This window comes from Diabrotica undecimpunctata, chromosome 10 (assembly GCF_040954645.1).
Source record: "Diabrotica undecimpunctata isolate CICGRU chromosome 10, icDiaUnde3, whole genome shotgun sequence".
In the NCBI taxonomy this organism is placed as follows: domain Eukaryota; kingdom Metazoa; phylum Arthropoda; class Insecta; order Coleoptera; family Chrysomelidae; genus Diabrotica; species Diabrotica undecimpunctata.
This window is the reverse complement of record NC_092812.1, coordinates 56,165,073-56,267,102: the sequence shown is the minus strand read 5'-3', so window position 1 is coordinate 56,267,102 and position 102,030 is coordinate 56,165,073. Positions and strand designations below refer to the sequence as shown.

The 102,030-nt window shown below is 33.0% G+C and overlaps 3 protein-coding genes across 8 annotated transcripts in view; 2 read left to right on the top strand and 1 right to left on the bottom strand.

Annotated features, from left to right (window-relative positions):
- LOC140452124 (uncharacterized) overlaps positions 1-4,777 on the bottom strand; it is a 9,216-nt gene extending 4,439 nt beyond the window's left edge. The window contains exons 1-6 of one of the 3 annotated variants that reach the window (XM_072546202.1): positions 4,579-4,777; positions 4,420-4,524; positions 4,242-4,293; positions 4,126-4,184; positions 3,809-3,965; positions 2,727-2,934 (exon numbers count right to left, since the gene is read on the bottom strand). In XM_072546202.1, the coding sequence (XP_072402303.1) occupies positions 2,727-2,934; positions 3,809-3,965; positions 4,126-4,184; positions 4,242-4,293; positions 4,420-4,486 (543 nt within the window). In that variant the 5' untranslated portion in view covers positions 4,487-4,524; positions 4,579-4,777. Of the gene's footprint in view, positions 1-2,726; positions 2,935-3,808; positions 3,966-4,125; positions 4,185-4,241; positions 4,294-4,419; positions 4,535-4,578 lie in introns of all 3 variants that reach the window. The other 2 variants (XM_072546203.1, XM_072546201.1) reach the window with 2 other exon arrangements.
- Positions 4,778-14,715: 9,938 nt separating this feature from the next.
- On the top strand, positions 14,716-23,383 carry LOC140451720 (uncharacterized). The gene is made up of 2 exons (XM_072545565.1): positions 14,716-15,825; positions 23,120-23,383. Exons 1-2 carry the CDS (start codon positions 14,716-14,718, stop codon positions 23,381-23,383), a joined length of 1,374 nt encoding a protein of 457 aa, XP_072401666.1.
- Positions 23,384-25,128: 1,745 nt separating this feature from the next.
- Positions 25,129-87,772, top strand: LOC140452118 (protein rolling stone-like). 4 transcript variants are annotated; one of them, XM_072546192.1, is made up of 5 exons: positions 25,129-25,313; positions 75,452-75,565; positions 79,622-79,961; positions 82,139-82,322; positions 85,875-87,772. In XM_072546192.1, exons 2-5 carry the CDS (start codon positions 75,479-75,481, stop codon positions 86,110-86,112), a joined length of 849 nt encoding a protein of 282 aa, XP_072402293.1. In that variant the 5' UTR covers positions 25,129-25,313; positions 75,452-75,478; the 3' UTR covers positions 86,113-87,772. The 4 variants fall into 4 exon arrangements, with proteins under 4 accessions (XP_072402293.1, XP_072402290.1, XP_072402291.1 ...); XM_072546189.1 differs by lacking the exon at positions 25,129-25,313 and adding an exon at positions 39,066-39,202; XM_072546190.1 differs by lacking the exon at positions 25,129-25,313 and adding an exon at positions 44,462-44,750.
- The last annotated feature ends 14,258 nt before the right edge of the window (positions 87,773-102,030 follow it).

Below are 102,030 nucleotides of genomic sequence, written 5' to 3'. Positions count from 1 at the left end.
TTTCTGATCTGATTCTGTATGAAAACGCAGTTCAATTTAACGAAAAACCCAGAGAGCTGTCAAATTTTCAAGCAAACACAGGCTGAGTAAGACGATTTAAGTCGAGATATTGATGAGCTTCAAATACAAGAATAAAAACTGTGCTGATCCATCACCAGCAGATTAAATCTAAATTAAATTAAAAGAGGTCTAATAAACAGAACCAACGTCGAACAAGTGGACAAATATGCATATCTGGGAACAATGATTAACTCCACAAATGATTACACTCAGGAGATCAAAATCAGAATAGAAAAGGCTAGAGCAAATTTCAACAAAATGAGAAGAGTGCTATGTACAGGGGATTTAAAATCGATTTAAAAGTGATTATGTATTATGTACAGAGCAGCCGTCTCAAAAGTCCGAATAGCTATGATGATCGCCGACCTCCGCCGCGGAGATGGCACTTGAAGAAGAAGAGAAGTATATAACTGGTTTACTCAAAAAATATTCCAGGGAAAACCTATTTCTGATCTGATTCTGTATGAAAAAGCAGTTCAATTTAACGAAAAACCCAGAGAGCTGTCAAATTTTCAAGCAAACACAGGCTGAGTAAGACGATTTAAGTCGAGATATTGATGAGCTTCAAATACAAGAATAAAAACTGTGCTGATCCATCACCAACAGATTAAATCTAAATTAAATTAAGAGTTACTAAAGGAAGAAGATTACGCCCACCAAAACGTTTACAATGCGGACAAAACTGAGCTTAATGGGAAAGCTTTGCAACAAAAAACTCTTGGGTCATGTAAATTAGCAGCACCTGGACCTAAAATAAGCAATTATCGTATCAGTACCGTATCTTGGGCTAATGAGTCTGGCAGTCCCTGATTGCCCATGCTTGTCATTGGTAAAAGTAAGAAACCAAGTTGTTTTAAACATATTAATATACATATTTGCAATTCCTATCGTTTACACTTTGCAAAAGAGTGCTTGGATGGATAGTACCATTTTCATAAAATGGTTTACAGAAACTTAAAAAAAGTTAAACTCTGTTAAAGCCCATCAATTAAAAAATTGTAAAGGAGGGAAAACGTTATTACTTCTTAATAACGCCCCAACTCATCGATGTTGGAATGAAAAAGACCTATGCTTAAAAAACTACCTGACCAAGTGAAATAGCTGATTTACCAGGCGACAAAAAGGTATATACATACAACTATGCTCAAGGTAACTACTGGCATCTTTATCATTTAATTTTTCAGTTTAACTGGTCTTCATTATTATTATATAAGGATATTAAAAATGGTTTTAATGTTTTTTTATAGTCAAATGTACACCTTTTTAAATCGTTCTATTCCTAAAGCCAAAAAAAGGGCCAGCAGCTCTACTTCCAGGTTTCCAAACTGGTTCTACCAGGATTTGATCCATAAAATTAAAAAGAAAAATAATCTGCATCGTTTGTGTTTAAATAAAGCCTCAGGGAGCCCAAAGAGTGTTGAATTGCAGCTTTTAAGAACTGATATTAAAAACCAAACCAAATATGAGCATAACTTATAGAAATGTTCACTTAATACACTCAATGATTTTAAACATTTTAAAACGATCTCTAATAAGAAAGATGCAGTCGAATTGCAAGATGATCTAAGATCAGTTATTCAATGGTTTAATGATTCAAAAATGACTCTTAATGTTAAAAAGTGTGCTGTAGTTTCATATACGCGAAAACTCAATAGTGTTATTGAAGATTATTATATTAATGATGATCGAGTTGAGAGAGTGAGTGTTATGAAGGATCTTGGAGTTAAATTCCAAATTAACATGAAGTTCGGTATACACTTTTATGAAATAGCTAACAGACCTTATCGTGCTTTAGGTTTTGTCAGTAGAAATAGCAAAAATTTCAGAATAAGCACGACTATAAATCTCTAAAATGCCCTGGTGAGACCACATATGGAATATGCTTCAATCATCTGGTCTCCTACTGAATTTTCAAACTCAGAAATGATTGAAAAAGTGTAAAAACGATTTTTAAGATTTCTATATTTAAGGAAAAATAAGAAATATCCATATGTAGTCTCATACAGGGTAATGTTGGACTCATTTCAGTTGCAGTCACTTGCCACTAGAAGAAACAGTCAGGCCATTATGTTCATATACTTGATTGTTAACAGTATTAAGTACACAAACTGTGGTTTAATTGAGTTTATTTACTTTAGAGTACCCAAGAGTAGGTTAAGGATAACTAACCTAGATCTATTCTTTACAAATTAATTACTATAGAATCATATCACCAATAAACAATATGTTAAAAATTTGACTCATGTGGATATATTTAATGTAAAAGCTGTGAACTTGCTTGCAAGACATTGCTTGCTCATCAGCACTAGTTTTAAGGGGTTTATTGTATTTTCTTATTGTATTATTAATGTTAGTTTCTCTCATTCATTTATTGTATTTTTTTTTGTCTTAAACACTTTACATGTAATTACTATTAGTCTATAATGTTTGTAAGGTGTCTAAATAATTAAGTAATAAATAAGTTATAAGTTATATATATATATATATATATATATATATATATATATATATATATATATATATATATATTATCTAAGATACTTAGATAAAAAATTTCACAAATAAAAACTGTAAAAAATTAAAGTTTAAAAGTACAGAAGCAACACATTAATTTTTGCAGGATTTTATATACAGAATTTAAATATAAACAAATAGTAAATATTTACCTCTTGATATATTGCTCCTTCCCTGGTTTTATCCATAAAAGTGCAGCCTTGTAAGCCAGTAATTTGGCAACGTCGTACATCAGGAACTTTAAAATATGTGTGCAGTAACATGTTAAAACTGAATGATAATTCCTTACTAGGATTATATACAGCAATATTAAAATGTAACTCCTTTTCACGAAGTATCAGCCTATATGTCAGTCTAAACCTGAAAGCATCGAATCAAAGTATAAGCAAGTCATGTAATAGAAAAATAAAGTACAAATGTTGATTTCAAATAAATAATAGATTTCATACATAAATTGGCTGATTGGGTTTCACTATATCTATAAGGACAGAAGAAACAAAGATTGGTTTGACGAAAATGTAGATCTATTAGCCAACAAAAAAATGAAATATATAAGATACTTAGGCAGAGCAGAATGAGATTAGTTCTGGAAGACTATGAAAACCTTTCGACAGCAAGAAAAAATGGCATATTAACTTTGGTCCCCACACAATTAATAAATTTTTAATAAAACAATCTTTAACAGTTAATTAAAAGTTTATAAAATTGAACCATATATTTCAAATATATAATTTTTCTTGTGAAAATTTAATGTTTTGTACAAAAACTTAAATTTTAATGATTAGTCGAACCACAGCTTTTACAATATTTCAAATGTATTAGCCATTTTTGTTGTTTAGAATTATTTAGGTACATAATTTAACTTTTCGTTTTCTACAGTTACTACTTTTTTGTGTTTACTATACTATTTTAATTGCTTTCCATTGGTTGTTTAAGTGATTGTATGTGATATAAATTGCATTTCAAGCACAGTAGAATATGCAGGCATTTTGTGACGGAAATCCAAAGTTCAGCTAAACTTCCTCATAATATACTTACTTAAGACATCTGTTTTTTCCTAGGACTTGACGGCTTTGATTTTTTTGTGTGAAACGAATGAGTCTACATTTGTTGGAAACAAGTAGAATTCATATACATTTCTGATAGGTAGGGCTTATGTCGCAATATTATACTAGTACCAAAATTTTGAAATAAAATATTTCTACAAATAAGTATTAAAGTAATAAACACTTACGGGTAATTCCACATGGATCTAGTGTATTCTGTATCCATAATAGAAAATACAGCTTCCACATCGCCACTGGGAAGTCTTTCAGGAGCTTTTTCTAAATTCCATCTAACAATTCTAGCAAACCCATGTTGAGGACCAAAACTCCAAGGTCCAAATTGAGCTTAAAACAGTAATTTCTTATGAGTCAAATAATTTACTCCATAAAAAACTTGTAACTTTATATTGCATCCAAATTTTAAGTTATTGTATTTACAGGTATCAAAAGTATATATTTACAGACCACATAGTAACAATTACAATAAATTTAAATTAAAACTTACGGAAAACAAAAGGTATTCCTCCTCGGATTGCTTTTTTTCCATCAAAGACCGCTAGCTTACTGAAATGTTATTTAATTGTTTTAATTTTAGGAAACTATAAAATTATCATTAATTACCTCACAAATAATTGTTCCTGATTGTTTACTCTCCAAGACACAACTGTAGCACCTAAAAATTGAATTTAAAACATAAAAAAATGTAAGGTTATGTTGATGTTGTTGAGAGGTATAAATATTTTGAAAGATGATATAATGGAGATAACTTGAATATCAAACTTTTCATAAAATATCTCACCATGTAGATTAATAGTACAAGTGGTGTTGTTTCCTCTGTCTAACACTACTACACTAGTAGCTGCCATAGTCAAGTTTTTTTGCTAGCCTGATCCCGCCGGCCAAACTAAAAGATGCTTTGGTTAATGTTTTTAATAGTGTTCCACACTTAAAATCTCACTTTACGCGGTATTACCTGCGCGGACACACCACAGGTGTTAAGTCCCTCTGTCGGTAGTGAAAAAAATAATATAGAATCTAAAAACCAGATATGCTATCCCTAGCGTCGATTCAATGAAATCACAACACTAAGACAAGGCAGAAAGGCATCTAACGATCTAAATATGCAGAAGCTCAAACGACTAGTTTTTCAATCATATACAAAAAACGGAAACAGGACTAGATGGCGGAATCGAATTTTTTGGCGCCATCTTGTAGGAAATAGTATACTCATCACACGGTATTACAGAATTCTGTCGCAATAATTAATTTTTATGGCTTGCATAGCTGTTCTATTTATATAATTATTTTTTGTTTAAGTTCCTACACAAAGATAACACTTTCGGCAGTGCAAACTAATAAAATTAGATTTATGAAATTGCAACAGTATCCATTTTTAGTCCACAGATTTTAATTAATTTAATAATAATATTGTGTATTAAAAATACCAAAATCTAATATTATAAAAATCCCCGTAGCTTTTGAAAGATAGATAGTATTAACATTGTATTAACATTGTATTAATCTTGATTGGTGTATTTAACATAAATACTGTAACATTATTCGAAGATATCATAAGAACGTTATAAAAAAAAGACATAAAATATTATTAACGGTATTAACTTATAAAAAATAAAAATAGATATGAAAGGTAAGGTAAGTTTGCCGGAGTTTGCCCATTCTGTTGTAACAGGCTTCTGGATGCGAAATGCATTGTGAATGTTGCCCATATGAAGAGTGATTCGTTGTTGAATCATGACCAATACATGTTCAATCGGAGCAATAGGTTGAATAATGGTATCGAGGCACCTCCTCTGTAGGTAAGTGTAGGCTTTCTGAACATGTCTCAAACTTCCTACATTTCCCGGTCGTCTCTATATTCTTATTCGACGCAAATCTGGCGATTCATAGGACTTGGTGTAGTCCAGTCTTGATATTGTCGACCCCACTTTAATATTTCCGCGTGATTACCTACCTCTGGGGATCTGAATGAACTTCGAATATAAATATTGACTTCGTGAAGAAGATTTCTTACACAAAAAAAAACAAACAAAAAACATAAAAAACAGCTTTGGACACAAAAAATACTTATAAAAACCAGCACAAGCCACCAAAAAAATTAACAAAAAAAAAAAAAAAAACAAAGAACCGGACACGTAGGGCTCAAACCCAGAGTGGAGGCTTGAGGCCCAAGTAGGCAATTTCTGTTTTGCGGATAAGTTACTAGAGGATAACAGGAATAAAGGGCTAACGCTAGCCTGAATTTGAATCGGTTAGGGAACCATGCTGGAGTTTTATTACCCAGGACTCCCACATATAGAGCATTTGGCTGATAGTGTGTCAGTATCGAGCATCAGAGTGCTATAGGGGGGAAAGGGATAGTCTGGAGCATTGGAGCGCGGTGGCGTAATTCCTGTTTTAAAGACGAATTAATACACTTCGCTCCAATGAATTGTTACATTTGAACGTTATTCTATGGGGTGAACAAGTCTCACAGGCCAGGTTTAACCAAATTGTCTGCTTGCTTGGATTTCTTACAATATTTCGACTTATAGTTACTTGATGTGCCTGCTGTAAGCCACTTAACAATGCTGTTCAGATGCTGTAATTATGTAATTGTAGGTTATCTTACTCATAGCAGTTGAAATTAAAACTAAAAATTGAGCTTCAGTTGCAGTTGTAATACGTCTGCGTTCTGGATGTTGCTCAGCTGGACTTACAGTATCTCAAAAACGCCATCATAATCGACTTTGGAAAACTAAAATCAACTCGAAGAAGGCCTACAGCGTTATTCATTTCGTTCAAGGTAAATCATATCGTTCCATCGTAAACACAATATTTTTTAACTTACCTATTAAAAAAGAAATGTATAACGTGAATGCAATCGATAGTAACTGAAAATCTGGTGGTGTTTAAGTCATGATGATTGCGCTGCAAATAAATCAATTTAAAATTGAGCAGCGTTGACTGACGCTGTTTTTTCTGATTTCCCGAACCAGAAATTCTCTTAGTCCAAGCCTAAAGACGAAATTCGAGGAAATGTAGGAAAAGTTAAGCTCTTCCAGGTTTCGAAAAAAAAACGGTGACAGGAATGGAAAGGTAGGTACCAAACTACTGTTTGTGGAACCCGAATCACTGATCAGGCTCGGGGAGCTTATTACGCACCTGTTTTCACAGTAGTGTAAGAGTAAAACAAGACAGAAAACACAGGTGGCTAAGATGCTGGCATTAAGGCTGAATCCGAGCAGAGCGAGGCTGTTATTACATCTCATCTTAGTGCTGTGACAGAGTTTCAATAGACTACAATAATGGTAGTTAAGAAACCTGTTGAAAGCCGTAGGTTTCCAATACAAACTTGTAATCAAGATGTTGTCTGCCCTTCTAAAAACACGGATATCCAAAAACGCTGTACACGGATATGCTTTTCGTGTTGGAGTTCTCTAATTCACAAGTGAATTATAAGTGAAGATCAAAATTGTTGAACACTGATAGAGTGGCTTATGTCCTGTCCAGTAGTAAAGCTAGAACTAGGTCATCAACATAATACTTAATAGAAGTGACTTCAAAATCCAACAACATTAATCGGTCAGCAATTAAGTCGTCAAGAACAAAATTGACAAGGATGGATGAGATCAAGGAGAACACCCATAGGTAAATTTGTAAATAATATTTACCATCAAACACTAAGAAATTAGTATCGAAGACTAATTGTAGCAATTTCTACAAACACATCCCAAAAGACAGGTGAGTTTGGTTGGACAGAACTCGAATGGTTATTTAAGGAAGAGGTAAGTTAGTGAAAAGTTAAACTACATCAAAACTTATTAAAATATACCCTTGTGGTAACTGGAATTCATTAATGAATTCACTAAATTGAAAGGAATCAACTATATTAAAATGATTCTTATAATTATAAGATTTAGACAAAATGTCTGTCAAAAACTCAGCAACCTTGGTGTTAGGAGCGTTAATTGAGGATACAATAGGTCTTATGTTCAATGTAGGTTTGTGTATTTTAGCTAGACAATAAAATCTCGGTGCATAACCGTCATAATTATATAATCATTTAGCTAAGGGTTTATATATTATGTTTTAGGTAAGTAATGTATTTATTAATTTTATTACTAAACTTGAACATGGATTAGAAGTAACAGGCTGATAATATCTAACATCATCTAATGGAGATTGACTCAGACTAAGATATTGGTCTTTATTAGTGTTGCCCAAAATCGGTCTTAGTCTTGCAGTCTTGGTCTCGTTCTTGAGTTTTCGCAACCAAGACCGCCTAATTTTAGCAAGACCAAGACCAAGACTAACCGTGTAAGATTTAAGCAAGAACAAGACTGAGCCTGCGAGACACTTGCGTCTTGCAGTTAGGACTGAGTATCGTTTAGAGACTTTATGAGACGCAAAAAAATATGTAACAAAAATATGGAATACTTATGCGCATTACGAACAATTACCATAAACATACATAGCGAATCAAAATATTCATTTAAAGAACATTTGACACATTTGACGTGTACTCAGAGGTCATAATTGCAATGTAAAAATAAAATATTTTGTACATTCTTTCCCAGCAGACGACTTCTCTCTGAAATTAATTGCCCAATTTTTTTATTATAATTTAGTTAAGAGGAATCTAAATACCACAAAATTTATCGGCCCAAGACTAAAAATCGTTTCTGATGAGTGTGCGATGAGATCATTCGGTTAAACAAAATTTGCTGAAAGAGTGTGGTTAACATTCAAAAGTAACGAGACAAATGAATAACAGATAATGCCAGCTACCGTGTAAACAAAATACCGAAATATTTAAAGTAACGAAGTAACGATATGTAATTCTCGGTTTGGTATTCGGTATTAGGGTATTGGATAATAACGAATATATAACGAGTAGTTACTTTTTCGACAACACTAAACTTCATTCTCAATTGAGCTTTCCTTCGAGTCTAAATTGTTTTTCATCTAATCCTTGTTGTTTTTGAAGTGACAAGTTTTCAATTTGACATGAGTGACGAAGATTCAAATACTTAGTTCTAGTCGGAGTAATGAGAGTTGGAGTTATAGATACAAAAGACTTAAAAGCAAATTTGGTTTACGTACTGAGGAAGATATTGCAAAGATTTTCCACGAATGTTTATTGGAATATGACATAATTGATAAAATACAGAGTATCACGGACGACAACGCAACTGAAAATACCAAATGCATGTATGAACTGAGCAAACAGCTGCCACACTTTGATTCAGACAATCAGCATTGCCGGTGCTTTGCTCACATTTTTAACCTTGGTGTACAAGATCTATTAAATACCTTAGCATTACACAGAGAAACTGACAATAACAGACAAGAACAGCAGTATGAAGCCTATGAAGACTAAACTAAGGAAGATGAAGAATATGCGCCAAATATTGCTGACTCACGTACAGCTATAACAAAATTAAATAGTATTTCCAGTAAAATAAAAAGAAGTGAGATATTGAATAGGAAGTTTCAGTCTGCTTATGAAGCAGCTGCGTGCCATCAAATATGAATCCCATACTCGACTGTCCAACGAGATGGAATTCAACACATGGTATGATTGGATTTGATTTAAAATGAGAACTGGCATTAACATATTGTGCACATCTGTCACCGAATTGAATGATTTTCAAATCACAGATAGTGAATGGCAAATACTCGAAAAAATACATAAGTTTCTAATGAACTTTAAACTTTTGTCAACGAAACTTGGTGGAGAAAAATATGTTACATTACCACTAATGATTTTATCATTCAATATCTTGCTCGATAAAATTAAATCCATCGTAAAACAATTAGATGAGAAAACTAATCGATCTGAAGTGGATAAAAGACTCATTCTGGGTTTTCAAGCAGCTCGAGACAAAATGCTTAAACATTATAATCTTTACCCAGTAACGCTGTAGCATTCCCTGTTTCACTAGTGAGAACTAAAAGGTTAGGGTGGGTTTTTAAAACGATACCGTTTCCCTCTAAACTTTATCAATCTTAGAAAGTGGTTGACGAAAAAGATGAGCAAAATTCAACAAGATATTGTTGGAAGATGACCTAAGATCAAGAACATCAGAATTGTCAGAAAACGACAAAATATTTTCAACATCAGCTAAGATTCTGCTAATGGAATAATCGTTGAATGAAGGTTGAAGGCCAAATCTGGGACCTAGAGACAACAACTCAGGGGTACCTACATTATCAAGCTTCTATGGAGGTGATCCATAGATATAGTAAGTGAAATTGAATTTTGTATGTAGAAAAGATTCAAAATTATCTAATAGAAGAGAAGGAAGAGTATGGTCTAAGTGATCAGTAATATTCTGAATTTAAATAAATACATATATATATATATATATATATATATATATATATATATATATATATATATATAAACATTATTTAGCTCTCCATGCCTAGAAGGCATATGGCCTGGTGTATATATACATAAATACTCAAATACATGAGTTTAAATCAGTGTGTATTCATATCTAGTTTATTTGAAAAATACTTGTCTTTATTGTGCTATTTACTTTTTGTTATAAGGAACGAATGAAAAAGTTTAATTATAATCCTAAGAACTATACTTACTACAAAATTCCAACAGGTTTTATTTTTATTTTCTTGGTACGATATTTTTATTAAAGACAAATATTAAGATAAACTCTCTTGGAGTTCAGTATCTTTAAGTACTAAATAGGTTCGACAAATATCGTTGTACAGGACGAAACAGAATAAGTAGTTAAAATATTATTTATGTATGATCAAATTTTATTATGTTTCAAATTTGATCTACTTTAAAAATTTTTTGTTGTTGTTGCTAATATCTATTTATTTTATAATATCAGTGTATAGTATTTATGATCCTTCAGTTTATGTGTATATACCAATTTTTGAGAAAGAAAATTTAAAAATAATTTGCAATAACACGTATTTTGTGTTAGATAATAAACAGAAAAGTTTTATGTTTAATTAAAAAAAATATTAATAAATACACAAAAATAATTTAGTTTAAATATTTAAGATACACAATAATTATCTAGGTTCCGCTGAATGTGGTTTTTTTTATATCATAGTTGCATTATTTACATAGATAACTAGTCTGTTTAATCATCCTCGGCAAATTATAATCGGTTTTAACTTTGTATAGATCCATTTTTAAAAGACTATCGGTGCAATTGATTAAACTCATAGATAATATTTCATTGTACCTTGGAATCCAAAAGAACGACATTATTTTAGCACTTTCTTGTAAACCTGAGCAATGAAAACATATTTAGGATACATCGGATGTCCAAAGGCTGCGGAAGCAAATGGAAAAAAGAATTACAGAGACCGCAGAACTAATATTGAGAAAGAGCAGGAAGAGACTAAGGAAATAGTTTGATAAACAATGACAAGAAAAACTACAAGACAGACAAGAAACAACAGAAAGTAAAGAAAATTATACAACATCACGACGAGAGACAAGAAAACTGATTAGAGAGAAAAAAGGAAATATAAATAACAGAAATATGAGGAAATGGAAAGGAATAGACAAGAATAAAACGGTCGAGCATTTTACAAATCGGTGTCAAATGAAAAGAGAGGCTTCAGAGCTAACGGCGTGTCTGTACTCATGAAAAATAATGATCAACGAAGAGGAGTTGCTCCAAACATGGCAAAAATATTTCAAAAGTTTACTATAGTACATTCCACGAATTTGCGACTATTTTGGATTAAGGATGAAAGCTTTGGCTTAAACGGTCCGCTGTGCTGAGCAAATAAATAAGCAAATTCTCCCAATATTTGAAGCACTCTCGAAGATAAGTATAATACGTTTTTAAATAATTATTTTGTGAACGACACTAACTCTTTTACATAAGGCTTTTCTATTGTCTTCCAGTTTGAACCTAAACCCAAGCTATTTGAAAACTCTACAGAAACTTACCCTGGAAATTTCGAAAGTATTTCTGTCTTTTATTTTTTTAAACACTTAACGTAAGTATTTCGTCGAAGGAGAAATTCCGCCAGGCGCAATGACATGCACCAGTTATCGAGGATAATTTCTCTACCCTTGTCCAACAAAGATTGAAGCAAGTAAACGACAACCTTTTATGACATAGTTAGATGCTCTGTATTGGGGATATGGTCTACTGTTTAAATTTTCTTTCCAATATATAATGAAAAATAAAAAGTGTAGCCACAAAACTGGGGATCACTGGGAGAGAGAGAGACAAAAAAGTTTCAAGCCAAAACGCGACCTTTTGGTTTTTTTAAACTGTCTGAAATGAAGGCGCCCTTCATATAATAGTAGACATTCATCTAAGGCCATGATTTATTCCGGGTTTATTACATTCATACAGTTTTCTCTGAGATCAGTAAAAAACTCGACAACAGCAATTTTGGTGGAAGTGGGGGTACTGTGTTACATTTTCCCTACTTTTTAAACTATACCACATAATAAAATAACAGGTAGAACGTTATACCAGATTCCCAACATAAAATAAATTTTGAATCCACATAGTGATACACTAGTATGTGGGAGATCTACCCTAATGTATTCACCGTTGGATACCGGGTAGCGAAGGGGTTAAAAAATGTGACAGTAATAAAAAAAAGGTCGACGATATATTGATATTTGTTGATATATGGAAAGGCCTTCCAGATATCAATTAGGGGTTACGAGAAATTTAAGATTTGATAATATTTTAAACCAACTTTCAGTAGAACCAATTGTTTTTCATCAATTAACTGAATAGAACAATGCAAATTTATTTATTTAGCTCACCATTAGAGGCCTAGGGCATAAAATTTACTTACTCACTTACTCTGTAGCTCTCTCCCCGGGACTGTAATTTTTCCTCGACGTTGGTGGGAGGGCCGAGTAACTGGTCTTGGTCCCTGAAATTGTGAGGGGAGCACGACCAGTGAAACTAAACACAGTCCCTAAGCGTCCAGCGCCTGTGCACCGGGTGGCCGCCGGACACCGCCGCTGGACGCAAGAAAGGCGTGGCAATTGAGGCGAACAGTTGCGGCGCCTTCGCCTTCAGCTTTTAGTTTACCCTTCCAACTTCCCTACGGCTACTCCAAATTTCTCTAATCTCAGTCGCCAAACTCCAAAACCCGACGGCGGTGGGGTCCCACGCATTAGACGCGTCTGCCGGTGCGGGGACCCCGCCCTCGATCCTGACACACACACACACACTTTTCGAGCCTTCCTCGACAGACTATCTAGGAGTAGCCGACTCACCCTATCCAACTTCCCGCCCCCTCACACCCCAACAGGAAGCTCGTAGCTCGGAAATTGTCGGCGAGGCACTGGTGGGGTCACTGACGCCAAATAGGTGACACCAATAAATACCACTAGAAGAGAAGACCAGCCCAACTGCATCTCAGCATGCATCACCGACTAGTCCTTATCCTCACGGAAGGATGAATGGCGAATTCCCGGCGCCAAAAAACGGGGACCTTTTGGCTATGGAATGGTAACCCAGACAGAGGAGTCCAGATGGAGAAAACCAGCTTTTAAAAAATCCGCAATTCAAGCTGGAAGACATCGCGGCGAAGGATGAATGGCCATGCGTAGTTGGTCGAGAGCGATTCCTGTAAGGAACCAGGCGACACCTCACAGTAATTAGCCTTACTCGGGCATGCGGGGCTCTGCTCGAGTGGACTGCAATTCCCTAGCTACTCGTGGGAACAATATGGAAAATAATATGGAAACCAATATTCCCGAACAACCCGTAGTAGAAAGCCCTGAAGGCACTACTATACAGATAGCGAAGCCGACCAAAAGGAAGGCGGTCAGAGTCACCTCCCTAGAGGAGGTGGATCTAATGACAGACGAGGAGGTTATTAAGGCCAGGCTGGCCGGGGCCTCCAAGAAGAAAGTAAGGGATCTGGTGGGAAAAGGCCAGGATTACATTGAAGCCAAGCGCTCGGTGATCAAGGCCAACCTCACCAAGGTGCTTGGACGACAAAAGGACAATCCCCCTAAGTCTAAAGAGAAGGCGGAGCAAAAGCTGGAAATGGCTACGCAAAAGTCTACAAAGAAGCGACAAAGGTCGGACCACAGTACGCCGCCAGCGGAAGCCAAAAAGAGGCCGAGGAAGTCAGAAATGACTTTTACACAAGCCCTTTGCTCGGCAAAGGTGGCTGTAGTATGTGATGGCTTCCCTGGAGTCAGGATGGAACCCACAAAGCTTAAGGCAGTGCAAACATCCATCTTGGAGGCTCTGGAGAGAACGCCAGAAGAAGGGCCGCAAATCAGGCTGCTAAAGAGCACATTCAAGCCCGGTTACCTGGTAATGACGTGCGCGGATAGTGCAAGCGCACAATGGCTCAGGGACACTACTCCCACTCTGAAGCCTTGGGAAGGTGCAAGCCTCCAGGCTAAGGACGAGAGTGAAGTCGAGAGGCCGTGTTCTTGCACTGTCTACATCCCAGACGAGGACGGAAAGAGGTTGGGGGCGGAAAGTGTGCTGACTCGATTAAGGGTCAGCAACCGAAAGCTCAACACCCGTATATGGACCGTTTTGGGCAAAACACCTGCAGAAAAAGGGCAGGTATGGGTCCTCTCAATGGACAAAGAGTCCTTTGAGGAACTCAACAAACTTCAAATGTGTCCTTACTTTGGCATCGGAAGAATTAAATTCCGTGTCAAGGATGATGGGTACATTAAGAAGGTTGCAGAGGCCGGACCATCGGGGTTGCAAGGCGTAACTGCCGCAACCTCGGCAGTCAAGGCTAAGCAAAAAAGAAAAGAAGTAAAACCTTCAGAGGGGCAAAGCTCTAAAGCAGCGCCAAAGAAGGTTAACACTTCGACCAAACACAAGGCTCGCCCTAAGGATGATAAGTCGAGGGAAGGAGCTAAAGAAGGAATAATCCCGAAAGAAGTCCGTACCGACTTGCAGGGGAGTGCTACAAACCCGCCCAGAAGGCTAGAAGCCACTGAGCGGGTGGCCGCTCCCATGGAAGGGGTAGAGGACACGGGAAAACCCGAAAGTTAGCCTTCAGTTTAGAGGAAGGCAGAGTAAAGGTCCTGCAGGTCAACCTTCATCATGCTAAAGCTGCGTCGGCGGTTTTGTGCAGAAGGTTTGACATGGAAGGCCTGGACTTGGCCCTACTGCAGGAACCATGGCTCCACGGAGGGAAGATTGCAGGCTTGAAGCCGCAACAAGGTAAGTTACTATACGATGCGAAAGGAGAGACACCTCGAGCATGCATTGTATATGGTAACGAAGTAAACTGTACACTGATTCCGGATCTTTGCTCCGGAGACTTTGTTACAGGTATTTTAACCGCTTCCACCGAGGAAGGTAGTAAAAGATGGTTGGTCTGTTCTGCCTACTTCGCTGGAGAGAAGGTCTTCCGCCCAGGCATAGTAGAGGACGTTATAACCTACAGCCGAAGGGAAAACCTTCATCTAATACTGGGATGTGATGCCAATGCCCACCATCTGGCATGGGGGAGTACGAACATCAACAGTCGAGGTGAGTCTTTACTACAGTTCATCTTAAGCATGGGTTTAGAAATAGCCAATATAGGAAATAAACCTACCTTCGTTACGGCCACGCGCAAAGAAGTCTTAGATGTAACACTTTGCAGTGAAAAAACGTACGATACTATAAAGAATTGGCATGTGTCAGAGGAACCTTCATGTTCCGACCATAGGCACATTCGATTTGATTTAATTACTTCGACTCGAATGGTGGCAAGGTTCAGGAACCCGAGAGAGACGGATTGGGAAGGCTATAGAGGCTCACTCGAGAAGTCTCTTGAGGGAGGAATCGGCACCATAAAAGATACGGACGATCTCGAACTGACAGTCGAAACGGTGAGGGGAGCTGTTCTGGCCGCTTACCAGGAGAATTGTCCAGAGAGAGAAAAGAAAGGAAAGAAAAACACACCCTGGTGGAATGAACACTTACAAAAGCTTAGGGCAGATGTAAGAAGGCTATTCAATAAAGCCAAATTCAACCAGGACTGGGCCATTTATAGAGAAAAACTGACGCAATATAATAAGGAGATCCGAAAAGCCAAAAGAGACTCGTGGCGAAAGTTCTGCGAGGAAGTCGAACAGGCTCCCGCATGTTCCAGAATCCACAAGGTCCTGGCTAAGGATGGTATTGTGAATCAGGTCGGCCTCTTGAAGAAAGAGGACGAAACGTATGTAGAAACCCTGGAGGAAAGCTTAATAATGCTCACCAAGGTACATTTTCCCAGCTCATCCATTGACAATAATCCTTCGGTAGAGGTAGCTCATCCCAGAAGGCCTACTAAGGCGGACTGGAAATTAGCTACCGACATCACGAGACCGGAAAAAGTCAGGTGGGCCATCAATAAATTCCAGCCATACAAATCACCTGGAATGGACGGGATTTATCCAGCCTTGCTACAGAAGGGACAGGATGTGATCATCCCGCATCTAACAAAGATCTTCAAAGCTAGTTTGGCATGGAGATATATTCCAACCGCATGGCGAAGGGTGAAAGTCACATATATCCCCAAGGTTGGTAGGGTAATGGACCAGACCCCCAAGTCATACAGACCAATAAGTCTATCCTCTTTCCTAGCAAAAACGCTGGAAAGATTGATAGACAGGTATATTAGGGACGACGTGCTGATGGAGAATCCACTTAGCGATCGCCAATATGCATACCAGCCAGGAAAGTCAACTGACTTGGCGCTGGATGATCTTAACAGACTGCTCTCAAAGTCGCTAGATGACAAGGAGATAGCGGTGGCGACGTTTCTGGACGTGGAGGGAGCGTTTAATAACGTCTCCTTCGAGTCTGTAACGGACGCGCTTAAAAGAAGAGGAGTTCCTGCCTTCATATGCGAGTGGACAAAGGCGACCTTAACAAACAGGATCATTGTGTCCTCGTTAGGTGAAGCCACTATTGAAGCGAAGGCAGGAAGCGGCTGCCCACAAGGAGGAGTTTTATCCCCATTACTGTGGGCTACGCTTATGGACGACCTACTTAATACACTGACCAGGGAGGGTTTTTACTGTCTGGGTTATGCGGACGATTTGGTAATTGTAGTCCGAGGACGCTTTACCAAAATAATTTCGGAGAGACTTCAAGTCGCTCTGAGGATTGTGGACAGCTGGTGTGAGGAAGAAGGCCTGAAGGTTAACCCTAAAAAAACATCTGTTGTTCCCTTCACCAGAAAAAGAGCACTGCAAGGCTTACAGCCACTAGTGCTCAAGGGAGTAGAAATCCCATTCACAAGTCAGGCCAAGTACTTAGGTGTAATATTCGACCAGAGGCTGACATGGAATGCACACATTCAGAAAGTCACACAGAAGGCCACTATGGCCCTGAACACATGTAGACGAATGTGTGGTAAGAATTGGGGGTTAAATCCTAAAATGAACCTCTGGTTGTACACAAGGGTTATAAGGCCCATGATAACTTATGGTTCAGTGGCGTGGTGGAACAAAACGCAACAGTCCGGGGCGATTCGATTGCTCAGTAGCACACAAAGGCTTGCATGCTTGAGTGTTACCGGAGCCATGAGAACAGCCCCAACGGACGCGCTAGAAGTTCTGCTAAACCTACCACCTCTGCATATATACATACAGAGTGAAGCCAGATCAACAGTACATCGGTTGATCCAAGGCCAAGCTCCAATAAGTATGATGCAGGGAGCTGATAACTTAAGGCTATACCAGGACATAAAGGCAGACCCCGTTCTAGGAATGCCTGTAGACCGAATGGTTACGAGGTATAGTTTTAACAAAAATTTTCAAATTATAATACCAAAAAGAGAGGACTGGGAAACTGGTCCGCCGCTAACAGCAAACTCAATATGGTATACGGACGGCTCCAAAACGGATACAGGTACGGGGGCTGGAATATATGGCATAAAACCAAGGACGGAAGTCCGGGTATGTCTAGGAACATACGCGACCGTATTTCAAGCCGAATTAGCTGCTATACACAGGTGCGCTATGGAACTAATCGGCCGAAATGTAGATAACGACTCCATCGTTATCTATTCGGATAGTCAAGCGGCTCTAAAGGCTCTCAGTTCGGTACAGGTCGATTCATGGCTGGTATGGAACTGTTTGGATGTCCTCTCTCAGGTGGGAAGTCAAAACAGGTTGACACTTGCCTGGGTGCCGGGACATAAGGGACATCGTGGCAACGAGAAGGCCGATGAATTGGCCCGAGAAGGCGCATCTACGCCACTGGTTGGTCCGGAACCCTTCTTTGGAATCGCAAATACGATAAAAAGGGCAGCCATACACAAATGGGTGCAACAGAAGTCTCTTGAGTGGTGGAACAACTCACCAGGACAGAGGCAGGCCAAACAGTTCATCAAAGGACATTCGGCTAAATTTACAGCAGACTTACTTTCGCACAGGCGCAGGACTGTCAGAATGATAGTGGGTCTGCTCACTGGGCACTGTAGACTCAATAGACACCTGAGTCTCATAGGCCTGACAGAAGAGGACACCTGTCGTTTCTGTCTGGAAGAAGAGGAAACCGCTCTACACGTTCTGTGCCATTGCGAAGGTCTCGCACGAATGCGGTTTCTAGAACTCGGAGAGGAAAAACCGGAAGCACCAGGCTACATGAAAAGGCCACTATCAAGGCTGTTGAGTCTCATTAAGAGGACCAAGCTAGATGAAGTGCTTTAAAATAAGGGGGAAACACAATAGATCTGCAAAGGTCGCAGTGTATCAGGCTCTATTGGCCGCCCCATTTTCTACATTCTACATTCTACTCTGTAGCTCTACTGTGGGTCTTGGCTGACTGTACTATCTGTCTCCATTTCTTCCGGTCCATCATAATCTCTAAACCTGTGGTGTTGAGATCTTTAGTAATCTTATCTCTCCATCTGGTGTGTGGTGCTCCTTGTAGCCTTCTTCCTTCTGGGTTAGACTGCCATGCCAGTTTCGCCCATCTCTTTTACTATGCCTGGGTGACTTTATCAATTATTTGGCCTTATATTTTGTCCGTGTTTTGCATCCTTATCAGCTGTTATTTTTGCTCCTGAATATTTAAATTTTCCAACCCTTTTATTCGTATAAATATTATAATTATTATATTTAATTGAAATCTGCCATTGACACATTTTGTCCTATTCTATCTCGTCTTCTATTGACTTTTTTGTGACACACATGTATTTAATCTTGTGTTCATTAATAAATCCCATTTTACTGATGGCCCAATTATTTATTTAGATTAGCAAATGCCGCTGCAGAATCAAAAGTGTTTGTTTCTAATATAGCTCTGAGATATGTCTCTGGCAAATTAAGACAGCTGGCATCGTCGCGAAAAAAGAAATAGGGAAAGCACGCCCGTTTAGAACGTACGTTCGCAGAAATAAGAATGGAATTAGAAGTTTTTATGATTTTATTTTTGAGAAATCTATTATGGTTTCCTTAATTTCCGATTTATCTCTTGGTCACAAGATGTTAAGACACGTCCAGCTGCCTGTTTATGAGAGCGGAGCTGAATCAGTGTTCCTCAATTCCATGGATTCCTACTTTAGTCCAGAACGAGTCCTGAGAAGCAGTTTATCGATTTATTTATTACTAAAAGAACCCCTAAAGTTAGCAGTGTATAGTGAAAAAACCCAAAATTTACTGTAAGGTTTTTTACTTTTGGTATTTGTGCTAAAGAAAATTACAAAAAATTATAAGAGTTGAAATTTTCGAAGAATAGCTCTTAATATGTACAATGGTCAGTGGAGTGTTTAAGGGATATTTATTAGTGAACAGGGGTGTCTTCTTTTATTTTTTTTCTTGTATGTCTAGAAATAAAAAAATGAATAAATGTAATGTCATTTGAGAAGGTTCATCAATAATCGTGGATCGTCAGCCGAGAACATTTGAATCTTTGTTTTCGCTTCTCTCACTGCTTTGTCTAGGGAAATATTAAAAAGTAAGGGTGACATCGCGCCGCCTTGTTTTAAACCGTTTGTTATCTTAAACGGTTTTTATGTTGTTTAGCTTAGTAGAACACAACTCTTGGACGCAGATAATGCAATAAACGCCTTCACCCTTTCAAATCTGGAGTAGACATCTGCATTTGGATTTACTTCTTAACAACTTTCTCCTATTTGTAGTGTTCATACTGTTCATCTGTCATAACCTTACATTTTACCTGTTCCTGATCTATTTTCATTCAACATTTTCTGCTTAGCATATTATATTCCGTATGATTTCGTTTTTTGTTATTTCTAATTGGATTATTTTTCTTGCTGTCGCTCTTTCATTGCTTGTATAGCATGGCGTTATATTTAGATATCTTAAAATATCCTTGAACATAACATATAAACTAGAAAGTACTGGATAGAATAGCTGTACTTTAAAATTATAGGGAGGGAAAACATTTAAGTCACACAGTGAAGAGCTTAAAATATTATTTATGAAATCATTTTGTGTCATAACAATTTTTAGAATTACTGATGTAATTGTGGTTTAAAATAATAGAAAAATGAGTTTTCCTTAATCCGTTTTTGGTCAAATGATGTTTAGCGAAAGATAAAAACATTTAGTACCTTGTCCCGTTTTATTGGGATTACTAGTAGCCAAATGCGTCCATTTAGAGTATAAGGTTAAATATTTATACGCAGAATTCCAAATGTCAAAAGAAAAAGTTGCCACATACGCAAACTAAAGATCAACGGCCTGTTGGTTACCGAGGCTGTCCAAAAATTGCTAGTATAAGAAAGAATTCTTTACAATTTTTTTTAGTTGTGGTATCTTTATAATATTCTTTTCTTCTTTTATAAATGACAAGATATTAATTCTTGCTGTTGCATTTTTATATACCTCTAACTCAATGTCTTATATGTGTAATTTACTTTGCAATAATAGTAAAATAATTATTAATTAATAATTGTTATTATTGTTTGGTCTAAAGCTTTTATACGGGCTACACATATTATGTTTTATATATGATAATGGTTTGTTATACGAGGCTTGCTCAATTAAAACCCATTTTTGGTCCAGAAAAAAAATATTAGCAAATATATCTACAAATAATTACCTCTAAAATTAAGGCACATATGCCATTGTTTCACCAGCCAATGTATACCCTGCATAAAGAATTCTGGTGAATGCTGCTCGAATAACTGTTTTAGGCATTTTGTACTTCTTCGTCCGACTGAAAACGATTAGTTTTTAGCGCCAGTTTAGTGACCCAAAGATGTGAAAATCGCAAGGCGATAAATCGGGACAATGGAGTGGATGTTCTAATATCCATCCAAGTAGATTTTCTTTCACTGCTTTCACTACTTATTGCTTGATGGAGCTTGTTCAAAGTTTTATCATATAGGTTTGCCTTGATATGCACTATGGGTTCTGAATGGAGTGTGATGAACAATAAAGAAGAAAATAGGTTTAATGTCTGGGAACGAAGTGTGTTTAAAGTATATTCTGATGTATTAAAATGGGAGAAAATGAGGGAACAAGACAAACGAACGCCAAAATTAAGGAGGTGGATTAAGGATATGGGAGATGTAAAGGCAGAAAACAGTGAGATCGTCATTAAAAAAAAACTCCGCTCTTTGGATAATGTGACAAGAATGATATAGTTATGATGAACAAAAATAGGTTTCTGAAATGTGAAGGAAGAAGAAGAAAGGGGTGGTCACCGAAAAAAATGGTTATAAGCATCTAAAGATGATGTAAAAAGAACAGGTGTTGCAAATTTAAATAATTGGTAAAAGTTTAAGATATGGTCTCCTGAGGGAGCCATAAAGTTTGAAGTAAATATTGGAAGTAAAGTCAATGTTAGACCGAATACCAACTTAATGTGACGGGATTGTATCATCGAGTTTTTTTTCTATTTTCCTCATAATTTTCATTGGAATTACTAAGAGATTTTTTTTTTAATATCAAGTATTTTGTTGGATAATTGATGAATGGCATATTATTATTTTTCTGAGGGGGTGTCTCAAGCTGAAGTTGATTTTACGTGATTAAATAAACTATCTTCCAATAACCTAAATTGTTATTATGAGTGAAGTAGACGAAATGAAACTATTAAAAGAATTTTATTAGAAAAAAAAACAAAATTTAATTTTTCTCTTCAAATTAAGTATTTCTGATTGCATTAGACGTTATTGTCCAAAAAATATAATAACTATAAAGTAAAATTCTACAAGACAGTAGTTTTAGAACTAAAGCAAAATGATTGCATTTAAATTACTTGGAGTGTTAAAAATAAAATAAATTTATATATTTGTATAATAGTACTGCACAAGAAAGTTTTATGTGTAAATCACCCTATACTTTCTAAACATTTTTAAATATTTAAGTTGAGACTCCTGAGAAGCATGTTAATTGCTTTGCTTATGGACGGTAGAATCAGAATAAACAAATATTTGCATAACGGAGTCACAAGATTTTTACCAAAGACCACCTTTGGTTTACCTTCATCTTCCTAGAAATCTGCCGCTTTAAACTAAGTAGTCAGTTTAACCTCAGTTGAAGATAATAAATTTTTACATTTTTTAACATACATCATAATATTTTTAGCGTCATTTATAGGATCAACGCGACATTTTAACAAATAAATATACAAATAAAAATTATCGACTGAATTGTAAATTAAGTTTACGGATAAGAATAAAATATAAAAACAACAATTTTTTTGTAACAAAGGAAAGAATAAAACAAATTAAACATCGGAAATATGCAGTGTTTTCGTATAATCATTTTCTAATAGAGGAAATTTGAAAAAAATTATCTTACATGGGGTTTGAAGTTTGGTTTGTAGATTGCTTAGGTCCTCTAAATTTCCCACCTGTTCCTCTATAGGTTTATATCACTTTGGAAAACACATAAAAGCTTATTTAAATATATATTATAATTTATAATATACATATATATATATATATATATATATATATATATATATATATATATATATATTATATATGTGGATTTTTATTTAGTTTTGCAATTGCCAATAATGGAGAGATATCATTCAAATTGCGAAACGCAGTAGCGTGCCAGCTCAGCTGTTGAGTGTGAAAAGATGATACAGTATACAGACTTCAGCTATTATACGATCAACTATGATTTAAAATTTTTTGTAGCAAAACTTCAGGAAAAGACTGCTGTGGAGATTGGCATTATTTTAAAAGTTTGCACATAGTATTAAGTATCCCACAAAATTAGCTAGACATGTGTAGGAAAGTGGGATACCTCTGTGAAGCAGTGGGATATCCCTGTAGCACTGTACCCGTTATTAGTGGGACTTATATCCCTATAGATCATTGGGATATACACAGGGATATCTTATTGGATATATATTTTAATTATCTCAAGAAACTCCTGTAATATTATATAGAGTGGGCAAACCGAATCAAAATGAAAGCTATCCTCGCATGATAAAAGTGATAATGAGTTCTGAACACCACACTTCAAAAATTTCTTCGTAACAAAAATAAACTTTTGGAAAAGAAGTCGTCTAGAAAAGAAATAGTCTACTGAAACATTTTGTTATTGACAAGATACCTTTTTGCGTTTGCCAAAGCTGGTGGAAGAGTGTTCAGAGAAAGAAAGTGCTGACAGCGTTCGAGATACAAATTTTAAATTAGGTAGTGATAACGAAATAGGTAGTTCTTCGTCAAATGAAGGTGTTCCAGAAAGCAGAAGACCAAAAATGCAAAGTAATTTACAAAACTTACCTTCAACATTACAAAACTCAAGAACACTAGATGATACCATTGAAAATGTTATTTTCCAATATCGACTGCCAGATGATGAAAGCTCTTCAGAAGACGATAATATTGCTTGATCATAACACACCCTTAATATGGAAAAATGTAGATGGTCAGAACTTGAAAAATATAACATAAAAAAGCTGGTATTAAATTTTCAAGGAGTGGCAATGCCAGGGGAAGAACTCTGCATTGATAAAACTTTAGTTGTCTTTAGGGGCTCACTCTCATTTAGGCAGTATATCAAAAACAAGATACATAAGTTCGGGGTGAAGATATACAGCTCTGTTTGGATGGAGTATGTCAGTTCCGGATAGTGTTTTGTTGTTTTCAGCTAATAACTTATTATATTTTTATAGTAGCGTTACATTAGCACATAGGTTGCTAAAAATACAAATTTGGTGGAAACTTTTAGGCAAAACAGAAAACTTATTCTGAAAGGAGTGACAGGTGACACATTAAAGAAAGGGAAGATTATTGGAATGGAGAGTAATACAGGTGTAGTAGTAACTAAGTGGAAGGTCAAACGCAAAGTGCTTATGCTGAGTACAAAGCATACTGCTGAAATGGTAGACATCCATCAAAGGGGAGGGATAGTTGAAAACCCAGTTTCTCCAGTTTCTGTTGTCGACTACAATAATTGCAAAGGATTTATAGATATATCCGACCATAAAGTATTACTCTATAGAATTACGAAAATCAGTGAAATGGTATCGTAAAAGAGCAATTGAGCTCCTTCTGGGTCAGCTATTGTCAACGCCTATATAATTGACCAAAACGTAACAACAGTAACATGTCCATCACATCTTTTAAGGAAGAGTTGGTTTGTCATCTAGTAGATTTCTCTAGACTAACTAATCCAGAGCAACAGATACCAGATGCTTATGAAGGTCACCATAAAAACAAAATGCAAATTTCGGCCAGATAAGAAAATTCAGCAGATCTTCTTCTCTAATGGCGCTACAACCCTTTATGAGTCTTGGCCTGCTTAACAATGTTCTTTCATTCTGCCCTGTCAGATACTTTTCTTCGCCACTGCCTGATGTTCATGGTTTTAAGATCCCTCTCTACGTCGTCTATCCATCTTTTACCATCTTTCTTGGTAAATTCAGCAGATAATGATAGAACATTTGCACAAACTAAAACTATCTTTTCTCGGTTCAGGTGCATTCAGTGCAAAAAATTCAATTGTATTACGTGCTTTGCGAGGTTCATTCATGTAATCTATAGACATTTGTACACAAATATTATACTTTTCATTTATTTCTTAACTAGAAACATGTATTGCTAATTTTAAAGAAGATTTACTTATCTTTTGCATTAAAAAAACAGTTATATATAAATAAAACTTAGTTTGAAGCTACATAATAATATATTGTTTTATTTTTAGACACTAGTATTTTAAAAATGCAGGCTACATGTATAAAAGAGTACTTAGAAAATGTATCCATATAAATAAATGTGTATTGTCAATCACGGTTGTACCACGCAGCCTGAGACGATGCTTCTCTTGGTGTTAGTAAATTAAGTGTATGAGATGCACACTTACTTTTCGTGGCGTTTAACGTGTTAATCTAATCAAGAATGCAACAGAAATGACTAAAAATCAATAATCTAACTTTGTAACGCCACAAATGTGCATAACAACAATTTTAAAACAAATAAAATTGCTATTTTCTTTATCAGCGTTATGGTTTTTTCCTAAAACTAATAGTAAATTATATCATACTAATAATATATTTTCCAAATTAAATATTTACGTCATACGTGATAGATCCTTTTAATTTCCAATGTTATTGCATTTTCGTATACAATTAATTTAACTTGGGATTTAACAATGTCGTAAGTGAGGGTGGTGTCTTTCTATTATCAATCCGGGATGCGGTTTTTTGACGTCACCTAAAAGAACAGATTTTTGTTGTTTCCGGAATTTATAGTTTTGTAATACAAATTTTTAAGATTTATTTACTTGTGTGTGTAGTTTTCCTCCAATCTAGTATTCATTCGGTAAGAAATAATATTACATAATTACAAGATTTCTCTAGTAGGAAGATTTATAAACAATTCAGTTGAGGTCTCAATAAAATTATTTTATAATTTTGTTGAAATATTTAGATGGCATTATATTAATTAGTTATTACATACTTAATAAGTAGACTTCGGCAAATATGCATATTGCATATTTTGCATATTGTGCATATTTTATGCAAATATTTCATATTTTGGCATATTTGTATAAAAGTTTGCATAAAGTGCATGAAAGTTCAGATTTTTATACTGTATTTGAAAATTTTTAAACATACCAATTTATTTCAATTCTTTATATAAAATTTTGTATAAAATTTTGTAGTCATTTTAATCAAGAAATGATCTAAGTACGTAATCTCTACAGGTACAAAACATTTACAATTTCAAAGAAGATCAATTTAAGTAGCCCTCAACATTCTTAGAAAGTCTCGGTCACTGAGGCATTCAGTTATTGGATAATCGCTAAGGGTTCGCTCATTTGCATTTTATGATCTAATCCCCAAATCTATCTACAATTTATTGTATCTTAACAGCAGGTAAACGGCTAATAGTTTTGTTCCTAATTTAGGGATTTTCCAAAATCTCCCAGTTTATTGAATTAGGTACCTAAACATTTCTAATTTGATGCTCAGATTTGTAAATCATTTTTGTTTTGATATTCAAAGCGTAAACACTCGTTGTGCGTAACAAAAAGGAAGATTGTGATTTTATAATGCCTAAAACAACCAGTGCTTCAACTTGGATTAAACCTTATAAAGAGCTGTCTATGGATATGGGAAAAATCTACTGTTCAGTCTGTGGCAAAATTGTAAGTATCTAATATTTTCTATTAAATATCTAATATTTCATACATACAGGGTGTTTCCAAATGACACTTACAACGTTTGACTGTAGATACTTCTCGAAAAATTGAACAAAACGATATAGTTAATGAGGGGTCAAACTTATTTACTTTTCGAGATACAGGGTGTTAAAATTAAAAAAAATTAAATTCTTTTAGTTAATAACAACAATAACTTTAAAACCAATAAACGTATTTACTTGAAATTTAGTACTCGTAGGTTGTTTTTAAATGAAAAATAGCTTCCTTTAGTGAGAAAAAATTGTCCATGGTACAATACAATGGTGTGTATTTAGAAAAAATTTTCACCTTTACTTTTTTTTAGTCAGTTTTTTAGAAGTCAGCTATTCTAAAACACAATTATTTTTATTGTAATTGAATTAACAAAAAAAAACTTTTGTTGAATTTTAAAATAAGTTATATGATGTACTAATGGTTAGTAACAAAAACTAATTTGTGGATTAATACTGCATTTAAAACACTTAGCGAGTGTTTTTTTTCCAAACCAGTTATTTGATTAACCAAAAACACCTTGTATATTTTTATATTTTAAAGGTTGGGTTAAAATAAAGGTTTTTATTTTTATTTATAGATAGCATGTGAGAAGAAATTTCAGATAGACCAACATGTGAGAACTGCTTCACACATTGCAAAAAAAGAAAAAATAGGAGGAAAACATCAAACTTCAATGGCTGAATGTTTCCAATCTACTTCAAAAAAATTAGATGAGCAAGAAACTTTTAATGAAGACTTGTGTCGCGCATTAGTGTCTGCAAACATACCGCTTTCAAAATTAGCAAATGTAAATTTTAGTTCGTTTCTAAAAAAATATTGCAAACTTAATGTTCCAAGTGATCGGTCTCTAAGAAGAAATAATGTGAACGGGCTATACTCGTCGGTGTTAATTAATATTAAGGAAGAAATTGCAGATAATTATTTTTACATATCTGTAGACGAAACCACTGATTCCTCAGTAAAGTATATTGCTCATTTATTGATTGGTGTTCTTAAAGAAGATACCTTACCAAAATCTCATCTTATTTCATGCCAGCAACTTGAGAAAACAAATGCTTTAACAATTTCGCGTTTTATACAAGAAACATTAGCAACTTTTTTTCTTCCGACAACTATTCCTTCTAATAAATTACTGCTTATTTTATCCGATGCTGCTCCTTATATGGTGAAAGCAGGACAAAATTTAAAAATATTTTTCCCAGATTTAATACATGTTACTTGTGTAGCGCATGGATTAAACAGAGTTGCAGAGGAAATACGCAAAAAGTTTCCTCTTGTAAATACCATGATATCCAGTGTCAAAAAAGTATTTCTTAAATCTCCTATAAGAATTCAACTTTATAAAGAAATGCTACCTAACATTCCATCCAACATAGAATCACCAAAACTGTCATTGTTCGAAAGTACAGCATTAATAAAAGAATTTGCGTCATGTTGTCGGAACGTTAGAGGTAATATTGGAAAAGATATTTTAAAAAAATTTGAAGCTACTATGGAAAAAAATAAAGGTTACCATATTCTTTCTGAAGTAGTCAGTGTTCTAGCTGGAAATATTTCGGAAACAATTAATTTAGAACCAAATGTTTTGGTTAGTTTGAAAAATGCTCCCGTTACATCAGTTGATGTTGAACGAAGTTTTTCCATATATAAATATATGTACTCAGACAGAAGCCACAAGTTTTTGTTAGAAAATTTTGAACACCACTTTGTCATTTATTGTTACCATAATTCTAAATAAGTTTATTCATACTTAAAAATGATGTAGTTACTTAAAATAAATGTAAATCTTAATGAATAGTAGGAAATATTTAGTTATGTACACTTTTTTTTTTAAATAAAATTGTTACTATTTTACGATTTTTTTATTTATTTGTATGCATACTTTGTAAAATATTTGCATATTTTCGGGTAAACACGTGCATATTTATGCGCATATTTTCTACATTTTTATTTGCATATTTGCCGAAGTCTATTAATAAGTGTTTATTATTGCTTTAAAACAAATTCAGGTTCCAGGTATCTATTTATGAAAAGACTGTCTAAAAATGGTTTCTAGGACTAATAAATATCTTTAAATAAATATAACTCTAAGAACATGGCTATAACCAAAAAATCTTCAATTTTGTGTCATTGCTAGGATTCTAATTAATTTAATGGTATATACATTTTTTTATTTAATACCAGTCATACCAATTACTAATGGTTATTAGCGACATTAGGTACATTTACTTGCGATTATTTTTAATATGTACAATGATTTAATTAATTTTTTACACGATAAATAATAAGTGTTTTACACTAATAAGTGTTTTACATTTATAGTTATCTTACATCTATTGATAATTCCTTCCGGATTCACCATGCGACGAGGGATCCAATCAATTGCCATCTACAGTCACTCCACTCAATTTTTTCTGACATCCTTGTTCTTGTCAGAATTGAAACAGTTCTTGTTCTAGGGTCTAATGTGGCATAGTTGGGCATACATTAGATAATATAAGTCTTTGACTTGGCGTAATTACATAATATACAAATGGAAAGGACTTCATGGTTTACTTTCATTTTTCCATTGGACTTTTGTAAGTGGTCATCTACACATTCCTTGGTTAATAAATATACGCATATTCAGTTATTTGTAATTAGGCAAAAAAATATTCTTCCAGTTTGGGTACGTTAATATAATTTATTTCTATAGTTTGTTGTTTGGTTGGAAATGATGTTGCCTTCTGTTGTTTTTTAATCTGTGAATATGATTTTGAATTTGTAGTGGGTAAATTAGATGTATGACTTATATTAGCCATTATTATTGTTTTCAATAATTGACATGTTCGATTTCTAAAAGCCGGTCCTGTCTCCTATCGATAAATTACTGATTAGGGACAGGTTTTTCAGTTCAGCTTGTTTAAAAATTGAGGTTTCGATTTTGTGTATTTATTTCGTATGAAGATTGCAATTTGTTGATAATAATAAATAAAAATCGCTTACTTCAGCACAGATGATGTAAATCACTTTTATTAAAGTTTCTTTTAACAAAGAAAATTTATGATTGGACACCCGAAAGCAAAGGAAAGAGGAAAGCCACCAAGAAGATGAAAACTAGAAATAGTGGATGAGATGAACTTACGAGGTTTTCTCAAAAACAAAACTATTTAACGCGGAGTCAAACCCGGAAAACTACAGACATAACTATCACTAAATGGAGAATTTTATTGTCATCACTGCATGTGGTCGCTTTTTTAAAAACAAATAACGTGCTATAATTTTTCTGACTGGTATTCCGTCAAGTCAAAGTTGATTTAATGTAATCGAATGAACTATCTTCTAATAAAGTCGTCCTAGGAAAACAACTCAAACTTTGGCAATATTATTTTAAAGTCATCTATTAGTATTTCGAAAACCATTTCCGAAGTGAAAATTAAGATCCAGCATGTCAATTTTGAAATAACATAACCAATAACAAAAACTGTGGTTATACATTTTTCTGAATTTGTATAATAATCTGTTTTCAAAACGATTTCCAAAGTGGAAATCGAAACGTCAAACAATTGTTAATTAAACATGTGATTTTCATTACAACCAATAATTGTGGCTTAATCCCATACAAACATAATATTTAAATGAAGTAAATTGTATTAAGAAAATATCTTGAAATCTATATTATGAAATAATGACATACTTTTGACATACATAAATTTATAATTGTTTTAATTTAACAGTAATTGCATACTTTTACAATTTAGACAATTTTGTTATTAATTTTTATTAATTTAATTTTTTGACAGGACAGCGACTTTTACTTTTTGAAACGATGTATGTTGAACAACTGCTTAAACTTGGGAAGTATTTAACTGGTTGATTGTTGGTGGACCGGTTAAATTTAGGAGATCATAACCATAAAATTATATCTAAAACCAAAAGTTATGCGATAATCATTCCTGAATTAAAAATGCGGCGAAATCGGTCACTGAAATATTTTTATATGTTCTACTGGTTCAAAATTTGCATATTTTTGTACAATCTCTGATGAAGTTGCTTGTAAAATGTAATAAATATGAATTCATGAAAACCAGTCTTGGTTAAAGTCAAGTTTTTTTACACGGACCATACATGGCTGAATCTGTGTGCCTTCTGACTTCTGTCTACTTTCGTCAACTTGACATCACGCAGCATTCTTTATTCTTAAAAATCTTTGTTCTTACGCCACCATTTATCATAGACATGTCTAACAGGCAAGAAAGGGGTTTCAATCATATGACTAATTGATTTTTGTAATTTGCATTTAGTTTCTAACTATGATATTTATAATAATAATTATGGTAACTTTATGAAAAAATGTAATATTACCGCAGTCTATATGTGAAAAAATCATCGCTCTCACGCAAAAATTTTATACAGGTTTTTTAAGCTCCCGAAACGTATAGCTGATGACAAATCCTTGAAGACGTACAGCTGATTCTGCTTTGTTTTTTTGAAACAATTATAAAAAGTAAAAAAATTATTTTTTCACTATAAAACGTTTGTTATATATATATATATATATATATATATATATATATATATATATATATATATATATATATATATATATATATATATATATATATTCTAGAGGAAAATGATTCAAATAAAAGATGTAGATCTTAATAAATCCTTAATCTTATGTTTCTAAATTAAAACCCAAAATAATTGACCGAGATATTTGCAAAACACCCATATTTTTGCAGTCAACTATAAATGGTAAGAACTTTGTTTGTTGAATATTGTATATGTAATATGATTCCTGAAATTATGGAAATTAATGAGTTATTAATGGTACTAAATCTCAGCTAGATCAACCAGATAGTTTATAAGGTATTCAATTTGTTTATGCGGGAGAGTGAATATTTAAATAATTGTACTTGCCCAACCAGTGAATCTAGAGGTATTTAGTAAATCGCAATCGATTCTTTGAGGCTTCGGTTTTAAGATATTTAAAAAAATTTTCAACATTTTATCAAAATTGTTAAAAAAAAAACAGTTTGAAAAAGAGCTGACTTTAAACTTATAAAAGATATTTTTATGTCACACGCTTGTATTCTGTTCACTGAAAAGATGGTGAAAAATCACAATCCTAAAAAAAGAACTTTCTATAACCAATAGATAAGATAGTATTTTTTTCTTAAAATTATGTTTCCATTGTTTATTAACATTATGAGCTGAAAATTGAACAGATTATAAGTGAAGATCTATATTTTATGGTCCAATCGTGGCCTACGATTGGATATCATAAAATGATCGTACTCGCAAAATATAGCGATGTTAAAGTGGAGGGAGAACTTTTCGAGCTCCGTTTTTTATTATGAAACTTCAAATTGAAGCGCGCTGCAAAATTGAATTGAATTTTACTATTATTTCGTAAGAAATATTTAAAATTTAATAATTGATGTATATTTCTTATATAAATATATAATATTAATTATAAATTAATACTCTAAAGGTGTTTATTTAAATTAAAATATGAAAAGACTTATTTTAAAAGAGTTTTTACACTCTGAATAAATGGTTTTAAAATAAATTTTGAAATGAATCTTTTTGTACTTTACAAAAAGAATTAATAATTATTATTATGTATTTATATAAATAATACAGTAATCGATAGCATTTAAATATTTCTTACGAAATAATAGTAAAATTCAATTTTTTTATGGAAAAATTTAACTAATTGATTTTTCCTGGACTTTCCGGTTTTTCCGGGAGGTGAAAATAGCACAGTTCCTATTATTTTGCAATGTGAATATTGAATATTGCAAATTTTTTAAATATATCCACACTTGGCTCTTGTATTTCACTTTTATGTACAAATTAAATTAATTAATATTATCCAATTTATAATTTTATATACACTACAGTTATACAACAGACACCCGAAATTAATTGCGTTCCTGAAAACCAGTCTAAATCATTGGCGTACTTCCCTTGATATAAATATTATCACTAGACTTCGGCAAATATGCAAATAAAAATGTAGAAAATATTCGCATAAATATGCACGTGTTTACCCGAAAATATGCAAATATTTTACAAAATATGCATACAAATAAATAAAAAAATCGTAAAATAGTAACAATTTTATTTAAAAAAAAAAGTGTACATAACTAAATATTTCCTACTGTTCATTAAGATTTACATTTATTTTAAGTAACTACATCATTTTTAAGTATGAATAAACTTATTTAGAATTATGGTAACAATAAATGACCAAGTGGTGTTCAAAATTTTCTAACAAAAACTCTCTGGTACTTCTGTGGTGGCTTCTCTCTGAGTACATATATTTATATATGGAAAAACTTCGTTCAACATCAACTGATGTAACGGGAGCATTTTTCAAACTAACCAAAACATTTGGTTCTAAATTAATTGTTTCCGAAATATTTCCAGCTAGAACACTACTTCAGAAAGAATATGGTAACCTTTATTTTTTTCCATAGTAGCTTCAAATTTTTTTAAAATATCTTTTCCAATATTACCTCTAACGTTCCGACAGCATGACGCAAATTCTTTTATTAATGCTGTACTTTCGAACAATGACAGTTTTGGTGATTCTAACTGAGTAATTGTTTTTTGAACAAAATTAAAATTTGATTTTATAAATGAAAGTTATTGTTGAAGCAAGTTACTCTGAAAAGTTTGTTTAGAATCCAAAAGAGATTGGGAACTTTCATCTGTTAACGTATCAATTATGTTCTTTATTTTAACAAAATGATCTGCATAAAAATTAGATGCTTCTAACCATGTTCACCATCGCGTTAAAATAGGTAGTGGTGGAAGAGGCATGTTAGGTAGCATTTCTTTATAAAGTTGAATTCTTATAGGAGATTTAAGAAATACTTTTTTGACACTGGATATCATGGTATTTACAAGAGGAAACTTTTTTCGTATTTCCTCTGCAACTCTGTTTAATCCATGCGGTACACAAGTCACATGTATTAAATCTGGGAAAAATATTTTTAAATTTTGTCCTGCTTTCACCATATAAGGAGCAGCATCCGATAAAATAAGCAGTAATTTATTAGAAGGAATAGTTGTCGGAAGAAAAAAAGTTGCTAATGTTTCTTGTATAAAACGCGAAATTGTTAAAGCATTTGTTTTCTCAAGTTGCTGGCATGAAATAAGATGAGATTTTGGTAAGGTATCTTCTTTAAGAACACCAATCAATAAATGAGCAATATACTTTCCTGAGGAATCAGTGGTTTCGTCTACAGATATGTAAAAATAATTATCTGCAATTTCTTCCTTAATATTAATTAACACCGACGAGTATAGCCCGTTCACATTATTTCTTCTTAGAGACCGATCACTTGGAACATTAAGTTTGCAATATTTTTTTAGAAACGAACTAAAATTTACATTTGCTAATTTTGAAAGCGGTATGTTTGCAGACACTAATGCGCGACACAAGTCTTCATTAAAAGTTTCTTGCTCATCTAATTTTTTTGAAGTAGATTGGAAACATTTAGCCATTGAAGTTTGATGTTTTCCTCCTATTTTTCCTTTTTTTGCAATGTGTGAAGCAGTTCTCACATGTTGGTCTATCTGAAATTTCTTCTCACATGCTATCTATAAATAAAAATAAAAACCTTTATATTAACCCAACCTTTAAAATATAAAAATATACAAGGTGTTTTTGGTTAATCAAATAACTGGTTTGGAAAAAAAAAACACTCGCAAAGTGTTTTAAATGCAGTATTAAACCACAAATTAGTTTTTGTTACTAACCATTAGTACATCATATAACTTATTTTAAAATTCAACAAAAGTTTTTTTTTTGTTAATTCAATTACAATAAAAATAATTGTGTTTTAGAATAGCTGACTTCATAAAAAAAAGTAAAGGTGAAAAATTTTTCTAAATACACACCATTGTAATGTACCATGGACAATTTTTTCTCACTAAAGGACGCTATTTTTCATTTAAAAACAACCTACGAGTACTAAATTTCAAGTAAATACGTTTATTGGTTTTAAAGTTATTGTTGTTATTAACTAAAAGAATTTAATTTTTTTTAATTTTAACACCCTGTATCTCGAAAAGTAAATAAGTTTGACCCCTCATTAACTATATCGTTTTGTTCAATTTTTCGAGAAGTATCTACAGTCAAACGTTGTAAGTGTCATTTGGAAACACCCTGTATGTATGAAATATTAGATATTTAATAGAAAATATTAGATACTTACAATTTTGCCACAGACTGAACAGTAGATTTTTCCCATATCCATAGACAGCTCTTTATAAGGTTTAATCCAAGTTGAAGCACTCGTTGTTTTAGGCATTATAAAATCACAATCTTCCTTTTTGTTACGCACAACGAGTGTTTACGCTTTGAATATCAAAACAAAAATGATTTACAAATCTGAGCATCAAATTAGAAATGTTTAGGTACCTAATTCAATAAACTGGGAGATTTTGGAAAATCCCTAAATTAGGAACAAAACTATTAGCCGTTTACCTGCTGTTAAGATACAATAAATTGTAGATTGATTTGGGGATTAGATCATAAAATGCAAATGAGCGAACCCTTAGCGATTATCCAATAACTGAATGCCTCATTGACCGAGACTTTCTAAGAATGTTGAGGGCTACTTAAATTGATCTTCTTTGAAATTGTAAATGTTTTGTACCTGTAGAGATTACGTACTTAGATCATTTCTTGATTAAAATGACTACAAAATTTTATACAAGAATTGAAATAAATTGGTATGTTTAAAAATTTTCAAATACAGTATAAAAATCTGAACTTTTATGCACTTTATGCAAACTTTTATACAAATATGCCAAAATATGAAATATTTGCATAAAATATGCACAATATGCAAAATATGCAATATGCATATTTGCCGAAGTCTACTTATATATATATATATATATATATATATATATATATATATATATTTATATATTATAAAGTTTAATAATAAGTAATCCTATGTATATGATTGATATAAAGATTGATAATATAGATAAGTCCTGTGCAATTAGTTTATTGTTGCAGATATTTATTCTAAAACGAAACATTCGTGGGTGTTCATCACACGCATTTGTTCCCACCTGCAATAAATTAATAGTTCGAAGTTCAACTATTAACTTATATTGTCCCAATTAAACCGAAAACCTTTTATGCATAGACATTGTTGGGAAGTTTAATTTTTTGTGACATGACAATTCTTTGTTTCATTACGGCGAAGTATTAGCAGAGACATGAATAGCCCAAATTTTTAATTAAAATATTCACAGAAAACAATTTTAATTGAAAGAAATATTTGTTAATAACAAAAAACATATAAACAAAATGCATTCTAATTCAGTGTTGTATTAAGTCAGTAGATAATGAGATAAACTGAACATAAAGTAGAATTAAACAGGGGTGATATTTGATAATAAATAAATGGGGGGCGTGTTTAAAAAACAGTGGTCAATACCAACTTTCTTATTTCAAATACATTTTGTATATTATTCAATTTTTAGATTCCTCAGAATATTCTGGACATATCTCGTGTACAATGTCTTATTTTTAAATGTTTAGAAAGTATTAAGTGTTTTCAGATTTATTGCAAATTTTGCAATCTACTTTTTCTGAACCACTTCATTCTGTATTTACGTAGTAATGATTGTAATGCAGCGCTTGTCGATCAATGGTATCAAACGTTTTACTGAAGTCCACAAACAAAACATAAGCTGTCTTATAACCCCTTGCTCTTCGTATTTGAATTATACTTGTCGAGTTAAACAGTTAATCTAATGTAGAATATTCATCTCTATAACCTGACTGGTATTCCAATAAAATTCTTGCCTCTGTCCACTTTTTTATTCTGCCCAGTAACACAGATGAAAACAGTTTGGCTGCTGGGTTCAGCTAACTTATTCCCCTACAACACACTCAATGCTTATGTCCCATGAAGGTCTTGATAATGAGGAAATAAGCAAAACTATTTCTCAAAACTCAGCGTTCTTTTATATATATATATATATATATATATATATATATATATATATATATATATAATGGCTATATACCCCAGCGTGGGGTTAAACCGCGAATGCTTTCTAGATCCTATTTCTTGGGTGGATCAGTCCCTTTTGTTTATGTTATCTTCTTGACAATATCTCTCCATTTTTTCCTGTCTCTAGGTTTTCCTCTCCATTCTCTGACTCCTGCCCTTTGGAGGTCTTCTTCAACTTCTTGCAGCCACTTTGATCTTGGTCTTCCCCTTCTCTTTCTTCCTCCTGGATTCCATTCTATCATTGCGTATGTCGCTGCCTCATCTCCTGCTCGCCAAATGTGACCTAACCATCTATCTCTGCATTGCTTTATTTTAGTCACGATGTCTTCCTTAAGTTCTTCCTTAATCTCTGCATTTGTTCTGCTTCTGTATTCATTTTGCTCTATTCTGATTGGTTCTCATAATCTTTCTCTCTGCTATTCTTAAGTCTTCTTCATCTTTTTTAACCATCGTCATTGTTTCTCCTGCATATAATAACGCGTTCTTCTTTACTGATTTTAAATAAAAAAAATATTTTATAATAGTTTTGTTTACTTTAGTCTAAAACGCCTGAACTTAGCAAATTGTTGTCTGTCTACATGATAGTAGATCTGAATTTTATACTAGTTTGAATTTCGTTAACTGAATATCAGAACAATAGCACATTTAACAGATATGTGCAAAATAACAATTCTACAGATGCTTGAAGAAATGGGAACAACACACGAACACAAATGGATATTGCTCGCTTATTTCATGAAATATTTCCAAACTTGCCGCCTATATCCAAAGGGAAAATTAGTAAAATAAAAAAGCAATTTCGCGAACTTTTAAGTGTGAGGCAGATAAAAAAGCAGCTACCCATACAATAAGTGATAATGCCAAATTGGATATTATGCTTGAGTTTCAGGAAAACCCATATACTGCTAGCCGAAAAACAGTCCCAATGTTTGATGTTTGCCATTCATCGATTATTCGAACATTAAAAGACGTCCTTATAAAATGATACCAACTCAGGAACTCATGGAAGACGACTTTGATCATCATCATTATTCTGGCTTTAAAAACTTGCGTAGGTATAGCCTCCACAAGTTCCAGCGAATATGGTATACTTTCAGCAAGATGGAGTACCACCCATTAACAAATCACTTTTAACAGTGTGTCAACCGAATATTTAAAAATCGGTAGATAGGGAGGCGAGGATCGATGGAATGACCAGTACGTTCTCTTGATCTCAAAAGAATAAAATTGCGTCATCCAAGAAATGCATGCTAGACTAAAAATTCCAGTAGACTATATCAGCTGTACAAAATCCATCAATTAAAAATGTACAACATTGTTTTTTCATTTGTCTACTTTTAAGTAACTAATAACAGCCACATGATTTAAAATATAACATAACATACACCACAGAGTACAATAAAAAATATGTTCAATTTTTAAATGTTTGTTTTTGTTTTCTTTTTAAAATTTTTAATTTGTACCATTTATTATAACCGGCTATAAATTAGTTTATTAGTTTTTGACTAAAAATTTTACTGCCGTACAAGAAATAATTATCTTATCGAATAAACAACAATTATATTCCCAAATACAGATAACTGTTTATAAACAATTGCAAGAACAATAACTTTTAGACAGCATAGTTGCCAAAAGTTCTTTTACGTATCAAGTAATCATTTGGAATTAATGCCGTACATTTTTAAATGATCTCAACGAATGGGGGTTCAAATCAAGGGTTACGCACTAGAATTCTCACCAATGAACGTACATGAACCAGCCGATATGTACGTACGGCCCTGCAAAAAAAGTTATCTAAATAACGATGCGAAACTATGTGTATGGATGCCGTACTGTATCAAATTGCCATACATGGGGTCAAAATTTTATAAAAATCAAAGATTGTTCCTCCTACTGGTACCAATATTTTTGTACGGCATTAGCTCACAGGTCATTATTTTTGTATTACTCACCTAAGTTATAAATGCTATACAAAAATGTTTGACCAAAATAGCCGCCCTTGAGTGGTAAGTTTACCTTACCTGTATAGCCACCTGGACCGATAAAAATTGACGGCATAGTTTCTAAAGTTGTTATTTCATATGGATTAATTTATGTGATTCATGATTTAATTTATTCTTATATCTATCTATCTATATAAGGATTTTTACAGCTGTCGCCGCCTTCTTTCTTTCAGCCAACGTCTCCAGTCCTTTCTGTTCTGCCACTCTCCATCTCTAAGGTCTCGTCTTTCCATGGCCTCGTCCACTTCATCCCTCCATGATCTTCGGGGTCTACCTCTTTTCCTCCTTCCTATTGGGCTCCAATCCGAAATCTTTGCTATCCACCTTGTATGATCTGTTCCTCTCACATGTCCATACCAAATTAAACGTTTTTCTTCGATGTAGCTGAGTATGTCTTGTTCTACTGCTATTCTTCATTTTATCTCCTCATTTCTGATGCGATCCATTTTTGTCACTCTGCAGCTTCTTCTCATGAACTCCATTTCAGTTGCTGTGATTTTGGACCTGTTTCGTTTATTTATTACCCAATTATCTGCTTATTCTTATAATTACACTTTATAACAATACAGCCATAAGCTTTTGACCTGAAATTTCCATGTGAGATTATGTTTATAGATGTATCTTACAGTAACTTAATATTAAAAATTCTAAATATTACTATGTGCAATAATCTTATTTTGTAGTCACTACTGTCCAATTGTCACTAGAGATCTAGTTTTGAACTAGTATTTAAATTTGCCAAATATTTGGTGGCTGTAATGTGATAAAAGTTAATTGTCATTTACATATCCATATAATTGAAAGATAACAATGTTTTATGTAGAAAAAAGATTATCTATACCGATTATTAATTCTGTTGTCTAACTTTTTGATGATGTATAGAGTATATTGTATACTGAGTATATTCAATAACTAGATAGTTGATGTTATGAGAGACAGGTATAAGTACTACATATTTTGTGCAAAATTTTGGTAAGTTGTTTTCAGATTATATTTTTATCAGACTGTATTATATTATTTTAGCTAAGTTTTCAATATTTCTACGTCATTTTTTTGCAAATTTCACTATTTTAAGTTTTTATTTTATTTTCGTTTTATTCTCTAATAATATTCAATTGAAATTCCCGTCAAAATATCCTATAAAAAGACTTCCTGTGTAAAATTCATCTGAAAGTAAATAATTACTAGCAATACATAGGGTCTATAATTAGGCATTTTTTATCTTTAAATTTAAATAAAACGTGTGTGAGAAAAAAATAAAGTGTGTGAGATATCATCGAAATTTTTTTTCGTTTGAAAGGTCTCCCGAGCCAACAGAGCGAAGAGAACGATAAAATTTATCATTCTTTAAATAATGAAATTATCGCAAACAGGAAAAAAGTAGAAAGATAAAATTGAAAGTGAACAGAACAATATTCATAACATGCAAGTGAAATAAGGGTAACCAATTTATGTTGTCATCCCCCACAACGCTAATATGACAACTTTATGAAATTATAAATGCCTAGGTTCAGTGCGTTATCACCCCTTTTTATATATTTAATGTTATTTGTAAACTTAACTATATTCTACTGTATATTTACATTATGTACAAATTTGACCCATTCCTTCTTATTTCTGGCCAGCGTTCTTGCTTCTGTCCATGTTGTTCCCCTTTTTCGATAATGTTTTCTAGGGTTCTATTCCATGTTTGTCGTGGTCTACCTTTCTTCTTTTGTCTTTGGGTTTTTGCCTGCTAAACTTCTTTCACCGGTTTTGTATTCTCCATTCTCTGAAGATGACCCCACCAACTGAGTTGCCTTCTTTCAATATATTCTAATATTGACTTGCAAATCTTCTCTTATTTGAGTGTTCCGTAGTCTATATCTTTTGGTAACTCCTCGAATTCATCTCAGATATTTTACTCTGTATTTATTTTTTTTGTCGTTCTGTTAATTATTTTTGTTTTTTTTTTGTAATTTCAGTCTTATTTATGAATTTATTGTTCACTACATGGTATAGGTTCATCGTTTTTTAAATTCCATTATTATTATCTGTTATATAATAACCTTGAACTTAAAGAAAATTGTCTAATATCGGGTATTATGCCCTAAAATATTAATAACCGTTTGCATATAATTTGGAAGGGAAAGGAACCAATTTTTAATTAAAACTTAAGGAATACCTTCATATTCTTCACGAAGCATGTTTTGATGTTCTGCAAGACTTTCTAGCTGGTCTGGTTGACTTCTAACCCTACGATGAAGTCCATCCCAAAGATGTTTGATGATATTCAGATCATGGCAGCAGGCTGGCCATTCAAGAGTATAAATTTCTACTTCCCCCAAGTAATTTGTCATGATTCTTGCAGTATGCGATCGTGTGCGATACATAAAGACAAAGGTGTCCCCAACAAATGGACCAAATAGAACTAATGCTTTTGCCAAAACATCCTATATATACCGGTGAGCATTTAGGCAGCCATTAATGAAAATAAGTTCAGTTCGAGCTTCAAATGAGATTCCAGCCCAAACCATGACTCCACCACCGTCAAACTTTCTTCTCTGGGACATACAAGCTTGGGCATACCTATCATTTCTCTATCTCCAAACCCTCTCTCGCCAGATTTCATAATGTGGTGGATTATCACCCTTTTTATAAATCGGTACTATTTGAGCCTTCTGTCAGTCAATTGGTATTTATTCTTCTCTTCATATGGGATTAAACATCTTTAGTAATAATTCTGTTGAATTTTGTCGCATTTTTTTTATTATTTCACTTGTTATTCTGTCATACCCTGATGCCTTTCCATTTTTCATTTCTGCCATAGCTTGTTGCAGCTCATTTATGGTTATTTGATCTACATTATCAGCTTCTATTCTTTGGTTCAACAGATTGTTTTTTTCTTAATAGCAGTGTGTTTTTAGCATCTCTCGGAATTATTCTCTCCATCTGTTCATTATTTCATTTTCTTCTGTGAGAAGTTCACCAGTTTTATTCTTTATGTTTTTTATGTCTTACAGTTTTTCTTTTCTCATTAATTTTAAAACTCAATACAACAGTTTCTGATTCTCTTTACTGTTTGATTCCATCTTTTCTCCAAATTCTGTCCATTTGTCCTTTTTTGCTTTTGTAACAAATTCTTTTACCAATTTACTGTATTTTTTATATTCTTCATAGTTGTCTGGTATTTTATTTTATAAGTATATTTTCCAAGCACTTTTCTTCTTATTTCCTTATTTTCTTATTTTTCATTCCATCATGCAGTTTATTTTATTTTATTGCCCTTCTTACTTGTTCCACATACTTTTGTCGCTATGTTTATTAGAACCTCTTTGAAGTAGGTCCATAGTTGTCCTACGTTTCGACCCTCTATGTTTTGTTTAGTATTTTCTAGCTTTTGATTTATGGTCATCTGGTACTTCTCAGTAATTTCGTTATTTCTTAATTTATATGACCTAATAGTTTTATATTCTTGTTCCTTTTCTTGCAATTTGTTAACGTATTATTATCTGACTTATTTTGTTTTACTTTCATTACAACTAAATAGTAGTCACTTCTTATTTCTGGATCTCTTCTAATTTTTGTGTCTATTACGTTTCTCCTGTTATTTTTTTCTACTAACATGTAATCAATTATCGATTTATCTTTTCTACTTTTAACTTCTCTTGTGTACTTGTGGATATTTTTGTGTTTAACAAATGTGTTGGTTATTACTAAATTGTGCATCATACAGAAGTCTAGCATTCTTATGCCATTATTGGTTCGTGCTGTTTCTCCATATTTTCCTAATACCTCTTTATATTCCTGGTTATTTACGCCTATTCTGCTATTGTCCCTTTAACCCTACCTTAACAATATTTCAGTTCTGCCTAATATGCTTCCCAGGTTATTTTACGATGGTTACGATACACTTCTTCTTTGATAGGCTTGATGTGTGCATGGCCTGAACAAAACACCTTATCTGACACAGTTCTAGCTACATAAATCGAGGCCACTATTATATCATTTACCTCCTTTCGTTGTGATGTTACGAAAGTGGTTTGTTTCCTACGTTTAGTATTTATAAATCGTATTCCATAACAAACTGTGGTAATAACTCACCTCTTTCATTTGCCTTTTACTATCTTAGGTCAGATGGTGCGCATTTGCATCATAGCTGATGATCAATTGCAGTCTATTTTTCTGCAACCCCTCACTAGCTCTTCCAACTCCCTTATGATATTGATCTTTAGCATCGTTAAACCTCTGGAACAAAAATTCATCAATAACAGTGTTTTGTGGTTTGACTATCATAAAGATCATTGGGACTTTGGCAGATCGGCTATATATAAGCTCTCCACCAATATACTTCTTATTTGGCAGTTGTAAACCCAGAACTCTGGGATCAAAGCCTTTTCGAACGTTAGTTCATGAAAAAATAAACCAGTAGTTCATTTTTTGTATACTTGTTAGCACAGTTACAACCCAGAGGGTTCTTATACTAAACGTTATTGTATGGAACTCCTGAAATTGAATCTGACTTCTGATAGGAGCCTTATTCACTGTTTGTTCCAGTTTTTTTGATGATCATCTCTGTTTGAGTCTGATCTAGTTAAGAATCAAGACGCTGTCTATGTGTCACCGGCCTCCTGAATACTTTTGTGACGTTGCTAGATGACCTAGTCTGCCCGCTCGAGTTCTTTGGTATTTTAATGATACGTTGTTGCGGGAGGTAATAATATTACATTTAGTTCTCTTCCTCGGAGGCAGAATCCGTGACTGGAGTCGCCTCTCTTATCTCTGAGCCCTATTATTAGCGATCTTTTTTTGTTTCAATTTCGCTGACTGTTTTTTCCCAGAAGTTAGGACGAAATATTGTCCGACACTGCAGGACACCCATGCCACAAGGCTATAATCACCCAGAATTCGCCAGCTCTCTGGAGATCGCTCTGCTATGAATTCCTTGGTCATTATGGTGTTACACCTTGGGATTGGGAAGTGAAGTAGTTGCAGCCAGTTGAGGTGCATCTGCATGTGATATTCCCACTGATGTTTTAAAAAAGTGTTAATGTGTGTATGTATTTGTGCGTATTTGAGTGTGTATGTATGCCAAATCTACAATAATGACATCGCTGTAGTCACTTTAAAATTTAAAATAATTTTACAAAATGGGTTCGTCTGCCATTTTAAAACATTACGGAAATGAAATGTTATAACAGCTATGAACAGGTGTAAAAAAGTAAAGTAAAGTTCGTGTAACCTTCTGGCTAAGGCCTAGTGTTAGGGGTTTCAAGTCGCGCAAGCGCCCCTAACATGACTTAACGACTACTTTCGTAGCCTCCGAAGCACGGTGGCAGCTCAGTTAAATTAGAAATTGAAAATTTTGTCGGTGCCAGGATTCGATGAAAAGGTGTATTGTATATTGTAGATTCACGGTTTGTTTGGTTTCGTAGATATTTCCATCTTGAAAGATCTTGTTTATATACACCTTATATCTATATTTGCGAATTCCGCTTAGCGCCAACTCATTTTGGGTCCAAGCATTACTGAACAGCATATTCCTCGCTGTGGCACTCATGCTGGCCTGCTAGACCATTTTCGGCCCTTGCTGGACTTCATCGCGGTTTTGCTGATTACTTTTTAGTAGTTCCTCTTTATCTTCGAACGTATGGCCTGTAATTGGAATCAGTTCCGTAGTTTCCGTAGTGTCTCGGTGACACAGTACGACCGAGCACGAAGAGCACTCCACCACGACGAGTTCTCAAGGAACAGTACCTTAGTTCTTTTACCCAAAAATTTATTAATTTACGTTTTCTAATTCAGAAAATAGCTACAGGGATTTACCAAACTTTGTAAAAATTTGCTATGTTATTAACTATATTCACTCGAGTTTTCTTTAATAAGTTGTTCTATATAAAGTAATTCTATAATGGTAATTCTTAAAACGAACGAGAGATACAACTGACAAGAGAAAAATGTTGGATTGAAAAAACGATTTTGATGAAAATGTAGAAAATAAGTCTTAAAGATAAAATGAAAGCATGTACTACTGTTTTCCGATAAAATATTATAAATAACTTATAAATAATTCTTAGTATAATTGAAAATTATAACCAACAGCCTTGACATTGAATAAACGAATAATAGAAATGTAAAACTGAAACATTTATCACGTAAAAATTATATGCAATCGTCCTTGCGAAATTTCAACATCGAATCGTGAAGATTATTTCATAATAAATTACAATCGGTTGCAGCGAAGGAGAATCATATAGAGGTGTTTTACTGTATTTTTTGATGTCTTCAAAAGTAGCACGCGGTGTAATGAAACTAAAACCGCGTATTCTGTGATTTGTTCTGTTTTGTGTTAGTCGAATCGCTGGTGGTAACTTGCAGAAAAAGTAATATATTTACGAATAGACCGCGATTGGATTTCACTAAGTTATGTAACAAATATTTTGTTCGAGCGTGCTGAAGAATAGACCGTACATTATTATTATGCAACTGACCACATTGTTAAACATTTTACCCCAGTTATGACTGGGGCAACCTATATAATGTAAGTATATACTCGAATTATTATTTTTTTTAGTAGTATTTAAATGATATTAAAATTTATATTATAATATTTTATTTATATTAAAATCTATCTATCTAAGAAACCTTTATGAAATTTCACAAGGAAAATGAAAGTGAAAAACTTCTATTTAAATTATCTTTTATATATAAATATTCATATATACCTTTTATAAAGCATTTTCAAAATAAAAGTCTTTATGAATTTATTTTATTAAAAACCGCACAAACAAACGTGTTGATGGCCACGTGTGTAAGGCCACAGAGTCACATAGCTTGATATTCTTCTACTGACGATGAGTTCTTTGGAGTTCTATAACAAACTCTTCTGTCCTGTTCTAGTTAATATCATCGTTACTTTGCTATACACTTTCCTAGTTGCCCAACGCAATATTTGAATCTCTGACTCCCAAACATTTCCAAATGAACCTTAGTAGATATTACTGTCTTAATATTTCCGTGCTCTGACTATTTCTATTTCTTCGTGTTTGTTGTCTTGTTTTCTCATTTTGTGATGTTTTGTCTCTTTCATTGTTACTTTATCTCAGTTTTTCACCTCGTTCTCTGTTGGCAAAAGTTTTTTGGTAACCTTCTATTTAGATTTTTTTGTAATATCCTAAATACTTTAATCTTGAAATTTGATTACACGTATTATAGTAGGTTTTTGACATAACTCTTCTAGGTCCTTATTTGTCCTTCTTATCCATAGTCTATTCTGCATTTTACCCCCAAACAGCTTGGTTAATATAATTATTTTCTAGCTTTTAGAATAGGTTTTTTTTATTCAATGTCTGTTTTTAATCTGTATGTAATTATTGGTCTGATCACCGCGTTAGATATCCTTACTTTTTCACCTCTTGACAATTTTATGCATTTTTTCTATTCAAGGCCCATTTCTGGTCATTTTTGTTTTCTAATTCCTTAACTCGTACTGGGTTTTCGTATTACGCTTAATCCAAATCTCTCTTTCTTCTACTTTGTGTTTCCCGGGCATTTATTATTCATTAAATTTTCTATACTTTTTATTTTCGTTTCTGGGAGGGGAGTATTTGTGTATTTGGCATATGTAGCCATATATGTATTTCTTCTTCACTCTAGAGTAAATAGTGGTTGATGTTCACCAAAATATTTTTTTTTATTGGAACTGGTTTTAACAACCAACTGACCAGTCAATTTGTATTGAGTTCTCTCTTTACACGAGATAGGGTTACTATCTACATTTAAAACTATAGTTTTGCAAGCAAGCAATTTAAGAAAACCCAGCCTGTGAGACATGTTCACCCCTAAAAATTACATTTGGGTGAAACAATTCATTGAAGACGGGTGTACTAACTCGAGTTAAAAACAGGAGTCACTCCACCGCGCTCCAATGCTCCAGGCCATCCCTTCCCCCCCTATAGCACTCTGATACGCGATATGGGCACAACTATCAGCCAAATGCTTTTCGTGTGGAAATCCTGGGTACAAGAACTTCATCACGATATCCTAACTCGATCAATGCAGGCTAGTGTGAGGCGCTCTTTTCCTGCTTTCTCTAGTGTCGTATCATCGAATTGAAGATTTTTGGGTTTTGTTAATTTTTTGGGATGGCTGTGGCCTTTTTGTTAGTATATTTTGATTTTTTTGGTGGCTAAAGCCTTTATTTATTTATTTTTATTATTTTTTTTGAAGGTTGTCCTGAAAATAAACATCAATTAATACAATTTCCACTGCGGCTTCTTCTGTTGGTAGAGCAACGAATTATCTAGACTTTATGTGTTTGCCAGGAATTGCTGTTTTGGTCTTCTGTGCTTCCATCGATGGAACGCATCATATCTTATTATCTCTCTCAAGATCGAGCTTGAATGCCTCTAATTCTGCAAACCTCATTCTGGCTTTTTCTGCCATTTTATCTATCACCCTTACTTGTTGCAGTTCTCCAAACAGAAAGAGTTTAGCGACGTATCTGGGTACATTTGTCGCTTCTCTGAGGATGTTATTATAGGCTCCTTGTATTTTCCTTTTATTTGAATTGCTTATTTGTTCCCATGCGAGAGATGCATACGTGATTATTGGAAGTATGATGCTGTTTATCAGTCTCATTTTCGTCTTTATGCGCAGTTTGCTTTTTCTACCTATGAGTCCTCTTATTGCTGCTCTAGCTGTTGCTATTTTTTGGATGGTTGTGTCCACGTGTTGTATGAAGGTTAAGCCTTGGTCCATAGTGACTCCTAGGTATTTCGCTTCTCTTTTCCATTCGATGGGATTATCTTGCACTAACAACTGTTCCTCTGGGGTTTCTCTTTTCTTTTTGAATGATTGCTTGTGCCTTTTCTGAATTGATTGCTTGGATACACTATTCTTCAATGTTATCCAATGCTGTCTGTAGATTGTTGACTGCTACTTCTAAGTTTCTATGTTTAACCGCAATCGCTGTGTTGTCTGCATAAAGGATAAGTAGTGTTCCTGATGTTCTTGGAACATCTGCGGTGTATATTGTGTACAGCACGGGTGACAGGACTGCTCCCTGTGGCACTTCTGTGGTACTTATCCTATTCGTACCCTGAATCTTCGGTTGCTCAAGTACGAAGAGATCAATCTTATCATGGCCTCATTGTATCCGTAGCCTCTCGTTTTGTATATTAGGCCTTTATGCCAAACTCTGTCGAAGGCTTTGCTTACATCCAGGAATACTGCTCCTGAGTACTGTTTTTCGTTAAATCCAGCTGTTATGTATTCTGTCAGTCTAAGTACTTGTAATTCGCTAGAGTGTTCTGCTCTAAATCCGACTAAGCTTCTGGAATTAGTCCTACTTTGGTAGGCAGGGAAAATAGCCCCGGCTGTAGTCTTATTTCCGCAAGCCGGACGGAAAGATAGGATAACAGGAAGGCATCCGTGTTCAGGACCTCCTTCTTCTATGGGGAAATGGGCTCGGATGTACTCCTCTACCCTGAATCCAACACACGCCAGCCATCCCTAGTGATGGGTTAACCTGGTACGGTTTTTAGAAATTTTCACCCTTAGAAAAAAAAAAAGGTTAGGTTAGGTTAGGTTGAGTTTCTTTCCTGGCCAGTCGTGTATCATGTTTAGTATATACTGATTGAATAATTTTTTCATCAGGTGGAGTGGCATCCTGGACTTAAATATAACTGCATTTTTACCAAAAATGCCTTAGCCAGTTTCATTCTTCTGTTGGTTCTATATATATATATATATATATATATATATATATATATATATATATATATATATATATATATATATATATATATATTTCGAAACATCATACCTGTACTATTGGAGATTTACAGTATTTTGTAAATAAAATCACTTTCTGTTTAAATCATTTTCTTGTGTTTCATATTTATGTGAGATTTTTATATTACAAAATATTAAAAGATTATTTCAATTTAGGTTTAATAAATATTCAATATATTTTCTATATCAGTGTCAATTTTATCAAAATTAGTTTAATCTAATCGAATCAATAATTACCTGTGTTTTATGGATTTCTGATATGGTAGATATCGATGTTTATTATCTTTATATAGGACACGAATAAAAGGAATTTCGCTTAGCAAAATTATCAAAGGGAGTTTATGTTTTAAGATGATAATAATCTAAAAAAAATTACCACAGAAACATATGTACAGGATGTTACATTAAAGTGTGTGAATATATTTAATTCCTCAAAGTCAGCTCTTTTCCAAACGGGTTTTTTAATAACAATTTTGAAGTGTTTTAATATATCTTAAAATTGAAGCTTCAAATAATCGATTGGAATCTGTGTTTGAAGTCACTGTTTGGACAAGTACAGTTATTCAAATAATCGCTCTTCAGGATAAACAAATTAAATAACTTATAAACTATTTAGTCGATCTGGCTAAAATTTAGCACACTTCAATAACTCATTAATTGCCACAATTTGAAGTAGATATATTACATGTTACTATAAAAAAATCAAAGTTATTTATATTTATAAATTACTGAAAAAATTATTGTAAAAAAGGGTTTTTTGCCATTATCTCGCTCAATTGTTTATGGATTTTAATTTAGGTACTCTCGAGATTAAAGTACTTATTCATATATACAACTTTTATTTGAACTATTTTTGTCTGAAATATATAACACACGTTTTATAAATTATGATTTTTTCACATATTAAAAAAAACAAAGCAAAATTAGCTGTAAATCTTTACGAATTAGCTACCCCTAATATAACTTTTGGAACTTTCAAATATCTGTATAAGATTTTTACGTGAAATCGATTATTTTTTCACAGATAGTCTAAATTTAGAACCTTCCAGGAGCTTTTGGTGTTAAAGTTTATAGTAAGCGGACAACACCTTTTTCTTCATGAAAGGAAACTCTTCACCGAAGACTTCGTTTGTAATATATAGTAGGGGAGACTGTTGTACCTTGGACGATTTTTTGAGTTTTATCCCTTTAAATACTCAGTTTATTGATTGAAATAATGTTTAGAAAAAGGTAACAAAGGTAAAATAATGGTTTTATTAACGGAAAATATTATGTTTCTTGTCACAAAGTTAGCTTAAACAATTAAACATGGCAGAAGTCACAAACATATGTCTTCCAAGCACTTCCTTCAACCCCGGCACATAGATAGTGAGTCCATCGGCCACAAGAGATGCACCTGCACCATTTTCCCCCACTGTTGTCAGAAACCTTCGAGTTACTACAGTAAACACATTCTTCGTTTGCACTGTTTTCACTGTCACTAGAAGCAAGAGATAATACTTCAGCGTCTTCTGTATCAGAAAGTCAATAAATTTCTGTTGTTTTGCTTGCCGTGATAGCTTCTTTTCTCCAGACTGACTGGACTGACACCTGGCTTTTGTACATATGTATATTGTTTTGTTTTTGTTTTTGTTGTTTTTGTATATTTTGTACATTATATGATGATTTTAAGAGAGTGCCTGTTAAATTCTTTGTCGTTTTCGTCTATATTTCAAAAAATCATTCTGTCCTTGTAATGCACTCGAGGAGAAACCAATAACGGTGGAACTGCGTTCCCTATTGCATTCACTGCTGCTATTATCTACACCAGCTGCCCTCTTTCACCAGACGTTACACTACGGATTTGTTTCATCCTCTTAGGTTCGACTATTTTAAATTGGTTTTGGATAGTGCTCATTCTTGTTTTATTAGCATTCCAAATCCGTTCGTGTGGAATTCGCCCAAAACGTTTATGAATATCTCTAATGTTCTAAAAAAACACTGCACGTTGTGGCGATTGAAGCTCGTGGCATGGCTAAGACTTATGACTTCTGGGTTTCGAATGGAAATCTTGTCAGAATGTGTGTTTAAAAATACTCGTATCTATTCTTCTCCAGCTATTTTTTCCTCAAGTCACATTTCTGGGTATTTTTATTAATAAGCCTTTGCGAAATTGAAAACCAAATTTCTGAATCTTTTTTTTTTTGTCAAACCGTATAGAATTTACGCGACATTTTGGATATATCGTATCGCTGAATACTTGTTTCACCACATAGTTTAAAGAATACTCAAATTTAACGGCCCTACTTTCCTTGTAGTTCCTTAAGTGCCTAGTTATTGTAGACCTGCTCACTTTGAATACATTTTCCGCCTCTTGAAACTTCATTCTATTGTTGGGGTCTTCATTATCTATGGCTTCGGTTGCATATTTCATCAGCATTTATTGGTTCCCTTATGATACCTGTTCTGTTTCGTGGCATGATGAAGTTCAATTTATAACAAATAAAAATCAATGCAACCTATTATACTCTAATCCGATCCAAGGTATAATATGCAGCTAGGCTTCAAGGTATACCAGTATACAAAAATAAATAAAAATGGCTGCACACACCAAACCTTTTACTAAATGATAAAGATATTGTGCTACTTTCACTTACCAAGAGATAGCCTACTACTCAATTTGTCACTGATTAACCTAAACATAACTATACTTGAAATCTTTACTTTTTCTCACAAAAACAATAAATTTTCCACCACTACCGACAAAGGCGGCAAATGGCCATATAACTCAGTAATACGCAGTACGAACTGCGCAGTACGCAGTAGTCGGATATTGACTGTGGTGCAAGGTATACCATGGTCAAGTTACAACCGTCTCCCCTATAGTCCCAAGTTTTTTCAAAAGGTCCATCCTCAATATAAACTCATAGGAAATTTCAGCAATGAACATTTTCGGACACCCGTATCGTAAACAAATATTTTAATGTGCCTTTTGTGTAGTCCAGTGTACAGTTTTTTTGTGTGTTTTCAATGAAATATTTTAACATAGAACCAGCTTAAAGGAAAATTTCTGTATTTTTCTACCAAATGAGATCTCTCCTAGTAGTGAGACTTTTACACACTTGACCATAGCTCTGAAGATGGATTTGTAAGCCAAAAGCGCTCAGCTAGGAAATAAACGTTTACACACTTCAAAAATACTTTTTTTTCCATTCTGTGATTTGTCATAAGTGTTAAATATTTAATTGATATTTTGTATTACTGTCTGGCCAATACATAATGGCATAATAACTTCTCTGTATATTTTATCTCACCTGTTTGGGTTTCAAATTGTGCTAATGCTCGTAATAATCCTTATAATTCCTGTTGTGCCCGCATCTGGTGCAACAAGCACGGAAGGATATGGGAAATAAGAAAAGTGTGTCAGTAGATCATATCAATAGATCATAATATACAGGGTTTAGTTAGCTCGATTTGAAGTGCTTCTGTTGTTAAGTTTGTTCACATATAGAAATAAAAACCGTGGATAAAGTGCACATACGAGCGTAACTTTAATCAAGCCCTGATATATTATGCTTTAGATTGGATCGAGCTACTACCAGTTTGGATACCTTTCAGCTATTATACGATGTCTTTTAAAATTGTGTGTTTTTTTAGTAAAAAAGAAAACGAAGATTTTTTAGTTATCAAGCTCTTTATTTTGAAAGGAAAAGCAATGCAAAATTTAAAGCCGTTTATCGCGAGTCTAAATCGTGAGTAGCAGAAGTGAGTGGCAGAAAAAGCTGAACTGTTTCTCTGATAATGAACATCTTGGTGCATCATAAATCGTCAATATCCCAGAAGTTATCCACGAACTCCATGATTTGATCGTGACATAATCAAAGGATTTTTTTAAATTCAATTTAGAAATTATTTGTTTCATTACACCTATTATACTTGATAATCTTTTTAACATAACGCTTAAAAAGACACTGCCTGGGCTGCAATGCCGAGCACATCGAACCCATTTTTTGTTACAGAAAAACTAAGAATTCACATTAATTTGTCATGTCTAATAAAACATCAATTTTATTGTTTTATTTTATTTTTATTAACGAAATTTATTTTGTGAATGAAAGTTACTACTGTAGAACAAATCAAACTTTATATTAATCTTCATTAAAATGAAAATGTCTCTGTTTTTTACGCTGGACATTGTATCGTGTGTAAGGGTTATATCATTAAGCCAATTATACCTGCATTGGCTTCAATTGTTTCCGAGCCGTTGAATACTACATAAAAGGTGTATTGATTAGTCGTGAAGATCAATTCCTCAGATTCAAACCTCCCCACTCCTAACGATACTATGCTTCCTTATACGTTCCTACATACATAAATATTTAACGAAAGTCAATTGCACATGGTGTGGTGATAATAACCAAAATTTAATGTTTTTTATATAATTAAAAATACAAGTGAGTATTATTTATGTTGTAGTACATTTTCACATATAAATAAAGGATATATATATATATATATATATATATATATATATATATATATATATATATATATATATATATATATATATATATATATATATATATATATATAACCGCCTCGAAGTTGTTTTCTTTGTAGTATGGAAGTTCATAAACGTTTCGACGAAATATCACTTGTTATTATCAATACGTTGTATTTGAGTTTTGCGTATAAACGTTTAAATTTGTACGTCAAATTGTAAAATTCAATTATTATAATATATCGATAATGATATCTTTTTCTGTTATTCTAATTACACTTTGTAAATCTTCTAGTAATAATAATAAATTTTATTGATTTGACTTTACAAGAAATAATTATAATTAGTAGCATTTTTATACATAATAATTTTACATTTTTACATTGAAAAACCAAAAAAACATTTACTCATTACCCGTTAAAACCTATTGGTCGAACACGGGAATAGTGTTTGACGATATTTAAATATTATAATAATGTATTAATATTCAATCAAGATTATTGGACAAAGTGACACCAAATGAGGATGCTATAATGGTAGACTTTTTGATAGAAAAAGTGTATATTATCTACAAACATTGTATAATGTATATTACATGTATTTTTTGTATTTATACGAACTGGGTGAATATAATAAATCACTCTATTGCAAATATTCTTTTTTTTTCAATTTTAACCAGTATTAGTTAGTCAAGTCGAAAAATTCATGTATAAACATACGATATAGGCTTAATACATACTTTTTGAATATATATTTTACCATACTTAGTCAATTAAGAGTATTATTATATATTTTGTATATATTGGGCAAGTCATTAAATATTTTTGGAGCAAGATACATGGCAGATCTATGTCCTATCGATTTTTTGATATTTCCCAATTGGACATGTTGATTGGTTTTAGTGCTAGTCTCTTAGTGATGTTTATAATGTACGAAGGATTTGCTTATGATTGTATGTGTACAGTATGTAGCAGGGAATACATATAAAGTTGCCTCGTATCCATCACGTTAGTATCACAGAATAATAAATAAGAGAATTATGTTATTTTTTTATTAATTATTATTTTCAAAATTATTTTGGTAATGTCGACTTTCTTTAAATACATTTTTCTGTACAGCGCCCAACCCAAGAATTCCATATCTAATTCTAGACTCAACTAGTCCATAATATAATCTTTTTCTTCTTCTTCAAGTGCCCTGTCCGTTGCGAACGTTGGCTATTAACATGGCAATTCTGATCTTATTTGCGGCGCTTCTGAATAGTTCCCGATGTGAGCACGAACCACTTCCTCAGATTTTGGAGCCACGAGTGTCTTCTCCTGCCTGGCCCTCGCTTACTGTCTATTTTTCCCTGGACAATCAATTGCAGTAGACGGTACTTATCGTGTCTCAATATGTGGCCTAGATATTCAAGCTTTCTTTGTTTAATTGTATTCACGATTTCTTTCTCCTTTCCGATTCTTTGGATTACCTCTGTGTTGGTGACATGTTCGGTCCAGGATATACGAAGAATGCGTCGGTACACCCACATTTCGAATGCTTCTAGTTTTCTCGTGAGCGTCTCCGTCAGCGTCCAGGCCTCCACACCATACAGTAAGATCGGAAAAATGTAGCATTTAACTAGACGTAGTTTTAGGGGAAGAGACAAATCCCTGCTTATGAGGAGCTTTTTCATATTGCTAAATGCTGCTCTAGCTCGTTCTATTCTCGCCTTAATTTCTGTGGCCTGTTCCCATTTTGCATTTACGTTGGTGCCAAGGTACACATAAGATTCTACATGGTCAATTAGTATCTTACTTATCCGTAACTCTCGAGCAGGCTGTTGCTTCCTGCTTATCAGCATCCACTTTGTCTTCTTGAAGTTGAGGCTCAGGCCGTATTCCTCACTAACTGAATAAACTCTTTCCATTACCTGCTGTAATTCGTCTATGGTACTGGCAAGGATCACCGTGTCGTCGGCATATCTTATATTGTTTGTTAACTCGCCGTTTATTTTTATGCCCTCATTTGCATTTTCCATACATTTATTAAATATTTCTTCGGAATAAATATTGAATAGGAGTGGGGATAATATACAACCCTGACGGACACCTCTTTTGATCTGCACACTTTTAGTGAGTTCGTTGCCAATTTTTGCTCTTGCTGTTTGACCCCAGTATAGGTTTGCCACAATTCGAATGTCCTTGTCGTCAATACCTGTCTTTCGCAGAATATCTATCAATTGTTCATGATTGACATTGTCAAATGCATTTCTAAAATCCACAAAGCACAAATACACGTCCTTATCAACGTCTCTACACCGCTGTATAAGCACCTGGAGAGCGAAAATTGCTTCTCTAGTTCCAAGTGCTTTCCGAAAGCCAAACTGCGATCTATCAATATTTGACTCACATTTATCATATATTCTTCTATGAATGATCTTAGTGAATGCTTTAGTGACATGATTAATCAAGCTTATAAGCCGGTAGTCATCACAGATCTGGGCCTTTGGTTTCTTCGGGATTGTAATAAATGTTGACTGCAGCCAGTTCTCCGGGATTTTACCGCTATTATATATGTTGTTAAAAAGTTCAACTAGATTATCAAGGAACTGTTTGTCTGATTTACATAGGATCTTTAATATTTCGCAGGGTACATTGTCCGGACCTGCTGACTTATTGTTTTTTAGTGCTGCAATGGCATCTTCTATCTCCGATTTAAGGATTGAAGGTCCTGTTTCTCCTTCTCCATATAGGTGATCATCAGTCCTGTCAGATGCAAATAATTTTTCTATGTATGATTTCCATGTTTCTAAGATCGTTGATGGCTCCGAGATAAGATTTCCATCGCCATCTTTTATGCTGTTGGGTGACTTATTAAATTTCCTCTTGTTTGTCATTGATTTTATTTTTTTGTGCATATTGTAACTGTCGTATTTTCGTTCGTATTGTTCTATTTCCCTGCATTCGTTGGAAAACTATTTTTCTTTGGCTTCTCGAATTTTCGTTCTTATGATTTTGTGGATCTGCTGGTATTTTTCTTCATTTTTATTCTTGAATTTACGTCTTTCATCCATCATATCCATTATCTCATCAGACATCCATTCGTTCTTCTTTCGTCTGTCACGCTTTAATAGAGTCGCGCATGTTGTTTGGATTGCTTCCCTCGATTTATCCCATCTCTCTATTATGTCCGACGTGTTCTCGTTAATGTCGTTTATTTTCTTTCCTAGTTGTTCTCGTACTTTTATTTCGGTTTTTGGGTTAGTGAGTTTCTTAATATCAATTGTGTTTAAATTAGATCTTTTCTCGAGCCGTTTTACTCTCATGACCATTCTGCATACCAACAGATTGTGGTCCGTAGGAACATCGGCACCTGGGTACGTTTTTGATGATTTTATCATGTTTTTATATCTTGTTGGTACTGCTATATAATCTATCTGATTCCTTATGATGTTGTCAGGTGAGTCAGCGGGGGATTTCCATGTGTAAAGTCGACGTTTGGGGAGCTTGAAGAGTGTATTACTTAATAGCAGGTTATATTCCTGGCAGAAGCATATAAGTCTATCACCTCTATCGTTTCTCTCTCCTAGGCCGAAGTTACCCACGATCTCATTCACCTTGCCTCTGCCAACCTTTGCGTTAAAATCTCCCATCACTATTGTTACTTCATGTTTTTTTGTCATTTTCATCAGGCTTCCCAGTTGTTCATAGAATTCTTCGCTGGTTACCTCATCTTTATCTGCCGTTGGCGCGTATACCTGTAATATGTTAATATTCACCGGTGTTGCTTGAATTTGTAAAAGCATTATTCTATCTGAATGGGGAGTGAAAGATTTTACTGCCGAATTAATACGTGGGGCAACTATTATTGCGGTGCCGTTTCTGTGATGTGTTGTGTCGTTTCCAGCATAGTAAACTTTATATCCAAGTATATCGCATTGTCCAGAGTTTTGCCAGTGTGTTTCACTAATTCCCAATATATCAATTTTTAATCTTTTCATCTCTTTTACAATGTTATGAGTTTTGCCGCTCTCGTACATACTTCGTACATTCCAAGTTCCAATCCTTAGGTGTTGAGGACTTGCTTCCTTTTTTAGGCCGTAGGGATTTCGCTGGCTGACGACCAGGGAGGCCCTACTATTTGTACTACATAATCTTTTTAAAAAATTTAAATCTATTTTAGATTTGAGTTACTTTGTAACTGCAAAACGGAACAAAAAACGGTTTTTCATAATTAATTGTTAAACCTTTATAATTAAACCATTTTATTAGTTTTGAGCATATCTAATTTTATTTTATTTTTTAAATGTTCCCAATTGTCTGCGCTATATAAAATTGCAGTGCCATCGGGAAAACTTACTATCTTTTCCTTAGTATTGAGATATATAAATCGTTAACATGGATATCCAATAGTAGTGGTCTTAATACTGTACCTTGGACCACACCGCATAAGATTTCAGTAAATTATGAGCAATGTCGCGTATTCCACTATTTTTTGGTGCTTCTAGTAGTTTTGGATAGCTTACAGTATCGAATGCTTTTGCCAGTTCTAGAAACACACAAGCATTAGGTTTGTCAATTCGATTGTATATTTCATTTATAAGTTCTATATTTGCGTCATTTGTCAAAAAACCTTTACGGAATCCCAACTGCGAAGACGATAATATGTTGTGTTTATCAAGGAAAGATGTTAATCTGATTTTAAGAGATTTTTCAATTTAAGCATACAGGTATTCATCACTTTTTCTATTGGTATTGTAGTCAAGACTATTTTGCACATTATGCCAATCCATATCAAGCACATCCTTTGTAGTTGCCGTACCCATTGTATTCTTTGTACTTGTACGAAATTTGTATTATTTAAATTAAAAATAATATCTATATATTTCAGTGCTTTATAAAATCTTGTTTTGTCTATTCTATCATAAATTCCAAAATAGGATGTAAAGTGAAACAAAAACATAGCAGATTCAAGACCATTTTGGGCATTTTGTTACTTTGCATCATCTGCATGTGCACCAACCATCATGACCTTTGTGCAGTTTTACTTTTCTTTTATTGAGTGAATATAGAGAGGTTATATGTAATTATTTTATTTATTTTTTTTATTTATTTTGCTTTAACCACTTGTGGTTATAAGCATAAGAAAAATACAAAAAGTGATAAAGACATACAAAGGCATATACAAAATATCAATTACATAATAAGGTATCCAATATATATTTTAATTATTGATGTATTGTGTTAAATTTCATTAAAAAAGTTTATAGATTTTAAGAATTCTATCAAGTCAGCTACGTATTTATATCTCCTAGAAGTTCTTTTAATGTTTTTGATATGTGGTGATATAGTCTTTCAACTGAATATGTCGGACAGTCAATCAAAATGTGCTTCACTGTCACTACATTCACAAACAAAACACACTGGTTCCTCTTCTCTCTTCAACAAGTACTCATGTGTTGTAGAAGTGTGTCCTAATCTGAGACGTGCTATTATGACTTGATGTTGTTGCTTTGAAGGCCAGAAGTTCCCTGGAAGAACGGAAGATTTTATTTGTATCAATTTAGTGGTGCTTCTATTCCATTGGTTTTGCCAAACATCATGCAATTTGGCTTTTAAGTAAGGTTTTAAATCTAAATGAACCGTTAAATTTTCCACTGATGAGCCTGTACTGGTTACTGCGGACCTAGCTTGACTATCTTTCCCTTTTCGTTACCATCTATTCCAACGTGTGACGGTACCCAGAGGAACTCTACTGTCAAATTAAGTCACTTACATTAAATCACTTATTCCCAATATGTCGATCTTAAGTCACATCATTTCTTGTTCTACGTTCCTTAGTTTACCAGGCTCATACATGCTTCTAACATTCCATGTCCCTATTTTAAAAGTTGAATTTTGTATTTTTAGTACGCAGGGATTTCGTTGATTAACGACCTGAGGAGCCCTGTCATCATTTTTATTTCTCCACCTGCCGAATCTTGGCATCCGAGAATCATGATTAGTACGGTGATGCTTGTCACTAACTGCCATGACGATTTCTAGGGGTACTCTATGAGTCTTTAATGCAGTGGTTCCCCGTTGCCTTCTGCATCCTTATGCTGTTGACCATTCCTTGGTTAATCCGCCTTCGAGATAGATTTCTCTATCCCAGGACAAAAGAGTGCTCTTACTATTGCTCCTCCGCCCGAAACCGTTGGCCAGTATTTGACTTGATTCTATATCAACTCTAAAATCGAGGGTTGCCACTTACGCTATCCGCACCGTACCGAAGTTTAACTTAACAAGGAATACTAAACAGGTACTAGTTTCCCGGGTCAGGGAACCCCCGGAATCTGCGGAGGGCAGGGATTAATTCATTTTTCCGTATAGGACTATCTTCAAGAATTTAAAAAGTTCCTACCCGCTACCCTTAATATATCCCAAAATAGATCATTTTGCCTATTTTAAATTACAGATCTCGCCGAAGTCTAGCGTCGCATGAGAATTCTGACAAATCATTCATAACTAAGAAAGTCTCATTCTTTAATGACTTTATCTACCTAAAAACTTTTTCGTAAACATAATTTAATCAAGGCTCTCAACTACACTTGTAGGGTTATCATCTCTTTCATTTTGCTGTACATTAGATTTCGTGTATAACTCATTATATAATTTCTTCATTTTGCTATCTTCTTTCTTATGTAGTGTCTTGAATTTAATACAATAACATAGAGTTACAATAGTTAAATGATGACTGGGTGATCAATCATTTCATCTGTAAAATTATTTATATCTTTTCGTGATTTTGCTGTTTGTGATAATAGGATTATGCAAATATTAGATGTAAATATTAGGAGAATTAAACGGAAAAATTATAGTACATTTGAAAATGATTGATAGCAACAATTTTATAGCTAAGGTCTAAATACAGGGTTGGTCAATGGTCAATGCAGAAAAAACGTAATAATTGATACCTTCTTATTTGAATTTTCACTAGAATTTGACATGATTACCCAGAAAAATCTCAAATACAATACATCATAAAATGCAAATGAGCAAACCCTAAGGGATTAAGCGATAACTGAACGTCTCAGTGACGGAAAACATAAAATTACTTTGATATAAAAAAACTAAAATGCCAATATTACACACCCATATTAATTTTTGTACAAATACTAAATATTGGTTGGGGATATTTCCTTACAGTTTAATAATAAATATATTATTTCGGATACTAGCATCATATAAAATTATTATTAGTAATATAAATATATAATTACATACCTAAATACATAAGTTGTTTTCTTCCGATAAGGAGGCATCATCATCATCATCAGTTTCTTCATTTCCCACAGAAATAAGAATCGGTTCTATTGTTTCCTCTATTAACATCGAGTTTCCAGAATGTTTCTTCCTCTGCTATGACACGTCTTATAGCTTTTTGCCAATTGTCAGATGAAATTATGGATATGGAGTCAGATAATAGTTGACATTAAAGTTTAAATGTTGTATTATTTCTCGCGACATATCCCTTTATTTGAGCCCAGATTAGTTCTACAGGGTTAAGTTCACAGTGATAAGGTGGTAATCTCAACACTTTAACTCATCATCATCACGTAGCGCTACAATCCTGGGTGGGTATTGGCTGACTGTACAACTTTTTTCCACATTGTTCGGTCTTTCATCAACCTAGGCTCAAATGTAATGTTCATTTTCCGGAGATCTGCTTGGGTGTTATCTCTCAATCGCATTCTGGGACGTCCGAGTGGTCTTTTGCCTGTGGGAATCTCCTCCCATACCAGTTTTGCAAGTCTCTCGTTATGCATTCTGTGCACGTGGCCTGTCCATCTTAGTCGCTGTAATTTAATTTCTTGGACAATATCTGCGTCATTGTAGAGTGCTTTTAATTCGATATTGGTTCTGATCTTATACTGGCTTGTGGTGATGTCATGGTGGGGTCCGAAAATTTTTCTAAGTATTTTATGTTCAAAGCGTCTGAGCTTTTCTTCGTTTGCTTTGGTCATGGTCCACGTATCTCATCCGTATGTTATTACAGGTCTGAAGATGGATTTATAGATTTTGATCTTTGAACTTCTTGTAAGATTTTTTGATTTTATGAGCTTATCCAGTGCGAATAAACAGCGGTTTGCAGATTGGATTCTGTCTTTTATTTCGTCAGTAACATCATTGTCAGCTGTGATTACGGCCCCCAGATACTTAAAACGTTGTACTCTTTCGAAATTGAAGGTGTTGACCGTTACAATTTGTCCTGTTCTGTCTCTTCGTGTCGTTCTATTTATACACATATATTTCGTCTTCTCTTCATTAATCTTCAGCCCTACTTCACTTGTTGCTCCTTCCACCTAGTTGAAGATGTCTTTCGTGGAAAGGATGGAGTCTCCAACGAGATCTATGTCATCTGCATATGCGAGTAATAGCTTGGGACCTTGAACCGATAGCAATTTTGTTTTTATTTCGGCCGACCTCATGGCTTTCTCTAATACAAGGTTAAAAAGTAGTGGAGATAACGCATCACCCTGTTTGAGTCCACTGTTGATTTCAAAGCTGCCAGACAGTTTATTATTTACACGTACTTTAGATATTCCAACCCCCATACAGACTTTGGTCATCGGAATGAGTTTCTTTAGTATTGAGAACTCAGCCATGGCATTCCATACTTGGCTTCTTTCTACGTTATCATATGCCTGTCAAAAGTCTATGAAAAGTTTGTATATGGGTCTGTTATACTCCCATCCCTTTTCTAGAAGTTGTCTCAGCGTGAATAGTTGATCTATTGTTGATCTGTTTGCCCTAAAACCGGCTTAATATTCGCCTAGGACATTTTCAGCATAAGGGATTAGTCTACTAAGAATGATGTTTGAGAAGGTTTTATATGCCGTGTTTAGGAGTGAAATTCCTCTATAATTCGCGCATTTTGTTTTGTCTCCATTTTTGTGGATGGACACTATTATGTTTTCCTTCCATCGTGCTGGTATCCTTTCTTCTAACACTTTAACTCCATGTTCTTTTACTATTTCATCTACACTATACTTCTTAAATTTTCATAATAAGTCCGTCTATCGTGTAATCTTGAATTTAGTATGGAGATAGCCAACTATAGAATAAAATATTAATTTAGTTATCGATTCAATAATAGGTGATCTTGTCTCGCTGTATAATACAATAAAGATAAGAAGATCCGTATGAAATTCAAAATACAATTAATGGTATGATTTACTGGATTAAGAAACTTTAAACAAAGGCAAACCAAAAGTTATCGAGCCGTTTGTGTCAACATCGTTTGTGTCGATAAATCACATAGCGTAGTTGATAGTCGATTGGGCCATTTTTTTACCACCATTTATTTATTTGATAGTCTATTAGTTTGTGTCAATGTATTTATCTAAAGTGTATGCCTTTTTAATTTGCTTTATATATATTTATAAGTATATTTAAAATAGTTTTATTTTAATCTCACAAAGATCTAGTCATTTATCTAAATCGGCAACGCTATTAATATATTATAAAATATTGAATTTATATAATCCAATAATCTAAGATTAAGCTTAATTGGACATGAGGATTTTATAAATTCAAGAGGCTACAGTTCAACTACAATTTAAAATTCTATTTTAAATTGTACTGTTCAACTTTAACTGTTCAAAGGTTAACAATATAGCATCGCATCATTATTTATTTCAGTAAGCGTGAATTCTTCGATATTGCATTTAAATAAGATCTACAGTAGAAAAAGCATTCCTGATTTATAAAATTGTCATTATCAAAAACATTTAAAATAGTAATGTGTGTATGAGCTACAATAATTAAACATATTCAAAGTATATTTATACGATGTTTCTTATACATTCTTTTTTAACGAAAACATTTATTACTGCTCTTAGGAAATAATCTGGTGAATCGGGACACTGAGCAATTTAATTTTAACTCAAATTTCTAAGCTTAAAATTTAATTTAAAATTTACCTAACAACGGCTTTTCCGTTTCTGTTTACTCATTGTAGTATTTTTGTTAACATGCACATACTAGTCTTTTCACGTTTGCACTAATTTACACTCAACTTAACCCATTATAGGCCAGTGTCCTATTTATAGACCACTGAAAATTTTATTTTTGTTGTATTTTTATTATTTCCGATATCATTTCAATAAAAAAAAAACATTGGACAAATTTGCTGACTTCGTTTAGATTTATACATTTAGTAATAAAAGTTTTATATCGGCCCCTTGTTGTCATTTACTGGATTATTCTTGTTGATTAATGTAATAATAATATAAAAGAATACATACAGGGTGAGTCATGAGGAACTTTACATACTTCTACCATATGTAGAGTCCCTCAGGGAGCATATCATGTGGCCACTAAAAAATGTCAACTCCTCTTCTTTATTAATAATTAACAGGGTGATTTGTGTAATTGACCATTTATTTCATTTTACTGTAGTGTTTATACGGCTCATTTGATTTTTTAATTTTTCCATGATACAGTACACTACTATCAAGCATTCGACTGGTATTAGCTAAACTAAAAAATTCCAGGACTGGCTTTGGAAAAATTAATTTAGGGATTCGTATTAAATATTACACCCTGTATATACTTTTTTTTAAAATGCAATAAGTGATTTTCAAACTACATAAATAGCCAATGAAAACGACATATGCGACAATGTTGTCGCACTTTTATTAAATTTTTAGTGAACGATCAAATCTTACCAAAAATAGAACAACCATAATGAAGTATCAAATTATAAGGTAATTAATTTAAACAAATGTTATAAATTTCAAACATTTTAATTGAAATGATAAACTGAGTCACTGCACAACAAAAAACAGTAACTACTAACAATAACGAATAACAATTTAAAAAAAAAACTAAAAATATGTACATAGTTATGATAAACCCATAAATTAGAACTGGAAAAGATACAATAATGGTAACAAAATAAAAATAATTCAAAATAGATTTTCGAAATGGAACCCTGCAGCCTGTACACATTTTTGTTGCCGAATTGTTAATTGACGTATTGAATTACGGATAATCTGGGGATCGTTTCTAATAGTATTACAACAATGTATAATTCTATCAATTAATTGTTGTCGGTTATTAATATTCACTGCGTAAACTAGTTGCTTCAATCGTCCCCAAATATGGTAATCAACGGGATTGAAATCAGGGGATCTTGAAGGCCACGAAATAGGACCTGCACGTCCTATCCACCTGTTGCCATAAACATTATTGAGATGTTGTCTCACTGCCAGTAAAAAGTGTGGGGGTGCCCCATCATGCTGAAAATACATCCCTCTGCACGAAATAGACCTGCCCTGTTAAAGGACCATCAAAAAAGTGAGGACCTACTAATTGGTTATTTATGACACCAATCCACACGTTAACCGAAAACCTTAACTGAGAACGACGTTCTCGAATAGCATGGGGATTTTCTTCTGCCCACACACGTGAATTTCGTGAATTATTTATCCCGTCTCTGGTAAATTGGGCTTCATCTGTAAATAGTGTCCTGTATAGCGTTGGTCGATTATTGTTAATCCATCTACAAAATTCCAACCTATCGATCTCATCTCCAGCATGTAGTCGCTGAACCATTTGAATGTGATATGGGTATAGATTATTTTTTTGTAAGACTCTACTTACTTTTGATTGAGTAACATTGAGTTCTCGACTTACTTGTATAGTGCTTATTGTAGGGTTCATAGTAACGGCGTTCATAATGTCATCTTCCTGCGCTTCATCTACATGTCGCTCTGTTGTTCCACTAGGAAAAGTGCCATTTTCTCGCAAATAATTAAATTAAAAACTGACCCAAATGTTGGATGACTGGGAGTTCGACGATTAGGAAATCTCCTGCGATATTCTCTACTAGCAGCCCTACCATTCCCATTACAGAATCCATAAACAAATATTATGTCTGCATATTCTGTGGTCGAAAACTGATGTGGCATTTTGAACGAAAGTAACAAAAGCTCTACCAAAACTAACACAACGTACTTAACGTAGATATGACAGAAGAAATATGTATTCTTGTACACATAAATAACAATTAATAATGACAATAATGACAATGGGTATAAAATATCAAGAAACGTCAAACGGTCAACGCCAACCTTCATTTTAAACTTTTTTAGATTTATTTTTATTTAGTACAGTTGATGCAATGTATTATTATTTGACATAAAATTTTAATCATTTACAATCAACAAAAACTAACACATACAAGAGGTTTGACTTTTTAATCAATTTAATTTATTATTTATCGAAAATAATACCCCAATACGATCTATGAGTAAAAATTTAAAATTGAAAAACAATTGATTCTATCGTAGAGATAATACAAAGTGACAGTAAAGATGTTAATTTTCTACGTATTAGATTATGTTGTAGGAACTCATTTTAATTAAAATGTTTGAAATTTATAACATTTGTTTAAATTAATACCTTATAATTTGATACTTCATTATGGTTAAGATTTGATCGTTCACTAAAAATTTAATAAAAGTGCGACAACATTGTCGCATATGTCGTTTGCATTGGCTATTTATGTAGTTTGAAAATCACTTATTGCATTTTAAAAAAAAAATTTATACAGGGTGTAATATTTAATACGAATCCCTAAATTAATTTTTCCAAAGCCAGTCCTGGAATTTTTTAGTTTAGCTAATACCAGTCTAATGCTTGATAGTAGTGTACTGTATCATGCAAAAATTAAAAAAATCAAATGAGCCATATAAACACTACAGTAAAATGAAATAAATGGTCAATTACACAAATCACCCTGTTAATTAATAAAGAAGAGGAGTTGACATTTTTTAGTGGCCACATGATATGCTCCTTGAGGGACTCTACATATGGTAGAAGTATGTAAAGTTCCTCATGACTCACCCTGTATATATGGACATATCCCCATTATCTTTCATATTCAAAAAAAAATTATTTATAAACATTATTAAATATATTGTTTTGATAACCAAAATAAAACTATTATATGCTTATAACAGAGAACTACAAAAAAAAACTTTAAATTTGATGAATTAATTTCGTTATTCGATGATGAAGTTCGTGCTTGATATCTCACTTCTGTATTGCATTTAGATTCATAAAAGCCAAATGAAAATACAACCCAAATATCAAAAGAAAACACAGAAAGCCCCCAACCAATATAGCAAACTTTATTAATGTTTGTTTTTTGACATATTTATGACAAAGTTACTGCCCATTGGATTCCACGATTGCTTTCTAATGAAAATATTTAAAATTATTGTAAGTTAAAGTTACGTTTTATAATACGATATGATATATTACTTTTAAAAACAATTCATTACATTTTCTACTTTTAAAATAATAAATAGGAAATTCTGTAATCTTTCATTTTTAAATGAATCCTTAATAACATAATATTAGCATACAAAATTATACACATTAATATGCCGAAGACTATGTTCGTTCTGTTGCGGTTAATCATTCAATGGGAATTTTATAAAAGCACAATGGTAGAACTACTTGTCTTAGTATTTACCATCGTAACTATATGAGAATATCTTTACACTTGGTGGATTCCAGTTCTTTTCTTTTTAGTGAGGATGAGAAACTAAGAAAATATCAATATATAAAGTTTTACCATAGACATTTTTATGAACATTTTCTGTATATAAAAAATAAATTATTAGAAACAAATAAAACATTTAACAAAATGAGGAAAACTATTTCGTAACATACATGAGATTTACTTATAGACAAAAAATAACAAAGTTAACCATTGAAATACTTTATTGCAGTAAAACGGCGATTATCTTCATTGGCTCTAAACCTGGGAGAATTAAGCCCTGGGAAATTTAAACACACCGGGATTCTCAGTGATTTCCAAAACCGTCACAGATTTTTAAATAACTTACAAACATTTTTAAAAGCTTTAAGACGAAATTTTGAAGCAAGTGTTATTGGTAACATGAGAAAAATCTACACATACATAAAATCTTCCTTGAAGTCTAAAGTTTCCATTCCTTTACTTCAAAAACCCAGACTTTATGCACTTCTGACAAAGAGTCTTCCGAAATTTTCATTTTCAGCATTTTCATAGGTTTTTACTAAAGAATCGAATGATGGCAATCTACCTCCTATTAAGTGTAATCGTGTCGGCGCATCCTTACAACAAGTTGAATTCACAGTGGATTACGTTAAACAGCACTTAATTAAACGTCGTACAGCCGCTTCACCTGGTTTAGATGGTTTAACACCAAACTTGTTAAAAAGATGCACAGACACGCTTACAATACCATTAACGTTCATTATTATGCAGACTTCTTTTTTCCAGAGTTCCTTACCCCGTAGTTGAAAATTAGCATCCGTCACCCCTATTTATAAAAAAGGCAACAATCTCGACCCCAACAACTACCGCCAGTAGTTAGCAAAGTCATGGAAGCCATTATTTCCGAGGAAATGACCAAATTCCTTCTCCACAAACATGTTATTCCAACACATGGATTTGTCTCTGGTCGCTCTACTCTAACCAATCTCCTACATTGTGTTAACGACTGGACATCATCCCTTAACAGTTCGTAACTGGTCGACATTGTTTAACTAGATTTCTCTTGAGCCTTTGACCGTATTTCGAAGCTCGGACATAAGCTAGAACATTTCGGCATTCGCGGTACTTTAGTTCGTTGCATAGATGATTTCTTGACAGATCGATATTACACAGCTAGGGTTGGTGAATCTTTCTCACAAGACAGGTTAGTGGAGAGTGGAGTGCCTCAGGATTCTGTCCTTGGACCTATCCTTTTTACGGTTTATACCAGCGATGTTCTTTATTTTGTTTCAAGTAAAATATCGTTATATGCTCATGACACAAAAATGTATGTTAATTCAATTACAAACCAGCTAACACTCCAAATGGACTTGGACTCTTACTTTGTACGGTTGCCCGTACTTTGTTAACGGGCAACCATTAGATTCTGTGTTCTTAAAAAAATGTTTACACCGTTCTAATAAATGAGCTGTTGAAAAAAAGTTGAAATTTCAACGGCCAAAGTAACCAGTATTCCTCTTTCATAATAATAATAGTCTCCCGTTTTATACCGCTGTCGCGGCTTTGGGAGTATAGCAGGGTAGTCTGCTATATCTAGGGCCTACGATATACAAGGAAGGTAACATGGCCAGTGCTACGCTTCAACCGTCTATTATTACCCCTGGTTTTACCCAAGGTACTCATTTTTATTCAGGCTGAGTCGACCTGGGGCCTATAGACATTTTTAAAATGTCTAGATGTTCTTGCCGGCGGTGGGATTCGAACCCCGGACCACCGGCTTGCGAGTCAAGCATCCTACCGCTTGCGCTACGCAGGCCCTGTATTCCTCTTTCTTGGGAGGAAATTCGTCCAATTTATTTAAATTCTCTTAAAAATAAAAATACTACAATCATACTATGAATATTAGAAGTTACTTACTCTTCATGTATTTTTACTCAAACACGTACCTTCGCCCTGTTGCTCTGGCATGACTGAGAGTCTCTATAAAGTTGCAGCCAATTTTTAGAATCAAAAAACTAGTGCGGTGACTTATCCCTGCGATAACATGCCCTGGTTTCCCCTTCTGAAAGATGAAATTAAGGAAAGTAAAACATGTAAAAACTGTGTTGTTTCCTAGGAAAATTTGCATGAAAATTGAATTTTTTTGTAAAGAATCGATAGAGGAGTATTGATTTTGTTTTTAAAATTTTTGACATAAGGGCTACTGGTGTCCTAAAAGTGTTAATTGTGACCTAAACATGTAATGTTAATAGGTCTCTAAACAATTTATTATTGTTTCCGTTATTTTCTCCTTCATGTCACTTAAAAGTTTCACAATAACGAACCTGCAAAAAAAGGGATAAGGGCAGGTCAAGACAAGCGAAAAATTTTACCTTGGAAAAGTTGGGGAAAATAATGAAAATTGCTTTTCCTAAATTTCCTTTTGTTTTTGCTTAGCTCATATGACATTTTCAGTACACAAAAAGACATAGGGGTAAACTTCGTATTGAAATCCGATGGTCTATGAGTAAATATTAAATATGAGCTGTGAAATGGAACCCAGATGCACTCGCCTGTTTTTTATTCAAAATTGACTGAAATATGTGAACAAAATATACACGAAGACCACTGTAAAGTCACGTTTGTACATAAAATATATCTTTTAACGCTCTTTTAATTTTAGGTGTGCACAATTTTTAACATGTTTAACTAAAACTTCTTTCCTTCCATGCAATTACATAGTTTCCAAGAAGAGTAAACAACATTTAAATGGTACTTACAAGCATCTATTTTGTATCTGCCTTGCCTTAATACAAATCTGTTTCGGATAATTTTTTTACTTCATCTATTTACTAATCATTATTCTCTTTCAGATTATCAAGTTAATATTTATAACAAAAATATGGGTAAATTAATTATTAATAGAAACAAAATTAATTTATAATAGTAATAACAATATATTACTGTATGGTTTTATCTCAAAAAAAAATATTGCATATCATTTTAGTTATGCATCAATGATTCATAATTCACATACGATTTTTGTGATGCGCTGCAACGTAGTAACTATCAACAACTACCATTTGTTATTACTAATAAATGTTTATTAATACTTACGGAAATACATAATCGGAAAATTATACAAATTTTTTTAAATATGTAGAATGCACACGAATATTGATTCGACTCAAGAATTATTGGGATTATGAAATTATGAAATAAAACTTGACGAAAGATACATGGCAGAGAACACGTACAAACTAGAATAAAATATTACTTAGTATCCTATTATATGATACATTAAATCAAGCAAAAACACGGTTAAAAACTCATAAAAATAATATTATTATGTATTACCTGAAAAATTTGTCAGCAGCAGGAGTCACAAAGTAGGTACTCACTTTGGAATATCTCACTCTTATATTCAATTAGATATTGCTTGCTGGACTAGGAGCAGCAGAAAAAAGCCGAATGATTGCCTATTATCTCGTGAAACTATTCCAGGTATACCTTCCAGACAACAATCTTGATATTGTGAACGAGATCCAATTATTTTTATAATAGGTCGTCCAGAAAGTAGAAAACGTTTTGGCATAAAAAAATAAACAAAAAAGATATTAACACAAAAGTTTATTTACAGAATTACAGTACTTTAAGCCATTTTTCAATGTAGTTGGCTTAGTTGTCAAGGCATTAACTAATTGTATCATTGAATCAGTTAATGCTCTGAGACGTAAAGGAGTCAAAGACATATGTTTGAACTGGATAGAATCCATGCTCAGGAACAAATTGGTAAATACCACTATCCTTGGAGAGACCCGTGTTGGCCCGGGTCGACAGAAGATGTCCACAGGGAAAGTTCTGTCCCCACTGCTGTGGAATCTCTTGATGGACGGACTAATAGGAACTTTAAAGACAAATGGTCATAAAACAATTGGACATGCGAATGATTTGTAAAAAGTACAATACCGTAGTCAGAGATCGCATGAACGAGGCCCTAGAATTAGTGAGACGACGGACTTATTGGGAGGGGCTAATTATGTCCCCACAAATCCACTATAGTCGCCTTCACACGCAAACGGAAACTAGAGAGATTGGATACTCTAAAGCTGCAGGGACAAATAATTCAGCCAAAGGGAGAGGTAAAGTATCTCGGGGTTATACTAGACTCATTTACCCGGCAATTATGAGGTGAGGACTATGTAAAGGAAGAAATGGGGATTAAAATCGGACATAGTGCACTGGGTGTACACCATGATGATTAAACCGTCAATTACCTATGCAGCGACGATGTGGTGGACTAAGACACTTCAAACAGCTGCAAAAGCCAAATTCAGCAAGGTGCAAAGACTTTCGTGTATGGGGATAACTAGTGCCATGAGTACTACTTCAACAGCAGCTATAGAGGCTCTACTAGGTCTGTTTCCCATGCATTTGATAATACAAGGAGAAGCAAAATTGGGAGCCTACAGAATAATACAATCGCTGAAACTTTGTAATGAAGGGACAGGGTATATAAATATCACAAGGAATGTGTCGAATGACATTTTTAATGAAAAACCAGATCGAATGACAAAAAAATACAATTTTATGGATTTATATAGGGTGTCTATTCCAGAAAGGAACTCTTCCATCGTCCAAATATGCTACATAGACCGCTTTTTTCTAATACTGTTAATATAAATAACTTTTTTTAAAATCTTTTTAAAAATTTTTTTTTCAAAATCTCAGAACATTGTTTCTAACAATCAGACCATATATTATCATTCACTACCTTATATACCATCATTAACAACTTAATTAATACAAATACTAAAGGATATTGACATTATAAAAATAGCAACAAACTAGAGGACCAACTCGACATCGAGTTTTTTAAATGAAATTTTTATTTTGCGAGAAAAATTAAGAGATCAATACAAACAATATAAGCAAGAATATACATAACATCTCGCCATTGGCTGTCATTTGCATGCTGATCACGAATCCGGTGTCAGATTTGCTCTATCTTGACGTTTTATGCGCGTTTCGGGTCACTTCCGGTGTCGGATCGCAACCGGAAGTATATTTAGATTCGTCTCGACGAGACCTTTCGATCCATATATACATTGTGGGGTCTAAAACTTAAAGTAAATTTTAACTTCCGGTCATCTCAAAACCGGAAGTGAATTTTTGTACCAAAAGTATATCTTGACAATCTCATACGTAATACTAATAATATTCCGAAAAAATATTTTAATTATCTAATATGGTTTTTGAGTAAAGTGGTGGACAAGAAAAGGGCTTAGCGTTTTAGTATATAAGATAACATCAAAACTATTTCATCTTTGGTGAAATCGGGAGAAATCTATCAAAACGTATTATTTCCCACAAGAGTGATTGTAGAATCAATCTTGTGGGAAACCACCCAAAAATCACATCACTTATTTTTATTTTCCATATACTTCTTACATGTTTTCGGGTATCTGTGAATATTAAAAAACTCTTCTTTTTTCTTATTAAAATTTTTCAACAAAATTTTCATGTTGGCAAAATAATTGTCAAAAACAAATTAAACTACAAATTAATTTTCTAAAAGTTTTCATTCATGACATTAAGGGTTATTTGTACTTTCTATTGGTTGCTATTCTAACTTATTTATCATTTATCAACATTCATTTTTTTTAAATAATTTTTTCAAATAATTTTTTGAAAATTTTAAAATGAAGGAAAAACAGTTATTAGATACAAAAGTTTTTCTGTTTTTTTTAATCAGTTTTGCAGCAAATTCATGAACAAACCTAATTTTATTTGGTGAGTTACTACTTTTTTACAATTAATCGTTCCACTTTATTATATGATTTGTATTTTTATTTTAGCTCTTGAAACTAATTGTAACCACAATTGAAAGCTCGAGTAATTAAAAAACAGTTATATAAGAGCACCTTTTTATATCCAAACTTAGTTGTATTCGGTAAATACAAAAGATTTTTATCCACACAAAATGTAAGAAAGATAATTGCAATACATATTGCATAATAAAACGAATTGGTTAAAAATAAATATGCCAATATATTAGAAACAATGATTTTGCACTTCGTTAAAAGTAATAATAGTAAGTGTCTAGGATCGTAAATGAAAACACCACTAAATGACATTTTATGACCATCTTTACGAGTTACTATTTTTATTTATCTATAAATTGCCGTTCGTTCTAAAGAAAACCGTTTTAAATTTGCCATATAGTTAATTGTAAGGTTAGTACACCATACTTTTAAAATTTATGACGTAATTGAAAACAAAGTATTCTTCTCAAAATAGCTCATGGTTGAGCTAACAGAAAGTAATGTGATTTTAGTTGTTCTTTCTTCGAATTTATTGTATAATTATAATAGTTTTAGACATAAATTGTACTAAGGTTTACACAACTGATCTAATTATGGATATTTACTTTTATGATTTTATTCGTTTAATTGCAAAAGCGTAGTTTTGTTTTCACAATTACTTTCCTAAATTTCATATTTATACATTGTACAATATCCATAAGCTGCAGTTGAATTAACTCAAGTCTCTTCTCTTACGACAGAATTGGTACATATCTGATTATGGTGCATCAGTTCTTCCCCTCTATTTTTTATTAATTTATTGTTGATTTCATCCGGTCCTACTGCTTTTCCTGATTTCAACCTTTTCACTGTTTCAATAATTTCGTTGTATAAAGTAGTGTTTTCGTCTTCATCTCTTTTATCCCGTATCTCTACTTCCCCAGAAATTGAAATAAATGGGTGTTTGTCTAGATTCGACTGCAACAAATTCTTTTATAATATTTTTAAAGTCAATTTTATTGACGAGCTCTTGCTCTATAGCTAATATTGTTAAACCAGAAATCATTTGTGTATCATAGTGGACCTAATAAAATAGTCATATTTGGTAAAGATGAAGTTAGATTGTTTTCAAATATATATTGAAGAATATCAAGAGAATGAGTCAGGCAATGAAAATAATTGTAAAGCTTTTATCTCGCTAAATAAATCAGTTGCATCAATATCAGCCTCCGTCTTTATTGGATCAGTTCGCTTTTGTTGAAGAGCAAGACAGTTTAAAAAAAATCGTCACTTATTGTAATAATATCACGAAAAAAACCAGACATCATATCAAATCTACTATTTAACGAACTTAGTACTTGACTAATTATTCTAAAAAAAAGTAATATTTTAAACGCGGTTTTTGGATGTTGTGGTGTCACATCTCTCTGTTCATAATCGAAAAATTTTGGTTTATATTTTCGTCTCACAATATTTAACGAAGAAAAATCCTTGTTCTATTTCAAGATCAGCCGCTAATTTTTCCGCTTGAGCAATAATTTCCTCAAAAACATTTTTATCTCTGTAATTTTTAAAATGATTAGCTAGATCTTTAAAAAGTGTTGACATACTTTACTGTCAATTGTTATACTTGATTGTCCAAGTGCAAGACAAGGTGAAGCCGGGGCCGTCACAGAAATTTGAATATCTATAGTTTTAGTATCGGAAACTTTAGTTTACACCAAAAAATTTTCATGCTACTAACCATCTTCTCTTTTTCTTGGGCTCTAACTTATTTTGCTGGCGAAATTTTTAAAATATTTTGTGGAATTATTAGAGTAAAATCGATTTGTACGGGGCTCGGCATAAGTCAGGCAATCCTCTAGAAAAATGGGCATGGCAAAAATCGGAATTGCTCGAAGATTTACGTGGGACAATGAACAACGATCCAACACTCGTGAACTTCATGAAGGATGGAGCTTGGCCGCACTGTGCGGCATGTGTACTGGAGTACCTTAATGTTCATTTTGGAGAATGGATAGGCAGACGAGGAATCGTTGAGTGGCCCACACGGTCATGTGTGCTGACACCCTATGATTTCTTCCTGTGGGGCCTTCTCAAGGACCGCGTTTTTGCAAGAGGAACACGCACCTTTCCCGACCTCCGAACTGCAATTGAAGAAGAATTTAAATCTTCGCGTACAGCTTGACATGCTTCACCGGACCTACCTCTCAATGACGGTCATCAATTTAACACTTACAACAACCCTTTTTCAAATCCCTTTTGTAATTTCTTTGAATAAATTCATTTTGACGCTGCATTTTTTCTCTTAAAGCAAATTTGTTGGCTGACTTATGTCGAACCCTGTATTTAAAATATTATTCTGTGTAATGATTATGATACTTACCATTTTCCCACTTAATTTAATTTCCACACCACATAAAATGACAACAAATAAAAAAGATCGCCAATATTTTCTACACTACTCAAAAGATGCGTCTAATCTTTATGATAAGAAATGTTCTTCCCGTTTTCTTGTCTGACATTAAATAATAACTGATTGGCAAACGTGCAAACGCTTTCTGCTTTTTAATTTATACTGGTTTTAAGTCCCGGCAGAAAAAATCCACGAAAGTTTCAAATCTGTACAGAATATTACACCCCAACAAGTTTTGACTTCTAAACAAAGTCTAACGATTTACGGATACTGCAAAATAGGCATTCGAGTATTATATTGTATAAAAAATGAATAGCTGGTTAAAATAAATATTTCTTATTTGATAAAAATATTCGGTTTGGCGCCCTTTTGGGGTGCCGCACGTGCCGGTTACGGTGCCCTGTTTTTACTGTGATACACTAGTCACTAGACTAGACTAATACATATTATAAATATCCGTGTTTTTAAGATATGTGTAACTCTTTTCTTTCGATTTGATTACTTCTCGTCAGGATTTCTTTATTTTAATTCAATCTAATTTAAGTATATATAGAGAAAAAACTTTTCATTTCAACTAATCCAGATTTCCTATACCAATATCCAATATTTTTATGATTTATTACTTGCATGCTTTTTATTCTTTTAATACTTTCTTTTATTACAATATTAATATAGAGGTCGTTTATTTACGCTGTAGTTGTACAAAATGCTGCGCTGAATTTTAAAATTATGTATAAAATTATTTTAAATACACATTATGTAAAATAATTCATAATAATGTAAAATAATTTATTATTTATAAACAAAATGCAATATTTACCAATCCCATTAATTTTTTTAATTCATATATTATCAATTTTCTATACCGTATTTATGATTTAACCTTCTGTGTAAAGTTAAGTAAAAATTGGCATGAAAAAACACAGATTGAGTTACATATCTAGCCTTAAAAGCTAATGAAGTCAATTAAAGCCGGTATATTTTTACATTTAAGCAATCGATGTCTAGCCACCAAATTTGATACAAGGAGATTTGATGTTACACAATTGGCTTCTAACGAAACGAACACACCGATGCAATGTCAAGAGTTGCAAAAAAATAACTGATACCTTGTGTGTATTCTCGTAATGAATAATGAGAATACTAAAAATAATTATTTTTAACGATTTGTATAGCGAGTGTCGTATCTGAAAAAATTTTAAGCTATATATATCGCCCAAACTATGCAACTTAAATATTTTTTTTTTCAGATATCTGTCCACTTACTGTGTTAAAATATGTTAACACCATTTTGGAGGGACCATTTTGCACTCAAAAACTTTTATTTACTTCATGATGATCCAAATGTATTTCTTACAAGCCAAGTAAGTGTTTGATTGATATTTTTTCTTTTCATTCCTCAATAATTAAAGTGGATAGTACTGAATTTTTAAATTATAGCCGCTCGTACTTGGAATAAAGGAAAATACTGTTATAATCACTAAATTAATTTTCTGTTTCAGTACACTACCGCCAAATTACTCATTAAAAGTATTTCTTTTTTATAAAAAATATTAAGTTTAGTTGTAAGTTTTAAGTTGAGTTTGAGAAGGTTGAAATAAAATTGCGCCGGTTTTTCTTTTTGTTTATGTTGACGGAAAATTTACCTCTTATTACTGCTGCGTCATAACGTTCATATCGGTAGTGTTAAAACATATTAAGATATAGTTAATGGCGCGGTTATCGTACCTATGCCATGGTGATCTCAAAAATACTAGGTATCTACTATGTTCTGACCTGAATATACAAACAATTCATTGGAAACCTTCAAAATGTTGTATTGTTGAGTTAAATACTCTAAATTAAGTTTTAAAAAATACGTAGGGGAGAAAAGTACATAATGAGACATGGAAAACTATAAGACAATGTAATAATTTTTAAAATTTTCCACCAAGATTCAATTCTGCAACAACATTATTACAGAAATGTCATTTTACAGCGCCAGTCAAAATACCATCATTTCATCCGCGACCTCGTAAAAGTTACAGTGATAAACTGTTTAAGGTAAGAAGTTACTTTTTATATAGTTTTCTTGACTGTTATCGAAACTTATTGTTGATTTATGTCAATTTGCAAGTGCATGCGTGAAATACCACTGTTAAGTTAGTCTAACCTCCAATAATCGAGTCTCAAAACTAAAACTTAAATATGATTATTTTCATTTGTTTACAACAATACTACTTGGTACACAATGAGACCCTGGGCGATAGTACCAAATGAGACTGTCCCATTGTGTACTGCCAAAGTTTGTACCAGGTGTGTATGTTATAATAATATGTTGTATAGGTAGAATAAAAGTTTATTATGTTTGTTACAGACATTTCAAAAATATGTCGCAAAAAACCTAATCCAGATAATGATCGATAGGAAGCCAATTATGATGTACGACGTGTGTTTTCAGAGGAACAGGAATTTTTTTTGTGTCATTATATTCAAGCACAAAAGGTAGCATATGATACGGCTATTAAAAACGATATTACAGTTTCAACGAATTGGATCAAGGATAAAATAGATGGATTCCAATGGTTTCGTTCATTTTTAAATAAACGAGGGAACCTCAGTATACGTCAACCAGAGGGTTGCAGTTTATCAAGATTAACATTATTTAATCCACACAATGTCAACAAGTTCTTCGACAATTTACATGTCGTTTATCCTAGATATCCATTAGATGTGTCTAATATCAGGATATATAATCTTGATGAGACTAGTACAAAAACAGTGCAGAAACCTAATGAAGTGGCGACGGAAAAAGGTGTAAAACAGCTGAATAGTTGTATGGATGAATAGCGAGCTGTTTGTCGACGTTATGAAACACTTCATCAAGTTTAGCGACAGTTCAATTAAAACCCTTCTTTAATGATCTACGACAATCACGAGAGTCACGTAACATCTCACGTTGTTTAACTGGCAAAGAATAATGGTGGATAACAAACTGCAACCCCTTCCAAATCATGAAATTCAATTCCGAAATGAAGGGCAATGACTTATTTTATACACCCAATGTACAAGATGCACCGGAGGAAGTTAGGTTTAAGGGAAAAGTGAAATTTTCTGATTAAATTTTGGTATGGTGTGCCATCTCAAGCTCCCAATGCTGACAATTACGTTAACAGGTGTGTTACAAAGCTTGTACAATTTATAAATACTCATCACCCCAATGTTGAAATCATATTTTGACCCGACCTACCGACATGCCATTACGCCAGGAGAACGACAGATTAGTTAACTGCTCAAAATATAAATTTTATTTTCAAATATCCATTCCATATTCCAAAAAACTTAATTTACAATTAAAAAAATACATATTTATTTTTTCCGAAAACTTTAAGGACATCATTCTCATCGAAAACACCTGAAAATCAAGTAGTATCCCTATCAAGGACACCTGAAAAACCGATAATGTCTCAAAACTCAACAGTCAATAGTATCATCTACGAATTCTAGTTCGTTTATCTCTCCTCACGAGTTTAAAGGATTTCCAAAAGGAGAAAAGAGAAAAGGTGTGAAGACAAGGAAAACTAAAAAAACTTAACTAATACACCTAACTTGGATCAGTTAAAACTACAGGCAGTAACCAAAAAAATTACGCCATAGAATAATAAACGAATTAAGGTAAAAAGAGAAATCAAACGATTTCTATCTAGCGAAACCGAATTCAGAGCAGTGGCTATACCGTTCTGAGGAGACCTAAAGAGGTAGAAATACGTATAAGCGGCTGTCGCTGCCCTGTATCAAAACAAAAATCTAATACCGTCATTATGAATTAAGGTAAATTTAAATCAGGTAAGCAGCTCAGCACGAAAACAGAAAAAAATAAACGACGTGATACCACTTTATCTGAGGAGAGTGAAGAACTATCCAATTATGATGATTGTTCTGGTGATCAATGTGAAAATTTACAGTTGGTAGACGATTACGGCATTGATGCTAGTACAGAAATTTCTTTTTGTCTCATTATGTACTATCCTCCACCTAATCAAACTATTTAGCCAAGAAGTTTAGTTTGTCGCGGACAGGGATGTTGTTTACGTAGATTGTTATCGAGGTTCAAGGTACAATTCCGACACTGACTGCTGGCGGCCGACGGCATTAGCAGTCATATTGATTCAGCAGTTGCCGTCGTATTCATTCCGAAGTCAGCAGCAGGTACTTCAGTTACGTGACGACATAAAACCGTTGAGGTTGGGTATAACATAAAAAAATATGAATTACGAAATGCTGCAAGTTTTACTGCAAGAAGAAGAAGATGATGACAATTTATTATTGTATCATTGCTTTAAGAGAAATTCTACACAACCATTGTACTTGACTAGACAGGAGGAAGGCTCTTATGAAATATTTTTCAAAAGATTTTATTCACTTTTTGGGCGATATCATTCCAAACCTTTTCTTTGAGATATGAATTTTTATAATTCGCATTTTTGCAGTAGAATAAATAGGAATATTTAGAAACTAGATCAATAAAATAATCACTTTCTTCATTTGTCAATACTTCCATGTCATCCAACTTCACGACGGCACTAGTGGCAGTACTGTGCTCAAGTGTGTCGTCGGGCGACACAGCAACTGATGTTCTGCCGGACAGCAGTTGCAGTCAGATGATAGAATCGTCAACGAGGCGACAACGTCTCTGCAGTTGCTGTCTGCAGTCGTTGTCGGAATCGTCCCTTTACAGGCCGTGTCTCTCTGACGTTACGTCTGTATTTTTGATAGGCAGTGTCGAATACCATGCGAGAGCTGAAATAAACGTGACCTACCAGTAAGAGACAAAATCTGTAGGAGGGAACGAAAATCAGTATTTTTACATACCTATATGTACGTAAAAAAATTCGAGATATTTCAGGCAAAAAGTCGAAAAAAGTAGGTTATTTATCTAGGCGTCTAGATTTATCTAAATGCAGCTTAAGCGTGTTTGTTACAGTATCATCCCCAATAAATTCTTATTTTTCAATGATACGTAAATGCCTGCTGTAGTTTTTTCGGTTCTTGATGAGCCTCATCACGGTTTGGCTTACTAAGTTTTTCTTTATCTTCGATAGTACTTATCCAGTTCCATAGTTTACACCCTGCACTGCTCACTTTACAGAAGTAGTGATCAAGATAGCATGAAGAGCTCCTCCACCAGGACGAGATCTCAACTTTTATTAGAAGTATGCCGCAAAAATTAATATTGGAACACACGTTATAAAATTACAAATAAACTCTTGTCATTGTTTAGTTTCTTTGGATAGAAATTTTTTGTAGTCGATATAATCTCACCTTACAAAATTATAGATCAGGATCAAACAAGAAGAGTTCCTCTATCACGACATGTTTTCACTGCTCTCGGATGAATAATTTTGTCTAGAATCTATTTTAATTATTTTTTTTTGTTTCAGTGGCAGAGAAATAAGACTGAACCTAATATCAAGTACCTTATATATCGCACAATTGTAATGTTAGTATTTTTTATTACGTGGATAATTTCAATAATAGAAGGCAGCGGTAGCGGCAAATATCCGATTTATTTGACCAACTGGGGATACACGGGATGTACAATTCAAGCTCTTATAGGATTTTTGATGCTTCTTACGGCAGTGCTGGCATCTAAATACAAAAGTATGCACAGTACAAAAGAAAAAACCCTAAAACTTTATCCTGTTTACTGGTTATTAAACACTGTAACGACACCTACTGCCTTTGCGATTACCACTATCTACTGGTCTGTTATATATAATCGTAAGTATTATCAAATATGACCTAATATACAATTCATTCAAATTCTTTCAACATTAACATTCATATGTTTGTAGCAATGTAATCTTTAATGATGGCAAAGTAATTACCCAAAACAAGTAAAAACCTCATGTTTATAATATTAAGATGCAACATTTATGTTTATGCACTGCTATTATCACTTGCGTGAACATACATGTCACTCGGAGCTGAGGTTCTACAAAAATTGTTGCGTTATTTATATTGTCCATACGAGTCATTTTTTTGTGTAGTGTCTGATTGCATTGTTGCTTATATGTTCTTTTATTAGTTACATAATCTCTTTGGTAATTGTTGATAATAGTGCAGTGATTTTGTTTCTCTTTATAATTATATTATAATATAATATTATAATATAGTATCTCTTTATTTGACTAATTCTGGTACTTAATTTATTCTGAGGTTTGATGATGGTCTTGGAAACATTTCCTACTATTAAGTAGGAGAGTTGTAAAACTCTTGGAATGCAGCGCGACCTAAACCGTAGCCTATATCATATCCCCACCCGCAGCTTGGGAGTTTAGGAAGCTTCTTGATAAAAGCTCCGGAAGGCCATCGTGACCAATACTCAAGATTCCAGTCTACAGGAAGAGTGGGCCAGCGGTGTCTAGTAAGGATATTAGGAAATTGTCCTGTTCATTCCCTCCCATGTCCGACTATCTTGGCATCCAGATTATATTGATGTTTTTGAGTTAGAGCTCTTAAGTCCAAAACTAGCTTGAAACTAACTTTAAATGCTTAGAAGTAATAGAAACCATAGAAATTAAAAAAAGGTCAAATTGTCTCAATAAAAAAAATGACGGCATCCGGTTACCTTTGACATGACGATCTCTTATAAAGAAAATATCGCCCGCTCGACCCTCCAATCAAAATCCCGCCGTCATAAATGTTCGCGCCAACTCCCGGGCTAACTGAACCGTCCTCTGTTCCCAGTAGCAGTAATGCATTGGTTAGTGATCAGTGTAGTAGTGACTGGGGGCTCGGGAGACTAACACCTCTAAAGCCCTGAAGAAGACATTAAAGAGGATGTCGAGAGCTCGATGTAATGTAAAAGTAAAATAAAATGTAATGGCATGTCTCGCAAAACAGGAAAACAAAAAACCAAATAGTATATTACATTACATTTTACTTTTATTATTCACTTGTATTAACCTTTTCCGTTTGTTTTAAGCGTTTTAACGTTTGGCATTTCTTTTCTCAGGTAGCTGTAGTTTTCTCCGTGGTTATTGTTAGTTGTTGTCCTGGAAACCATCAGGGTCTTATAACTCTAATGCCACAAATTGGTTGCATTGCTCTTGTAGTGATCCTTTCTCAAGTTAACATACTCCTTTTCAAACTTGGCTGCACCGTACTGAAGACGATTAATAGTCAGAAATACGTATATACGGTTGCCTTCCATTGATATACTATTTTGTTTTTTGTTTTCTGTTTTGCGAGACATGCCATTATATTTTACTTTTATTATTCACTCGCACTCGGGTGTGTTTGTGATGAGAACCTTTTTGGTTTTGCTGTTGTTTCTTCGTTTACTATTTCGTAATGGCAATTTATTGTAATGATTGTATTTCTATTATTAAGAAAATAAATTTATTATTATATATACCACGTGACCTATTTAAATTGAAAACTTAAAAAAAGGACTACGCCCCTGAGTATCTCCAAATAACTATGAAAAAATTATATAAAAATATACTTACAACGAATAACATCTGAAAATTCGGAAACTGACCAAGCCAATGTCACAAATGAACACCCTGTATATAAAACATCTACTTCTGGACAAAAGCTTCCATGGCGATAGTGAGTTTGTAATTATTAAAATATTCTAGCATTGTTAATATATTATTAATTTTATTTTTATGTCAGTTTTGTCATAGCTATTTGAAGACACTCCAAACCCAGTGACGCACTAATCTTAATTTTGTAGTAAACAAATTAATCAAAATTCTCTATTTTCTCCAGTAGTATCTGTAAAAAAAATTTATTCTTTTTCCCGAATTACATTCTTTATTACTTCGCATTTTTAAATAAAATTGGGTAAAATCGGTTAATAACTCCAAGTTCTACAGAGGTGTTTCCAACCTAAATAGGTCACCCTTTATAAATATAAATTTTTAACAATAAAATGTTTTTTGTTTTAGCTAAAAAAGTTACGACTCCCGCTATCAATTATTTCGTTCATGGAAATAACACAGTAATGATGTTTTTAGATTTATGGATTGTAGCACACCCAATTAGACTTTTGCATGTAATTTATACTGTTATTTTGGGCTTTACTTATACAATATTCACATTAATTTATTATTCTGCAGGCGGAACTAATAAGTAAGTCATGTCTTAATTTTTATTAATCTACAGCTAATATTTCTCGTTTTTGATTTACGATTTTAACGTTAGACTTACACCACAGTCACCACACATACAAACTATGGTTAACACTTGATATATATAAGTTGCTGTTATCTTTTAATATTATTTTTTGAAGCGAGCTTCTATACTCGCGTTGCATATTAATTTTCTCTATGGTAAAATGCTGAGGCGATCGTCACGAAATAAGTAAAATTGATATGGCCATTTATGATGGCTTTCCATTAGATAATTTTAATGGGCCATTAGATTTTTTAGATTGCTTACCCTCTGTTTTTAAAATGACTATGCAACCGATAGTATTAAAGTATTGTTTACAAATGTAGCCAAATTAAGATTATCCGTAGCTGAAATGTCATAGGCAATATTGGCCGAAGAACAAATGTATATAAGGCAATATTGGTTGGAGAACAAGGCATTTGTGCTACAATTTATCAAATGCTTTTGAAATATATAGTAAAAGAACTCAGTAAGCAGGTTGCATGCGAAAATAAAAGAAGAAGAGTATGTAGATGACTCAGAAGAGGGGAAAAGTGTATCTACGACATAAAACGAGATAATATGAAGAAAAGCCGTCAAGAATTATTTAAGTCACGTTGTAGAAATCATAAAAAATCATAAAAAATCATAAAAAATCATAAAAAATCATAAAAAATCATAAAAAATCACAGAAAACTGTAGAAAATCATAGAAAATTATAGAAAATCATAGAAAATCATAGAAAATCATAGAAAATCATAGAAAATCATAGAAAATCATAGAAAATCATAGAAAATCATAGAAAATCATAGAAAATCATAGAAAATCATAGAAAATCATAGACAATCATAGAAAATCATAGAACATCATAAGAAAACCATAAAAAATCATAGAAAATCATAGAAAATCATAGAAAATCGTAGCAGATCGTAGAAAATCATAGAAAATCATAGAAAAACATAGATCAACTAAACACCTTAAAGCACCAACTAGAGAAGAATTGGCAAGTGCCAGTCAAAAACTTAAAGCTTAAAAATGCCCTAGGAATTAACTGAATCTATTCTGAAATGTATAACAAATTTGGTGACCAACTTTTGGTAGCAATACATAAACAAATAGTACTTATATGACAGAATGAATTGACACCAGACGAGTGGCTAAAGGGAATAAAATGCTCACTATATAAAAAAGTGATCAATTTCATTGCAAGAACTATAGAGGTATTATACTATATACCTGCATATAAAACATTCGGCAATGTATTTTTTGAGAGTTAAACTCTTTACAAAATTTATTGTTGGGCAGAACCTATGCCAATTCTCTACCAGAAAGTCAACTTTACACCAAGCAAGCAAGCAATTTAATTGAACCTAGCCTGTAAGACTTGTTCACCCTTTAGAATTACGTTCGGATGTAACAATTCATTGGAGCGAGGTGTATTAATTCGAGTGTAAACAGGAATCACTCCAGACTATCCCTTTCTGAAGACTGAAATTTCTTGCTTGGGCCCCAAGCCTCCGCTCTGGGCTGCACCCAGTTCGGAGACTTGGTGTTCAAGGGTTTTTTTGTATTATTAATTTTTTGTTGGCTTGCGCTCATTTTTTGTTAAAATTTTTTTTTATTTTATTTTTAGCCGAAGCCGTTTTTTTATGTTTTTTGTAATTTTTTAGTTCAAATGTACACCAAATACACGCATATTTATATATATATATATATATATATATATATATATATATATATATATATATATATATATATATATATATATATATATATATATATATATATATATATATATATACACTTGAGTGCAAAAAAAATCGACTCAAAATTATTTTGCGAAAGTCTATCCCCTGTTTCAATCTAAAAGGTGTAAATTTAATAATATTTATTGTACTATCCTATATTGTATTATCCTCATTATTGAGTTTGAAAAAAGTTTTGGTTTTTGATAAATAATGCAACACGTAGAGAGGGGGTCAGAATTTGATTCATTGAAATCGACACGCACCGACTTAACGCGTTCGGTTAACATCGTAGGCATCAATTTCCATAGCGATGCACTAAAACATGAGTCAATTAAGTTCGCAACTGCACAACGAATGGATACCACATCTGTCAAAGCAGCTCAAGCAGTAGCATTATTGAGAGAAGACCTGAGCCAGAGAGCCGTGACAAATCGACTAAATTTAAGCCAATCTGCTGTGTCCCGAGTATATCGTCGGTACCAAGATACTGGTGATTATGTCCGCCGACAAGGAGGAGGCCGTAAACGAACAACGACAAAGAGAGATGATCGATTTCTTGTATCTAAATCTCTGAGAAATCGACATTTGACTGGTGCTAATCTCAAAGAAGAGCTTAGAGAGGTCCGAGGTGTGGTTACTAGCGTTTGGACAGTCAGAAGGAGACTTAAAGCAGCCAACCTGACACCAAAAAGGGCAGCTACGAGTCCCAAGCTAACTGCAGCCCAGAAGTAAAGGCGACTAGAATTTGCTCGCAAACATCTGGATTGGGACGACTATCAATGGAGTCAGGTATTATTCTCCGACGAAAGTAGGATCTGCCTACATGGCAACGAAAAGAGGCGTCGAGTCTATAGAAGGCCAGGAGAACGATTTGCTCAATGTTGCATACGAGAAATTGTGTCATATGGAGGCGGTTCTTGTATATTTTGGGCAGGCATTTCCATGGATGGGAAAACCGAGTTGGTTTTCGTGCCTGGTGGAGGACGTGGTGGAGGTTTAACGGCGGATCGTTACATCAGAGATATTTTGGAGGAAATGTGGTTCTATTAGTGGGTTTTATTGGTGATGCCTTTATTTTATTGCATGATAATGCACGATGTCATACCGCACGAGTCACCACCACCCCTCTGACTGAGATCGGTATACCTACAATAAATTGGCCTGCGTTGAGCCCGGACATAAATCCAATAGAGTATGTTTGGGATGAGCTTAAACGAAGGGTTCGAAACAGAAATCATGCACCAAGGAGCATAATGGAATTGAGTGCTGCGCTTAATGATGAATGGGGAGCAATGCCTCAAGAATTTATTAGAAAAGTCATCCGATCCATGCGAAATCGACTGGAAAGTGTAATTAGGAATAGGGGTGGTAATATCAGATATTGAAAAATAAAAAAATTCATTTCATAATTGATGATTTCTCTGTTCATTACTTCTTTCTTGGGATAGTTCCAATGATGAATATTTGAGAAACTCTGTTCGTATAGCATATTGTTTTTATAATGCGTCTTCCAAATAATGAAATAGCGGTTTTTGTAAGTTCAATAATAAAGTTACTGTTTGCACATTACATCTTGTTATTTTCATACTTCTTACATTAAAACAGAAGGTGTAATCTCAAATATCGCTTTTGAGTTTATTGATTTACACTCAAGTGTATATATATATATATATATATATATATATATATATATATCTTATATATATCTTTATATATATATATATATATATATATATATATATATATATATATATATATTCACTGATTGAATTTTTTGTTTCAGAGATGGATTTACGTTTATTTACAAAATAGTAGATTGGACAAAGCCAGGGCCCACTGTAGGCACGTGCTTCGGTGTGATAGTCTTCCTGATTATTCTTCATCTGCTCATGTTCTTATTTTCTTCCTTGCGAAGAAGTCTTCAAGAAAAATATTGCGGAAAAGAAGTCAATGTAACTATGAAGGATTCCAAACAACAGGCTGCGTATGTTAATGAAGCTATGTCAAACGATATAGTTTGATGATATATAATTTGGTGGGGAGCATAGTTAGTTCTGTCGTGCCATATATACAGCTAGATACAGACTTTTTGCACGAATTATTCACTTATTATATCCAATTAGAATACTTTTACTATATGTAAAATAACACAAAGGATATATTCTACTAAGAGTATCAAAACCTATCCATCTATCTTATAAATCTACCGGAATTTATAGACGACATATAAGTTCAAAAACAAAAGTGTATATATATATATATATATATATATATATATATATATATATATATATGTTAATATTTATGTTTGGATAAAGTCTCCTTGTAGAAACTAAAGACTAATACATTGAAATTTACAAACAAAATTTACACCGCCAAAACTTTACCCACAACTTGTATCCTACTTGTATATCCATTACTTCATTGTTGTATTATCCATTGATTCAGGTTGCATGGATTTCAAAAAATATGATTACCCATAAAATCGTGAAGCAAAACCCTTAAAAATCGTGAAAACATATTTTTTGGGGGGGTTTAAAGGTGTTTCGCCCAATTTTTGAATGTTTTAAAAGCCTTATTTAATTTAAAATATATATAAACTATAAAAAAACCTTGATTTAATCTATTTTGAAGTATATAAAATGGAGATAACCCCCCAAAACCCATAAAAAACAGATTTTTGGATTTTTGAAGATGACGCACTATACGTAAAAATGTGAAAAAAATCAGAGATATAATTTTTGATCAAATACACAAAACAAAAAAAAATTGGAGCTGCAGCCACCTCCAAAAAAAGTTTAAAAAAAAAAAACGCATTAGGTTATGTACACTCAACCTAGGGGTTTATAAAAACTAGACAACTCAACTATGAGTGTGGATTTTTTGAAATTTTTAAATTGATTGCATTCGACCTAAACAAATAAAAACTAACTATTAACGTTTTTGGGGGTAGGGGGGGCGCTGAGCCTTATTTTTAATCATATAGAACGTAAAAAAACTGAATTCTAGAGTGAGGGCATGTTGCCAATCCTCACGGGGGGTACCCTTTAGCACTCAACCAGCACAATACCATCAATAGAATGAAACGCATGAAATATGATTGGTAGAAATATCCAAGAATGTCTTAGATGAGACATATTTTTGGATATCTCTGCAAATAACAATTGTTAAAGCATAGCTAAACTAAAATGAAGGTGGAGAGGATACATAGAGATAATGACACTGATGGACAATTAGATTATTGGAATGGCGGTCAGTTGAGGACAAACGATGCGGCGGGCTACCATCAATACGATAGCCTGACGACGCCTGAAAATTGTATGACAATTGGGTATAATATATGGGGTTAGAAACAACAGGGGAAGGTAACGAACATTTCATTTGAGACTGTATTATGGATATTATATAATCTACATATACACAAACATAAATATAATTAATCAAAAAAATTAATATGTATGATACTGTTATATAGTATATAGTATGTACTATTACTTTTTAGTGTTCTTTTAATAACAATTTGGCACAATTCCATAACAAATTTTCGTTAATCCTATTTGTAAACTACTATATTAGTATCTTCAATCATTTAAAATAAGAATTTACTGTGATTCAATTTTTAATTTTATTACTGATAATATTTTTCATATAACTGCACTTGGACGAAATTGTTTTTCAATTTTGTAATAAACTTTTAGATTTATTATATTAGTTTTATTTATATTTTGATAATAATAACAAATACATTAAGGACTGAGGTTGACAAGATAAGATTAGGACTTATAAAACGACATAGAGAAAATAACAATGAGAGAAACACAAATAATACAAAAAACCAAGAACACAACAACTACAAAACCCAACAGTAGAAGAGGTAAAGGAAGTAATAAAAAACTAAAAAATAATAAATGCGCGTAATAAGGTAGACTGAGGACTTATTTAGAAAGAGAATACATTTTTCTAGAATAAAATTACCACACTTACGACCAGTTTCACAATCAGTGGTTAACCCTAGGAGTTAAGTAACCTTTACCCCTGGTTTAACTGACAGATGCCGTTTCACATTCACAGATTCGGTTATGGTCACTTAACATTAGGTTTCGTTTTATTTTTCTTATGTTGGTAGGAAATTATGGGCAATAATCAGATTTTTATGGAATATTGTCAGTAAATATTATGGACATTGACCTGTATAGATGACACATTTGTCACGTTAGATCGAAAACAATATACAAATATTATTCTCATTTTCAAGTTCTGTTCTAGTGTGGTAGTTTGTTCTAAGTAGTGGTTGTTTGTTCTTCCAAGTTAAAATTAAAATTATAAAATGTAGCCCACAAAATGTTCTATCTTTATAGAGATGTATCTTCAATTTGCTCCAAAATATTTTCAACTGTGTTCTTTGAGAATCTAAACCGACAGAAATAATCTTCATGGTCTAGTTCTTCAAAATGATTTGTTCTGTGCCTAATGATTCTTGGTCTGCCAGCTTCCTCGTCACTGCTAAAAGCATTTACATCATATAAATCCATATCTGATTAATTAATAATTTACGTGTCTGTCTACACTCTGTCATTGTCAACAAAACGAAATTCGAAATTAGGTTAGGATATCCAGGGTAACCGCTGGTTATCTCTTCACCGCAAGGTAACTTTACTTTGTGAAACCGGCCGTTAAACTAAATATGTAATTAATTACTATTTAAATGGAAATAAGCCACAATTAAAGGTTAAAATACGTTTATTGACGTTTCAATTTCCACTTCGGAAATCGTTCTCAAAATACAAACATTAGTAAATTAAACAAATTTTGTTTTTTGTTACTTAGTGAAAAATTCTTCTAATAATTTAATTTTATCTGACTCATCTATATTGACAATTCAGACATACATTATACATTTTAAAGTAGACGACTTTAAAATGATATTGCCAATATTGTTGAGTTGCGTTCCTGGGACGACTTTACTTATAAGATAGTTCATTCGATTACATGAAATCAACTTTAACTTGAGAATATCCGTCAGAAAAGATCATAACATGTAATTCGTTTTTAAAAAGACAAATACATGCCATGATGGCAGTAAAATTCTCCTGTTAGTGATTCCATAGTAAATTATGAGGGAAAAACCAGGAAAAAACCTCATAATACTATCCCGACATGGTAAGTATTTGATCGTGCATTTAGTTTACCTTCAATAAACACCAAATTCCGATATTATATGTTTGTTATTTAAAAAAACATAAATGATGTATTCTCTATATGTTACTGACTTACCAATACTGGTATTTTCCTTTTAATAACTTCCTCTTTCAATATGGGTAACCAGATCTTACTACATTCTGCCGAGGAATTCGCGACACAATTGGTCTCATTTAGCATAATTAGAGCCGCTTCTTTGATTTTTCTCTTTTTACCATCTGTTTCTTTTAGGACTATATTTAATTGTGGCTTATTCCCATTTAAATAGTAATTAATTTAAAATGCCACAAGAAACTAGCTTCAGAACAATATTAAGAAATATGTAATTGTTAAAAAAACAGACATCAGTACGAATAATTTTTCCAAGTTATAATTTCTATGCTGCAATTCCCGTTCTGGACCACTTCACGAACGACTTTAACATTACCCCTCTAGAAAGCATTAAAATATCGTTTGTTCAAGGAACGACAGTTCCTAATTCGACTCTTTTCACGATTCCATTGGTTAAGGATTGGCGTAGTCAGTCAATAATTTATCACCATCCTTGGCACTATAGCCTATAGAACTTTCAGCCTTCCCGTCCCATCCCGCAGAGCGCCCCGGAGCTATTTTGGCTGTCCCGTCCTTTGTCCCGCTGTCCCGCAAAACTAACTTAAATTATATTTTCTAAATAAACAAAATGTATTTTTATCATAATGGTATAAAGTCAAACTTAATATTTTTATTTTTTTCTGAGCATATTTTGTTTTTACAAATTGTCTTAACAATTAAACATCAAAATTATATTATTAGACCAATTAGATACTTACTTTAGTTTTTACGAGTGATGCCTTTTCCTGTACAATGTTTGCTGTAAAAATTTCTATTGGTTTTGAGTTTCTCCCGTTTAAATTGTTTCAGATACTACATTCTATAGAATCATTGACGCATTCAATTTAATTAGAAGTTTTTAATGTTTTATTGTCGTAAATTCTGTAGTCAAGGGTCAAAAATGGAATTTATTACGGATTTGACTAAGACCGTAGGTTAAGTACAAATATTTTATTATATTTTTTCCTTTGTTGCGAGCTATGCCGATACCTACTAACTTTTTTCTCGTTGTTTGAAACGTTCTAAATGTTTGACATTCCTTTCCTAAGGTAGTCTAGCTTCCTCCGTGGATGTGTTAGTTGTTGCTCTGTAATCCTTAGAATCTTCTAACATTATTGCCACAAAGAATTCTACTTAATTGCTCTTACAGTTGATACGCCTAAAATAAAATGTTTTCCAATTGCCGTAGATCCTTCTCCTTTTCCTAAACGATCTAAAATTGCAATTTTCGTTTCCAACGAAATTGATTGCCTCTGATGTTTCTTTTTTCTCCATTGGGCCAAATAAATAAAAAAAAATTAGACTTACGATATTGAGATGGCAAAAACCTCTTCTAATGAAAAATAAAACTTTACGACACTCACTTGAAATCTTTCAATCCGAAAACCGTGCTGCCTATTATACCGCAACTCGGAATAAGTGAAATTTTAAACAACTTGTTATAAAACCAATCAATCAATATTCTTTATTTCATCTGACTTTTACAAGTATTGAAATGCGTCAAATACAATCTATGCTCAGTAAAAACTATAAGTACATAAAAACAGTTAACATAAAAACATATAAAATATACACAAAAACATACAAATTGTTAAAAAGATGCCTGCAAGTATTCCTCTATCGAATAGAAAGTGTTTACCAGAAGTAAATCTTTTACTGTTCTCTTAAATACATAAACATTTGACTCTTTAACATAATTAGGTAAATTTATTATACAAACGAACGCATGTTGGGTAATAACCCTTGCCTACAACGGTCAAGTGACGAACAGGGGTCACCAAATCATTTCTGTAACGAAAATTGTAACCACTCATTAAGGAAACATCATTTCTGCAAATAAAATTGCATCTATGTGACTTTACATAAACAACACAACTGAAAATATACAGCGAAATTACAGTTAAAATATTTAATTGTTTAAAAACTGGTCTACAGGAATCTAAGCGCCTTCTAAACGTCATGGTACGAATAATTTTTTTTTTGAAGAACAAGCACCTCATTAATTCGCGAGCAATTTCCCCAACAAACTAAGCAATATTGCAAAATTGACTGTACATGAGCAAAATAGTAAAGTTTTAAGATATCTAGGGAGACAAAATTCCTAAGTTGCCATAGAACATAACAGTGCACAGACAATCTTCCCACTACATAATCAACGTGAGAGCTCCAAGACAAATTAGAATCCAGGTAAACACCTAACAACTTAGTGGAGTGGCTATTTACCACTGATCCATTGTCAAGTATTACTAATGGACTTATTTGCATAGTAGAAGGTGAAAAGGTTACCATATTGGTCTTTGATCCATTTAAGATTAGGGCATTATTTAAACAGTAATGAGTCATTCTTTTTACAAGACAGTTTACTTTTTGTATTACAGGAAAAAAATATTGGAATTTAGTGCAACTGTGGTATCGTCAGCAAATTGAGTGACATAACAACCTGATTGCTGTTCAACGTTTTCTACTCGAACACTTTCATCAGAAAAATTATCTAATGGATTCCAAGCCAAACATGTTGAGCTATCGTTGATTTAAATCATTGACGAAAATCAAAAATAAAAGAGGGCCAATGATACTTCCCTGTGGAACTCCGGAGAGGACACTTTCTTTTTGACTTTCACGTCAGAATTTCTTTTTGACTTTTATCGATTTCTGTCTTTATTGATAACCATTTTGTATCTTTGTACTTTTCAGAATTGTTCTTTAGCATTTATTAATGCGTTCGAAATGAGTAGTCAGAATGGCATTCAGTTCCCATCTAGAAACTCACGAAGCTGGAAAGCACGGACGGGAACGGTTCTGGATGAATCGGTTCAGACAGTTGCATTATGTGCTTCTGTACGTCATTAACCATTTATTTAATTATTGTTTGTATTATCGAAAATAATAAGCAATTCTTATGATTTAGTACTTAAGTTTTTAATATTAATAAATTATAACAAAATTGTATTTTTTGTATATTTCATATTTTAGTAGGCACGTTACCAATAATTTCTTGTTAATACATTATAATATAACCCAATGTTACCTATCAGTTAAACAGACTATCAGTGTTGCATAATATATTTTTTATCTTATTATGTGAGCTTGAGTTATGTTTGCCCACATAATTGAATTAATTGGTATAAAGTAGCGCTGTTTTTTATGACCATTTATTTTAATCAGCATAAATCAATTCTGAAGGTGAAAATTTAGTATATGTATGAAATGATTCCTGTAATTAAATGAAGTTAAATAAAAACCAATAAAATCTGACATTTACTATACAAAGAGACCGTAATTTCTACAAAGATACCTTTTTACCTTTGTTGGACTTTTCTTGTCAGAGAAACTATAACTATCGGCTCGTAGGATACTTTAATTTTATGAACTGATTAGTTAATTTATCTAATTACTTGCATAACCAGATAAACAACAAATACTTTCAAAACTATTAAGTAATTATTTACACATTCCTTTTTTATAAGAAGCGGTAAAATGGTAGGATGTCACTTTGTCGATTAACAAATTAAAACGGTCTTTATGGTGCATCGCTATGCCATCCAGTTACTATTTCCACCTTAGGCCAGTATTTCATTTCTAATTACTGATATTTCTGTAATATTATACTCTTATTCTTGCGAAAAGATTGAACAACAGTTTGAATTCATTTAAAAAGAGTTTATTATCGTATAAATTACAATATTCATGTACAAATAACATAACAAATATACAAACCTAAAAGGAGAATGAAGAACAATGCTATTTCTTACAAAGTATTATTTGTTTGACAATTGTGTCATATAATTTCTAAATGTCAATGATACTTCACTTCAAACAATCACGCAACCTTTTTTTTTCGTCTTAATTAATAGAGGGGGGTCTGGAATCTTCAAAAGACATCTCAGTCCAGGACGCCTTCTGACTGACCTTAGTGAAGGATTCGTTCTTCGTACTCCCGGAAATAGTTCCCGAGGTACTTTAAAATGCCCTCTTGTCGTTAAGTTTACGCCGAACGCCTACATAGGCATTCATCTGTATCAGCCTGTCCGAACCTAGAGAGGTAGGCCCTAAAACACCGATGTCCTGTGAGCACCTGCGTCAGGAAATAATCCAGTCGCCTGCGGCCACAGTCCACCCAATCTCTTATGTTCGGGATCAGCATTTTCGTCCACTGTGCCACATCCTCCGTGCTGTTCCTCTTTTCTTACCATCTTTCAATTGACCTTTCCCTTTCCTGTCTTCTCTCGCCATAGTAAGGTTTAGACCTCTTCTCTCATAGAGCTCTTTTCTTTCCAACGCCAAAACATGTAACGCAACACATCCAGTGATGGTCCACAAGGCTGACGCAGACACAGCCCTGTAGGCTCATGATACTCGCAAAAGACTTGTTCTGTTCACTTGTGTCATGAGCCTCCTATAGGCCGTTATCTCTACCGCCTCTCTCCAGACTGGTGTCGCGTAGAGGACGATCGACTGTGCAACACCGTGTAAGACCCTTCTCCTTTCAGATTTGGGTCCCCCAATGTTGGCCTCCCGCACGTGTTTCCCATTCCCCATTTCCATTCTGGTGCAATGTCACTCCTAGGTACTTTACTTGTTTCTTGGGTGTTAGACATGCTCCCGCACATTGCAATTCAACACTTTGCCTGTTCCTTTTCGCCTTAAGAATGATGGCTTCGGTTTTCTCTGTCGCAAGTTTCAGTCCGTGCTGCGTGATCCATTTTTTTCACGACGCGGCCTGCGTTCCGAACCCGGTATTTGAGATCTGGCTCATCCCGGGCCACTACCAGTATAGCGAGGTCATCCGCGAATGCGAAGGGGGTTGTACCCTCTCCGTATTAACAATGCATAACTCCGTCATATGCCAGGTTCCATAGCATAACCTAAAACTATTTATTCTGTGAGAGGTACAACGCAATCTGTTATTTTATTTTTACATTCTGCTACCAAAAGAGATATGATAAACCATTACAATTTATGGTTTATCACAAGGCATTAGTGTTGAAACGTGAAAATAATTCAAGTCTTTCCTCCCTTTTGTATCCAATGTTTACGTTATATAATATATTTGAGATTTTTTTTTATTTGCAATGGACCTAGTCTAACTTCGTCAATTTTTTTTCCACATATGTCCAATAATGTTTTCATTGGGTGTTTATCTTGAACTTTGACAATTAATTTCATAGCATCATTTGTCGTCTGATTTTTAGAAGTAAATGCAAACGCATTCTGGTAAAGTGGTCGACAAGTAAGTGGAGGTATTTTTTTGACGAACGATTGCCTCCAAATCCTCCTATTGTATCTAAGGACATTATTTCGAAAGGTTCTTTTTGCGGACCCAAATGTGACAAAAGACTATATTTTGGACCTTTTCTTGTTTTATTTTTACAGCAGATCTGGCATTTTTGCCAGGGAATCCCTATTCTTAATGTGGTAAAAATTTCTAATTTTGTTTGTTACTTTACCAGCATAGATATGACTATAAAATTTGTGAATTTTTGTTATTAACTCTATTCCAAAATCTTTGGATCTATCTATCATTTTTGTCGATTATTGTTTTGAATTCAAATTCAAATTGTGAAAATAAATGTGTCGTATCTCCTAATTATTCATCTCGTCTTTTAAGAAGTTTTTTTCCCGTAAGGGGCTTGTGATCAGTAATAACTACAAATTTTTTTCTTATTAGCTAGTACTGCCAAAATATTATTACTTCTTTAATTGCAAGGAATTCTAAAAATGGCTTTTAATTCTATTAATATTTGTTCAATGTTTTTGAAAAGGAACCTACTGGTTTCATTTCTTCATCTGTTTTTTTTTGTATTCCTAAAATACTAGCATCCGTGTATATAGTTTTATGAGCATTTGGGTCAAACGTAGCTAGAATACGTTCCGAGCAGGGAATATTCTTTACCGTATCAAAAGCCGTTTTTTTTTCAGCTTAAAGACCAGTGAATTTGATATCTTTTCCAAGTAAATTAAGTAATGGCTCTAATAACTTAATCATTTATATATTTGTGGCAAAAACTTACTTTTCTTAAAAACTGTCAAATTTTTTCTCGTGTCTGGTGCTGAAAAATTTCAAATTGATATTTAATTCGCATGTAATGGAGTAAGTGAATTGTTTCGCACAATATGTTCCAAATATGTTACCTCTTCTCTTGTACAAGATATATATATATATATATATATATATATATATATATATATATATATATATATATATATATATATATAATACAGTTCTTACATAATATTTTTAGCATTATTAAAATCCCAAAATATTGATTACCAACTTAATTTCCCTTTTATGATTGTTATTGTAAAATGTGCATATTTTTATTTAACGGGAGTACTAATAAACGCTGAAAAATAAAAAAAATGTTAATGAATTGTTAGACGTGGGTGAGCTAGATATCTATTGAACAATTATATTGCTGTTATTTTCACAGACTAACGGTACAGTGAGAGGGAATACCAGTTTTAATTAAAAAAAGTTGGTAAATGGTAAGATGCAAAAATCATGTGACTGCTCTGATGGCTAAGAGGTTGAAGAGTAAGTCTGTCAAGCGTTGTTGCCAATGTTTTAGACGGTACCAACTTTCTTTAATTTTAAATTTCAGATTGTTAAAAATATTTTTGGTAATGTTTTGTCTTTTTATTATTTTTTATTTCTGGTAGCACCTACTATGCTACTTATGGCTATAACCACTATCTCTAGCCTTTTATCCTACTGTACTTTGAGTTTCGTAAATTATTTTATTTATCTTGTTTTTTTTACTTATATATATATATATATATATATATATATATATATATATATATATATATATATATATATATATATATATATATATTCATCTTGATTTTTTTTACAATATGCCGACAATAGATCCGGCAGGAGAGCTACACAGTGGTTTAATATGAACGAGCTTTTCCTAGCAGTTTTTGACGAATAGGCGAGCTTTAGTGAGGATTGCAATGATCTGTGCGTCCTTTAACTTCACATTGAAATGCATTAATTCTACTTGTGGCGTGAAATCGACGCGTATCTATCACGAAGGATTCTATACCCGTCTATTAAGAGAGTTAGTATTGATGTTTTCGATCCGTACATCAATATTAGCACTGTGTTTAGATCACACAGCTACTTTCAATATATTATCTTGGTTTAAAAAAATACCTACAAACAAAAGTATTTTTGTTTCTATTTTCACCCGTTTTTAAATATTTTATTTATCATCTACCCTCCCTGTACGTTCGTATAAAATCTCAACACTTGTAAATTATACATAAAGGACTCGTTTGGGCCCACAGACGTTTCCACACTGCAACTGAAAGATTTTTGTATATACTATGTTTGTGACTTTCAGTAAGTCTTCTTCATTTTCCTAACCTTCATCTTAGAAATATTCTCGTCTAACGGGTGTAATGAAATCTGGGTGTCGCCTGAACTCCGAAGTTAAGCCGTCCATATCTTCCACTCGGTCATGTTCTATTTTTTACTATCTATTATGAGAAAACAACATCTTCAGAATTAAACAAACGAGCTCTTCTGGGCTTTCAAAGCAGTGGTCCACTTTCAATGGGCACTTCTTTATAAAAAAGGTATTCTAAAACCTTGAACCGGTACAAACATAACAAAACCAGCTCTAAAATTTGTTTAATTAGTGGGTGTAGGGAGTAAATAATTAATTTATTAGGGACTTATTTAGAAAAATGAATTAAAGAATAATAAAAAGATGGCCGGCGTATGGAAGACATTCTTACACCAATAAAACCAAAAAACATTTACGTAGTACAACTTTGATATAATCACGGAATTTTTATGGCAATATAGTTTTCAAAGATGCGATTATTTACAATTTTTTTAAATTAACATCGCATATACTTTCCATAAATTAAAGAAATTATTTGGCACTTGTCAACATCGCGTCCAGTTTGTTGCGAGATTGCTAATGGCCATCTCAAGGGGACAGTAGTGAATAAAAACAGGGCCGGCCTAACGGTCTTCACTTTAATTGGATTGATCTAAAATGCTAAGGATTGTTGCAAAATATATTGTACGTACCAACATAATGGTGGTGCCTTTTCGACGTTTTTTGTTCGCGAAAACATTTGGCCGCTGCTTTCGATGATCGTTTCTCAGAACGATGGAGGTATAATAACAGTTTATAATGAGCTGCATTTACCAACAATGATAGCTCTCTTTTTAATTAACAAAAAATTTATACGACCAAACTGAAACGTAAAAAAAAGAATACTTGTTCAATTTTATTATACACATCTAATGTTTTAGCAAATCTTAAACTGTAGGCATTGACACTTTAGTTATATTAAAAATATTTATTGAAACGCTAATCTGCGTTTTTACCAAAAATGTTTTAAAGCAGAATTTGAAGTATATTAAAAAATTAAGACATTATTAAATTCTTTTTCGTGGATACATAGTGAATAATTTAGCAAGAAAATATACCGGGTGGTAATTCGTCAAACGGGACCTAAAAAATTTAATGGGAAATTCTAAACTGTTGAATTCCTGCTTCTCTAGTTGTAGTTGCAATTTATACGAACAGGTTTTATTTCTTTTTAAAGGATTTTATTGCTGTGGAATTATGAAATGTCAAATTGATCTGCAATGGTTCGAGAACTACATGGTTCCAGTATTTTCAAAATTTATTAAAATCCTAGTGAAGAACTGATAGAAGCAACAAAGAGTATATACATGAAAACAACAAATACAGTAAGAATGTTAAATATACAGTCAGAACCATTTGAAACACCTAAGGGAGTTAGACAAGGGGGAAGTCTCAGCCCAGTGCTATTCATAAATGTAATAGATGAGATAGTGAAAGAATGTAAGAAAAATTCAAGAAATACTGCATCGGCTGGAACAGAATGCAAATGATAAACGCTGAGATGTGTATATTTTCAGACGACATAGTATTAATTGCGGAAACTGCAGAAAAACTGAAATACAACTTAGAAAAATGGAACATCGAAGCAAGCAAATACAACTTAAACGTAAACAAAGAGAAGACTCAGATAATGAAGATATCAAGGAAACAAGGGACGGAAGATCAAATAGAAGTAATGATAGACCAACAAAAAATAATACAGACAAATTCATACAAATACTTAGGAACAGTAATCAACAACAAAGGAGACATCGAGGACGGTCTTAAAAACAGAATGGAAAACACAGGAAAACTATTCCAAGCACTAAATAGAGGATTCCTTAATATCAAAGAAATATCAACAAAGACCAAGATGACAATATACAAAACAATATATAGACTTACAGTGACATATGGAGCAGAAAATTGCATATTAAACAAAAGCCATCAGAGCAGAATTCAGGCAGCAGAGATGAAATACCTCAGAAGAACGATCGGAGTAAAAAGAACTGATAGAATCAGAAATGAAGAAATAAGAGAAAGACTCAAAATCAAACCGATACTCGACTTAATCAAGGAGAAAAAATTGGCATGGTTCGGACATCTAACTCGGATGGACAATAATAGACAAGTAAAAAGAGTGTGGGACGCCAAACCAATAGGGAAGAACAGAAGAGGAATACCTATTAAAGAATGAAACAGTGATCTCGCAGTTACTGCAGAGTAAGGGTAAGACTTGGCAGGAAGCAACACAGATGGCATCCAATAGGAAGGAATGGAGAAAGTTCGTTAAGAGTTAGGACACCTCAGAATACTGTAAAATATTATAATTTAATGAATTGTATTATAAGCGGCCCAACACCGAAAGGTACAAATGGGTCTACTGATTAAGTAAAGTAAGTATTAAAATCCTTTGAATTTTTAAATGACTTGGAATTCGTCTATTAGAATATCTTACGTTAAATAATGAACTAAGAGGCCACGCACTATTGACTGAATAAAACATCTTTATTATGGCTACTTTCTTCTCAACAGAGCACATTTAATTAACTTTATTGATTTTTAAACAATAAATCATAAAATAAAAATATTGACAATTCAAACATTATTATTATCTAACATCATACCAAAAACTATATAACATGTCCGAATTATATAAGTACTTGACTATGCAAAAAAATAAACCGTAGCCTAGCTACCAGAGATATCGAATAAAAAGAAAACAACGGTGAGGTGATATTCTCACACAATTGATTGGAAAATCATAAGGACATAATTTAAGAAGCGTAGAAAAGATTCAAAAACTTTCATTCAATGCTTTCAAAATCAAAAGTATGATTAGTATAAAATCTTTTAAACACACCTATAATAGTGTTAATAGTACACCAACCCAACTTCGTCCATCTATGTTTCTACATTAAAATTTGTTAACTCCTTTTTTTAGGTCATTTAAGTATGGCTTTTGTTAATTATTATCAACTTGATTGTAAAACAACTCCTAATTTAAATCAGTTAAAACTGGCCTCAAACAGCTGTCCAAATAAGAAATAAAATGAAACAATTGCGTGAAAGGCTAATAAATGAGGACACTGTTGCGAAAAGACTCAAAAAATCTGTTTTACAGCCTAACACAATAAATAAGCACCTATGCACAAAAAACTTATCGATTACGAGTAATCCAACTAACTTTTGCTTGAGTTTCGTCATTTTTTTAAGACAATTGGGCTGTTTCAGCTAAAATTAGTAGTGTATATATCGAGCAATTTCTTCATAATTAAATAATGCTAGATGAACGAAATATAGACCCGAGAACTAAGGATTTTCCTGTGACATTCGTTGATATAGGAACAACTGCTTTTGATAAATTTGGTGATAACAATATGTAATAAAGAAAATATGCAAAAGATTGAACGTCTTTTTTTACTTATAAACAATATATAAAACATGTAAGACCGCTATTTGATTTTAAGTACTAAAGGTGAAGACCAGTAAATGATATGAAAAAGTGACACAATTTTACTAAAAAAGTAAAAATGCACAAAACATTTTGATTTTGCTTATAAATAAGACTTTTGCACACAAATATTCAGCTTTAAAACTTTTCAGCTTTTGCAAAATTGAAATTGTTTATCCCAAATATTATTTTAGCTACAACGTTATTATGCCTAAACTATTGGGTTTAAGTGAATACTAAAAGCACCAGATTGAAGCAAAAGGTTTATTCTATCAAACTAAATCATATAACGATTAAAAAATTTATGCTGAATATTGTAAAATAGATTTGCAAAAGTACTATGATTTTAAGCTTATAAACAATTAGACTAACTCAGACGCAATAACATGTAGGAAATTAATTTGTTTGTATTAGTTATATTGGCATTTTTATACGAATTTAAAAAAAAAAAAAAAACATAATGTCCTACGACCCTTAAAACCAGAGTTTCAAATTTCAAAATTCAAATCAAATTTCTACGAAATCAACGAAAATTGATGTTTTTTTTTTAATTTGGGATACCTCGTGACATAGATCATAAAAATGCATGTAGTTAATTTGTGAATTGTTTATTTAACCGAACAATTTGTTTAAACAATTTAAAATAAATATTTATTGTGCAAAATTTTACTTTTCTCTAATTATTAGTAAATATTGGTTGAATTATGGTTATTATTTTTACAATTACTTTTTCTCGAAAACATTAAAAATATATTTTACACAAATTAATTGTTATAAACTTTTTATACAAATAAAAATTATGGAATTAATCTGTGTACATAATTAAGATATCTGTATATTTAATTTTACTACTATTATTTATAAATGTATACAGTTTATAACAAGAATATGTAAAATTTTATAGCCAAGATGTAAAAATAATAAGCATAATTCAAGAAAAATTAGCTTATAGATTTGATTTTCAAATAAAAAATTATTTTTTTTGTAAAATTTTTTTTTAAAAGATATTATTTATAACTATAATACATAAATATTTATGTTACCTCTCTTTTCGTAACCTTTTCTAGTATTAATAATAAGAAAAAAGTAAAATTTTGCAAAATAAATATTTATTTTAAACTGTTTAAACAGATTACTCGGTTCGATAAACAATTCACAAAAATAATTAATTGAATTTTTATAATCTCTGCAACGAGATACCCCAAAATAAAAAAGAAACATCAATTTTCGTTGATTAGAACTAGCACGACTTTTATTTGGAATTTCTGAATTTAGTTTTTAAAAGTAAATCCGTGAATTAAAAATAAAATGCTAACTCGGGTTCTAAGGCCTTCAAATTCGTATAAAAATGCCGACATTCCGAAAAAAAAAAAATGTTGATTCGTCTGAGTTATTTTAAATGTTTATAAGCCTAAAATCATACTACTTTTGTAAACCTATTTTACAATATTTAACATACATCTTTTATTCATTAAATGATTTAATTTGATAAAATAAACCTTTGTCTTCAATTTAGTGCTTTCAAAAGTTATGTAGACCGAATAGTCTACGCATAACGTTGAAAATAAAAGCTTTCTGGGATAAACAATTTCAATTTTCCAATAATTTTATAAACGTTTTAATTGTATGAAAATTAAACAATTTTTAATTTGAGTTTGAAACTTTCATGTTTAACACGAAAGAGGAATTTAAAGATTTATTATTAAAATAATAATAAACAACGATATTTATCAACATATTCAAAGAAAATTATAATGATATTAGAAATAGGGATTTGTTCCATAACATAAAGCATAAATTCAGGTCGTATAAAATTTTAC

Coding starts and splice junctions, on each gene's coding strand:
- LOC140451720 (XM_072545565.1), top strand. CDS start 14,716: ATGGAAGGCCTGGACTTGGCCCTACTGCAGGAACCATGGCTCCACGGA. Junction 15,826..23,119: donor GCTTAATAATGCTCACCAAG/GTACATTTTCCC, acceptor CGTTTGCCAAAG/CTGGTGGAAGAGTGTTCAGA.
- LOC140452118 (XM_072546192.1), top strand. CDS start 75,479: ATGTTAACACCATTTTGGAGGGACCATTTTGCACTCAAAAACTTTTAT. Junction 79,962..82,138: donor CTGGTCTGTTATATATAATC/GTAAGTATTATC, acceptor TTTTTGTTTTAG/CTAAAAAAGTTACGACTCCC. Junction 82,323..85,874: donor TCTGCAGGCGGAACTAATAA/GTAAGTCATGTC, acceptor TTTTTGTTTCAG/AGATGGATTTACGTTTATTT.